This window comes from Akebia trifoliata, chromosome 8 (genome assembly GCF_017979445.1).
Source record: "Akebia trifoliata isolate Shusen 1 chromosome 8, ASM1797944v1, whole genome shotgun sequence".
Classification (NCBI taxonomy): Eukaryota; Viridiplantae; Streptophyta; class Magnoliopsida; order Ranunculales; family Lardizabalaceae; genus Akebia; species Akebia trifoliata.
This window is the reverse complement of record NC_141382.1, coordinates 47,954,825-48,095,970: the sequence shown is the minus strand read 5'-3', so window position 1 is coordinate 48,095,970 and position 141,146 is coordinate 47,954,825. Positions and strand designations below refer to the sequence as shown.

At 35.5% G+C, this 141,146-nt stretch overlaps 15 protein-coding genes, 1 non-coding gene and 1 pseudogene across 17 annotated transcripts in view; 8 read left to right on the top strand and 9 right to left on the bottom strand.

Moving 5' to 3' along the window:
- The window catches only part of LOC147397371 (early nodulin-like protein 13), a 1,214-nt gene extending 802 nt beyond the window's left edge, over window positions 1-412 (bottom strand). Inside the window, exon 1 of the mRNA XM_086452955.1 lies at window positions 1-412. This exon is cut by the window's left edge and continues 43 nt beyond it. Coding sequence (XP_086309081.1) covers window positions 1-138 — 138 coding nt within the window. The 5' untranslated portion in view covers window positions 139-412.
- A 3,212-nt stretch (window positions 413-3,624) lies between these two features.
- On the bottom strand, window positions 3,625-8,235 carry LOC147397370 (transmembrane 9 superfamily member 8-like). The gene is made up of 7 exons (XM_086452953.1): window positions 7,836-8,235; window positions 6,065-6,229; window positions 5,869-5,978; window positions 5,660-5,768; window positions 5,442-5,554; window positions 5,181-5,331; window positions 3,625-5,102 (listed from the first exon to the last, which is right to left on the bottom strand). Exons 1-7 carry the CDS (start codon window positions 7,947-7,949, stop codon window positions 3,945-3,947), a joined length of 1,920 nt encoding a protein of 639 aa, XP_086309079.1. The 5' UTR covers window positions 7,950-8,235; the 3' UTR covers window positions 3,625-3,944.
- Window positions 8,236-10,146: 1,911 nt separating this feature from the next.
- On the bottom strand, window positions 10,147-17,687 carry LOC147397369 (leucine aminopeptidase 2, chloroplastic-like). The gene is made up of 10 exons (XM_086452954.1): window positions 17,505-17,687; window positions 15,257-15,671; window positions 14,953-15,147; window positions 14,263-14,488; window positions 13,943-14,069; window positions 13,680-13,775; window positions 12,268-12,345; window positions 11,154-11,214; window positions 10,768-10,955; window positions 10,147-10,489 (listed from the first exon to the last, which is right to left on the bottom strand). Exons 1-10 carry the CDS (start codon window positions 17,568-17,570, stop codon window positions 10,361-10,363), a joined length of 1,581 nt encoding a protein of 526 aa, XP_086309080.1. The 5' UTR covers window positions 17,571-17,687; the 3' UTR covers window positions 10,147-10,360.
- Window positions 17,688-26,259: 8,572 nt separating this feature from the next.
- Window positions 26,260-33,180, top strand: LOC147397368 (26S proteasome regulatory subunit). The gene is made up of 5 exons (XM_086452952.1): window positions 26,260-26,485; window positions 26,612-26,672; window positions 30,515-30,622; window positions 32,516-32,876; window positions 33,005-33,180. Exons 1-5 carry the CDS (start codon window positions 26,345-26,347, stop codon window positions 33,027-33,029), a joined length of 696 nt encoding a protein of 231 aa, XP_086309078.1. The 5' UTR covers window positions 26,260-26,344; the 3' UTR covers window positions 33,030-33,180.
- Window positions 33,181-36,078: 2,898 nt separating this feature from the next.
- Window positions 36,079-40,107, top strand: LOC147397367 (uncharacterized). Its single transcript, XM_086452951.1, has 5 exons — window positions 36,079-37,095; window positions 38,630-38,687; window positions 38,803-38,886; window positions 39,076-39,217; window positions 39,424-40,107. The coding sequence occupies exons 1-5, from the start codon at window positions 36,633-36,635 to the stop codon at window positions 39,793-39,795; spliced, it is 1,119 nt and encodes a 372-aa protein (XP_086309077.1). The 5' UTR covers window positions 36,079-36,632; the 3' UTR covers window positions 39,796-40,107.
- A 1,808-nt stretch (window positions 40,108-41,915) lies between these two features.
- LOC147397366 (U5 spliceosomal RNA) lies at window positions 41,916-42,029 on the top strand. Its single transcript, XR_015181236.1, has one exon. It is a non-coding gene; the product is annotated as a U5 spliceosomal RNA (small nuclear RNA).
- A 566-nt stretch (window positions 42,030-42,595) lies between these two features.
- Window positions 42,596-47,680, bottom strand: LOC147397365 (putative WRKY transcription factor 32). The gene is made up of 4 exons (XM_086452949.1): window positions 47,255-47,680; window positions 45,558-46,141; window positions 45,307-45,465; window positions 42,596-43,178 (listed from the first exon to the last, which is right to left on the bottom strand). The coding sequence occupies exons 1-4, from the start codon at window positions 47,507-47,509 to the stop codon at window positions 42,842-42,844; spliced, it is 1,335 nt and encodes a 444-aa protein (XP_086309075.1). The 5' UTR covers window positions 47,510-47,680; the 3' UTR covers window positions 42,596-42,841.
- Window positions 47,681-52,954: 5,274 nt separating this feature from the next.
- On the top strand, window positions 52,955-60,464 carry LOC147397364 (eukaryotic translation initiation factor 3 subunit B-like). Its single transcript, XM_086452948.1, has 11 exons — window positions 52,955-53,185; window positions 53,254-53,494; window positions 55,099-55,245; window positions 56,074-56,202; window positions 57,551-57,679; window positions 57,772-57,855; window positions 57,944-58,068; window positions 58,162-58,360; window positions 58,432-58,964; window positions 59,128-59,236; window positions 59,912-60,464. Exons 1-11 carry the CDS (start codon window positions 53,064-53,066, stop codon window positions 60,260-60,262), a joined length of 2,169 nt encoding a protein of 722 aa, XP_086309074.1. The 5' UTR covers window positions 52,955-53,063; the 3' UTR covers window positions 60,263-60,464.
- Window positions 60,465-65,550: 5,086 nt separating this feature from the next.
- LOC147397363 (E3 ubiquitin-protein ligase RMA1H1-like) lies at window positions 65,551-67,821 on the top strand (annotated as a pseudogene).
- A 1,064-nt stretch (window positions 67,822-68,885) lies between these two features.
- Window positions 68,886-73,769, top strand: LOC147397362 (pentatricopeptide repeat-containing protein At4g21705, mitochondrial-like). Of its 2 annotated transcripts, none has more exons than XM_086452946.1 (2): window positions 68,886-69,276; window positions 71,922-73,769. In XM_086452946.1, the coding sequence occupies exons 1-2, from the start codon at window positions 68,986-68,988 to the stop codon at window positions 73,152-73,154; spliced, it is 1,524 nt and encodes a 507-aa protein (XP_086309072.1). In that variant the 5' UTR covers window positions 68,886-68,985; the 3' UTR covers window positions 73,155-73,769. The 2 variants fall into 2 exon arrangements, with proteins under 2 accessions (XP_086309072.1, XP_086309073.1); XM_086452947.1 differs by lacking the exon at window positions 68,886-69,276 and adding an exon at window positions 69,294-71,736.
- Window positions 73,770-75,896: 2,127 nt separating this feature from the next.
- Window positions 75,897-81,926, bottom strand: LOC147397361 (nuclear/nucleolar GTPase 2-like). Its single transcript, XM_086452945.1, is given in 12 exon segments — window positions 75,897-76,301; window positions 76,304-76,403; window positions 77,244-77,301; window positions 77,399-77,499; window positions 78,958-79,098; window positions 79,359-79,487; window positions 79,641-79,745; window positions 79,850-79,951; window positions 80,268-80,428; window positions 80,997-81,126; window positions 81,249-81,382; window positions 81,550-81,926. Coding segments are annotated over 12 exon segments (1,578 nt in total). The 5' UTR covers window positions 81,791-81,926; the 3' UTR covers window positions 75,897-76,125.
- Window positions 81,927-87,307: 5,381 nt separating this feature from the next.
- Window positions 87,308-89,987, top strand: LOC147397360 (large ribosomal subunit protein eL20). Its single transcript, XM_086452943.1, has 4 exons — window positions 87,308-87,466; window positions 87,681-87,796; window positions 87,896-87,959; window positions 89,405-89,987. The coding sequence occupies exons 1-4, from the start codon at window positions 87,452-87,454 to the stop codon at window positions 89,744-89,746; spliced, it is 537 nt and encodes a 178-aa protein (XP_086309069.1). The 5' UTR covers window positions 87,308-87,451; the 3' UTR covers window positions 89,747-89,987.
- A 271-nt stretch (window positions 89,988-90,258) lies between these two features.
- LOC147397359 (short-chain dehydrogenase/reductase 1-like) lies at window positions 90,259-92,497 on the bottom strand. The gene is made up of 5 exons (XM_086450200.1): window positions 92,433-92,497; window positions 92,019-92,265; window positions 91,164-91,241; window positions 90,903-91,088; window positions 90,259-90,636 (listed from the first exon to the last, which is right to left on the bottom strand). Exons 1-5 carry the CDS (start codon window positions 92,495-92,497, stop codon window positions 90,259-90,261), a joined length of 954 nt encoding a protein of 317 aa, XP_086306326.1.
- A 2,526-nt stretch (window positions 92,498-95,023) lies between these two features.
- On the bottom strand, window positions 95,024-100,378 carry LOC147397358 (eukaryotic translation initiation factor 5A-2-like). The gene is made up of 5 exons (XM_086452944.1): window positions 100,125-100,378; window positions 95,708-95,830; window positions 95,507-95,563; window positions 95,331-95,405; window positions 95,024-95,232 (listed from the first exon to the last, which is right to left on the bottom strand). Exons 1-5 carry the CDS (start codon window positions 100,245-100,247, stop codon window positions 95,128-95,130), a joined length of 483 nt encoding a protein of 160 aa, XP_086309070.1. The 5' UTR covers window positions 100,248-100,378; the 3' UTR covers window positions 95,024-95,127.
- A 1,229-nt stretch (window positions 100,379-101,607) lies between these two features.
- Window positions 101,608-103,770, bottom strand: LOC147397357 (putative WRKY transcription factor 40). Its single transcript, XM_086452940.1, has 4 exons — window positions 103,574-103,770; window positions 102,630-102,950; window positions 102,425-102,541; window positions 101,608-102,104 (listed from the first exon to the last, which is right to left on the bottom strand). Exons 1-4 carry the CDS (start codon window positions 103,652-103,654, stop codon window positions 101,745-101,747), a joined length of 879 nt encoding a protein of 292 aa, XP_086309066.1. The 5' UTR covers window positions 103,655-103,770; the 3' UTR covers window positions 101,608-101,744.
- Window positions 103,771-111,832: 8,062 nt separating this feature from the next.
- On the bottom strand, window positions 111,833-118,696 carry LOC147397356 (protein SUPPRESSOR OF GENE SILENCING 3 homolog). The gene is made up of 4 exons (XM_086452939.1): window positions 117,914-118,696; window positions 112,860-113,154; window positions 112,424-112,668; window positions 111,833-112,285 (listed from the first exon to the last, which is right to left on the bottom strand). Exons 1-4 carry the CDS (start codon window positions 118,616-118,618, stop codon window positions 112,145-112,147), a joined length of 1,386 nt encoding a protein of 461 aa, XP_086309065.1. The 5' UTR covers window positions 118,619-118,696; the 3' UTR covers window positions 111,833-112,144.
- A 4,681-nt stretch (window positions 118,697-123,377) lies between these two features.
- On the top strand, window positions 123,378-139,188 carry CPL4 (C-terminal domain phosphatase-like 4). The gene is made up of 10 exons (XM_086452938.1): window positions 123,378-123,601; window positions 123,786-123,900; window positions 125,159-125,342; window positions 130,985-131,070; window positions 132,162-132,277; window positions 132,487-132,670; window positions 133,055-133,344; window positions 137,534-137,722; window positions 137,823-137,861; window positions 138,643-139,188. The coding sequence occupies exons 3-10, from the start codon at window positions 125,161-125,163 to the stop codon at window positions 138,952-138,954; spliced, it is 1,398 nt and encodes a 465-aa protein (XP_086309064.1). The 5' UTR covers window positions 123,378-123,601; window positions 123,786-123,900; window positions 125,159-125,160; the 3' UTR covers window positions 138,955-139,188.
- Window positions 139,189-141,146: the final 1,958 nt, after the last annotated feature.

The window sequence follows — 141,146 nt, the reverse complement described above, 5'->3', positions numbered from 1 at the left end:
ATTTAGAGATTCGGATTGAGAAGAAGGGGTTTTCCACGCGTCTGTCTTTCCTCCAACCAAGAAAACTTTAGCTTCTGAGAAGTTAAAGAGGAGAAATATAAGAACCATAGCAGAGGACAGAGTTCTTGAGGGGGCCATGGATGCGAGGAGAGAGATTGGAACTTCACTCTTTGTTTCTCTCTTTTTGGCTTTGTGATGAATCGAGAGAGAGGGATTTGCGTGTGTGAGGTGTGTCAGGCCTTCGTCCTTTATTTATAGACAGAGGAGGAGTGGATAGCCGTTGGTGTGACGTTCGTACTGCAGCTTCGGTTGTTGGTTCGGGATTCCGAACCTATTTATTTGAATCCACCTGGCACATCTTTTCCGCATACTTTTGTCGTTTTCTTTTAACGGTAAAATTGCATAAAAAGTAGTAAATGGGCCTCAACACAGGCTACATCTTGAAGCCCACTAAAAAAAAAAAACTGTCCACAATAAAGTTACACCAAATAAGTATTAAATTTTTTTTAAATGTCCTTCCCCCTATGAATTTCGATCAGTATAGGGTTCTTGGGAGCAATTTTCCGTTGGAATGGTTACAAATTCTTCCCATCTCCTTTGTTGGATATTTGATATCTAACATGGTTGAGCATCAGATTTTTATTTTTAATATATAATTTTGGCATCCATGTATAATGAAAAATTATTTAAAATCTATTTTTTTTAAATCAAGATATTTAGACCTCTTAGAGCACCCAACTAATCCTCGCCCGAGTAGTCCGCTCCCCATACAATGCACCAAGTAACTTCTGGGACAAATCCTTGAGGATGACACCTAAGAGGTGACTCGAATTCAAGATCTCGACTGCCTAAAGTGTAATATTGGCCATCATACCAACTCAATTCAATTTGAACTTGATGTTATATACTAATATATAAATATTTTTGTATTATTTAGAGACTAGAGTTCAATCGTGCCTACGACACGGGCATCCTCTCTCGAATTAAGGGTAAAAGCAAAAAAATAAAGTTGGAGTAGTAGTAAAAAAGGAAATATGGTAAAGTTAGGAGAGGTGAATAATGAATGAAATAAAGTGGGTCCAACTTTAATTTTATGGAAAGGGTATTATTTAAAAATAAATTGAGATGAAAGAGGTAAGAGATGAAAAACAATTAAAATTGATTAAAAAGTAAAAGAAAAAATATAGTAAAATTAGAGGATGATGCATTCTCTTTCGAGTTAAGGGAGTAAAAGTGTAAAAATAGAGTTGGAGACTATTATTAAAAAAATTAAGATTAAAAGAGTAAAAGATTAAAAATAATAATGTGAGTTAAAAAGGTAAAAGATAAAATATATTACAATTAGAGAAGGTGAAGAGTAAATGAAATAAAGTGACTACCATGACTCTATACTTTGATGGAAAGTTTAACCCACAAAACTATACCTGATGAAAGATTTGTCCTAGTTGAGTTTGTCTCCCACAATACTTAGTTGATTGGATGTTTCGTGAGAATGATCTCTATGGTGAGGAGATCATCCTCACCAAAAATCAGTTCAATCTAAAACTTTTAACCCCATCAAAAGTGATTTACAAATTAATAATAATAAAAAATAATGGTCCATAATTCAAAATTACTTTTGATGGAATTAGAAATTTCAGATTTGACTGATTTTTTGTGAGGATGATCTTCTCACCATAGAGATCATTCTCACGAAAAATCATGGCATTCCAAAACTTCTAACCCATATAGGACAAAAGCGTTGACTCCCGAATATGACCTTACATATTAAAAAATACAAAATTTATTTACTTATCAAAATGAAAATAGGTTATTCAACGAGGTCAACTCCACCAAACCAAACTATCCTAACTTGGACTAACATGAACTCAACCCAATTTTAGAAGATCAAGCTGGATTTGAGCTCTGGCTAAGAATTCTACTAATTGGGTTGAACTTGGGTTTACTCTCCAATCCGGCCAGGTTACAGTCCTAACTTACTATATAAGATTGGTTGTTTTCTCAATGTATTTGATTTTGACGTCTCCTCTGATGCACGCCTCTCTCACATAATCATGGATCATTTGCCTGGGTTTACGGCTTTCTCTTAGATTGACCCGCTTCGAAACCCGCCAGTTGACAGATGGGCCTTGTGGGTGGGGGGATCCAAATTCCAAAGAGCAAACAACACGTGTTGCATTACAAAACAGTTGTCGCAAGATAACCAAATTATGCACCACGTGTCCAGATATGGCCTTCCAAGTCTGAATGACTAGAACGAGGCCGTCTCAAAAACTCTTTTCAAGAGATTCGTTGTCATCCTGAAGAAGGGAAAGGAGCGACGGGAGTAGAGGGAACGAAGAAGGGGGCAGGTGGCGTACTACACCAGCAGCGCAACCTACCCTTCTCCCCTATGATTATGGCTGTTAGTGGATTTACTATAGTTGCAGTCATCGGTTACTTCACCTTATATGCTAACAAAAAACCCAATGCCACCGCTCGCGACGTCGCCAAGTTATCGACTAACACCTCCGACTCTGAATCTACTCGCCCTCCTCGCAAGTAGATGTACTAAAATACAATACTCACGGTGTGAAAATCAAAATCCTTTGATGGTGGTAGTTCCCGTGTTTTTCCCAAACACATATCCGATTTAACTCGGCTTGTTTGCAGCGAAGCATTTAACGCATACGAGCCTTCCCCTTTACGTTTTGGGGTCCTATTATCTCTTAAAGGAGTCCTTGATAATTTGACTCACCAGGTGGCATACTCAAATGACTCCATGACGTGGGCAAGTTCGAGACCAGTAGATCTGTATGCTTCGGGAGATACATTTTATATGAGGTGCAATCATGAATCCTGAGACGTACAAATTTAAAGTCATGGAGTCATTGGAATATGCCACCTCATATCTCAATCCACATTCTTTTTGTCTTGCCTCTTTAAAATAAAAACTTACTTTTCTCAATTCCAAGAAAAACCATTTTCTCATCGATTAGCCTCTTTAGAGCCTTATATATATATAGGAATTCAACTAAGTTCCGTTGCACCACACATTCTCAGGCTCAACACTCAAATCTCCTAAAGAAATCTCTCTCCAATTCTAACTTAGACTGAAAAAGTGTGCTTCTTCTTGCAAAACAATTTCTGAGGCTGAATAACAGAAAGAACAAAAATGAATCTGGAGGCTGCAAGCTGCAGTCAAATACACACACACACACACACACAATGCCCTTCCATTCCCCTCAAAAGCAAAGAACAAACCACTTATGATCGGAGTCTGGACTCTGGATTGAATCAACCCCCTATATATGAAAGTTGAATCAGTGAAATATCGCGAAAACAAACTCATTTATGTAACACATACCCCCTGTACTCTTCAATTCGATATAAAATGCTGTGGACCGCCACGAAAAGTCCAATGTCTAGGAGCACATAAATGCTGGAAATATTTACTAAGAACGTAAATGAGTAAATGAGATGAGATGAAGTCCGATGTCTAAGAGCACATAAATGCCAAAAACATTAACTGAGAATGTAAATAAGAGATGGATCACAAACATGAGGGGGCAGCGTGGCAGCACCAGGAAGAAAGAGTGTAAGAAGCTGACAATTTTGAGCAAAAAAAAAAAAAAAAAACAAGGATTGAAACAAAAGAAACGACCATCATTACAGTAGCAGAATTTGACTGATATTAGTACATGAATTACTCTAAATCATGCAGTAAATGAGGATACTAGTTTGGTTTCAACAATCCTCAATCACAGGTGACATCCAGAATTTGAGAAAAAATTTAAGCGAAAAAAACAAAAACAAAAACAAAAAATGGATAGGAACTCTACTACTCCTTAAGAACTTGTATCAGAAAGGTAAAACCAATTTCTATGGCACGTGAATCAAGAATCCAAACATTCAAAAAATGAACCAAAACGCTATAGTCTAACCTGCATATCCAATCGCATCAACTAATCGATCTTCACAGATGAGTAGATGAGCCTCGTGAACCAGAAGCACGCATAGAAACCAATCGTGCCAGTTAGTACAAAGAATGCATATGAGACGATCAACATGTAGCCAAAGTACAACACCCCGGACACTAGCTTCGTGATCTCAAGCTTGGTGAAAAAGTAAAATGCAGCATAAAGGAAAAGATAGAACGCAGAGGACCCTGCAGTCAGGTACGACCTCCACCACCATAGATAGTCTTCGCTGCACAGCTGGAAGTAGCAGAGCACAATTGTTATCTCAGCACAAGTGACCATGAGGATGATGAAGACGATGAAGAGGAAGCCAAAGATGTAGTAAAACTGGTTCAACCAAATTGAGGTTAGGATGAAGAAGAGCTCAATGAAGACGGCTCCAAACGGGAGTATCCCTCCGATCAAGATTGAGAAGATTGGGTTCATGTACCAGGCCTGCTCTGGGATTTGTCTTGGGATCTTGTTCGTCTTCACAGGATCCTCTATCGCTGGCTTCTTGAACCCTATGTAACCACCCACGAACACAAGTGGAACTGAGATCCCAAACCAGAGAAAGACGAGAGCAAACATGGTCCCGAAGGGCACTGCCCCCGATGACTTCTCCCCCCATATGAGAGCATTTAAAACAAAGAAAATGGCAAAAACAACAGCGGGAAACATAAATGCGGTTCTTAGAGTGATTTTCTTCCATTCTGTTCCCTTGAACATCTTGTAGAGACGAGCGGAGGAGTAACCAGCGAGAAGGCCCATGAAGACCCAGAGTAGAAGCATGGCTGTCATCAGCCCACCTCGGTTCGAAGGAGAGAGGAATCCTAGAACAGCAAAGATCATAGTGACGAGTATCATCCCAAGGAACTGGACACCTGTCCCTACATAAACACACAGTAGGTCCGAGTTTACTGGGGGCCTGAAAACATCGCCATGAACCAATTTCCACCCTGTCTCTTCTTGGGCTTCTTCTTGGGTCTCCAGCTGGTTGTATTTGGAAATGTCACGGTACAGTGTCCGCAGCATGATCATAGCAACCATTCCCGAAAGAAAGATAACGATCATAAGAGAATTGACAATTGAGAACCAATGAATTTGATTATCGGACATTAGAAGATAGGTATCCCATCGAGATGCCCACTTCACATCGCTCTCCTGAAAGGTCAATAAGAAGGTTAGAAAGCCATAAAGGAACATACATGGTCATCCCCATGGTTAACAACAAAGTCTCACCTGGAACTCAACATCATATGTGAATATGATTTCCTTCTTTTCTTCTACCTCTTGTGGAGGATCTGAGTTCATAACCGCACGTCTTGCCTGGGGGTCACAAGTTGTCAAGTGGGTTTTCTCATTCCATTCGCCTTCATATTCATGCTTTACACTGGATTCTCAAAAGAATCAGATTCTATAAAATAGACATAAATCATGACAAACAAGAAGTAAACAATAACACAGTAAGGATCTCTTATTGACAAAATTAAATAATTAGACCTGAATGGTTTGACCTCAAATCCCACGATCCTTGCAGCGTCTGTTTGTGAATCCTTGTGATATTTGACAGTAAATTGTAAATGATTACGGATAAAATGCTTTTCATCCTTGCTCTGCGGGTAGAATATAATAAATAAATAAATAAATGAAACACTTGGAGCTTAAGCAAGTTAGTCTAAAATCAAGAGCATTCAGTGCTACTAAGCATCGGTATTTACTCCAGCATATGGCCCTTTCATCCCAAGTTGGAATCCGTATTGATACATGATAGCAGATTCCTGATCCAGTCTTGGGGTCAGAACAACCAGAGGAAGATTGTCCAGGATCCTACACATGCAACATAAATTCATTAAATTGGTGGTGGGGATCACAATTATCAAGGAATTCGGGAGCTTCGATTTTTAGGACTCCAAAATCAGTGCCTTACATGTTGACCCGGTATTCATCATCGATCTTTTCCTTGAAGTCCTTGGCAGTTTTTGCATCAAGTGTTATTCGGCAGACGACATTACACGTCTGTGGTACCCTCATTTTGAACTGCAACAGAACCACTTGGGTCAGAAACCCACATAAAATCTGGGAGGATAACAGAACAATTGAATTGTATGGGAATTTTAGCTGACCACATAAGGAGAGTTTTCAATACGATCACCACGAAGAACTTCCCCAAGATTTTCTGCATTATCAACTATTTTCTCTGGACGACAATAAGGGAGAGAATAGTAGGAGTAAGGAAGCTGTGTTTTTGTAGAAGTCAGCTTATTCACTTTCACCTTCAATGCATCTCCCTGCACCCAGAACAATTTAGTCATGAAATTAACTCAAATATATATATATATATATCAGACAAGTAATCATCATCAAAACCTCATTCCATGAATCTGAAGGAAAAATGCCTGGAAGACTTCGTGCATCAAAAAAAATGAGGCGCACATTCTCTATACCAACATGCATGCAAACACACCAAAGCAAACTGACCCATTTTAAAGTGCTACCAGAAATGATTCAGAAACAACCTAATGAATGAGCAGTCAAGTTTAAGTCACAAATGAATTCAACCATATCTTTTGAGGAGTTGGGTTGATTCAGAAGATAACATAATTTCGCATTCGGGTCTATAGAGACTTTTCAATTTTGATCAAAGAAACTCCGTCGTCTTTTGAGTTTGCCCTAGCCCAGTAATAACTAGCAAAACGCAAGTGAAATATTGACAGACCAAAACCAAGCATGTTGATTGGGAGGAAATTTAGGTCAACTAAATTGATGAGTTTAGTCAAATTGGGATACAAATTTTCCGAAGAGAAATGGGAGGTGAAGATGAAGATTTTACCGAGCTGGCTGCACCTTTTTTAGTAGTTTTTTTTTCTGACTGTGAGTTGAATCTTTCTCAAAATACAACCATACAGAGATCTATAAACATGTCATATGAATAGTGCCCACTTAAAAGGAATGACACGCCATCCTGATGTGTTTAATAAGCCTTTATTCATGTAGTGCTTGGATTAACAATTAATTAGAGGTTCTTTTTAATAAAATAGTGAACATTTTGCACTTGCCAATGAACATTCTATGCATACTCCTGAAATCTCAGTTGGTCTTAATGAGACGCAGTGGCAGATTTACAGTGGGGGCACTTTTGAAGGACAATTTTTTTTTTTAAATTGCATTATCCTCACTATAATTTGACATATTTTGAGTTTGCCCCCACAAACTTTTGGCAATCCCCCCCCCTTGACTTAGGTCTTCTCTCATAGATTATTAAGAAGTGACCTAAATGCCATTTTCTACAACCACTAACAAAAAATCCTTGAATTTTCTCCTTAAACCCACTCGTCTTCATGTTCTTTCAACTTCATTGAAAGACTATAGTTTGTCCCCACTACAAGATAATCCTGGCTCCGCCCCTGATGAGAAGTGAGTGAGCTATCAAGTTAAACTCTTCCTCATTTAATTACATGGTCTAGATCAATAGTATCTTTTTGAAACATTTTCAATCTAAAATTACAATCATATTGGAGAAGAATGGTGGGCAATCAAGAGAGAAAATATATTCACAGAATGAGCCAAGCCAAGAAGAACATTTCTAATAGGAGATTATGCGCATCCAACCAATCATCTCCTGAAAATGTAACAGCCTATTGATCCTTCTTAAACTCATACAAGAACAAAAGACCAAATAAATCCACAAATCCATTAAATGAACGAACACAACAGCCAATGATCTTTATGAACTCAATCGGCAGAGACCGAATTTACAGAAAAATACGCCATTTTTCGAATAATTGGATCGAAACACGAATACAACCGAATAAAACAAGATCTAACGCTAGGGCAAACCAAAATCATCGAACAAAAATCGAAATTGAATCAAGAAAAAGATTGAGAAGCACTCACAATGAGAAAATCCTCAGGTGCAACTCCGGGGAGGTAGAAGCAATCACCATGGATGAAGAGAAGAAGTAACGTTGAGATCCAGAGATGAAATGCGAGCGATCGATGAATCGCCATGGATTTACAGATGGCCCAGTAAGAAAAAAAAAAATTAGGGTTCACAGTTGTAGATCTAAATGAGGAGTCTCTCTCTCTCTCTCAGGGGAACTGCACCAAACCAACTACCAATCGAGTGGGAAAAATCCAGTTTTCACGCACTGTTGATGTTGCTTCATTTCGACACTAACAATGAGAGGTCAACCGAATACAACTCCAGATCTGTTACTAAATTACCAATTTGCCACTTTAAATTGTTCCACAGGTTGGGGGGAATTGGGATGTGACCATCATCATCCAAATCTTTTGACTCTTAACCCAAAATTCTCACTTATTGTTCTAATAATTACTCTGAATTATATCTTTCTTTAATATGGATTTTGTTTCCAAGGTGTATTTATTGTAGTTTAATGTGTGCCCTTAAGATACATGTTAACAAAACCCCTTTACGGTTGGGAAAATGTTGAACTGACTTCATTGGACATTGCGTTCAATACTGCATTGACATGATAGTACTTGAAGAATTGTAGATTTTTCCCTTATATCTTGAGAAAAGAAATCTATGATTCTTTGTGCACTGCTCAACAAGGTCAATGTAAAACGACTCTTATCGTCAGGATTAGAGTAGAAGAGTTCGACACTAAAATTTAAGTGGTCATAAATGCTCCCAAATTTATGTTTATATTCAATGTAATTAGGACCATGCTGAAGTACTTCAAATTACACTTTCCTGACGTGAAAGTGTATAGGAATCATATATATTTTTACTTGTATCTCAATGAAAAGTATCTATGGTTCCTACACACTTCAATGTCAGGAAAGTGCGATAAGAAGTACAATCTTGAGGTCACTTTGCATTAGTCATATGTAATTACGGTCATTTTATTTAAAAACCAATAAAATTATATATATATATATCATTTTGATACATGCTACCTTTTAATTTTCTATTAAATACCCCCCACTTATATTTACACTTAATATAATTAGAGTTATTTTAGTTAAAAATCAAGAAAATTATATATAAACTCTTTTGATATGTGTGTTTGCACATATCACCTTCTAGTCTTTTATTTATTCAAGTATGGGCATTTGTCTTATTTATGTGTAGGCAGAACATTACATTGAAGATCACAACAAAATATTGACTCCAAAACATTTAATATTTTAGAAACATTACAAAGCTTTTGATGGTTATGAATTGTCTTGAACTACTTCGATTGAGACTAGATAAATTTTAGTATGTCCTATAAAATATTTATTGAAGCACCTCCACTTTAAATCACTAAGTCCTAATTCTATCCAAAGATCCTCCATGTCTTTTCATCCTAATGTATTCAACAAAGAGAATGAAAGTATTGTTTCAGGGTATTTTATGACGATTGTCCTTTATATAAAGTGTAAAACACACACCCCATCACAAAATTGTAGATCATTTGCCTCGGGATACACATAAACATAAATCATTATCGTCATTTTTAAATTTTGTGATCATTGTGTTGACCCTTAAAATTAAGGTGATTTCAAAAGTTTCAACTCCAATGAGGGAACTTACCTACCACGGCATTGAACCCATGTCCTCCCATTTTAATTGGATATGCACCTAACCTTATTTAAAACTGTTTATGCCACACCAACTTTTCTTATAGCAAACTAATTAATGAAATTAAATGTATAGTAAAATAAATGTAGCTCAAATGTCTTTTTCTCACAAGGTTTTCTTCAAAAAAAAAAAAAAACAAAAGGAAAAAATTCTTCATAGTTTTAGTTGGAAACATACTTATCATATAAAGGGTATTTTTTTCAAAAAAGAAATTAGAATTTTATTTTGGCTACGCAAGCAGGTTAGTGGTTAGTATTAGTCATTAGTGGGTAAAGGTTAACCAACCTAGCAACTTGAACTTTTTAAAAAATTATATAACAGGTATAAAGAAATAATTATAGTAATAATTTAATTTATTATAAGAAAAGGGTTGGAGAACTTTCATTTAATTTTTTAAAAGTCAAGGGTCCCCAAGCAATACAGATGAAATTCTGAAGGCCAACATGTTAGGGGTATAAAATTTCCTTCCAAAGCAATATTTTGATCGAAAAAACCATAACTGTCTCAACCACAACATTTTAAGGAGTCGATGATTCATTCGACGAGTCTAGTAATCACTGCATCCAAAACCGCGCAGTCAGCTCACCTTGAAAAAATCGTTTAATGTCAGAAACATTCAGAACTGTGAGTTGTATTACCATCATAAATAATATTTATTAACTGTAACAAAAATTAAAACCACACCACGCATATCTCAATACTTCTAATTTCCATTTTAGTAATTCCAGTCGAATCTTTATGCAACCACGTTTTGTTCTGAGACATAGTTTTCACCAACCTATTACTCCTTGAAATGGTGTACCAACTGATCCATAAGTTTCCAACTAAGCTAAGAAGAGTTCTTCAGAACCCACTCCACCAAAGTCGAGACACCAAATCCTGTTGCCGTGTGTTTTTTCTCATTCGAGACAGGGCCTGCCATATCTATATGCATCCATTGAACCTTCTCATCAACAAACTGCAAAATGGGTGATTTCCTATTTCAGAATCTAAACACCATTATTTAATTACACTACTTTGAACACGAACGAAATTTGTTTTGAGAGTTTTTTTAGAGCCAACAGCAGGCAGTGATAGACATTGGAGATGTAGAAATACTATCCTAATATTGACCAAATTATATTGTTTTTTTAGAGAGAAAACTATAGCATGTTTCAATTATGTGCCAATTGCACCCTTAAGACTCAGCATTTACTCCTTATTAAGATGTGAAGAAAGAATAATTGAAGTCCTGACCTGTTTCAAGAATAAAGCTGCAGTGATAGAACCACCAGGACGGGGCCCTGTGTTGACCATATCAGCAACCCCTGATTTCATGGACTCCCAATAGCTTTCTTCCAACGGCATCCTCCAAAACTTCTCCCCAGTGATTTCTGCAGCTGCTAAAACCTCCTTCGCTAGTTCATCACTGGGTGTGAACACTCCTGAATAAATAGGATTTTTTCCAATAAAAGTCACAGCATATTTAACAGGACTTGACTTTAAAAGAATAAAAACAAAAATTGGACTCAGCTCTAATTATATATCAAATGGTCTTGTTGGTTCTTTAGACATTATCGGATAATCAATATGCTACGAAGTTATAGAAATGAAAAGTTTAAACTAATAAGAACGAAATATACCTGCAATTGAGGGCCCAAGGGCAACTACACATGCCCCAGTTAGTGTTGCCAGATCAACTATCTGCAGACAAAAGTTTAAAATTCTTATCAATCACCGGATAAATCAGAAAACAGATAAAGCTCGAGCACACAGTAAAATGGCTATTTAGAATTTTAGATCGATGCACAAGGTAAAACATTGTATAATTGTTATATTGTGAATTTGTTACATGTACTCGCATCTTTTATTTCTCTATACCAAGTGAATAACATTCATCGAGCAATATTCATGTTGGCTGCATCTAATTTCCATAGATCATTAAAAGTTTTAAACTAACATTTATATATTGCAACCAAAAAGAGACTCATCTTGATCTTTTAACTGCAGGAAAGTATATTGAAGAGCCAACTTAGCTAAGTGGTAAGACGTGTGGAGTGTTGTTCCTACGTCCCAGGTTCAAACCTCCCTTGAACCCAACTTCATTTGCTAACCACTAATCCTATACCTATAAAAAAGTGAATATTAAAAAAAAAAAAAAATTGTGATTCTTGTGATAACCTTGAATGCCCGATTTCTTGCAAGGAATTTCCAACCACAATTAGATGCACTAAAATAACATGCTCATGAGACCCATATGCAGGTGAGTCGAGTGTTGATTACTCACCATGTAAAGCATCCTCACAAAATCAGCTCTTATGAAACTTCTAACCTTGTCAAATGTGAAGTTCAATTTAACGTGAAAGCACGATCCCAATTTTTTTCAATTTTGACAAGGTTAGATAGTTTCAGAATTGGCCGACTTTTGGTAAGGATGATCCCCATGGAGACTAGCCAGACCAAAAATTAGCCCTAGACTCATCTCTATGAATTGGTTGGGGTTCAGGACAAATGGCCTCAATTTTTTTGTGGTTAGAAGTTTAAAAAAGGGATACTTTCTTAAGGATGGTCTTCACAGTGAAGAGATGGTCCTTACAAAAAATCATCCCCTGGTTCTTACCTCCGTGCGAGCACTTATCTCTTGTATGTGTCATTTTGTTTGTAAAAACGTTTGAACCTCTTGCAGAGATTTCAAGAGATTCCAACCCAAAAAAAAAAAAACAATTATATAATAGCGATTTTATATTTGGACGATACCTTCTCTACACCTTGGTTGCAAGCATATACCAAAGCATCTGCAAGTGTAAGTCTGCCTTCAGCATCCGTATTATTAACCTGCAAAAAAGAATTGTACCAACAAACCAAGCTTAAACAAAAAACTGATGAGTATTATCAGGGGTCATATCCCCATAAAAGATAACTAGAAGGTGAAACATGCAAACACACATGTATTCAAAGGGCTTATTTGTTATTCAAAATGTTGATTAAAAGGGTTTTTGAAGAATACGTAGTAAAAAGATACGTTTGTAATTTTCTTTATTTAAGTATAAAAGTGGGGGCATTTATGGCCACTCAAATTTTGGTGTCAAACCAGTTCTACTACTACTACTCTCATTATAAAAGTAAAGATATGTTCATAAGAAATGCAACTTCTATTGCAAAGCACTCATTCAACAAAAGTGGAAGGTTGCTTTTAGTATTGGGCGATACAAGTCGCCAACTTTATCAATGCTATCAAATATGTTATATGGGCTCTCCTAAAAGGGAGAGTACCCATAAGACTTACAATATTTTTTTTAATTTTTTTATTGTAGTATATTGATCAACAATTATCACAGATTATGTGTTTTACCCTTTCCAATCAAAAATTTCTTTGCAAAAATGTATAACATTAATCTATTTATTATCTTAGGTAGATGATACATATCACAAGAACTCACACTACATAATCCATTATACCATACGATACCCCATCACATGATTCACTACCATATTTAAAATTAAAAATAATTGTTTTTTTTATTATAAATCATTCAAAATATAATGCCAACTCAGCAGATCATGTCTTCAAGATGTGTGGAATCCAATATTCCACACCTGACGGACTCAATGCATGACTGATATGATTTGACGCCAGATGATGTACCTTCCAACTCAAAATTATAGGTTGTTAGATCAATTATAAAGAAACAATGTCTCTAGGTTTGGTTTTAGATTTTGTTGAAACCTTGTAGGGTTCTGGATAAGGTCTTTCTCTAGTGGTCATAAATTTTCACCACCAAACTAAATGGAGTGATACATGGAGAAACTGGCATATCAGTTCCACAATTCATGAGAATTACGAAGAGATAATGTCTCTAGTCCAGGGTTTAGATTTTGTTGAAACCTTATTGGGTCTGGATCAGGTCTCTCTCGAGTGATCATGCATTTTCACCACCAAACTAAATGGAGTAATACATAAAGAAAAACCGAAACATCCATTCCACCATGCATGCAATTTTATACAAGAAATCCACCTCATGATCCAACCCAAAATTCTGTGTTTTGAAACAAGAGAGAGAGGGAAATAATAACAAGCACATCCATAAAATGAAATTCAACGCCACACCATGATGTGTCCCATAAGTTAAAGCCATGAATCCCTTAATTACAAAACCCATAAGAATTACCTCAATTGTCTTTCCATTAGAAGCTGTGACGATGTCGCCAGGTCTCATGCCTGTACCACTTATCATGTTCTCACAAGCCGCAACAATGAAATGGACCTGGAAACACAAAATCCTCAGCAATGTCCAAAAACCTAAATTATCAACAAAAAAAAAATTTGTACAAAAACCTATACACCATCACATTTAATTGCTATAAAATAAAGTATTATATCTAATAGATCAAATAGGTTGTTGGTCCTAAGATGAACAATAGAACAACTTGCCTCTACTCCCGGAGGTTTGATTTGTCCAATGGATTTTGCTGCACCTAGAACTGCTGCAGAGCCTCCCATGTCAAACTTCATCAGCTCAATTGAACAACCTGGTCCAGTCTTGATGTTGTAGCCACCACTGGTAACATGGGATGATTTAAATATTAGGAACCCACATAAAGTGCAAGCCATGAAATGGTATCTCCCTCTCCTTCCTTCGTGAGGGACAAATTCCTAAATAATATATATTTTTCTCTCTTATAAGTGAACACATAATAACAAATGTGGATAAGTGCTAGTTTAGAATATGAAAAGAAAAAATATATATATACCTGTCAAATGTTAATCCCTTCCCAACTAACCCCAACTTGACTTTGATAGGCCCACAAGGAGGTTTGTAACATAAGTGGATGAAATGAGGGGGGTTTGTAGAAGCAGCAGCAACACCTAAATAAGAACCCATTTTCAGTTCTTTGATTTGTTCCACATCCAATATCTTGGCTGTAATTACATCGCTGTACGTGGAAGCAATTTTTGAAGCCTCTTCTGCGAGTACACCTGAGAAGAGTAAAACAATCCACAATGAGAAGTGATATTAATTATGGAAAATGCCATATTGAAAATGCTAGCCCACAATTGAATGGTTCAGATTTCAGAGTGATGAGTTGATGCACATGTATGATGTATATGTCACATTATACATGATACATATGGGTGTGTGTAAACACATTCTCACACATGTAATCCAAAATAGAGAAATAAGAATGAGAACTGTTTGAACCAGGGGTGAGCACATTGGATGGCGCATTCAATCCAACAATGAGAAGTGGTATTAATTATGGATAATGACATATCAAAAATGCTAACCCACAATTGAATGGTTCAGATTTCAGATTGATGGGTTGATGCAGCATGTGCATGATATATAGGCCACATTATACGTGATGCATATGGGTATGTATGAACATATCCTCACATATGTAATCCAAAATAGAGAGATAACAATGTGAAGTGTTACAAACCAGGGGTGAGCACATTGGCCGGCGCATTTACAAGCTCTCTCCCAAAAATCACCCCCGAGCAGACATCACCAACATACTTGAGCTTAGTATCTAGTTCAGGCCCAGCCTCAAACCCAAGAATATCCACCGACTTAAGCATTGGCGTCTTCGACTCTGACCTAAACCTATTATCTTCATAAATCCCCAACACAGTTCCTGGAACAATTAACCATATCCACAAGTTTCAAGACCACGGTTTCAGTATATAAAAATTAAAAAAACTCACAATCTTGGCACAATCTCGACAACCAATCAATCAGCATACCCGATGCTATTGCTGAGGCAGTATTAAGCTTCGAATCCGAAGAGATTCCCTTGGAAGAAGCAAACGCAATAGCTACAGTACTTGCTTGAGCAGCCTTTGCTGCTACCGCAACAGCCTCACCGAGGCCCAGATAAGTAGTCGTAGACGAGGGCGATTGTCCAAGCCCAATTAAGCAGATCCTTTTCGAGCCTAGGCCTGGAAACCTATGCATCGTGGACTGCCCAGCCTTGCCAGTGAAATCCTCTTCTGAGGTGGCTTCGGCCAACATGCCACCCAATTGAGTGTCTATTTTTCTCAAGATTGAATTCTCAAACTTCAAGTACTCATCCTTGGCCATTTCTTTTTCTGTGACAGCCACTGCAAGTATGTCGCCTTTCCATTCCACCAAATCAATCTCTTTCCCAGAAAAAACAATCTTTGGGAAATTTCACAAACACATAACAAGAATTTCAACATCAAATGAAAAACAATCCCATAAACAGAAGAAAAATTCCCTAAAATCTAATCAATATATATATATATATAGAGAGAGAGAGAGAGAGAGAGAGAGAGATTTAAAAGATATCAAAAACACATTTGGTTCTGATACTAGACTCTGATTCTTGCGCATAATCTGATTCTATAATCTGATGGTACATTGGTTCAGATTTTAAAAGTTATTTTCCCATACTCAGAATCAGAAATGATTCAGGAACCATTTCTTGGGTGCCTATTTAAGCTTGTGCTTGAAACACGCCTTTCGTATAGAGAAGCACTTTTCAAATTCAGATTGTCATTAGGAAAACACAGGAGAGCACTTCTTCCCGCTTCAGCGGGAAGCCAGAAAGAGACTTTACTTCTCACTTCTGACAATTGCATGAATCTGATGGAACGTTAAAGTTACTGATTTTTAGACAATAATACCATTAGTTGTCTATGTAATCCCAAAAGGCTACTAATATTAATGACCAAAAGACCAAAATTTCTAATATACTTACCAACATCTCCAAATGAGCTATTCATAGAAAAGCACCTCTCATCAAACGACGGGCCTTTTTGGTTTGTTGTGGGCTTCTACTTCCAAAAATCATTGGAGGCAAAAGCAATAGAAGCGTGATTACAAAATTATCATTTTGTGAGAGGTGATTATTGGAAAATAGCTTCTTCCGTTCTTCGGATGTATCAGTAATTAGAATAGATATTTTGGTTTTTTTGGCCATTTATGTAATATCTTGGAAGCATTGCAGGAATTTAGTCATTACCAAACAAGGGTATCATGTGAAAATTACCAATATTTTTAGCCTATATTTGAAGTTCCGTCAAATTCCTGCAACATTTCTCACTTTTAGCCATTTTCAAAAACACTTCCCAAATGATCAACAAACAACAGTTTGGATCCGAAAAGCATTTTTGAGCGCAAAAAGCCCTTCCAAAACGCAAAATCAAGTGGGCATTATAATTTCTGATTTCCACTATTACTGCTTCCAGCACTTCTGCTTTTATGATTCTTAGTAGTAGAAGCCCACCACAAACCCAAACAGGACCGAATCAGTTTCTTGAATATGACATTTTTGCTCTCAAGTATATAACATTTAAATGTTATGATTTTGTAACTCAACTTAACAGAGTAACTCAAAAACTCAACTGACGTGTACCCTGCAAGAACCATAGATTTTTCCCCTTGGATTACACAACTGCACATCCCCATAAAGCATTGCAGTTGTGTATCCTGAGGGGAAAAATCTACGGTTCTTGCACCTGCCACGTCAGGGAGTTCTTTTGAGTTACCCTGTCAGGTTGAGTTACAAAATCAGCATTTAGCACTCAACATTCAATAACACAACACTAAAACAGAATTGGTTCGGATTCTAGAATCAGATTCTTGCCCATAGTCCGATTATAGAATCTTGGATTGTAAACGTGATTCTAACATTATCAGAAAAATATATCAGATAAAATCAGAAACAAACCAGGACCCATTCCTTAGGTTTCTGCAAATATCTTTCTTGCGTTTTTTTGCCTAAAGTGACATTTTTGTGCAAAAAGTAGCATTTTTGTGCTGAAATATATAATATTTTGTATCACAAGTATATAAACATAGTCAGAAAAAACGATACTATTATTCTGTATCTCTGAAATCAGTTTCCAGAAACAGAACACCAGATTCTAGATTCTGGAACATCGGTTTCAATAACCTGATTCTGATGATCAGGATCATAATCTAACAATACGAACCAAAAGCCTCCAAAGGAGAGAGAGAGAGATGGACCTTGGGGGCATCGATAGTTGCAGGTTTAGTGAGGCCGAGAGTGGCCCGATCGATGGAGTGTGCCATGCGCACGATAGCGTAGGGGCGTAGTTTAGCGAGAAAAGAAGAGATAGAGTAACCAAGAAGGGAATAAGTAACAGAACCACTAAGACAGCAACCAGTACAGACGCCACTCTTGAAATGTGAGCGCTCGCTATATAGTTAGAGATATGCTATTGCCACACCAATTTTTGCTAACGCCACGCCGACTGTATGCAATTCTTATATGAAAATTGGTGCGGCATAGTAACTCTCTATATTTATTTAAAAAATGGGTAATTTGGACATACCCCTGTACATTTTGATAGATAGTTGTTATACCTCGTTACGTGTTTCAAATTGGTGACATACCAACTCGGTCAAGGACTCCTTTCGAATCTGCTCATGTGACGATGACCGAGCATCCGGACATGACTTTCTTTACATGGAAAACGAGGAAAGGAGATGACTGATGATCCACTACGGCTAATGTTGCTAAGTCCAATTATGTCAGAATCTCACTCTCCCTTTCTTTTGACTGTTGTTAACTAATCTCTTTAATGTTCAATTCTACTATGTGAGCGATTCCACTACAGGGTGAGACTACGCTGAAACCATTTGTGGATTTGTTGAAGATGTTTCCTCCGATTCTAGCATTAGCAGGGGTGCCTCATGGGCCACGCTTACTATATTGTGACCTTTTTTTTTTTATAGAAAAAAATGACTTAAATGCCCTCATCTTCAATATCTAGTCAAAGGAATTTTTTTATACCAATAACCTATCATCTTCAAAATCTAGGCTAAATCCCTTTTGAGAAAGTAGATGTAGATAACCATGGATTTTTAACGAAAGATAGAAGATGAGATTGAAAAGGTTACAAAATAATTTACTCTAAGATGACAAATTTTCAAGATAAAAGTCAAGATTTTGTGATTGAAAGATGTTGATATTGGATAAAGGTAGCCAAGTCACAGGGGACTAAAGAGCCCCAAGAAAGATGAATAAGATAGAGACTACGAGTACAACCATACCCCATCTCAACTCCACAACCATACCCATTTGTCACCCTACTAGTGAAGAATGAAATATCAATGTGATGATTTTTCATAAGTTGAGCTAAATTTTCCAAGTATTTACATTCATTTTAAATTTAGAATTCCAATGTCATGTTTGATGAGTTATAAATCCCGGCACAAACACTTTTTTCCTATGTAATAAGTAAGAACGAGTTGGAAAATCATCTTTGAGGACTTTAAATATTGTCACTTATTAGTGGTGTAACTTTTTTTTTTTTTTTTTTGACCCAAGAGAATCCTCACATTGGTGAGACTATAACTACTTGGGGGACACGCAGAGCCCACAATCACGTGTTTCATTTTAATCAAAGGGAGTTGTGAGTGGGCCAGTTTCAAACTCACAACCAGGTGGAGCAAACCCTTGTTGCTACGTCTTACCTGCTGAGCCCCCACTCTGGTGGGTGCAGCTTAACTTTGACCCCTCTACTAATCTTAGTATAACACGTCTTTAAAAATATGAATAATGTTTGTGATATAATGATGATCATTTCAAGTATAGTAATAATTATTTTTTGATCTTCAGACACTTAAGAACTTGAGTCAACCTGTAACAAGATACCATGGTTATTCAATTTCACACCATAGAATGGTGTTGTTTTGAACTTCTCTCTCTCTCTCTTGCACAAGTGGATAGGGATTAATATGTGAAGTTAAGTTTTGAATCTAGATCAGGGTATCAACATTCAACACTCACAGACTTTAACAAACTTAGTAAGTTGCGACCTTCAATGGATATTATGTTTTCATGCTTGTTTTAGGGTGGCATTATTTGCATGCACTAAATTGCCCAACGTATACACTTAATGTAAAAATAAATAAAAAAAGTACAAATTATGAGCTTATCCTTCTCAATTTACTCTTTACACACGCCATAATATACCAAAGAAAATCGAACCGATTGTCTAGAAACCCACCGATTGAACAATCCATGTCTTCTTCGTCTATGTGTGTGTGTGCGTGTGTCCATATTAGTCTCCTTTTGAGTTTTTTGAGGATTTAAATTAGTAGATATTGATTTTTTAGATTATTTTCAAGTCATCTTTGTTTTTTTTTCCTTCAAGTTTCCCTTATTCTTTACATTTAACTATCAAGGAACATGAAGAAAAAAAAACTATTAAAACCTCATAAAATGACAATTTTAAATTGAAAAACTCTAAGATTTACAAATTTCGATCGACAGTTTAGGCCAAACATGTTTTCTTTTATTTGGTAGGTACCTATCAAATATTACAAAACCGATTCTAAAGGTATTTATCAAACATTACAATACAGATTCAGTAGATACCTACTGAATAAAACTTTCTCATGTAACTCTATATTTATGCTAGTACCGAATCTCTATGTATAGAATCAATATGTGCCTATCAAACATTGCTCAAATGATTCGCTCTTAACATACCAAACCAAAATTTTCACTTAAAATAATGCTTGTATGAATAGCTTCAACTCTATTGATTTTTGAGGTGATTGGATTAAAAAATTAATTAAAATCAAAATTTAAAACCCTCGCTAAAACTTTTTTAAGTGTAAAGAAGTAGAGTTTGAGAGAGAGAGAGAGAGAGAGAGAGAGATGGAGGAGGAGGAGGAGGAGGAGGAGGAGGAGGGGGAGGGAGAGGAGAGAAGAAGATGGAGGATAGGGATGAGGAGATTTGATAAGTTCATGGGTGGGTGCATGTATACATAATACAACAACAAAAAATGTTTGATTAAGTATGTGCAAACTACAACGAGAAAACTCGTCTTTTAGGTGTGTACAAACTACAAAGAATACGTAGGTATAATGAGCATTTTAGTTGTGTGCAAATAGAAACACCCCTTCTTTGATTATTTTGTTGAGTTTAAATGAAATTTTTATAAATATTTTCAACATTTTGTTTCTTGAAAAAATGCACTACTCTCATATTGGTTATTTAAATACATGTCAACTTCGAAATTTAATTACTCTATCAAAGACACGACCATGTTTGGAATGAGACTCATGAAGGTAGTATTACTCTTTCAAGTAATAAAAATAGTAGAATCATCCATCGCAAGGCCCCAAGGCACGAAACTAGCCTCGTCTTGAAGGAAAAAGGAAGACAAAATGAAGAAAAAAGGAAGACAAAACAAAAGAGGTCCTTTTCACTTTAAGTCACCCTATGTTGTAGTGACGGACTTCAATCACCACAAACTTAGTCTTTTTATCCCACATAGACCAACATCTTTTGAACAAAACAAAAGAGGTCCTTTCCACTTTAAGTCACCCTATGTTGTAGTGACGGACTTCAATCACCACAAACTTAGTCTTTTTATCCCACATAGACCAACATCTTTTGAAAAATTCCATAGGAAGCTCATCCACCCGAAACACCATCCTTTCCCAAATTCTCAATTATTAAAAAGACCTTGTCAACAAAGTTAGCTCCTAGGTATTGACGTTCATCTATATGTTGAGTCAAGATTGGCAATTGGTCAAAAAAATATCCACTTACCTGATCGTTCTAACTTGAGTTAGTCAGGCATGGGTACATTTTTTTTTTCATTCGATTAAGAATTAGGATAAATTTTTCCATAATTATTCAATCATTTTTTTAAGGTTCAGATATGGATATGCGTCCTATTCGATCCGAATATTTGTTTATCAAGTTTATTACAATAAGTTATATGTGTAACTCAAAATCAAGGTTCTTCTGTCATCTTCAAAATGATACATGTATATATATAGGGGGGCGTTCGCTGGCTAACGGTTTGGCAAACAGATTGGCAAACTTTTTTCAATCGTTGGATATAGGATAATCGGACGGACCAGATTCAAAATAACAGTTGATCGGTTAAGTTATAAAACTATAACTTATTTACCGCGCCAGCCCTCTCTTTCATAATAATTAGTGTTTCCTCCCTCCTCTTTTAAAACCCGATCGAACATAACAGGGAGTTCTCTCTCTCTCCATCGTCAAGAACTCTCTCTCCATCGTCTCTCTTCGAACATAACAGGGAGTTCTTTTCGAACTCTCTCTCTCCATCGTCTCTCTTCGAACTTAATTGCAGCCGAAACCCTAGAGAAGAGTTTTGCAACGAAATGAGATCGTGCGAGGGTGAGGTAGTTGCAGCGTTCGTGTTCATGTGAGAGAGAGGGTTTCAGCGTTCATGTTTCGTCGATGGAGTTGCAGCGAGGTCAGCCGTTCATGTTTCGTCGATGGAGTTGCAGCAAGGTAAGCCATTCATGTTTAGTCAATGGGTTTCAGTGCGAGGGTTTCAGCGTGAGTAAGTGAGAGAGAGAGAGAGAGAGAGGCAACGAGAGTGAGAGAGGGCGAGAGTGAGAGAGAGGGTGAGAGCGAGTGAGAGGGTGAGAGCGAGTGAGAGAACAGAGAGCTCTATTCTCTCGGGTTTAAAGAGGAGAGGGAGGAAGCACGAAATAAATATTTTTTAAGGGACGGCGCTGTAAATAAACGGATTGTATTATAACGTGTGAGATTAAATCGCGTCCGTTCGATATCGTTAGATCCAACGCTGTAAAATTGTTTGCCAATCCGTTTGCCAAAAAGTTAGCTAGCGAACACCCCTTATATATATATATATATAGGGTCCCGTTCAGCAACAAACATTTTGGCAAAACATTTTTCAAAACATGGGTTAGAGGTTTTGGAATGGGCTGATATTTTGTGAGGATGATCTCTACGGTGAGAAGATCATCATCACCAAAAATCAGCCCATTCCAAAACTTCTAACCCATGTTTACAAGTTGAAAAATCGTGGATCGTCCATTTTTTGTAAATCATTTTTGATGGGGTTAGAAATTTTGGAATGGGCTGATTTTTGGTGATGATGATCTCCTCACCGTAAAGATCATCCTCACCAAAAATCAGCCCATTCCAAAACTTCTAACCCATGTTTTGAAAAATGTTTTGCCAAAATGTTTGTCAAAATGTTTGTTGCTGAACATTTCCCATATATATATAGGGGGCGGTTCGACGGACGTCTCCAAAATCAGATAAGAAACTGATGTTTCTCGATCGTTGGATGGACGGAAATTAACGGCGCAGATGCGTTCAAACGTCAGTTCAATTGTTAAAAACGAAGTTTCTGATAATTGAAAACAACTCCCTCGATTTTTCTTGATTTTTAAACTAACCCTCGTCTCTCTTTTCGTCTCGATAGAACGACTGAGACTTCAGTTCTGTTTTCGTCTCCATCGAAATACCTCCCTCGCTCACTCACTCACTCACTCGCTCTCTCTCTCTCTCTCTCTCTCTCTCTCTCGTTTGATCGAGATCGAGTCTCGACAGAAACCTTACTTAATGTTTACTCCTCCATTGAAATTGTAGCGTGTCACGTTTCTACCGACCCATTGCTTAGCTCTTTTATAATCAGTCATGTCTACAAGCTGATCATTTGGAATACCCACCATCACTTCGATTCCACTTCCAGCCAAAGCATTCATTGTAGACTGATCAACATCAAACAGTTTCACGTTTTTAATCCCATTGTCTTTCACCATCTGAACAACCATCTTTGGTGATAATTTATGGATCGCCATAGTTCCCCAATTCACCCCAAGACCTTCAACAACTATATAACCCAGAAACCCAAAAGATAATAAAACCCATAATATAAACCTAAGCTTTTACCATTTTCAGGATAAAAAATCCAACTAGAAAATTAACTTTCCAGAAGAAATTATACCAAGAGGAGCTAGAAAAATTGGATTTTCTAATATGGGTAGAGAGAATTTTATCAGATTATGATGATTTTTGAAGAAGAGCCGAATAACGTCTTACTCTTGTAGAGAGAGAGAGATGGTAAAGAGACGGTAACATCTTACTCAGTCTCAATCGTTCTGTCCAGAAGAAAAGAGAGAAGGAGAGTTAGTTGAAAATTTGTAAAATTCGAGGGATATGTTTCAAATTTTCAATAACTCTGCTTTTTTCAACTGAATTGACGTTCGAACGCATTTGCACCGTTGATTTCTGTCCATCCAACGTCCGAGAAACATCAATTTCGTATCTGATTTTGGAAACGTCCGTCGAACCGCCCCCATATATATATATATATATATATTATATATATATATGGGTCCCGTTCGGCACCCTAAGTTTTACCACACACTTTAACAAACGCGTTTTGTCTTACATGGGTTAGAAGTTTCGGAATGAGCTGATTTTTGGTGAGAATGATCTCTATGGTGAGGAGATCATCCTCACCGAAAATCAGCTCATTCCAAAACTTCTAACCCCATCAAAATTGATTTACAAAAAATGGACGGTCCACGATTTTTCAACGTGTAAACATGGGGCTAAACATTTCGGAATGGGCTAATTTTTGGTGAGGATAATCTCCTCATCATAGAGATCATCCTCACCAAAAATCAGCTCATTCCAAAACTTCTAACCCATGTAGGACAAAAAACGTTTGTTAAAGTGTGTGGTAAAACTTAGGGTGCTGAACATTTCCCTATATATATATATAGGGTCCCGTTCGCCACCCTTAGTTTTACCACACACTTTAACAAACGCGTTTTGTCTTACATGGGTTAGAAGTTTCGGAATGAGCTGATTTTTGGTGAGGATGATCTCTATGGTGAGGAGATCATCTTCACCAAAAATCAGCTCATTCCAAAACTTTTAACCCCATCAAAATTGATTTACAAAAAATGGACGGTCCACGATTTTTCAACATGTAAACATGGGGCTAAACATTTCGGAATGGGCTGATTTTTGGGGAGGATGATCTTCTAATCATAGAGATCATCCTCACCAAAAATCAGCTCATTCCAAAACTTCTAACCCATGTAGGACAAAAAACGTTGTTAAAGTGTGTGGTAAAACTTAGGGTGCTGAACATTTCCCATATATATATATATATATATATATATATATATATATATAGGTGGGAGTGGTTCAATGGCCCTAAAGTTTGCCAAACATTTTTCAAAACATGGGTTAGAAGCTTTGGAATGAACTGATTTTTTGTGAGGATGATCTCTACGGTGAAGAGATCATCCTCTCCAAAAATTAGTTCATTTTGAAATTTCTAACCCTAGTTTACAAATTGAAGAATCATGGACCATCCAAAAATTGTAAATCACTTTTGATGGGGTTAGAAGTTTTGGAATAGGCAGATTTTTGGTGAGGATAATCTCCTCATCATAGAGATCATCCTCACAAAAAATCTGCTCATTCCAAAACTTCTAACCCATGTTTTAAAAAATGTTTAGCACAATGTTTGGCAAACTTTAGGGCTTCTGAACTGCTCTCTCTCTCTCTATATATATATATAGGGTCAGGTTCAAGGGCCATATGAGAAAACATATGTAAAAACTTTCGTTTTTAATAAAATTTTAAAATATGGGTTAGAAATTTTGTATTGAGCTGATTTTTTGTGAGGATGATCTCTATGATGGGAAGATCATCAAAAAAAAAAAAAAAAAATTCAACCCAATCTGAAACTTCTAACCCCATTAAAAGTGATTTAGAATGTGAACCGTCGATTTTTTACCAATTTTTATCACTAATTTGTAAATCACTTTTGATGGATTTAGAAGTTTCTGATTGAGCTGATTTTTTGTGAGGATGATCTTTTCATCATAGTGACCATCTTTGCAAAAAATCAGCTCAATCCAAAACCTCTAACTCTTATTTTGAAAAATGAAAGTTTTTTCATATGTTTTCTCATATGGCCCTTGAACCGCCCCCATATATATATATATGGGTTAGGTTCAAGGGCCATATGAGAAAACATATGTAAAAACTTTCGTTTTTAATAAAATTTTAAAATATGGGTTAGAAATTTTGGATTGAGCTGATTTTTTGTGAGGATGATCTCTATGATGGGAAGATCATCAAAAAAAAAAAAAAAAAAAAATCAGCCCAATCTGAAACTTCTAACCCCATTAAAAGTGATTTAGAATGTGGACCGTCGATTTTTTATCAATTTTTATCACTAATTTATAAATCACTTTTGATGGATTTAGAAGTTTCTGATTGAGCTGATTTTTTGTGAGGGTGATCTTTTCATCATAGTGACCATCCTTGCAAAAAATCAGCTCAATCCAAAACTTCTAACTCTTATTTTGAAAAACGAAAGTTTTTTCATATGTTTTCTCATATGTTTTCTCATATGGCCCTTGAACCGCCCCCTATATATATATACATCCAACTTGGAAGTCCACTTGAAATTTGGGTACAAGTCAGACACAAATGCCCTTTAAAAAATTGGATAAATAGTCGAATATAGATATCTTTAGTGGTAAGAAAACATATACGGACTTATAAAAAAAAAAGAAAAAACATATGCGGATAAATTAATTGTGGTCCATTGTATCGCGATCACGAATCCTTAGGTATATAGTCATTTTAATGCACCACAACGGGCACACGTTAACAATACCCATTTAAAAAACATACCGAATTCAATTAGTTGGGCAAAATCGTACCTATTTTAGTAATTTCCCTTATATGGAATACATATAAAAGCAGGGAGGATTCTACAAATATGTTCCAACCCAGAGGATTCATACAAAACCCTACAAATTACATATGGAAAATGCTGGAATGACACCGAGGTGACAAAAATGGTTTGGTGGCGCACCCATAACCGTATATAATTTTATTCGTATCTCGAGGAAATAATATACGGTAATGTGCACGACACCACGAGTTTTTGTCACCCCAGCACTTGGTTGTATCTTGCCAATCACGCCTCTCCCCAATTTTCTCGTTTGTTTTTCTTCACAGAAAGGAAAAAAGCTCGCTCAGAACCCTACAACAATGGTGGCGACAAATCTGAAAGCAGAAACTACATCTATGATGGACAAAAGGGACGCCATGGAAGGCGAGATGAACGCCATCATCGCTCGTCTCTGTCAACCTGGCGGCCCTGGAATTTCAGGAAACTTAGTTGATTCAGAGGTGAGCTTATCTCTTCAAATCATTATTAAGTCTTCTTTCCTTTAAAGATATTTTCTTGATCTTAATTGTTTTGGTTGTTGTTGTAATTATTTGCTATATTATGCTTTTTTTTGTTTATTTATTTAGGGATTTCCTAGGTCAGATATTGACGTTTCGGGAGTCAGAGCTGATCGATATCGTCTCTCTGGTAATTCGTTCATTATATTTCTATAACTTTGAATGAATTCTGTTCCTTTGAGGCTCGCCATTGTCAATCAAAACATAAATAGGATAAATTTGTAAAAAAGGAAAAAAGAGAGAAAAATATGAGATTAAGAAAATATATAATTTTTTTTATTATGAAAATTTAATTTTTGATGTTTCAAGCTCCTACACTCAAACCATTAAGTTAAATTCACATGTGCACGCCGCTCGCCCATAGTTCCATACCCATAATCTATGACGTTCAATTTATAAGGTTTCAATTTCCCATATAAATCATTACATCTTTACTATTATAATGAGAGAAGGCGGAGGAGAAGTGGTTCGACACCAAAATTTGAGTGGCTATAAATGCCCCCACTTTTATTTTTAAATTTAATATAATCAAGGTCATTTTGGTAAAAATCCAATAAAAATTGTGGTTGCTTAGTTTTCAAAATTACATAAGTATCATTTTTACCATGTAATCTTTATAAATCCTTTAATCTATATTTTTATTTACAAATAAGCCTTTTTGATACGTATGTATTTGCACATGCCAACTTCTAGTCCTACATAACTAAATAGGAAACTGAGAAACACAAAATGTATTCTGTCAATCACTCTTAAGTCTTATTAAATCTAAGGAGTAATCATTGATATTAAAGTACTGTAGCGGTCAATTAGATCCTAGTTGACATCATCTGCTCCCAAATGTTCTTGCATATTTTTACCTTTGTCTAATCGTGAAGTGAACTATCAATATTATTTGTTAGAAAATAGAATCAATTGTTTGATAATTCAACTTTGGGATTCTAGTACCTCACTCTTACTCTTATCCCAAGCTTCCTTGCACTAGTAGTAGAAGTACCAACTTCAGTAACCATTTACATTCCCCGATTTGGACCCTGGTCATCTTTATGCCATAACATCGAGAATCATACTATTGTCCTCCAACCATGGATTAGATCTTTGCTCCAAACACTAATGCATACAATGCTTTTCTTTGTTAGAAGAAGACAAGCTCTTCTTTGTGTATTTCTTAGTTACCAACTCATTATATGAGTCAATTTGGATTGAAGTTGCCTTTGCTTTCCTTCTTATAGTTCTCTCCCCTAATTTCATATTATTCATTACAAAGTCAAGAGCATTTATATTTTGTTTTACTGTTTCTCCTCTTTGTATGCACCTAGTATGTAATGCAATTTTACAAACTGTTAGATAAAGTTTGTTTTCAATTTCAAAATCTCTATTTAAATAGTAACAATATAAAGTTATTTGCTCAAAACTAATTAAGACTCCAACATTACTCAAACTAGAAGCACGGCATTTGAGGCGTAGAACTTGGATTGCAATCTTCATCAACTCTAGAGTCTGAGTTCCAAACTGGGACCACCAATCATCTACACTAAAGTATGACTAGTAAAAAATTGAATAATGACAAACTGACTAAATAAAAGATACTCAAATACACTCAACTGAGGTGGAATGTGCACAGAGCCATTTTTTTTCCTTGTGTCTCTCGAGGAAATCTATGGTTCTATGCTCATGCCACCTCAGTTGAGTGTGTTTGAGGTTTTTTTTTTGGTTGTGTGTGTGTCAGTTTATAAGGACTCTAAAAAAAATGAGCTTTGCATATCCAAGAAACATTAATCAATTATAAAGTAAGAATGAACAAACAATTGCCAGGTGATGGGAAAGCCTTGATATTGGAGCAATAGCCACATCTACTTTGGAAGCCATGAAAGAAAGAAGGGCAAAAAGGGTTACTGGGCAGGTGCATACCCAGTATTGTTCAGAGCTATTTGAGGTCCAAACATAGTTGGGTTATTCTCAATTGGGACTTTTAGGTTCAAGAATCCAATTTATAAAGTGGATTTTGGGCTAGCCCATGCGAGCAACCTTCAAGATATATGTTTTACCCACAGTCCATGTTTAGTTTATGCTTGGGATTTTATTACTTTCTCTCTTGATTTCTTAGTTATTAGGTCCTTGGAGCTAACTAATATTATTTTGATTCCATCAGTTGTGATCAAACACGAATCTACATCCTAGAAGTATAAAACCTAGAATTGTTTATAATTTGGATCTCTGAATTTCCATATTTTCTACATAGTTTCTCTATGGTGGTACCTCGCTTTGGATAGTCTATGAAATAAGAATTAAAAAAAAAAAACTTGTATAAATCATGGCACTGGAAACTTCCAAAATTTAATTTATATTCCATGTTTCTACGTGTTTGGGTGCAATGTGGGCTTCCTAAAGGTTAATCTCTTATTGTGTACTTTTTTTTTTTTTGATAATTATAAATTTTATTGATAAAAGAAGGACAATACAATTGTATGTCGAGATGACCAACGAAGCAAAGCACCTAACAATTACATACATAATCCATCTAAGTACAAAATCCTCAAAGAACACCCCTTTAAATTCAGGGCACAACTTACTCCAAATGTAACACAACCCCAAAATGTTCAAAATAACATAGCGAAAGGAAGCCAGAACACCTTTGAATATCTTCCTATTCCTTTCCAACCAAATTCCCCAAGTAATAGCGAAGGAAGAAACCTCCAAATGATTTTCTTTCTCTCCGAAAACAAGGACGAATTCCAATTTTGCAATAAGGAGAACATCGATATAGGATTCACCTAAAAGATTTTAGAAAGACTAAAGAAATGAGACCAAATAGAGTGAGCTTAGTGACAATGAATAAAAATATGTATCTATCAATATATATATATATATATATACTGACTCCCCATTCAAATTACAAAGATGACAAAAATTTGGAGTTATGAATCCCCACTTAATTAGGTGATCAATAGTAGGGAGTTTTATTAAGTGTAGCTTGCCAAATGAAAAAAACGGACTTTTGAGGGGGGCTTCGAACCCCTTATGAATTTAAAAGGAAAATTTGAAGGAGTGATAGTTAAGGACATGCCCGAGGCGAAGTAGCTAACATTGAAGTTGGAGCCCGTAGTACGAGTCCACTCCCTTCCATCTTCTTTCGTGACTACCCAATGAGGTTGATCAAGCTGAAACGTAAGGTCTAGAATCTCCCAATTATTGAAGCTCCTCTTGAAACCAAGGCCCCACACGGGTTCGATATCCTCAAAGTTCAAGAATGCAGCACATGACAATCCTTTTTTTCAAAGAAAGGTTGTAGAGACAAGGAGAATGAGAACGGAGAGAAGAGTCACCACACCACCAATCCTCCCAAAATTTGATCCTGTCACCCTTATCCACTTTGAACTTCACCTACTTCTTAAACACCGACCCAACTTTCATTATCCCTTTTCACATACTACACCCATAGGACACTATTCCCATGTACTTTTGTGTTTCTCTTCTTCTTTACTGCTTAAACAACTATTGTCTCAGATGTAAATCGTGGAAATTTTATGGTTATGATTCCATCAACCGGGATTATACGGACATGGAGACAGGAAACATAGGTAAGAGTTCATCATTTCCTGAAATCCAAGTCATGGATATGGAGACAGCTAGTTAATCCAATATGTTGATATTGCACCCCTTTGGGATATGGCTCCCATAGTGAGAATATCCCTTTTATGTGCAAGCAGGTTAGTACCTAGCAGGTGAAGCCTGGTTCAATACTCAAATTCTTCACCAACTTAGCTAGTTAGCACCTTCACAACTATCAATAAATTAAGAAACATTTTAGTGATTTGCATATTTCTCTGAGATTTGAATGATGTTCATCCATTTATTCCTCGTATAATCCTTTTTCCCTAGTGTCGTCTATGCACTATTCTTGGAAATTGTAATTTGTTCACGGCTAACCTTTATATTGACAACTTTGTTTATTTATATCTTCTGTAATTACAGAACTGCGCAATGATTACAAGGATATCACAGAGAAAATAAATGAAAATTTACAAGTGTTGCATTCGGCTAGGCTTGCTCATAATGTATCTTCAACCCCCAAAAGTTCAGGTAGGCATATATGGTAAACAGTTCCTGAAGGAAATGAAATGTAGACCAAATATATATGTTTGGTATCTTTCTTATGGTAAATATTGTTGTTCTTATTGAGCCATATCAGCCCTTTCTATCAATAAAAATCTGTTCCTATAGAAAAATAGTGTTGTACTGTTTTTTGTTTTTTCAAAATAATTGTGTTGTTAATTGATAATTAACAGTTCAATTATTTAATTGCTTGTAAATAATCATGGTCATATAACTTTCTTTTGATCAAATTATGACTTTTGAAAAGCTGAACAGATTAATACTGGGTTATAGGTGATGGTAATTACTTTTGTTTAGCTTCTTCTGCATTATCTTATCTTCCCTAAGCTTTGTAGACAAATAATAATATTCAAGGATAACTGTTTCGTTATTCTCTAATCCAAGGTTTATTAGATGAACTTGCTCTGACGGAGTTTTCCTTGATTAGGGCTATGAAATCAGGTGCTAATTGGTGATTGGAACCAGAACCAATTATCCTAGTTTTGGTTCTACGTATTTCAGTAACTAGAGTATTTTGTCATCTGAACTGAACCAGGAGCAAACCAATAGGTCACATGTGCATACATTACTATGGTTTGAATTTTTTTGGGTCCTTTTATGGTGGCTCGCATGAACATAAGCAAACTAAGAATGTACTGAAGAGAGAGAAGATTTACTGCAAATAAAACCTAATTGGATAAGCAGTTCCTCAAAAAGCCTTACGATTCAAGATAAAAGATTCTAGATGGGACCATGACTTGAATCCCTACAATAATCCTCATAAAATTACAATCTCTTACAACTGAGGACCATCTACGGAACATTACTTTAAAATCCTCAAAATAATCTTCTCAATATCAACCTTATCCCTTCAAAATTATGGATGTTCCTTTGTCTCTTTGGATGCCCCAACAAACTGTGAAAGGGAGAAAAGAACAAAGACCTCAACCAATTAAAAGGCAGAGATTTATAACATGACCGGGCATGATACAATGTATGCCAAATACAAAGTGTTTCAGACCTCTTTTATCATATTACAGTGGAGAAAAAAGTGGTTAATAGATTCCCGATTACACGCAAAAATCTACTAAGGAAGTTTAGATTAACTTTATCATTCTCTTTCTCAAAATCTAACTTGCCCATGATCAATCCTCAATCTAACACTAGAATAAGTGAATTAGTGTGCACTGAGAATCCCATGAAGAATCCATCTTCCCTTCACCAATGCCAATTGAGATGGAATTACTTCCTGAAGCCTAGTAGCAGGAACCTTTGCAATTGTTACCCAGCTAATAGTGCCTGAAATCACTCATCGCATGGACACTTTTCCTAAGGAATCTTAGTTATGAAGGTGCTATTGGATGGATAATCTAGAGATGCTTCCTTTTGATAAGGTCACTTCTAACAACCTCCCATCATTTTAAAAAAATGCTAAATGCCTCGATCACTGCTATAAGGTCACTTCTTTAATCATTTTTTAAAGAATGCTAAGAAGAATCCAATGGTACAAGGATATTCCCCTCTATATTTGCAATTGCCTTCAGGACCTCCACTTCAGCTACGTGACTTTCTGCTCAAGATCACAATTTATGACTAATTCTTGGCTTTTCTATCTCTCTATGACAGTTCTTGCAATCACTCGATGAATCTGAAATGTTATTTTCCTAATATTTTGTTTTGCCAGAGATGCACAATGATATTGTGGTATGTTAAAAAAATTGATTATTTCATCATTGTTTATCTGAATTAATGATGCAACTAACTAGTACAAAGTCTTCCCTTGTTGCTTGTACCTTTTTTTTTTAAATATATCTTTTAATGCTATCTTTTTATAGTTAGAAAAAAAGGTTAACTAAATGGCTGCATTTTTTCCTTGACAAGCCTTCGGTGAGGGATCAAATAATCAAGTCTCGCATGTTGCTAATGCTGTTACACCTTCATCTTCACACAATATTCTTCTCAATACTTCCGGTGCCATGGATTTGGACACGATTGTTGGTGTACCCTTTGCTATGGTGGACGAGATAGCCGATTCATCTCCAGCAGCAGAAGACGGGTTACAACTTGGAGACCAGATAGTGAAATTTGGTAATGTAGAATCTGGTGATAGTTTGCTACCACGCCTTGCTTCTGAAGCCCAGTCAAATCAAGGCCGGGCAATACCTTTAGTGGTTCTAAGGCAGGGTGCATTAATCAACTTAACTGTTACACCTAGACCATGGCATGGTCGGGGCCTACTGGGGTATGCTTGAATTTCCTCATCTCAATTCTTCCTCCATTTCAAATATAACCTGTATTTGTCTATTATAATTATGAACCCATTCTCAATTTTGCACGCTTTGATCTCCCAAAACTTGATTATTCATGCAGATGCCATTTCCGAGTCATTGTATGATGATTTGTGCCATCACATGGAGAAGGAAGTGATGAATATTTTCTTTCTTGTATTCCAGGTTGAAGCAACATGTACTATGGTGTTAAGACATCAATTTTAGCTTATAATCCTCTCTGCTAACTGGTTTTTATTGATTTATTATGATACCATATATTCACCAATGACACGTAGTTATTTTTTATGATTTGCTGATAGTTTATGATGTTTATTGAAATTGCCATTCCCATGGACACGATCTCGAAAAAAAAAAAAAGGACTTCAGTCCTCGTTCTTACTTCTAGAATGACCACCTCTTAGCCTAACTTTCCTGAAGGCGGCCTGGTATGATCACCCAGACTTTACTAATTAAGCAAAATTCTTTTGGTCAATATTAGAAATGCCTTATGTTTTCAAACTGTTGACATGCCCTCTAGACTTAGGTTGTACCAGAAAGACAGACATGTAAAATGAACTAAATGCCCTTATCTGCAACCTCAAGTAAAAGCCCTTTAATTTTTCTCCTATAAAATTTGTCAATTTTCAAACTGTTAACCTCTAGTGTAAGTTATTATTAACTTATCTAACCTCATATTCCAATAACCTATTTTTAACTTACTCTATCTTGTCTTTTCAATGACTTGAAGAAATTATTGATTTTTCCTACCAAAAATATTAACTTTTCTATTTCTATTTATTCTTGAGATTTGAAGGCTAGAGAAGATAGGATCTTAAGCTTGTAGAAAGGGCAAAAAATTCTACCCAAGATTGATGATGATTGTTTGGGGGATAAAATGAGTTAAAGGTTGAAGATGAGGGCATTTAAGTTATTTGTGTCAAGTCTCCTAGAAATACAAGGTAAGGGGGGTATGTCATCAGTTTGAAAACATGGGAGGGTATCTCTTATATTGACTGTGGAGGGGCATGTCTAAACTACCTTAAAATTTTACATGATTTTCAGGGAAGTTGAAGCCATGGATATTTGGGAAGAAAAATCTAATGGTCTGTTTGATTGTATGAAAAGTCTTGTTTTCATGGATCTTGAAATTCATATAAAAATTGAAGTGGAAAGCGAACAGGATGGAAAAGTCAAATTCCTTTGTTTGATTGTATTTAGAAAATACAAAGAGAAAAAAATAATTCAGAGGGGAAAGAAAAGGTGAGAGTGAAGAGGGGAGGGCGAAGGAGGAGGATGAGGTGGGGAGAAAGAATAAGAAGAAAAAGTGAGAGGGAAGGGGAGGAGTGGTGACACCGACAGGGGGAGAGAGAGAGAGAATCATTTTTCATGGGGATATTTAAAATAAAAAAAAAATGAAATCCATTCTTTTGTTGGATTTTTGGAATAGGGTAGAAAATCAATTTTCATGGTAAAAATCAATTAACCACATGAAAAATGTGATTTCAATGAAAAATGATTTTTCCTCTTATTTTTCATATGTAATCAAACACACCTTAGGGATTTTTGGTAAGAGAATGAAAGCGAGGTTACATAGATTGAAATATATTTAATGAAGAGGTTGAAGAGTGCGAGGATGAGACTTTTTGGAGAATGGGGTAATCTAATTTTGAGTATTTGTTTGATTGGATGGAGTACCATGGACCATCTTCAACAAACACATTAAGTTCTAATATCTTAAGAAGCCTTCGAATTCAACTCTCTCTCTCGATAGAGAATCTATCTAATTTAACCAATTCATGAGAGATTTCCATTTTTCAAGGATGCAGCTAAGATTCTTCTACAGACAGAATATAGGTCCCCCACATAACTAGTCCTCGTTTTAGATAAAAACCATTATTATTATGAAATTTAAAATATGCTTTTCTTAATTAGGATGCTACCTACTTCTATTATATTATTATTCATTTTTTTTATTATAAATATAAATTTCAATGCAAGTACCCACCAAAAGTTAGGTCAACAAAACAACAATAAACCCATTTTAATTTTTCTCTTTCTTCCCATATTTCACTATCTGAATTCAATCGATGGATAAAAAGGGCATTTTATGAAGTAGAAGAGTAGGTCCATCATGGGAATTGAAGGTTTCAAAAGAAGAATAGAAATACTTTAAAGATCGATATTTGACAAAATGAGAAATAATATAAAAACACTTGTCATATAGTAGAAGATAGAATGGAAGAGCATAATTCGTTTAGTAATCCAAAAGTTTTGGAATTACGCTTTGTAATGATAATGATGTCATTACGAAGTGTAATTTTAAATTTATCATCTAAGATTAATCCCAATATGAGTTTTTGATCAATCCCAGGAAAGATTTTTAATAACACTTGTGTGGGTTTTTTAACGAAAAAGATACGCATTTCAATTGTTAAATTCTGATTTTGGATATCCAATTATAAAAATTAATTTTTAAAATTTAAGCCTCCAAAAACAATAGATTACATTGTTTTTGTGAACAATTTTTTATTTTTTATAAAAGAAAACTCCACTAGTTTTTTATTGGTTTGGAAAATTTTCTATATAATTTTTTTTTTTTTTAAGAGAAGTTAAATGAGATATTATGATATTTAGCATCAATTACTCCGATTTTTATTTATAATTGAAAAACCAAACATTTTCTTAGTTAAAACAGCCGAGTCACATTGAATCGGCCGAGTCCAAAATCCGGTTCTTAAAAAACGAATGATGGTAAGAAGAGAGAGAGAGAGCTGAAACTTACAGAATTTACTTTCAAAAAGAATTCTTTATTAACCAATAAAAATCAGACACGTAATAAGATCAAAGAATTTGAAGTTTTGAACACTCATCCGAATCATTTCCTCTCGAGACACGGGTAAAGTTGGAAAAAAACTTTGAAGCGTCCATATCCCTTCAAACTTTCGAAGAAACGCTCTCCTATAATTACACGTGGTATTTTAAAGAGGTAAATGTAGGGGCGTAATATCAAAATGACACGTGTCTTGTAAATAGGAGTGTTGTTTCAAAATTTGAAGAGGGCAGGTCGCTTCAAAGTCAGACTCGGTAAAGTAGTTTGTCACAAGAGGAGAGCACCTGGTGTCTGATTGGATATAGCCGGTCGTTTACCTCATTCAACCGATATCTTCCGGTAACCCATATATAGTTCTCCAGTGTGAGTCGGTCCTCGCTTTCTACATCTTTCCCTCTCTCGATCGAGAAACCCCTAGATCATCTATCTGTAAATCTTTTCTTCTGGATCTATTGGCTTAAACTTGTTCTTCGTGATTAGGTTAGGTGGGAAGGTTTTAATGAATGTGTAATTCGGAGATTTTAGCTCTTTTTATGATTTTTTTAGGGTAATTTTAGTTGCAGAGAAATGTCAGCTTTTTCATGTTGAGGACTGAACAGACAGTTAAGATGGATGTTTTTGAGGTACAGAGAGCTTCGTTTTTAACAATGCAGTATGGAATCTCTGGATTTCGAGGTATTTTGAAGTGGATTGGATGGATTCATGGATAATCGAGCCTCTTAGTGTTTGAATCAACCCTAGGTTTTGTCACATTTCTGGTGTCAATGAGTTTTCTAGGTTTTGGAGGATTTTCGTTTGCGGTTGAATCAAATCTGGCTCTGTTTCGAAATTTGAAAAATCATGGAGGTTTCGGAGTGAAAAGTTAAGATTTTGAAGAAGAAATCGTAGTGTTCTCTCCATGTCTGGAGCTCCTAGAGTCAGGTCCATGAACGTTGCAGATTCAGAAGTGCGACCAGTTCTTGGTCCTACTGGAAACAAGCAGAAACCTAATTCGAAGCCTTTGAGAAAGATGGAGAAAACTCCAGAAGTTGTGGCTGAGGAGAGGAAGGCGGATTCATCTATTCTTGTTGATTCTTCATCGCCTCAGATACACTCATTGAGTGTTCGTTCTGTTTTACGGAGGCAGGAATTGCTATTACACTGTAATTTGTCTCTCGATGCGTCTTGTTCCTCGGATGCTTCGTCTGATTCGTTGCACAGTCGAGCTTCTACTGGAAGGATAACTCGATCAAGTAGTATCTCGAGGAGGAGGAAGCAAGGGGTTCCGAAGACAGTAAATTTTTTTGTTGATGGTGAATCGGAATCTCCACGTCATAATTTACAGGACAAAAGGAGGTGTTCTTGGGTGACTCCAAATACTGGTAGGTTCTTGTCTTTCTGACTTCAGAGTTGTTAGTTATAGCTAACTTATTTCTATCTATCGTTTTCTCTTTGGTGGTTTAAATCTGCATAATGTTGTGTCCTCGTAATATTTGGATAACAATTAGAACTCCATGAGAAGATTACCATGGATCTTTCAGAAGGATGAACTCAAATCAAGAAATAACTCTGTTCTTGTTATTATACATACATCTTTCAATTTATAGAAATATGATTTTAGAATTGGAAAATGAAATGGGTTTAGGTTGCTTATTTTAAACATCTTTATTTTAATCATCAATTCATCTTTATTTTAATCATCAATTCATGAATCTAAAGCATCGCTCATCACACCCTTGCCAGTATGCTACTGGCGGGACCCATGGTTGATTGGGTGCATGGTTGCGGGGTGGAATAGTAAGGGAGGGGGATGAAGTTAGTCCCACATTGACCAGGGAACATTTGAGATTCTGGGCTGTAGGTACTGCAACTCCCTTACCTTGCAACAATATGTTTTAAAGCCGTGAGGGAAGACCCAAAGTAGGCAATATTGTTACCTGGACAAGGGTGGGGGCGCCACATGGCTTTTGTAGAAAAAGTGAGTCTCCCATGAATTGGAAATGAGAATTTGTCTGACATGCACATTGTAGGGTTCTCTTGGCTAGAGTATGTGAATTGGGTGCCCAACAGCAGTAAACCTACCAGCTCACTCCAATCACTAGTTCAAAAAGCCCCTCATGCTTCTAGAAATTCTACTTTCCTCTCCATTTTTCAAAAGAGAATATGATGACGTTAATTGGTCCATTATAACTCTATCTGTTGGACCATAGGCCTCTGTGAAGACCAACTGAGATGGTCATATTTTAAAGTGCAAAGTATGGAATTATGAAGGCACCAATAAGTTGATCATCCACTTCAACCTACCTTACTCCTATACAGCAAAAATACACTTTGAATGCCCTATAGCAGGCAATGCCACCCAGCCAAAATCTATAATTCCCTGCACTTCCTTCAATATCTCACTACTAAAGACCTCCAATTGAGGCCTTCTGCTGAGATTCAGGAGTAAAAAAAAAAAAAAAAAACTTTGGACAACTATTCCTACAAAATGTTTCCTTTGACTATTTTGAAAATCCCGAAACAGTCTACTAATGGAAAAAGTCCATAAAGGTAGAAATTTCTTTTTGAAGAAAAAAATTATAAGCTTCCTTATTGGGCCTTAGTTTCATGTAAGATGATGATATCCACTTTCCAGCTTCTGATGAAGAAGCTAATTATCAGTCATCTGATAATTAAAGGCTACAATGGTTAATTGGGAGGCTACAGTGGTCATCGCTGGCGTTATATCCTCTAACAAAACAGGTCTTGTCCAAAAAAAATTTATATAGTTTTGATCACTTTACTACCAATTCTTATTAATTAAAAGTAAAAACCACAGCTTTACCAAATAACCATGTTCACTTGCTGCTATATCCTCTTAACAAAAAAAAAATCTTAAGTTTTATCTGCTAATTGCTTTTCATTTGTTCTGGACAGAACCATGTTATGCTGCTTTCCATGACGAAGAATGGGGAGTTCCGGTGCATGATGATAAGTATGAGATCATAATCGACCTTGCAATTTTTTTCCCTCCAAAGGGCTTCCGAATTTGAAGATAGAACTTGAATGTAACTGGGTTTAGGTTGTCTGATACTCTTGACAACATGCAGGAAACTGTTTGAATTGCTCGTCCTATCGGGTGCTTTGGCAGAACTGTCATGGCCCATCATTCTCAGCAAAAGACACTTATTTAGGTACTGATCCTACTCTCGGTGATGAGCAACCTCATTATCACAACTATCTGATAAGTAGAGTACTTTCCTTGGATAAGTAGGCAAATAGTGACCTTCCTTAAAAGATCTAGAGGGGTTCACCGTGTTGTGGGCTTTGCTTCTGCTTCCCTTCTCTTCATATTCACTTTCGTGCCTCATGTTTGTACACAGGGAAGTATTTGCAGATTTTGACCCAGTTGTTGTCTCAAAATTGAACGAGAAGAAGATCATGGCACCAGAAAGCACTGCAAGCTCCCTACTGTCGGAGCTAAAGCTGCGTGCCATCATTGAGAATGCACGGCAAATATCAAAGGTCAATCTTGATTAGATTTCTTTCAATTGCTATCCTTATAATAAATAATTCTTAACTGCATTATGTGGCATTATTTATCTTTTATGCATTGTACATTGTTTATTATATAAAAAGGATAAGTTTGACTACGACAGGCTGATGGTGGCATAATTCCACTGATATTGTATGGTTACTGAAACTAACTTTATAGGAGATTGTTTATGCAGATCATAGACGAGTATGGGTCATTCGATAAATATATCTGGAGCTTTGTGAACCACAAGCCAATTGTCAGCAAATTTCGGTATCCTCGTCAGGTTCCCGTGAAGACTCCAAAAGCAGACGTGATAAGCAAAGACCTGGTTAGAAGGGGGTTCCGAAGTGTGGGTCCAACTGTCATCTATTCATTCATGCAGGTAGCTGGAATAACAAACGATCACCTTGTCAATTGCTTCAGATTCCAAGAGTGTTTGTCCACAGCAACAGGGGGAGAAGACGACAGTGGCAAGGCCAAGGCTAAAGAGAAGAATACAGACGACATGATAATGGACTTGGGATTGCCTAGAGCCATGGATGACTGGAATATCACCTCTGAGTGATCTAGGAAAGTGGTTTCAGTTGGAGGACGGGGTGCGGTGGTGGAGCTTGAGTTTCATCCATCTATGTTCCGCACTAACAGGTGTTTGGCTACTCTTTCAGACAGTGGTGGTGATGGTGGAGGGGTGGTTGTGCACAAAAATTATGAATTCTAATGCATCTTTGTTTGTAGAATATAAAAGAGAATTTGGTTACTGGTGACTTGGGAATTGTTCCAGAAAGAGGGGGAGGAGCCAGGGAAGAGCCTTTGAGATGAATGTACACTTCTTTGTACAGTGAAAAAGGTTTAACTAAACCATATTTCATTTTTAAAACCTGTTTTTTGTTTTGGTTGCCTAGGGCTTTTCTGTTTCCATGAGAGGATAGGGCCCAACCCTAGAGAACAAAATAACTGATATGTAGAGTACATGAAACTACTACTGAGAACCACGGCCCTAGACAATGAGGGCTAAAACCAAATTTGAGAAATGGGCTATGGGTCCATGGTGCATCATGAGAGTTGTGCTGCTATATTAGAGCCATGGACTCTCCCAGTGCTCTTCCAAGTAAAATGACTATTATCACTCGATCTAAGTTAATTCACTCTTCGTAAGACTCTGATTGGTAATCGAAGATGATACATGCTGCTTTGAGTAGATGACATCCTGTTGGGGGGTTGTAACAATGTAAAACACTTTAAAAGATGCTTTGAATACAATTAGGGCAAAAGTGTAGCAATTGGGGAAGAGAGCTACCATATATAATTGCAATATATGATCCCACTTGGATACTGGCAAAAACTTTTTTTTTTTTTTTTTGGTTCTGAGACTAATCCCACGGTCACACGCACAGCCCCCTTGGAAAGTCCTACCTGCAGCTAGACCTGGAGGGTGGCCCCAAGGAATTCTTAACTTCATGGGGTTTCGAACACTTGACTTACCCTTCCTAAGGAGCTTATCAAGACTTTGGCTTACCACTATATGGCAACTAAGTTGACCTTCATACCCTGTCACCAAGTCCGAACACATTAAGAAGGGGCAATGCTTTCATAGTCATAACTCAATTGAAGATCTTTCACAAGGCAGTCTTAATCATTTCCTTGAATTATTTTCCTCTCTTAAGTGACTCTTGTTATTCCTCCATTACCACTTCAATTCAATAGTGTGACTAAATAATTTTGGTGAAAATCATGGCCACCTCAACCGACTCCTAGGTTTAACATGTATACCCAACCACCCAAAGCCTTATCCATACCCTGTCCAATAATGTTTTAACTTTTGTAGCATCTATAATGTGTGGTTCTTAGGAGTACTATGGTCTATGGATGAGATACCATTAAGCGTTTATATTTTGGATTTTTAATTTTCGTTTTCTCTTGCTCTTTGGGTATGCCTAACTCTAATTTGTTCTTCAAAATATGTTTATGTATAGAGCCCCAAAAAAACAAACACGAGCGTTATTTTTTTCTTTTTAAATATTTTAGGATGGGTAAGCTGGACTTCAATCCACAAGCTCAAAGTTGTTTTGCAATGTGTCAAACCACCTAAGTTATGTATCTAAGGCCATTTGTACTTAATTTTTATATTGGATGAAATGATAAAGAAAAGAGTTGTGATTTTCTGACTTGAAAATTTTCACTTGGTGTATACACGGCCGATGTGATAAGGGCATAGAACCCTAGATCTTTTTTTCGGGATACACAAGGAAAACGATCAACAATAATGTACCCTTGCCATGTCAGCTGAGCACAAACACAAATGAAAATTTTCGAATAAAAAAATTATTAGCGTAAAGGAAAAAAAAATGAAGAATCCCAACCCTACCACTAGTACAGCTCTGATGGATTTGCATTCTTAGAGAATCGAAAGATGTTGATTCGAGATGAAGCACTAAACAAGAGGTGGCCCACCAATAAGAACTTCCGTCAGCAACTTGATTACTAGTTAGTGCGTGGTGGTACTCTACTCCAAGTAGTAAGTGAAGTGAAGGTAAGAAAAACATGGGTGGTGGTTGTTTACTTGTTTAGTGGTAGTCAGTCTCGCACTTGGAAGTAAAGCAAGTTAGTCCCACATCGTTCAGAAGCAAAGAACTCTCTTTTCCAAATTACTATATAAAGCCGTTAGTAATGCGTTTCAAATCACGCAGCCGCGCGGTGAGCACAGAGCGAACTATTCTTTCGCCTTTTACTAAAGAATACCGTGTGTTCGCCGCACTCAGCGGCATACGCCTATTTTTGGAGGGTTTCACCTTCGGGTTTGAAGTCCTAACAAAATATAATCAAATGTTCTCTAATTACTTATCACACCCATTTTTTAAAACCTATAATGCCTCAAAAGTTCAGTAATCTGCGCCCCATAAACAAGTAGGGAGTTACTATTGGCACTAGGATTTTTACTTATACACAACCGTTCTCTTAATTTCTTAATTTTTAATTAAGTAAAAGTTGGGGTGCCAATTAAGAATCTCTTAATTTCTTAATTTTTAATTAAGTAAAAGTTGGGGTGCCAATTAAGAAATGCAAGTAGAGGCAGAGCACGCCAGTTTCATTATGTGTACCCAAAAGCTACTGACATAATAACTTTGGTTTAAATAATCAAATCTATAGCTACTCCAAGGTTGATAAGCCAGCTAGTCTATAGGAATCAAAAGGTATATTTGGTTCACCATCACATGCATCATCTGGAAATAGATTCAGAAACATTACAACTGATTTGGCTCTAAGAGGTCCAGGATTGCAACTCTGAAGCATAATTTTTTTTTTTAAAGTTAAAACTAACTAGTGCTACTTTTATTATTTAGACATGTTTCTTCCAAAATGAAAGATACCGGGTTGGAAGCCCCCACAAATCCTATGTTGCCATTGGCCCGATTCAAACAAGCTATAGAATGTACAAGACCCATATATACATTACTTAGTAAGTAGAACCAAATCAAAAGAAGACACACCTAAAAAGACTCGCAGAACTTGATCAAACCTGTCGATTAATTAGTTTACACTGATTGATCTGCAACATTTTAATGCATAAAGGCAAATGGATAATATTTGGCTTTGGGTCCTACCGTCTGAATTTAATAAGGCTTGAGTTCAATTCCAATGCTCAGAAGGGTTCGAGCGGATTCCAGCACCTTTTCACCTCCGAGTTCTAATGCCTTGTCACCTGTCACTTCTCCTTTTGAAGGTTTTCGGTTTGCTAAAGCTTCGGATTTCTTTAATTGTGCACTATTCATGGCAGCAGCCGCAGCGATAAGAAGAGCAGCACTTGGTGGTCCATGGCGCTTTTTGGGTACTGGCATGTCATGATCGTGTTTCCCCTCATATGTTATTATGATGGTTGATGTGTCATTAGCAGCCCCCTCGACATGTTTACGGACAGGGCATCCAGCAGATGTGCATTTGTAGTAGCTCCTGAAATTTTTCTAGAAGTTCAGGTTGAAAGAAAATAATCAAAGAAGCAAAACGATTACAATAGATTTCTAGTGATCATATGAGGTCGCCCTTTGAAAAGGGTCATAGTCACAACTTTATAGTCCCGTTCCTTCACAAAACTGTTGAAGCCAATATGTATCTCGTGATGCCCAAGTCATGTTACGAAAGAAATCGAAGGTATTGAGATAGACAAGAAACTAGAAGAGATGGTATTGTCAGTAGATGTGAAGTTGAAGAAAAGAGACCAGTGTGTGAGTCATTAGGTTGGCTTCCAACTCCTTACTGTTGGGCCACAACTGCAAAACCCACTTGAATTATTGGGTCAACCGTTCATTAGACCCACTTAGATTGGTTCAATTCTCCAAACATGTGGCAGTTAACTTGGACAATTACCTTTCTAAGGCTAAGATTTCATTTAACAAGTGAAAAAAAAAATTACAAAGAGGAGGCCGAGGAGACCGTCCTAGAGAAATGGATGGTCCCAAAAATGGATGGCATAAACTTGAAACAATTAAAGAGTAAAACGTTTATGTCCTCCAGAAGTCTATGAGAACCATAGAAAAAAAACATTGTTAGAGATGATAAGAACTTTCTCAAAGATCAAGACAGACATATACTAAAATAACGTCAGGTATGGTCATCATTTGAATGAGCTATGCTCATAAATCCTAAATTGTTGACATTAGATGTTTTCATAGTAGTATTGAATGGCTTATGGTCATCATTGACTTAAAACACTGGATTTTGGAGTTCTGCTCCTATCTACAAGTAACAAATCCAACGCACAAATGTTTCCCCAAGTTTGATCAGATCTCAGAAGAGAATCAATCTAGTAAGGTTTTGGTTTGGTGCTAAACTATTTGGCATGATAACCACCGCCACCACGCTCTCAACCACACCATCACAGTCCCAAACCACCACTGCGACCACAAACAAGATCCAATGGTAAAAATGAAGGATGAGTAAATTTGAGGAAGTTTGGTATAGTAAGAGGTGGCCCAGAATGGTGGGATGAGTCACAGTGACAGTGCTGGCTGCAATTACATAAAGAAGAGATGAGATGTATTAGAAGAGATGGAAAAGAAACAAAAGGAAAAGGAATACGAAAAGATAGTAAGTTGATAGTGAACTTTTCCTTCCTATGGAAAACCAATGGAGAATCGGTAGAGCATATCTCTATTGACTGTCCTTTTGCAAGACTCATCTTGTCCAACTTTGTTCCCTCATGTGCATTGAATGGATCCTCCCCTATTGGTTTTTCTACTTTTTTCAAAATTGGAGTTCCCTTCCCTTTAGAAAGTGCAGAAGAACTGTGCGGAACACCCTTCCATTCACAATATAGTGGGGAATTCAGAAGGAAAGAAATAGGCGTGTCTTCAAAGGAAAGGAGCTTGTCGCCAATGAAGTCATCATCATTTTGAATTGTTGTGCTTTTTGTGTAAGCTATTCTACGAATTGAAGGGGATTCTTTTCGAGAGCTTCATGTTTAGGTGGGACTCTTATGACGAGGGAAGGATAGTAGATGGTTGGAGTTTGTCCGGCCCCATTCGGGGTTAGTTCATTTGGTTTCTCGACCTCATTTCTCTTTAACTACTAAAAAAAATAAGTTGATTATTTCGTCTTTTAGAGGGGTGGTAAAGGTGTTGCATATTGCGCATTGCTTTTTGTCTTTTTATTATTGTTCTATGTTTAACCTTAGCTTTATCAATTATGACCCAATAATCTGATTGTGCATCTAAATACAGATGCAATGAGAAATATTTATATGTGGAGATGATAAGCTTTGGATTTCTTTCTTTTCCTGAAATTACTATTGAGTATGCAAGTGAAAATATCATCAGTAATGAAAATGCTTTTGGGGGAGAGGACTATTGGTCAATGGCTTACTGCCATCAGAAAATTATTATGTGAAAAAATCATCAGTAACAAAAATGTTTTTTTGGAGAGAGGACTATTGAGTATGGCATACTGGCATCAGAATATACTGAGCATTTGCCAGTAACCACACACGATATGAAAATATCGGTTACATAGCACATACAAACAATAATCTTAGGCATATAATTGAAATAGAAAACCATAAATTACCCATGAAAGAAGAATGCACCTGGGGTTAGGACTTCCCTTTACCATTTTCTGACCATACTTTCGCCACCTGAATCCATCACCTGAGATTCCTACATCACCAGCAGCTTGCACAACAATTTTAGGCTCCTTAACTGTTTTAAATGGAGGCGTGGAATATGCAACATTTCTTTCCTTTATCCTATATAAACAAAGTAGATTTAAAAAATCTAAACAAAAAACACCATATAAGACGCAAAATTTTGAAAAAACCAACCTCACTGAACTGTTTACCTTCGTTTGGCATCCGGTTCATCATCATGCCCCGCAACCCTACCACAATCATTCTTATCACACTCACTCCGGCTATATAGTTCTTTTTCAAGTGTGGTATGTCTAGGTTCTTTCTTACATGTAACTGGATCTGAATCGCTAAGCTTTCTGGGACGATCTTTGGTTCCACTCCCTCCATCAGGCTCAACAGATGATACAAACCTTCTCGCTTTAGGGCATTTAATCTTCTGAGGTGGTTCATGATTGTGCCGACCTTTATAAAGAATCTCAATCACACAACCAGAGCGATCACAATGCTCAACCTTCTTTTTAGCATAGCAATTTACATGAGTGCATCTATAATAGCTTCGCGAATTCTCAGAACCCTTCACCAACTTCTGACCATACTTACGCCAATTGTATCCATCAGTGGACGTTGTCTTAACTATAGCATGAACAGGCTTAGTTTCCAGGTCAGATAAATTCTGCTGATCGACTTCTGGTGTGCAGACACTTTTATCCTGAACCAGCTTCTCTGCCTGATCTTGAGAAGCTTGAGATTTTACACTAGCCAATATTTCTTGACGAAGCATCCCAAACTGCCCCTAAATATGAAAACAAAAAATCATGAACCACCACAGAATCATTAGGAACCAGTGATTGACTGATCAACAGAATAGACACTATTATGTTTCATGCAAAATTACTCATTACTTATGTAAAATAAGCTCTAGATTTAACTCTATATTTCTATAATCTAGCTTTGCAGTTTGGAAAAGATTGTAGACTTATACTTCAACGAACAAAAAACCCCAGAGGCCGAATGTGTAAATTGATAATTACGACAAAATCAAGAATGTAACTAAGAAAAAAAAACGAAGAGGAAACAAAAGGTTAAAAAATAAAATAGATAGTCAAACCACTTGGGTTACAGTTTCAATGAAAAGCCAAAACCAATTAATCCGACTCTAAAGTATACGGTGGACAGCATTGCACTGCCACTTCTAAAAACGAAGAAACACAAGCCAACCCACAAATCAGAACAGTCGGGTAATAGGAAGCTCATCGTCCATTATCCAAGTGATCAGAACTACCCATTAGCCACAACAATCTAAAACAGTTTAAATCACTGCTTTCAGATAAATCAAACACCAAAAAAAATGATTTTTTTTTTTTTTTGAAAAAATAGTACCAATGGAAGTATTGAACAGCTTTTGCAAATTTATCCTGGAAAACCCACCAAACCAACGTATTTAAACCCGGATCTTCCCACATCACAACCATTTAAAATACTCAACCAAGTGTAAATCAAACTAATATTAGAATTCAAGAGCTTTTAATGAATTTTCTATCTGACCAAAACTCTCTGATTGCAAATGACTTTCTACAATAAAATTATATCGTATATATGTAAAAACTTGAATTTCAAAGATTACTTCTCCCAAAATGAAACACATAAACGATCGATGCAATGAAAGGGGGAAACTAAACCAATCAAAAACAAAAATCTTTCCTCAAAAATCAGTTTATCTCTTTCTATCTATCTATCTCATTCAAATTGACAAACGACCGTAACAACATACACCCAATTCAACAAATGTTCCAAAAAAATAGATACAGAGCTCAAGTCTACTAACTCATGCAGACAAGATTCAAAACAGAGATGCAAATTTTTTATAAAAAAAAAATAAGAATTTGCGATGAAAGAGTTCACTTACCTTGGATTCTAAAGAGGGCCAATCCGGTTCATGATCGTTCTCTGATGATGGAATCAACAAAGGTACTGTTAGGGTGGTTTCTGATTGAGAATTTTGGTCTCTGAACTCAACTTCAACCGAAGAACGATCATGTAAATTAGAAGAGAAACAGTTCTGTAGCTCAGACAGGGGCTTCTCTTCTTCTTCTTCTCCTTGTTGTTCTTCTATTTCTCTCTCTTCTTCTTTCGGAACTCTCGAACTATGATTTTCCGCCATGAAAGCTCGAGATTTTGCAGAGTAAAAAACGTGTTTCGGACCGATTTAATGTCCGAAACGGTTTTGGTTCATCGAAACCGATTTGTATTGCTTTAATTGTCCGGTTTGCGAGGAGACGAAGAAAGGAAAATTTGAGGAAGGAGATCATATCTACTTTGACTGATTTTGACCATTTGGTTAGAGCATCAACTGACACCGTTAGTTTTTCCGTTGCTTTTGGGGCTGCATTCAGCAAGAAGAGTTACCTTTAGATGACGCCTTCCCTAACGGCGTACTTAATTTTTGACCTAGAAACAGTCAGTTAATAAGATTTATTTTTTTTCGAAACAAGTGTACGAGATGCTTGTAATGCCATATACTTTAGAGAGTTACTATTGCCCCCACTAACTTTTATTAATGCCACACCAATTCCTATTTAAATTATCAAAGTATTGCAACTGTTGGTGTGACGTTAGTAACAGTTGGTGTGGCAATAGTAACGCTCCTAATTTATCATTTTCAAGCCTGCGTAGCAATATGTGCTATTGAATTGAGATCTGATTATCAACCATTATTATTGAAATTAAACCAACATTGGCTATGCAATCCAAATCAGATTAATTTAAAAAAATTCAATTGGAAATAGAAAAAATCTGGTTTAAAATTGAGATTTTTCCAATAAAATATCCTTAAACATTGACAACATGTATTTTTGTGTCACCTTTGGGTTAGAACAGCATAAAAAACCTCAACTTTTGTCTTCCAAATGGTGCATTGCAAGGTAAGAATTGCGAAGAGAAGATTTGCATCATCTATTGAATATATTGGTGAAGGCTTTAAGAAAGTTGATCCAATGGCCTAGGTTTAAATCTTATTGAACCCACCTTCACCTCGGATACTGACCCATTGCTTGTCAAGCAAAAAAAGAAAAGTAACTCCTCTTGTTGACTAATACATTAGGCTCCATTACCCCACTTTTCGTGGGTATTCCCACTCTTTTGTGCGGGGCAAAGCCAGGATTTTGCCCATGTGGGGGCAATCAAGAATAGAAATTTTTTGTGGGGGGCAATTAGGAGTGAAAAAAATATTTGTGAGAGTAGTTAAGAGTGGAATTTTTTTTTAAAGGGAAATTATAGCATATTTTTTTATTTGTCACTATATCTATTGCAATAGCTCACTGGTCCATAAAATTTGAAAATTCTTGTGGGGGCAAGTGCCCCCACTGTAAATCTGTCCCTGCTTTGGTGAGACTAATCCCACAATCACATGCAATGCCCCCTCGAAAGTCCTACATGCAACTGGTTGAGTCCTAGAGGGTGGCCCCAAGTAATTTATTGTTTCATGGGATTTCGAACACTTGATCTACCCTTCCTGAGGAGCTTATCAAGGCTCAATTTGCCACTAGGTCCACCCCTCAGGGGTACCGGGCCCCATACCATAACACATCACATGAGGCTAACAATGGAATACACAATAGAAGCATTATCATCGGGTCCTTTACTCTTAACCTGAAAGGATTGCCCTAGTGTTATCCCCTAACTTTCATTTTTTTTTTTTTTGTTTGTCTTTCATAACCATAGTTTTAAATGTTGTACACAAATTTTGGGTTTGAGGGACTCTTAATTTTGCCCATGTGAAGTTTTAGATCTTTCCTTAAACACTTACTTGCACATGCGCATCATGACAAATAACATTTCACATGTTCTTTCGGTCCATTGACCCCAAGAAATTTTGGCTCATTGCTTGGTGGACTATCACAGTACTACTCTTCCTGCTAGTTGATTCTGAGGGCAATGCCACCAAAGCATCACACATGTTCCCCACTAGATTACTTAACTACATAGAAACCAAAACCTATTGTGTTCAATGGTTTATACCTCCTTGAATCCCATTTGAACATATATATCTATATATAGGGTCCCGTTCAACACCAAACATTTTGGCCAACATTTTAGCCAATCATTTTTGTCCTACATGGGTTAGAAATTTTGGAATGGGCTGATTTTTGGTGAGGATGATCTCTGTGGTGAGGAGATCATCCTAACCAAAAATCAGCCCATTCCAAAACTTCTAGCCCCATGTTTACAAGTTGAAAAATCGTGGACCGTCCATTTTTTGTAAACCATTTTTGATGGGGTTAGAAGTTTTGGAATGGGCTAATTTTTGGTGATGATGATCTCCTCATCGTAGAGATCATGCTCACCAAAAATCAGCCCATTCCAAAACTTCTAACCCATGTGTTTGAAAAATGTTTTGCCAAAATGTTCACATGTTTGGTGCTGAACATTCCCCATATATATATACGCTCTACCAAACGTGTTTTGTCCTACATGGGTTAGAAGTTTTGGAATGGACTGATTTTTGGAGAGGATGATCTCTACGATTAGATCTTCCTCACCAAAAAGTAGGCCATTTCGAAATTTCTAGCCCCATGTTTACAAGTTGAAAAATCGTGGATCGTCTATTTTTTGTAAACCATTTTTTATGAGGTTAGAAGTTTTAGAATGGGCTGATTTTTTGTGAGGATGATCTCCTCACCATAGAGATCATCCTCACCAAAAATCAGCCTATTCCAAAACTTCTAACCCATGTAAGACAAAACACATTTGGTAAAGCATAAGGTGGTGAACGGGACCCTATATATATATAATCCAATTTCATTTGGGTCTACGGTGATTTGGATACCCATTTGTACTCCTTCGTTGGAGGAAGAAGCATACGAAATTACAACACTCCTTATAAAGAAAGTTGAATGGGTTTAGACTTTAAAGGGTTCAAAGGGGGAACAAATGCTCATGATGAGAAATGAGAGTGATAAATATGTTTGATAGATTCGCAATGGGACAAAAGAAGGGTTTAACATATGAGAGATTTAACAAACCACTAAATTAAGAGAGAGAGAGAGAGAGAGAGAGCATGAGTGTTTCTATATTTATTGTTCAAATGGAGAGCTGCTATTGGCACCCCAAATTCTTAAATTATTTATTACACCCAAAGTAAAGATTAAAACACACTCTTCAATTGTTGCAAAGGGTCGTCTCAAATTATAATCTCAACATTACAACACTTGTTCAAACAATTTCAGTAGTTACAATTATGATTAGGTTCATATAACATCCTAAACCTAAAAAATAGAAATCTAGCAAAAATAAAATAAAATACGAGAACTTCTATTGGCACCCCAGCTTTTACTTATTCTCAATCATTCACTTGTTTTCTTTATTTTTAATTGGGTTTAATAATGATATTGTGGTGACGATAACAATGATGGTGGTGCTAATGAGGGCATTGATGTTATTGTTCCATTGTTTTATAAAAGAATACCCAAGTCAATGGATAAATCATCAATTTGAAAAATTAAAGTGATATCTTAGATAAATGTAGAGGAGCAAGCCATTGTTTTTTAAAAGATGAAAAGGAAATGTGTCACCTAAAAAGTTGGATTCCTCCCAAATTTAAAAGCATGACTATTTCAAAGTTGGACTTGTTTTACATGTTACAACTTATAAGTTTATACTTCACAACATACAACAAGTTATAGTGGCAATTTTTTTTTCCTAATCGAATTTTATAAAAATTTGTAAGAAATGTATTTTATTCTTTTTTAACCTAAAACACAAGAATTATTCAACATAATTCAATAATTTGGATAATATTCTTTGAAAAAAAAATTGTGAATTAAACTAGAGATTGCTAATAAGGGTATAGAGAACAGATGGAAAACAATTATATGGATTTTGATAAACTATAAACCAACCCTTTCTCTCAAATGAGTAAAGATGTATAGCTTATTATGTTGGTTTGATATGGATTGGGGAAATTTTATTGACACTCCAATAAACTCTAAGGTCCCTCCAATTTTTAGGGGCACCTCTAAAAATCGAAAAAATTATTGTGGACACTCCATGTCAAAGGGCACATCTCTCGTCATCTACCTATGCCTATAGCTCAGGCGGGTAGTATGAGAAGAAAAACAGAGAGAGAGAGAGAGAGAGGAGGAGGAGGAGGAGAAGAAGAATAAAAAAACAAAGAAGGAGAGAGAGAAAGATCGAAGGAGAGAGAGGAGAAAAAAAAACTAAGAGGGAGAGGGAGATCAGATGAGGAAAAGGAGGAGACGAAGAAAAAAAAAAGAGGTAAGGAGTGCCCAAAAAATATTATTATTATTATTATTTTCACTTGGCCCGTCCCAGAGTTTCTTGGCATATCAATAAAAATTCCCTATGGATCATGGAGCATTCATTCCTAATAACTTGTCATGTCACTTAAATGAGTTAGTATGGTTTCAATAATAAACTTTTGGGAACAAATAACATGTGTTGATCATGACAGGATGAGCCAATTTCGATGTGAACCAATCACCAAACCAATCGAGTCGATCATATCCAAATTGATTAAAAACAATTAACATAAATTAATTTAAATTGCAAAAGTAATTAGGAGTTTTTCAATTGTAAATTGGTCAAATATTTTGTAAATAAAAAATCCCACTTTATGGAATAACAAACAATTAAATTGTTTAAATATAAGAACACCTAAACTAAATTTAACCAGGACTTGATCAAGTTGGATTTGAAATCAACCAAGTAAATGGGTTCGTCTAATTCCATAATGGAAAATCACTCGAACTCGAACAATCTTATTAAGAATTGATTGGGAAAATAAAGATTGTAAATGCAATTGTTTATCTCGAAGTTAACAAAAAAACTAAGTCCTCAGGGATAAAATGATTCCCCCACGTGGCATACTCAATCGACTCTCCTGATGTGACATGTGTTAGAATCATGGATCTATACTCCTCAGGATACACAAATGCACATTCATCACTACCATGATTTTAAAACTTGGTTTTGTGTCTCGTCTCATCTAGGCCCTATACCAAGTTGTCTCCGATGAGTTTTTCAATACGTTTGAGACATCTTATGAGACAGATCAAAAAATTGAACGTGAGTCCTAAATCTCGGTCAAAAAATGATTTTGTGAGTTGGTCTCGTTCAACTCCAATACCGAGTTAACTTGAGCGATATGTTTTGGATTAAAATCATGATCACTACTTAATTTCTAAACAACAAGATTAAGAATATAAGGATTAGAAACAATACAGGAAACGTTAACATTCCATTTTCAAAAGAAATAACCAAAAGATTATCTCTCTTTCCATTTACAAATCTCAACAATAATGTAAAATTTTTAGAGAATGATAGACTTTTTGTAAAAATCATGGATTTCATATAAAACATATTTTATGATATAATTGATTCAATAGGTAAAAATAGTTGTCCTACAAGTTAACCACCTGAAGTTGGATAACTTTTTTTCTCAAGCAAAATCAGGAGGACAACCTTTAGGGTAAGGGCATTTAGGGAATTTTACATTATTTTCTCACACAATACCTAAGTCAAGGGTCATGTCATTAGTTTGAAAAACGTGGAGGGGTATTTATTTTTCTTTCGCCCAAAAATGCTTCCCGATTCAGAAGTTAAAATCAAACAAAGAATATAGCGATTTAGGGTTACATCTGAATTACCCAATTCTAAAACCCTAAAAACTCTCCTCTCTATATCTCTCGGCAGCAGAGATGGTGGAGGTGATTTCCATGGAGGAAATCGAAGAGAAGGCGAATCGACTAGGAGTCGATTTCTCAAAAGTCAGTCTAGACTCTTTATGGCTCCCTCCTGGGGAGGATTTTGGGATACCAAGGTATAAACCCTAACCTTAACTCCAATCCAATGTCTTTAGTTCTTCAAACACTGATTTTGGTTCTGTAGCGATGATGAGGATGTGTTACGTGAAGAGGATGCCCTAGATTTCGAATCTGGACTTGGAAACGTCATCGTTGTCGATAATCTCCCAGTCGTTCCACCTGAAAAGTTTGAGAAACTCGAAGGTGTTGTCCGCAAAATCTACAGTCAGATCGGTGTAATTAAGGAAGATGGGCTTTGGATGCCCATTAGTCCTGAAAACCAGAAAACAATGGGATACTGCTTCATCGAGTACAATACTCCTCAGGTATTATTCCCAATTCGACCTAATTTCTGTCGATTACGAGAAAAGTATTTTAACTTAAAAGAAAAAACCTTAATTTTTGTTCATCAACTCTGGATCGATTAGCTTTTGACCAAAAAATCTGCTTTATCTGTGGATCTGAATGCGTTGATTTTGAATGGAGGAAAAGGATCCATGTTTCTGAACCCAACAATTGTGATGAATTTCATTATCAGTTATTGAATTGGGAAGTAATCTTTTCTCTTATGAGAATTGATATGGTCGCCAAAGTTTTGTTTTTTTTTTAATCACCTTTGAGTGTATCTGTTTTAAAAGGTAGTAATGTATGTACTCTACTCTACTTATGTTTGCATATATATGCTTAGAGGTTTTCTTAAGAACCCAATATTATGCGCATCCTTCTACGTTTCTAAATAATTTCTTTTAAAAGTGAAGCAATGTAAATGTAGGCACCAATTTGGTAAGTTGGTAAAGTCCGTGAGTGGTTATGCCTTCACCTTTATACCTGTAAACAAAAAGGTGAAGCAATGTAATCTAAATATAACAATGTAACATTTCATATGGAAGGGTTTAAAGGTACAGTATCTGCTATTACAGGCCAGGGATATTTGGTAATGTTAAGTTGCCGCCAATGGATCATCATGGTATAGAGGGAAAGTGTAACCCAGGTGTTTTTCAGTCTTTTTGGAATTAAATAGTGCTATATAATCAAACATTATATACTTCATAAAATCATATTGGGCACTGAAGCACAACTAACAATTCTTTCCTGTATATATTGGTGCATAGTGACAGTCAGGGGTCGGGAATAATTCGGCAAGAAAAAGCTTTGGAAAAAGTTGGTAAATCTGGGAAGCATCAGATAATTAAAAAATTAAAATAAAATTTTTAAATATAAAAATTAAAAAATATATATTTCATATATTAAATGGCAAAAGAACACTTGAAAAAATATGAAAGTAAAAATATTTTTTGGTTTTTTTTTCAAAAAAGCGTCAATTAAATCACAATTAATCGTGTTTTTTTCAAAAACCTGACCACTTTTGAAGAAATCATTGTATAATCGACAAGTATCAAAATCGTGATTTAATCACGATTTTTTTCTTCAAAAAATTGCAGATTTTTGTCATTATGTATTGGTGCAATTAAACTCTCTCCCCCTCTCTTCCCCTCCCCTCCTCCCCCTCCCTCCATAAAAAAACCCATCCACTGAATTCAGTGGTCTGAGTCTGTTGGATTCTATCCTTCAGTCTATTTGATGGAAGTAAAAGTAAATTCTCATATATAAAGGAAATATGCAAATGGTAATGCGGTAGCCTGTCAGACTATTTTTCGGAAGCCACAGGCTATTTCTTATATAAGCTAGAACAAGAAAGTACATTATTGTTCTTAAAATTCTTATAGAAAAAGAAGTTGGTTTTTTTTGCCGACGTTCTAATAGTTTGTGTTCGCTGAAATTCCGCAAAAGAAATTTTCATTCTTATTCTGTTGATAAACTTTTCCAAATTAGTAACTGTAGTCTAAAATCTTGAGGTTGATTATGCTTGGTTATGCTTTTGTGTCAGTATTTGATCCTTATTTTTTTTCTTCCTTGGATTGAATTTTAGGAAGCGGAACTTGCAAGAGAGAAGACAAATGGATACAAGTTGGACAAGGCGCATATATTTTCTGTGAATTTATTTGACGACTTTGACAGGTTTATGAAAGTTCAGGATGAGTGGGCCCCTCCTGAAACTAATCCATACATACCCGGGGTAACCTTCGAAATTCATTTTGCTCTTCTTTTACTCCAAAAAATTGTGTTTTCTCTGCTTCTTTAGGTTTTGCCTTTCTGTACCAACTCCTTTAGTTTTTAAAAGAAGTCGTAGCAATGAGATCTATGTTGCAGTTGGAGATTGTTGAGGATTTAGATACCTTTGTTTGATTTGAGCTTACTGTGTGAAGTGTTTTCATACTTTGTTCCTAGGTGTCTTTGGTTAAATTTATGGTTAAGATGAAATCTGTGGAACGTTTTAGTTCCCTGCATGTAGGACTTATATCAGTAAGCTTTCAAAGAAGTAGATATTAGAATAAAATGTTTAAATGAATAACTTATGGGATAGACATGGAAGTCTCGTGAAGATCTTCCACTATGCTTGCAATATTTTAATTTTATTCTTTTTAAAATGATTTTTTCTTGTGGTATTAGGATTGTTGTAGATGTTGCCTCTTACTTCAATAGATTTATACTTATAAAAAAGAAGAAGATTGTTGTAGGTGTCTGTGACAAGTGGTACATTAGTTCACCCTTTCATTCTTTCTTCTTTTTTTCATTCTTTTTTCATATAGACTATAATAGTGCACATTTGGTTCAGCCAGTGCGTGTTGGTCTCAATTTATCTCATTTTTGGCGGACCTACGATAATAAATTCATTAATATGTTTTCCATTTATGATTGTTAAGCAACGATGACGTGATCTACCATTCTACTTTGGAACTTGTGCTGTTGTCATGCATTAGTGGATTATCTCTCTTCCTTTATTTTTAATTTTTTTTTGTCAAGAAATGTATTCTGAATGTTGTTAACTTGTATACTGTCGTAGGAAAATCTTCGTCACTGGCTGACTGACGAAAAAGCCCGTGATCAGTTTGTCATTCGTGCTGCTTCAGACACTGAAGTTTTATGGAACGATCCCAGACAGTTGAAGCCCGAGCTTGTTTACCGCCGTGCTGTAAGTCAATATGAGATTCTCTCTCATTCTTATCAAATAAAACTTTGTCACATCTAAGTGCACATCTATATTAATCATTATTGTATCCTATATAATCATAACCAGTTATTGTGATTCCGAGACTTTGGTATGGATATATACCATGCTGTGCAAATGAAGATGGAAATTCTTGTTTGTTGGGATTGTCTACCTAATTTTATTCTGCTATATATTTTCTTTAGCTACCAAAAGAATGTACTACATGATTCTTTGTTATGTTACCCGAATACCTCAAAATGAGTGTCATATCCTTGTTGGGTACTTCAGTTTTAAGTGCAAATGCTGTATTCGGGGTACCTTGGCAGTGTCAACTTCAAGAACCTAGACTTTCCAAGGTTTTGAGAGCCAAAATTGCTGTACATGGCTTTGATTAGAATTTTCGTGTCCAACCTTCAAACGTGTGTCCAAGGTTCAGCAATGATCTAATAAGCAACGCTTTTCTACAAGTAATAACCTAGTGGATCTATTGAATCTCCTCCTGGATAGGAAATAGGGACTCTACTATTGACTTCACCTTTACCTCTGGAAATGGATCTGCGCTATGCACTGAATGCAAAAAACATGTATGCTGAGTAGTCTTCTGAGCAAAATAATTGTCATTTTATAAAAGTAAAACAACACAATTAGTTCCCTGTGAGCTATCAAACTAGCCAAGGCTGGCCTAAGCATTCTACAGCCTACCCTTGAAAAGTTGCCTTGTCACACACAAAACTACTTTGGTAGTCTTACTAGTCTACAAACTATGTGGTACATGTGCACATACCGTGGTCCCTCCTGCTGATGGGTGGGTCTGCAATGGGGATCTTTTTGGCTAAATTAGAAAATGGAATGATCCTACCTCTTTAATTATCTTTCTTCTTCTACTAAGGCAGAATAATTTATCCAGTTTCACTTATCACAAAGAAAAAAAAATGATATATTGTATCATATGTAATGTACTCTACTTTCCGCCTATTATTTGTATTGAGAATAGAAAAACCAGGAAAAATAAAATATATAAACCATCGCTTCTTTCCCATTCATTTCCTTCTAAAACCATATCTTCAATTAATTCAACTGCACTGTCACTGCTCAAATCACATTCTTTTTTGGAATCATGCTCACATGCAGTTTTAATATATTTGAAAGCATTCAGAAAAAGAAGTTTTTGTTGTTTAAAGCCTTATCCATCGTTTTTTTTTTTAATTTTTCCCTTTGTTTTCTGATTGTGACCAAGTTTGCTACTTTTCTTGTGATGCATGGTAAGTTGGTAACCTTCCATTTTCCAGAGAGCAATAAACATTGACCAATCTAAAGCTTTGTTTGGCAGCATTGGACCGAGAGTTTTGTTCAGTGGTCCCCACTTGGCACATACTTGGCCACAGTTCATAGGCAGGGTGCTGCTGTCTGGGGAGGTGCCAGTACCTTCAATCGCCTCATGCGTTTTGCTCATCCTCAGGTTATATTTTATTCTTCGCTTTTTATTTTCCATTTAACTTCTCTCTTGATATTCCTTTTGCTCATGCCATAGTTTTAATGGGTAAAATACAGGTTAAGCTTATTGATTTCTCTCCTGGGGATAAATATTTGGTCACATATAGCAGTCATGAACCAAGCAATCCTCGTGATACTCATGTAAGCAGACCTACTCTGCATTTATGTTGTTTTATTTGACTGACATAAAAGGAGCCATCTCTCATTTGAATGCATACTCTTAATTTAGAGGGTCGTGTTGAATATTTTTGACGTGAGGACTGGAAAAGTAATGAGAGATTTCAAGGGAAGTGCAGATGAGTTTGCTGCTGGTGGGACTGGGGGTGTTTCTGGAGTGTCATGGCCTGTTTTTAGGTGATTGTCTTATATTGTATTTATTTATATCCACCTTTTGACAAACATCCTTTCTGTAGCTCATATGGTCTGAATGATTATTAATTTTTTCAGATGGAGTGGTGGAAAAGATGACAAGTATTTTGCTAGAATGGGGAAAAACATGATCTCTGTATATGAAACCGAGACCTTCACTCTTATTGACAAGAAGTCTTTGAAGGTTGAAAATGTGATAGACTTCAGTTGGTCTCCGACGGATCCCATACTTTCACTCTTTGTTCCTGAGCTGGGTGGTGGGAACCAACCTGCCAGAGTGAGTAGTAGAAGCTTTTCATGTGAATTAGTCCTTCTAGAATGTTGTTTTTTATTGACCTCTTTTCGCAGGTGAGCCTTGTTCAAATCCCTGGAAAAGAGGAGCTGAGGCAAAAGAATCTATTCAGTGTTAGTGATTGCAAAATGTACTGGCAAAGCAATGGGGACTACCTTGCTGTTAAGGTTGATCGTTACACGAAAACAAAGAAAAGCACTTACACGGGCTTTGAGCTTTTCCGTATAAAAGAACGGGACATCCCCATTGAGGTTTTGGAGCTTGAGAACAAGAATGACAAGATAATTGCCTTTGCTTGGGAACCAAAAGGTCACAGGTTCGCAGTCATCCATGGGGATAGCCCAAGGCATGATATAAGCTTCTATTCAATGCGAAGTGCTAACCACATGGGACGTGTCTCTAAGCTCACAACTCTCAAAGGTAAGCAGGCCAACGCTCTCTTCTGGTCCCCTGTTGGTCGCTTCATTATCCTTGCAGGGTTGAAGGGTCTCAATGGGCAGTTGGAATTCTACAATGTTGATGAGCTTGAGACCATGTCTACTGGTGAGCATTTCCTGGCAACAGACATTGAATGGGATCCCACTGGAAGGTACATTCTAACTCATTTATTTGGAGGCCTTGCTATATTTTTCATGATTTTTACAAATGGTAAAAAAAAAAAAAAGGGAGTTGATTTCTTGTGTGAAACTTGGTAATGAAAATGAAATTGATTCTTTCTTCAATCGTGAGATTTGGAAATTTTGCATTTGTAGATATGTTGCGACTTCTGTTACTTCAGTTCATGAGATGGAAAATGGTTTCAACATCTGGTCGTTCAATGGGAAGTTACTATATCGGATACCAAGGGATCATTTCTATCAGGTAAAACAATAAAGAGATCTGTTGTCTGACTATTACATTCCATAACTAAGATCTTTAAATTGCCTAGTCATTCTTTGGTGGTCTTCCATCTCTTATACTTTATGACCATCATATGGAATGCCTCTATATTTTTGGGTCAAGGCTTTGACGATGGATGATGATGATAGAAAATGGTTTAAATTGGTAGGTTATGATCATCCGATTATCTCAAGTTATGGGAAAGATCCTAGTGAATCTAACCCTGCATGTGTATTGAGAAAGTTCAAGACAGCAAGTGTTTTAGAAGCCGAATAATCACCTACTTGACTCAAAGTTTGTTAAGTCAAGTTGATTCAGAGATTCTTGAATTGACTCGATGAATCGTAATATATTAGTTGATATTATTAAATAGATTTAAGTTATTAAAGGTGTTCAAAAATTATAAATAACAAACAACTGTAAAAATGAGAAGTATGCCTTTTTTACAGTGATCCAACCCGACTGATCGAGTCTGCTGCCTAGTTGTCTCGTTCTTGTGGTAGCTCTCGATTGAGTCTAGCCTGTCAACTCGAAATCCGACCAAGTAAACTTGGTCACCAAATTTTAAAATCATGGAATGTATATGACATTTGAACTTGCCTTCTTGCAATTACGATGTTTTACTGAACCAGGGTTCTTTGCTTTTCCTGGACACAGTTTTTGTGGCGCCCAAGGCCACCATCCTTGTTAAGTGCAGAGAAAGAGGAAGAGATTTCTAAGAACCTTAAGAAGTACAGTAAGAAATATGAGGCAGAGGATCAAGATGTGTCATTGCTATTGAGTGAGCAAGACCGAGAGAAGCGGAAGATGCTGCAGGATGAATGGGAAGGATGGGTCAAGAAGTGGAAGCAGTTGCATGAGGAAGAGAAGATGGATAGGCAGGTATTGAGGGACGGGGAAGCTAGTGACGAGGAAGAAGAATACGAAGCCAAAGAAGTCGAAGTTGAAGAAGTGTTGGATGTTACAGAGGAGATTGTTCCTTATGAGTTTGACCAGAGTGACAATTAAGGTGAAATGTCTCTTGCCGCTATTTAGATTACAATTCAACTGAGTTTACCGCCATTTTCATAGGAATCATGGTGAATGATTATACTATATGGAAAATTGTTTATTTATTATCTTGTAACCTTGCAAGGTTTGTTTTTTGTACTCATCAAGGGATTTTGTTAGACTTAGTAATCCAAGTTCTATCCAGATATCTCTTTGTTCATGTTGGATTGTCTTGCATATTTTCGCTACCTACCGATGGTTATCTGAACAAACACGAAAAAACTTTGGAGTGGTCACACATGGGCGTGTAAGAAGTTCTACTCCATTTTACTTGTTCGAGCACAAGAGCTTACTTCTCTGGCCAGATGGGCCTTTCTGTGCCCGTTGATATGTAAGAATTTGCCTTAGAAGTCTGCCTGACATTTTTGGATGATTTACCGAGTGTGTTTCCTACCTCACACTCTTGTCATGTGGTGATTTTCAGCCCAGTAGCTTACTTCAAAGTTGTTCGTCGTCGTCATCATCATCATCAAATCCTTAGTCCAAATGTTTGGGGTCAGAGGCCGGTTAAACAAATCTTGTTCTTCCATGGTTACTTAAAGGTTGTAATCTTTTTTAAATATATAAAGGAAAAAAAAAGCGCAAGGATGATTGGAAGAACTAGGGGAAGTCCTAAAAGAACACGTTCAAAGGAATTTAAAGCCTATAAAAAAAAAATCTAAAAAATTACCCACAATCGTGTGTTTTTGGTTCAATTTGGGAGATGTTTAGATTGGGATTAATTGGACGGTTTGACATCAAGATTTGGAATTCTACAAATGTTGTGACATAAGTAAAAAAATTGAATAAAACTATAATCTCCCAATCCAACCATATCCATTTCCAGACTGAAGTTCATAAATCTCCACACTCCCTCAGGGACTTGTAGACCCCCCAACGAATGAGCAGCTGCATTGGTTCTATGGGAGTCAATTATGGGGGTCAATTATTTTTGCATATCATGATTCTAAAGATCGGATGATCAAAGATCCTTGAGTTCTGTATCTGGAGTCAATTATTTTTGCATATCATGATTCTAAAGATTGGATGATCAAAGATCCTTGAGTTCTGTATCTGGAGTCAATTATTTTTGCATATCATGATTCAAAAGATTGGATGATCAAAGATCCTTGAGTTCTGCATCTAAATATCAAGAAACTCCATTTCATTCAAGAGTGGGAGCTCGGCCAAGCTAGCCAAACTCATTAAACGTGTGTAGGGAGTACGGCCATGCCTGTCAAATTCACTACACCCCTAGAGAATTCGCCCTAGTTAACCATACTCATTACACAATAATGTAAGAAGTTTGGTGTGCAAGTCGAACTCACTATACCCTTCTGAAGAGAGTTCGACCGGCCATGTGTGCCAGACTTACTCCACCCTTGTGTAGAGAGTCATTACTCCACCCTTGTGTAGAGAAGAGTCAGGCCCTGTAATAAGTAACTTTCACATTCATCTAAGAAAAAGGTATCCAAGGCATAAATGAACTGAGTAAACTCAAGAAAATGAATCAAATTACTTGAAGTAGTGGGGGTTTAATTAGAGTTTAGTGGACATTAATACAATTATGATACCACCAGTGATCAAGTAGGAATCAGGTAATACTGATCCATCTCGTAACTAGGAATCAGGTAATACTGATCCATCTCGTAACTGCCCACCCAAATTTATAAAAAAAAGATCTGCCTCTCCATCCATCGGGCTGAAATCTGAGAACAAAACCATATATTCTAAACCCCATGTCCTCCTATATTTTGTTAGTAACAACCTTTACAAAAAAACAAACAAAATAGGAAATTATTATTAATAACAACAAAATACAGGAGGGCAGATAACAATAGATTAATGACTAGTAATCAGACATCCGGCATCAAATACTTGTACATTCATAGCTTTCGGTGGTCTTTCTATGAGCTAATGAAACTTGTTGAGCAAACCGTCCAATCAGAAATGGGAAAGCAGTCTTAATGTTTCTAACTTTAACCCCACGCAATCGTAGAACTCGTGCAAATTTTATCAAAGATTTTTATATTACTAGTCCTATAGGATTCAAAAAAAAATATTAAAAAAAAAAATAATTGTTTGATACTAAATGAAAAACTAGATGGTAAGATGAAAACAATACTAATTGAATACAACTTAAAATATAAAGTACTGAAACTCATAAATTTTATTTCCCGATAATATGGAATAATATAGAACCAATACAACAAATCAAATAATCTTAGAGTCGACCATTTATCCAAGAAATTTATCCACTTCACCTTCATTCCCTACTTTGCATTTGACCTTAATTCCTCCACTTTGCACTTTCACCCAATTCTAAGGGTTCAAACGGGATTGGTCTGTCTCGACGAAACACTTCATGACAACATTTTACCCTTTATAACAATATATTTAATGTGATGGTAGGAAAGCACTGCATAATGTAACAAAAACTAAATATTAGAATCTAAAGTTATAAAGTGTTCGGATCCAAAATTGATCAAATTTGCCCAATTTTTTTAAGAAAAAAAATGAGTACTTACTTATAAGCAGAAAGTCTTTCTATTGAGGAATTTATCGGAGATTGAACATCATTTATAATAATGATAAATCCGTAATTTCTCTTTTAAATAGGAATAATGCATCTAAATCTCTGAAATACATGGAAATGAAAAAATCAGACAAACTAAAATTAAATAGATGAAAAATACATATTTGAAAACCACCTAATTATTTTTACATAACAGAAACCAATCTGTAATCATCCCTGACATATTGCATCTTTTATTTTAAATCAAACACTCGTGTGTCGATAAAACTTCTAAAGAAAACAAGTGACTTCTTTTAAAGAAAACAAAAGTTTTTGTCTGAAATTGTATTAGGGACTGCTGCTGTACAATTTTTCTAGAAAAACTTCCCAAATTCTTATTTATTTTGTTAGTTTTAAGGGAATTTAAAAAATAAAATTGTTTTTATAATTTATATTAGAGGAATGTTAATGTTTCAAAAAAAAAAAAATCTTTACATTTCCATAACAGATTTCCACTCTTCAGGGAAAATCTGAAGGTTACAAAGTACTTACCCCATACTTATGTATAATTAATGCCAAGCATTATCAAATGGTATGTTTTTTGAGTCGTGCTGGGGTGACACAGGATTTACTGTGATTCTTACAAGTCTGACGTGGACATGCATACATAACCGTAGATAGTTTTTACTCGTATCGCGAGGAAACACATCTATGGTTATGTGCACATCCCACGTCAGATTTGTGAGAATCACAGTAAATACTTTTTGTCATTTCAGCATTTTCCATGTTTTTTTTTTAAACTATTCGAAAATTCATATATGGCCCATTAGTGGATATTAACACACACACACACAAAATCAGCTTGTTAATCGAAAGACAAAAGTCGTAACTTTGGGGGAAATTTTAAAAACATTTGTGCTTCATATTTTTAATGAAATCGTTCAAAATCAAATAGCTAGAAATCCTAAATCAAAGTGAATTGTGAGGCAAAGTTTAACAATGGGGTGAGGCATAATTTCATGGAGCCACTGCTGACCAGGAGAGGAAATTTTGGTATCGCATTAGCGATCATGATGATGGATTGCATTTTTTTTTTTTTGTTGAAAAATTCGACATTATTTTTAATCTAGTCTACACTATTTTCCGATTAACACTCACAATTTTAAAATATTCTATGAAATTAGTAATTGGTAAATGCGCCTTTATATTATTAGTTCTCGTACCGTAAATTAGTTCAATTCCCTCCAACATCTTACTCCATGTATTATAATCTTCTAGATAATAGATCTGAAAGACATTATTTTGAGACTAATTAAAAATATGTGATATTTAAAAATAATAAACCTGTATGATTCATGATAATATTAATTGGTGATTCCATCCATTGATTGGATAAGGTGTTGATGGTGATGATTCTGCTAAACGAATCGTATCCCTCCATTCAACGTTTTCTAAAGCCACAACACATCAATTATTGAAGCTTTTAAATCAACTTTATAATATATTACCCCCATCGTCTTTTGGCATGACTTTGTGTTTTCTTCTTATGTTACTTTGAGAATTGCCACAAATTTATAAGTGTTTACTATACATAAATATATATGAATTAAAGGAAAATGACCATTCAAAAACCATGATTATCCTCTTGTCATCTTTGATGCATTTTTTAAGTCATTAAAGGCATCTTGGTCATGTAAGTAGTGTTAAAACCTAAGAAATGAACTAAAAGTATGTTTCCAATGTCTTTCAACCAAGATTTTGAATTTAAATAATAATAATAATAATAAGAGTCGTAATAATATGACGCCGCCCTCATCACAGAATCGTAGATCATTTGCCTCAAGATACACAAGAAAAAGATTTATGATTATGGTTTCCTGATGCAAATGATATACGGTTCTGTGATAGGGGTGTAGGGGGTGTGTGTCACAAAGGGGCATCAGAAAATCATTAGACTAATAATAATAATAATAATAATAATAATAATAGTAGCAAGACCTTGAAGCAATGGTTAAGTTGATTTTATGAACAACTAGAGGAAAGGGAATGTGTGATGCATGTTATGCTCATAGACATTGCCATGTTATTTTACTTCGCTAAAATCCTATATTGCAATGAGTTTTGAAGGTTGAACTACAAAATTGTACGGTTCAAGATGAGTTGTTTTGAGAAGAAACAAGGGAATATTACAACGAAAAAAGGAAATTTTTGTAATTTCGACATTTAATCAACATAATTATAGGATTGTGGACTACAATTTTATTTTATTTTTAGACCAAAATGACTCTTATCATATTAAGTTTAAATGTAATGGTGAGGTTATTTGTGGGTTCCAAAATTTGGTGTGGACGACTTCCACTTTGCCTTCTCTCAATATTTGTAGGATCCAAGAAACTCGTAATGACTCCATAAACCCAGAAAAAACTTTGAAGCGGACAGCCTGCTTGAAAGTCGGACTCCCCCAAACCTATGAAAGAGTATTTTTCTAGAGATTGAAATTATTACATTAAATGAATCATACAACTATTTCATTAATTTGGTGTCAAAATATCAAGGCGTACACTATGTAAATATTGCACACAAAAACAAGTTCATTGTTTGCCTTCTTGAAATTAGGATTCAATGAGGACCGATTACATTAAGATTTCAACTTTCGAATACTAATATAATTGGCCTCAAATTGGGAGCGAGTTTTGGCTTGCAGAATTTTTAATTAGTTCTCATGTACTCTTCAATGTGTGTCACATCAAGGATGATTCGCGGCCTATTATTTGGGCTTTGTCCAGTCTATACACCATGGCTTTCTCCAAGGACTAGTCCCGAAGCACGTCCAATGCCTGCACTTCACACACACCAGGTAAGTGAGGGTGCACCCTCGTGGGTGGCCTAAGGAATTAATGCTCATGTTGGGTATTATACTCATGACCTACAGGCATTAATCACTTATCAGCCCGAAATTGCCATTGAGCCAACCCCTTGAGTTCCTTTCTCTAAATCCTATCTTCTTCTTGATGTTTGAAGGTAGAAACAACTTAACTTTTGGAGGTGAAGGATAAAAATATTATCATATTTCATGAATAATTGAGAGATCATCGAATAATTTGTCAATTCGTTGAACTAATCAGCTAACCCCTAATTCGGATAATTTTATTATTTTTTTTTCAAAAAATTCAGAGAATTTTATGACTATGCACATAGCTTATCGTAGTTATTATATTTTAAATTTACAAAAAGACCCTTAGGATATTTAAAATATGTTATAAAATGAAGCTATTTATTTGAAATAGTATTTATAAAATAAATTAAGCATGCATAAATTGTAATTTTTGTAATAAATGTGTTTTTTTGCGTGCCTTGTACCATCTAACAGTCTATGTTTAATGGGTATTTGATTTTGTTATATTATAAATGGATTTAATACATGCTAAAATTGAAAATTTTCATTTGAAATAGATCACAAAAATTTTAATTCTCAAAAATCAATTATGTTTATAATGAAACATAATGAAAGAGAAGGCAAAAGATATGATTGATCAACTTTTCTATGAGTTTTAAAATCTTGGACAAGTTATTGGGGAGTCCCTCACAATGGAATTCTTGCTTGGATGTCTTTGAGACCAATCAAATCAAAATAAATAAATAAATAGATGAGTAGTCAAGAAGCATCATGCTAATAAATTGATTGTAATATTTATGAAATTAAATGTTGAGATAGATGTGCAAAAGATTAGGAAAGATAAATTTAGAAATTTAGTTATGCATAAATAATAAAAAATTGACTGAGATAATTTGAGCATAGTCATAGACAAGGGTAGATTACCTTCTCAATTCAAAAGACTATTCAACTTAAAAGTTCCAAAAACACGAGAGACATACACAAAAGAACATGAATAAAGATGATGAAAAAAAAAATGGACTCACGTTCAATAACAAGAGATGTACCTTTGCACAAAGTGGAGTAGATGAACAAGGTTTGTTTCATCAACCCTAAATCTTTGAGATATGGTTTTGTTATTGAAATGCAACCATTTATCTGGTTCAACAAATGGTTTAGTGAGAGGTCTTGAGTTCAAACCCCCTTTTGACCACCTATAGGGATTTTTCTCTACTTACCTAGTATGTGTGGTATGTAGGGTATTACATGTACTTGGGGGATTTCGACGAGATATGGTGTTCTAAGAGACTAGTTGATTTGCCTGGGGCTTTTGGGTCTGGAACCCGTCATAAAAATAAAATAATTTTTTTTTATAGTGATAACAGTATTTGATCTTATTATCTTATCAAATTCATGAGAGTTGTGATCTTTTGGACATCATGATGGACTCATTTATGTTATGGATCAAACCAATAGACATGAAACACATGGATGCATTGGTTGGGTGGACAGAAGATTCCCATCCTTCTTAAGAGTGGTAATCTTAACACGGCCCGCGAATACGACTTGAAAACGACACAAAATTAGTGGGTTTGGGTCATAATAGCGTCAATCCGTCTAATACAAGTGGCTCCACTTCCAGAGCAATTCCTCCGACCCAGAGCAGCAGCCACAGTGCCCTATCTGCAAGGCCAATGTCTCCCATGCTACATTGGTCCCCCTATATAGCCATGGCCACTCCTCCCCAGAAGTTGAAGAATCCAATGGCAAGGGACCCTCTCGTGGTCTAGAGATTCCAAGTAGGTCTCCTGCTTGTGGAACCTATGCCCTTATCACAACACCTACTCCTCCTAGTCAGTTGAATCAGCATCAACAAGCAGCGACGCCGATGTTTAATGTTTTGGAGGAACGATGACGCATCCAGTGGTGGGGATGTTTGGGGAAATGGTGCATGGAAGAGTGTTTGGGAATTCAAGTGAGGCGGGTTTTTATGGATATTCGAATTCGAACCAGCTATTAATGGGGAGTAGTGATGCGAGGTTGAGAAGGCAGGAGATGAAGGCAGATAGGTCGCTTAATAGAGTTTCCATCTTCTTCTTTTGTTGTTTCTTATTGTGTCTTATCTTATTCTGATTAAGGCCATCTCTCTTTCTTTCTATCGTTTACTTTATCCTTTTCTCTATACATACTTGTAAAGATCATTGAGTTCAATAATATTGGCAGCTTATGTAAGAGAAAAACTTATAAAAGAGAACAAGATCAACTGTTGACACAGCAAAACATTAGCGGTCTGTACGTGGCATAGGCCCAGAACCATAGATCTTTTTCTTCGGCCTACACAAGGAAAAGATCAATGGTTCTGTGCCCTTGCCACGTCTTATCATTAGTCTTATGGATTTTATATTAGGAGAAGAACAAGATACAGCAGGGGAAATTTTCAAAAAACAGACGCACAGCCTAACACACCACTTCGCGATGTCGTTTTTTCCATCAGAAATTGAAGTGATGTTATTCAAAAAAAAGGAAAATAGCCATCAGAATTTGGTTGTTGATAGATAGCCATTGCATAATGGCTCTTTTAGCATAACATGACATATGCCATCCTCGTTCTTTACTCTCATATTCATTCTCTAATTCTCAACCCTCTCTCTCATTACTCTCTTAATTCTCATACATTTTGCTCTCTTGTTAGTTTCATTCTTAATTAGTATGGAGGAAATACACAAATTTTTTTGACCCCATTGTAGATTATATTTTCGGAGTTACACGACGCCCATCCTCATTTAGTTTTGTAATATTCAACATAATTCTCAATACGATCGGTAATAACATTAGATTGTGAGAAATTTTTAATTGATATTTTTCTTTTATCAAAAGAATTGAAAATATATATATTACAAGTTAACCAAAATTTAATTATTCTTATACTACAACATGAAAATATTAAAATTGAACCAATCAAATTATGGTAAGAATTTTCACGGTGGACCTAGCTCATCAAATTAATATCAAATCACTGAGCTTAATCGATTGGATACGATTCAACTAAACATAATATTGTATTACAATTTGATTTGGATAGCGGAACACATATAATCATATGTCAACAAAAGTTGAAGTTCATCGAAGAAGCTGAATGCATCGAGAACCACCATTTTTCCTCACAAGTCGTATCTCGAGAAAAAAATCTACTTCGAGTGTTATTGCAAGTCACGGCAGTCATTTCGTCCTTAAACCCTAAACCTGGAAGCTTCAACTCAGACTTATATTCTACATTATGTTCGCTTTCGGAAACCTAGAAATCAATCTATCATGGGTTCCAATCTATTCTCGATCTTGACTCGATTGAGCTCGAACTTCAAATTGAATCATAGATTCTCTGAATCTCTACTCGAAACTGCATTTACGAGGAGATCATTGTACACAAAGACTTTATCCAGAAATAATCTGTATGTGAAGATCAGTCGGCTCGGCAGCTCTACTACTAGTGTCGTTCCTGTGCTCGATGGTTGGGTTGAGAAGGGCAAAGATGTTCGAGCAGAGGTGCTGCAACGGATCATTCGTGATCTCCGAAATCACAGGAGATACACTCAAGCTCTAGAGGTTTGTGTGTGTGTTCCTTATTGGATTCTTGGTTGTCCCCTGTTTCGGCTTCAATACGAATTCTTTGGAGTTTTGACCCCATTTGCAGTATGTTGGAGGATTTGAAAAGAGAGGAACCAATGTGTCTTCGAGGAAAAGGAGCGAGCTTTGCCAGAAATTATAAAATTTCTAGTGGTTTTTTTGTTCTGTTGGTGTAGCTTGATTTGTGTGGGCGTCTTGTGGCCTTAGTTGGACTTCTTGACTTGCTTTTTCTCTCTCATAAAAAAAATTATTTTTCAAAAGAAAAGGGAGACATAGAAATGCGGTAAGGTCTGTGTGTGTTATTTGGCCAGAAACTGAATTTCTGTTTCATACTTAGAACCCCTTTATCTGTCGGTTTGAATTGAATTTGATTTCTTAGTTCTAGGATTCTGAGGAGTGAGTGGGAAATTGTTACCCTTTCGTAAGGGTTTAAGTGTTTGTAGAAATCAGTAAATTGGATAATTATATTTTGGGTTTGTTATTGATTTATATCTTGGCGTCTTTAATGGTGCTTGAAATGTGGGTAAAGAGTTTAAATGGTGTTTGAGAGAGGCATATAAATGTGCAAGGTTCTGTTGTATGTTGCAGAAACTGAATATCTTTTTCTTGATAATTATTTTGAGAAGCTGTTTGGTCTATGCAATTGGTTTGAATCTTCTTGCTTAGTATGGGGTTGTGAGAAACAGATGAGAAATGGTTATTGATTTCTAAGAATACAATTTTTTTGTGATGCCTGGATATAAGGTGTGAAGAGACACATTTCCTCCCTCTCTTTGGTGTTATATGGGAAACCCACGCAGTTCTTTTTAGAAGTAGGTGTTTTCAGTGTTTGAATGGACTTGGTTTGCATTTCTTGAATTTTGATAAATTGGCAGCAAACAATTGTTATCTCTAAGCACAGAGGAACAGTTGGTAATGTTGTTGAATGGTTTAGAAGCTGTATTGGAAATGAAAATATTTGTAGCTGAGAAATAATTTATAAATGTGGAGAAGTGCCTTGATCATTTACAATAAACTTGTAATTTGGTCAATTTGTAGTGGATGTGGGGAAATGGGTGGGGGACAAATGGATGATAGTTGGGGAAGTGGGAAATATTTGTGGATTCATTTTTTTTAGCCTCCTAAGAAATGCTCTAAGAATTTGTAGGAAATATAAAATGAATTTTGGAGGCCCATCCAATAAATAACATGGAAATAAGGAAGTATTCCAATGTACATATGAGAAATATTTTATGATTGGGTTAATGTTTTACGTTACTTGTAGGTTCTGGAAGTGTAATATTCCACTTAGTGGGAGGGAGAGACAATTCCTATAAACAGAAGGTAGAAAGGGAGTGGGGTGGTGTTTGTGTCGTACTCGTTTCCTATTAAATTAGAAGTCTATCTTAGCTAGTGCTTCTATATATATAGGGTCTCAAAAGTTGAGTTAAAGAGAAATAGATTGCAAATAATCTATTAGTGTTATTTATAATTGTTTTACTTATGTGTAAATATACTATATATAAGTTGAAGTAAAGAGAGAAATAGATTGTAAATAATATATTAGTGTTATTTATCGTCATGTTACAATCCTTTTACTCACATATAAAATATAATTTATATTAAATTGTGTGCACTATGCAGTGCCTAGCACTTGAGCACCTGCATGGTGTTTAGCTCTGGCCTAGATGTAAGGGGTCTTGGTTAGGGGACATAATTACATAAAACTTTGTTTTTTTCTCTCATTTCAAAATGTGTTTTGTACCTCTAACAATTAAAACCATAAAAACAAAGTGATGTTAAAAACAAATACCTTTTAAACATGTTTTTTTACATTTAAATGTGATTTTTATGTTTTAAACATGTTTTTTTTTTCTCAAAATAAATAATAACCTATTTTTTGTAGGCATATGGTTAAATTTTGTGGCCTAATGATTGTTTGTGATTTGGTTCGTAAATGTTGTTTAATGTTGGATTTGATGATAATGTATCGATGTTTTAATTTTTTATTAATATGCTATTTTGCTCAAAAGACATGTGATGGTTAGACTTTGTTTAGCATCATAAAAAATGTATGGTTAGACTATTTATAGCATCATAAAATGTTTAATTATAAGTGGAAACATGTAATCATGCATATAAATTCAATAGTGCTTTTTTTAAAAATAAAAAAATAAATAGATGTCTATGTATTATATATTACATGCTTCATACTTTTTAATAATTTTTTATATTTATCATTTTATTCCCCTTTTCTGGTTTCTTTCCCCCTTTTTTTCTGTTTTCTCCAAAGTTTTCCCTCACCGTTTAAACTTGTATCCCTTCTTGATGATTATGCCGGGTGAGCTGGTCACCTAGTCGACATCTGAGCAAAGCTTTGACTTCCAGTGCTACGTATGTATGAAATGCATGCGTATATGCTTCCACAGTAGCAAGTCTCTCTCCCATACAGTCGTACTAGTAAGTGGGACTTTAGAAGCAACAAATACTGCCTTTTCAATTTCTCCCTACCCATCTCTTTATGCTTTAGGTGAAAAACAACATTGGATATGGTTGCTGTGTTGAATGACCAATTGCTATATAAAATATATGTTTAAAGTTACTTTTTCTCTAATCTCTTCGTGTGGGATGCTTTATGGGTGCAGGTTTCTGAGTGGATGGGTAGCAAAGGTCTTCGTGCATTTTCACCAAGCGACCATGCTGTGCAGTTAGATCTGATTGATAGGGTACGTGGGCTGGAATCTGCTGAGAGCTACTTCAATAATATTATTGCCCAATGTAAATCAGATAAGACATACGGCACGCTCTTGAACTGTTATGTCAGAGCACAACGGAGTGATAAATATCTTCCCCATGTTGAGAAGATGAAGGAGATGGGTTTTGCTTCATCTCCGTCCTACTACAGTGGCCTCATGCGCCTTTATTCAAACATCGGTGAGTACGATAAGGTCCTCAATGTGTTCACCGAGATGAAGGAAAATGGTGTCATCCCTGACGATATTGGCTACAAAATCTGCATTCAGTCTTATGGGGTGAGATCCAACATCAATGGAATGGAGGAGGTTCTAGAAGAAATGGAGAATCAATCTCACATATCGATAGACTGGAATGCGTACACCACGATGGCCAATTTTTACATAAAAGCGGGTCTTAAAGACAAGGCCATTGAGATGCTGAAGAAAGCGGAGCAGAAGCTGGATGATAAAGATGGGCTTGGCTACAACCATATCAACTCACTGTATGCAACTCTTGGGAATAAAGCTGAGGTGATGAGATTATGGGAGCTTGAGAAGACTGCTTGTAAGAAGTATGTTAACAAGGATTATATTACTATGTTGGGGTCGCTTTTGAAGCTCGGTGAGTTAGAAGCGGCGGAGGAATTACTGGAGGAATGGGTGTCATCCGGTAACAGATTTGATTTCCGTGTGCCAAATGTCCTCCTAATTTGGTATTCTAAGAATAATATGGTAGAGAAGGCCGAAGCAATGCTCAAAGACCTAGTCAACAAGGGGAAGGTTCCGATACCGAACAGTTGGGGTATAGTGGCTGCAGGGTTTGTTAACAAGGCCAAGATGGAGAAGGCCATGGAGTGTATGAAGAAGGCTTTCGCACTTCATGTGGGTAATGAAGGGTGGATGCCAAATGCGAAGGTTATTGCAAGTATCTTGCATTGGATTGGTGACAAGAGTGAGGTTGAAGAGGTGGAAGCTTTTGTGGGTTCCCTGAAGACTGTGACCCCCATGAATAGAGACATGTATCATGCATTGATAAAGGCAAGTATCAGAGGCCACAAAAAAGTTGATGAGCTTTTGGAGAACATGAAAGCTGATAAAATAGACGAAGATGAAGAGACCAAGAAGATTCTAGGTATGATGTAAGATGACGCCAACTGAGTTGATTTTTCTTTACGGTTTTGATTTAAGGATGCATTTTATTTCTTGCATGGTATCGGCCCATGGAGGAAGTTTGAGACTGAAGCATTTGGATATATTGGTTTCAGTGATAAATCTAAGCGTACGGTTTTTCCTCAATTTTGCAGATCAAACTAGCGTCATCAATGTTTATTTAAGCCAAGTATCTCGTTTTAAAACTACAGTTTGATTCTTTTTTCTTTTTTTTTGTTCTACGGTTTTCCTTTTACTGATACAGGATAATTTTGATGGTTTCTTGAAAGGTTTGAGATGTAGTAAGTTTAATCTATCTGGTAGGCTAATTGCAAAAGTTTTGGGGGAATCTCAAAATTTGCTCAAACCAGATATTTCCATTTCTCGCAAATTGAATCGAGTGTGCAGATGTAATGTAACTAAATCCATTTGTGATCCAGGTAGGATGGAAACATAGTTCAATGCATAATTCAAAAAGAAAACTGATGAAGTGGGCTATTCAATGTATGCGTGTCTCGCTCGTATTCATATTGAAGTTAGTTACTTTTTTGCAATATTATTTGCAAGTTGATGAGCTTCAAATAAAATCGAAGGTGTAATTTGTTGGTCTGGAGTTGTTCATTGTTTCATGCTTCGTGTTTTTTCAAGTGTATTCATATTTGCTTTCAATAATTTTGAGAGATTTACACACCGACATCACCTTTTTTACAACACATCAACTGATCAAATTATATATGACACACTAAATAAAGATATAGACACACCAACAAATGGTTCCTTGAGGAAAAAAAGCCTTACCCTAAAGATTTGGACTGGCTAAACAAATCATGTTCCTTTATGAATTCATATCTGCTTTCACTGTCTCCATCCAAGTTCTTTTGGGTCTGTATCCTCACTCTTTTAGGATCTTCAATTTGAATTTTTCTTTGAACTAAGACTGTAATAAGCCATATTTGAACATGCCCAAACCATTTAAACCAACATTCTTAGTTTATTACCTGTTGAAAGTTACTCCTACATTGTCCTGAATGAACTCGGTACTAATTTTATTTTTCTCATAAACCTGTCTGCTATTCTCAGTTTTAACTAAAAAACACACCAAAACACCATATTTTATTGTTTGCCATATTATAAACACGAAATCCCAATTATCGGATTTCATGTTTTAATAAATCCAGTTTTCCAACCAACCTGGTTAAAACAAATATCCCACAAATGTAGAAGAGTAGTGATAAGATGAACAACACAGACTAGAGTTTTTCAATGTAGAAAGCAACTCATGAAGGTCTATCTTCTCTTTGGGAAGCAAGTCCATTTGAACATCTTGAAGTCTGGTGTGTCCATTGATGCAATATTGTCGAGTTCCCTTGTTGAAATGTACGCGAAATGTAGGGATATTAATGCGGGGGTTAAGGTTTTTTGAGTCCATTTCAACGAAGAACTTGAGCTGTTAGAATTCCATCATCAGAGGTCATGCTAGACATGAGTATGGAACATAAGCATTGGATGAGTTTGAAAGAATGAAGAAAATTGGTGTTAAGCCGGATTACATCACTTGCTAACATGTTAGCAGCATAGTGCACATGGAGGATTGGTTGCAGAAGGCAAGATGTATTTTGAATCTATGGAGAGAGAATACTAGATTCATGCAGGGAGGGAGCATTATGCATGCGTAGTTGACCATTTTGGGTGAGCAGGTCAGATAAATTGACGAGGATAATGCCATTTGAGCCCGATGTTTTTGTGTGGGGTGCTGCATTGCTTGGTGCATGTGGCTTGCATTCTAGTTTGGAATTCGATATGTTTGCTGCAAAGAAATTGTACAAGGTGGAGCAAGACCATCCTGCAGTTTACTCAATGTTGTCAAAAATTTATGGTGATATGAGAGTATGGAGCAGAGTTATTGAATCAAGGAAGATGATAAAGGATATGAGTGTGAGAAAGCTAAAGGCGGGTGGGTAGCTGGATCAAGTAGTCTTCCTTCAATATTAGGTGAAGGGATATGTATTAAGCATTAAATGTTCCCGAAAGCATTCAACTCAAGGTGTCTCATCTTCAGCCTCTCTTCCTCTTGCCTTAACTTTCATAATAGGCATTAATTCAAGCTAGTCGTCAGGTTCTGTTGATGCAGATAACGTTTTCTACAGAAAAGCAATTTCTTGGCAAAATGATAATTTTGGAAAAATGAATTTTTCAAAAAGCATTTGCTTAGGAAATGTTGAAGGCACATCCCCCACTCTTTTGTTGTATAAATCTTCTTTATCTTGGAATGTCAAAACGAAATTTCATCTTTAGATTTGGTGGCAAGAGGTAATTGTGCATTGGGAATTAGGATTATCTTTCCCTAAAAAATTTCTTAAGAACTTGGGTTGGCGAATATTTCCCCCATAAAGATGGAAAAACAGTTCTCTATGCACAATCATGCACCTGTATTGTAACATTTTTGCAAGGGAAACCATTTTCTCACACAATCTCAAACCTTAAATTTTCTTACTCCTAGAAGTACTTACAAAATTGCCGACAAATCGGTGCAGAAGCAAGAATAAAATACAAGTCTTTGTATATTTGGATGGGATTGGGTACTGTTACTCCCATTCTCCAAGTGATTGTGTTCATCAACAGGAGAAAACAAAACATTGACTGAAGATCCAAAAATCTAGGCTGGATGAATCTAAGGTTTGTTAACATAGGTCTTCATATTCATTGCCTATACTAGGTAAAATGAGAGATGCAACATTTGCAAGTGAGGCCCATAGCATTCATATTCATTGCCTAAAGACAATGTGATAATGTTAAAAAAAAATTACTTGTAGAAGTCAGGAAAGGGGACTCAAAAATCCTGTTTGCAACCACAAGGGAAAAAATGCTACACGTCTTGTCCCACTCAACATTTTTATCTTCTTTTTCAAATTTCTCAACTTAAAACAATACACACCAAAAAGATCTATGGTGTCGATTCTAAAAGCTACTCAGATTTCTCTTCACGCAACTCGTCCTCATTAAAGAGGTCTCTTTGAACAGGAACATTTTTTAGCTGTTGCGATGAAATAACGTTAGCGATGGCTCTGATAGCTGCCGAGGCTCGGTCATTGTCCACTGCTATGCCTTCGTTAGAGCCAATAGCTGTGGATTCTTCCACGGACCATCTACTTGCTGAGGTGGGGGAACAAAGAAGGGAATCCGACCTCTCTGCCAGTCATGAAGGACCATCTTTGCCGCCGTCATCAAGTCAGGTTCACCACCCTGGACACAAACCCCACCAAGCATAAATAAAATAGACACAATCATTTATTCCAGGAAAAAATGGCATGTGCACACACGTGAAAAATAATTAAAATAAATATGCATAAGTCAACTTTTTTGGGTTAGGAATTTCAAGCTAAACATGACCCAAATGGATGAGCCTAACCATCCAAACTATCACTTCTTTATGATGATAACCCTGCCAAGATCTCTTCGTTTTTTTATAGGTAAAAGAGATATATTACTAAAGATGGAGGTCGTGATGACCAGCCGCAAGTACAAAGTGAACAAAAAGGAAAAAAAAAACTTACAAAGAACACAAGGCGTCCCACTTAAATATAAACTCCTCAAAGCAAACCCCTTTAACTAACCCCAACTTACGCCAAGATCTCTTCGTTAGTTAGGGTATATCTGGTCATGCCTTAACTAAAGTATTGGGGTTGGACACATGAATCCTATTTTGCCATTCAAGTCTATCTTTAGACTTAGATCACCATATTTATATATTATTACTAGCATTCTATCTTTTAGACCCATTTCTCCTTGTGCATACTAAATTTCATGTAGCAACAATTTCATAGAAATTAAAATCATTTCATTAATAACTTCTTCATACATCAACAGAGCAAGGTTTGGGAGCCCAATTCTGAGGCAGTTTAAAACCAATCAAGCATTTGATCTAGCTTTTGAGTTTATAAAAAGTTCATCCTTTAAACATACTCGGCTAAACTTTTCCAGTACTCTTGAGAATACATTCAAATTTTCTAATCACTGTCAAATTTAACAAAATTATTTGTAATTACAAATGCTGAGTGTAAGCATTAGGAATTAGAAACATACCTTCAAAAGTTTTCCACTCAATTTGCATAGCTGGACGAGAAAGTCGTTATCATCAATCCTGAGAATAAAACCATAGTGAAAGTTTAGACACAAGAAAGCAGGGCAGGATAAAAAGAATCTGGACATAATAAGAGAAAAGAAAATTTTGCACATACCAATCTTTTATCTTATATGCTCTTTCCAAATGCTCCTTCTTCACACGTTTCAGAACTTCCCCAATGTGTTCAGATGCATCTTCCAAGTTTGTAACACGTACCTGGTTATGACTCAAAATGTTTATGAAAATAATAAACAAATAAAAAGAAACTAGATAGCTTTGTGTAACAAAAATCAGTGTGAAAGCTGCAAAACTAGTTGCAATATTTCATTTCTAATTATTTAAGCAAGTTGTTATGGTTTTCGTGTCTAATAATCAAAGCAAGTTAAAAAATAAATAAGAAGAGTTGGAAACAGATCTCCAACCAAAAAAGAAGATTGGAAACTGATCCATTGGTATGAGTTTGACTCAACCAAATATTGGGTCAAGCTTTTGTTTCATTGATGGGCCATTTTAAACTTGCCAATTGACTTAGAACTCGAATGTGTTGTCTTCCTTTGGTCAAGCTTTATTATGAACACCTTAGCTTCATTTTCACAAAAGGCTGTATAGGAACTATATTTCCATGTAACCGACACATTCATGACTATGATGACTGGATACAACTCAAATTTTCCAATTCTAGAAAACAATAAGAACACAGATGTTCTATCATTTCCCGAAATCAAAGATGTGTGGCTTTCGCACATACACAATCCAGTGTATGTGATGTAGGGTAGAACACACAAATCTGGACTAAGAGTACTGAAGAATCTCTATGTCGAGGGAAGAAAAGTCTGTTCTTTTATTAAACTTACTTCTTCACTGAATTTGTTTATTAGAGCTCCTTATATAAATAACTCCATAACAACTTAGAAACCTTCTAAAATACTAAAAAGTAACTTCCTAATCTATCTATAACATATTACTAACCTTCTAAACCTATTAGAACTCAAATTGGACATCTAAAAGGACTTCTAATTATAACCTAAAGAATAAAATGAATTTAAAACATAAAACAAGTTAAAAACTAAGAAAAGAAACTTTCTAAGATTGAAATAAAAACTAACTAGGACTACTTAAGCAACTTAAAAAATAGAAACTCAATGAAAGAAAGAGTCCTAAGAGAAGTTGGACTAGGTCTTGTGGATTGGTCAAAGCTTGGGTCGAGTTGACTCGTCTTTGACTGATTTGACTCCGTCAATGTTGCTGATTTCTTTCTTCTACGCATCTTAACTCGATCATAGGTATTGAGATAAGAGTCGGCAAACCTATCTACATCAGTATGTGTGTAAACATCCAATAAAAGAAGTACGTTGTTGATAAAATATGATATTCATATTAATATATTATTTTCTGTGATTTCTGGTATAAATAAATACTTTATCATCCAGCCGTACATACCCTTCTCCGATTATGGTGATATTTTGATGGCATACACGTATCAGGGCATCATAGATTCATAACATGATTCATTGACCTACTAGTTTATCTAAGGAGTATCGAGAAAGGCAAAAGTAAAAAGTGGCAACCAGTACTATTATAATTTCGGTAATGCTTCATAATTAATTGTAAACAATTTTACTTTAGAAACAATTAAGGAATGCAAATAAGCAAGAGAAGCCACCAAGAACTTACCACCCCCTTAAGTACAATATCCGTTTCAGAATCACTATTTTGATAAACAACTCCAGGGCAGTCTATCAAGAAAATCCGTTTTGTAAGTGTTATATATTGCCAGACTTTAGTTTCTCCCGGAATTGGAGCCACCTTGCAGACCTTTATAAAGAAAAGATAACAAATACTTTAGTTAAGCTGGAGCACCAACCTAGTATCATTATCCACAATGAAGAATGAAACACATAAAAACTGGATATGAAATAAGACAGTCAACTGGAGCATAGTTCTATAGAAAATTTCAAGCAAATCCATTAATGTATCTCACTATATTCAGCTATGGACAAAGTTCATTCACAGACATTGAGTAAATTGATTAAAAATGCAATATCAATATCCAAAGTAATAAAGATGAAGATTACATTCTTTGTACGTAAGGTGTTGATAACTGATGATTTTCCAACATTTGGGTACCCAACAAATCCGACTGATATTGCTTGCTTGTCACTTTTTAAACGAGCATATTGCCTCAGTATAGATAGAAGGGAACCCTGTTAGACAACAAACACAAATTTAAAATAAGTAAATAAAAACAAAGCATTTAATAAAAAAACAATAGCATGACAATGGAAATGTAATATAAAAGTAATTGCAAGATATACCTTTAAAAAAAACAAGGTAATTGAAAGATATGTTAAAGATACCTTGCCAAATGATTTATTGACACTTGCGTGGAATGCTAGAGTAGGGTATTCTTTCGATAACACTCGGAGCCATCCTTTCGTAGCCCAGGCCGGAACCAAATCACACTAAGGAAAAGAGCATCAAAATTTTAAGCAGCTTCACGAGGATGATTGTAGAAAAAACATAAACCTCTAAATATCACACTTGATATATAATATAGAAAACAAACCTTGTTTAGTAGAAAAACCATGTGCTTATGCTTGCAATGTTCTTTCAAATGCCTCTCTAAGTGATAGCATCGTGTACCTTGTGGGTCCCTAGCATCCAACACCTATAACAGAGAGTGAAAAAGGAGGGATCTGAGAGAAAACAAATGGTCTTGTCTCACATGTACCACCACACTATCGGTAGACCTTTCTTATGATTTACCCTAACTGATAGTCTAAACAGTAGCCAAGTTGTCAATAGAGGTGACTACAAGTCATGTTGCATCAATAATTCTAGCCAACAAGCCCTCAAATTTCAACCTCACAATATAAATAACTCAAACCTAAGTGCACACAAATGTAGATACACACAAGCACACACATAATAGGATCATTTTAAAACTTTATTGCAACAATGTTTGACAACTAATAAATTCTGACCTGCACAACAACATCTGAAGAGTCTATAACCTTGTAGAGCTCACCCCAAATACGTTTACTTTGGCCCTTCTCAAACATGGTATGTCTAACCAAGTCCCTTAAACCATCTGCCTCACTTTCTTCAACAGACGGAACAGCTGTTGACTTCTGCTCGAAAGCATCTACAAAACAAGAAGCAAACTAAGCAATGGCGCCACTCACGTCAATTTGTAAAATAAGTTGTTCCCATCTTGGCTTCCTATGCTATTACACATAAGTTGCAAACTAATTATAGGCCTTTTAACTTACTTTTACTCTATGCTAAAGGCCTCTTTAAAGGGCATACTAATATGAATTGGGGTAACTAGAAAAATAATTAAGAATTTTTACCCCTCCCCAAAGAAAAAACAATGGAAAAAATGTAAATAGACGCAAAGATATCTTTACTATTATAATGAGAGAAGACGGAGTAGAAGTGGTTCAACATCAAATTTTGGATTCCAAATATGCTCCCACCTCAACATTTAAACTTAATCTAATCAGGGTTATTTTGGTAAAAACCAAGAACATTGCAATCTTGCACCCTTAAAATCACGTTGGTTCGTTTTCAAAATTATAAAAATATCTTTTTTACTACGTAACCTTCAAACCCACCCTTAAGTTAATATTTTAGATTACAAATAAGCCCTTCAGATTACATGTGCACATGCCACCTTCTAGTCCACTATAACACAAAACAATTATATTTACCCTGAGATCCATCAGCTTTCTTAAGCAAAGATTCATAATCAGCTGCCAAGAGCCTTGGACGCTTTCTCTTCTTCTTTGGTCCAAATGCGTCTTTAAAAGGCTCGGTATCCAGAAGATGAGCCCTAGCTTGCTTGAAATACCAAAAAAATACTAAAATTTTAGCAAAAGAAATATGTATATTTCAAGGAAAATGGATGTAAAATTACACAAATATCACAAACTTGAATTAATAAGCTTAAAAAAAATTAATACCTTTTGGTGATCGTTTAGAAGGGACATGGGTAGTTTCCTATCCTGCAAAATAACATTGTAGTTGCTCGACATTCGATTTTGGAGCTCTTCACGGAAAAATTCGAGCTCTTTCTGATTTACAACACGGGTATTTCCTAAAGTTCTCAAACACAACAAAAATTAAAATTCACACACATGAATTGCCCAAATAAGTTTGTTCATCTATGGGTAATTTCAGTTAAAATCTGTACATCGCTACAGATTCCAATTCAATCAGTTGTGTTTAAGAAAAAGGGAATTGAGGTAAAAAGATTTAACTTACCAAACCAACGACGATCGGGTTGGATTCGGGTCGATGGTAGCTCCTTCGACTGTAATTCGTGCTTCAAAACCTTTCCTTTACGATCACGTTTCGGCCTGGTGTTGTACATCTTGAGGCGCCGCACTGTTGCAGCGCTTCGAGTCTCTTTGTCTCCATTTCCCTTTCCATTTCCACGGTTGACGTCTAGCGAATGCTTTGGCTTACCAGATACATTAACCTTCCTTTCTTTCATTTTCACCATCTTTGTTCTTCTAAAAGAAGAACCTTAGAGAGAGAGAGAGAGAGAAACAAAATCAATTAACGTAGCTCGAAGAAGATAGCTTATAGTTCTACTGTAAACACAACGTGAACCCTAAACTGTGAACTTGGGAAACAAAACCCTCGTCACAAAATCGTAGATCATTTGCCTTAAGATACACGAGAAAAAGATTTAAGGCCATGTGTATCCCGATGCAAATGATATACGGTTCTGTGATGGGGGTGTTAGGGGGGCGTGTGTCACAGAGGAGCATCAGAAAATCATTAGACTAATACCTTGAAGCAATGGTTAAGTTGATTTTATGAGAAACTAGGGGAAATGGCATGTGTGATGCATGTTATCCTCATAGTAAAAAAGGAAATTTTTATAATTTCGATGTTTAATCAACATAATTATAGGATTGTGGACTACAATTTTATTTTATTTTTAGATCAAAATGACTCTTATCATATTAAGTTTAAATGTTATGGTGAGGTTATTTGTGGGTTTCAAAATTTGGTGTGGACAACTTCTCCTTCGCCTTCTCTCAATATTTGTAGGATCCAAGAAACTTGTAATGATTCTGTAAATCGGAAAAAACTTGGAAAAAACTTTGAAGCGGACAGCCTGCTTCAAAGTTGGACTCCCCCAAATCTAAGAAAGAGTATTTTTCTAGAGATTGAAACTATTACATTAGATGAATCATACAACTATTTCATTAATTTGGTGTCAAAATATCAAAGGGCACGCTATGTAAATATTGTGACAACAAAAAAGTTCATAGTTTGCCTCCTTGAAATTAGGATTCAATGAGGACCGATTACATTAAAATTTCAACTTTCAAATACTAATGTAATTGGCTTCAAATTGGGAGTGATTTTTGGCTTGCAGAATTTTTCGTCAGTTCTCATGTACTCTTCAATGCGTGCCACGTCAAGGATAATTGGAATTTATGTGCAAAAATATCTATTTTTCTACCACATGCCACGTCAAGAGAGTATTTTGAATATACCACGTGGTCAAATTATCACGATTCATATTTGGTAATTATTTGGAAATTATCCAAATTCTTTTATTGGATTTCTTACCAAGACTTATCATCTTCAACCTTTCTCTAGATCTTTTATTTTTTATAACCTATATATCTTGTAGATAGCAGACCGGGCATATTATTTGGACTTTGTCCAGTCCATACACTATAGTCTTGTCCAATAACTAGTCCCGAAGTACATCCAAAACCCGCACTTCACACGCACCAGGTAAGTGAGGGTGTACCCTCATGAGTGGCCTAAGGAATTAATACTCATGTTGGGTATTGAACTCATGACCTACAGGCATTAATCACTTATCGGCCCGAAATTGCCATTGAGCCAATCCCTTGAGTTCCTTTCTTTAAATCCTATCTTCTTCTTGATGTTTGAAGGTTGAAAAAATTAAAATTTTGGAGATGAAGGATAAAAATATTATCATATTTCATGAATAATTGAGAGATCGTCGAATAATTTGTCTATTCATTGAACTAATCAGCAAACCCCTAATTCAGATAATTTTATTATTTTTTCGAAAAATTAAGAGAATTTTATGACTATGCATATAACTTATCCTAGTTATTGTATTTTAAATTTACAAAAAGACCCTTAGGATATTTAAAATATGTTATAAAATGAAGCTATTTATTTGAAATAGTTTTTATAAAATAAATTAAGCATGCATAAATTGTAATTTTTGTAATACATGTGTTTTTTAGTGTGTCTAGTACCATCTAACAGTCTATGTTTAATGGGTATTTGATTTTTATATATTATAAATGGATTTAATACATGCTAAAATTGAAAATTTTCATTTGAAATAGATCACAAAAATTTAAATTCTCAAAAATCAATTATGTTTATATATGAAACATAATGAAAGAGAAGGCAAAAGATATGATCGATCAACTTTTCTAAGAGTTTTAAAATCTTGGACAAGTTACTGAGGGGTCGACTCACAATCGAATTCTGGCTTGGATGTCTTTGAGACCAATCAAATCAAAATAAATAAATCAATAGATGAGTAGTCAAGAAGCATCGTGCTAATAAATTGACCGTAATATTTATGAAATTAAATGTTGAGATGAATGTGCAAAAGGCTAGGAAAGATAAATTTAGAAATTTAGTTCTGCATAAAAAAAAAAATTGACTGAGATAATTTGAGCATAGTCATTGACAAAGGTAAATTATTGTCTCAATTCAAAAGACTATTCAACTTAAAAGTTTCGAAAACACGAGAGACATACACAAAAGAACATGAATAAAGATGATGAAAAAAGAAGTGGACTTACTTTCAATAATAAGAGATGTACCTTTGCACAAAGTGGAGTAGATGAACAAGGTTTGTTTCATCGACCATAAATCTTTGAGATAAGGTTTTGTTGTTGAAATGCAACCCTTTATCTTGGTCAACAAATGATTTAGTGAGAGGTCTTGAGATCAAACCCCCTTGTTGACCACTCATATGAATTTTTCTCTACTTACCTGGTATGTGTGATTTATAGGGTATTGCATATACCCAAAGGGATTTTGATGAGATATGGTACTCTAAGAGGCTGGTTGCTTTGCCTCTGTTAGCCGGGCTTTTGGGTCTGGAACCTGTCATAAAAATAAAATAAAAAAAGTTTTAGTGATAATAGTAATTGATCTTATTATGTTATCATATTCATGAGAATTGTGAGCTTTTGGACATCATGATGGACCCATTTAAGTTTTGGATCAAACCAATGGCGTGAAACACGTGGATGCATTAGTTGGGTGGACAGAAGATTCTCATCCTCCTTATGAGTGGTAATCTTAACACGGTCTACAAACACGACTCGAAAACTACACAAAATTGGTGGGTTTAAGTCATAATAGCGTCAATCTGTCTAATACGATTATTAAATGGGTCGGGTCTAGGTTAGAGGTGTCAACTTATTTTGACACATTTAGTTAATCTAGCATTAACTTGTAGCTTTAAATACACCAACAACACGTTTAGTTATTATGTCATTAATTTAAGTTTTAAATACAGCAACAATAACTTAAATTACCCATTTTTTTCGTTAGAATTTCCTATAATTTTTTCATAATACATTTTTTTTTTGACAAATTCTACCAATATAGACGGTGTTTTCAAATATTTTCATATAATTAATGATTAAATTTTTAATTTGAGAAAGAAAAAATATTTTCCTTACTAAATTATTCATATTTATATTTTTTTTAATCTGTTTTTTTCATTGAAAATAGGGTGGAAAATGAATTTCCATGGAAAATGATATTTTTCAAGTGTTTGATTGCACATGGAAATGAAAATTTATTTTCCACCTTAATCAAAAAGTCCACCAAAACATGGATTTCACTTTCCCACCTATATGGGTGGGAAAGTGAAATCCACCCATATTTTCCATCTCCAATTTTTTCACACTCATATCTTCTTCTTCACCATCACCACCACCACCACCATTACACTAACATCGCCATCGTCACCATCACCGTCGCCGTTACCTTCGCCATCGCAGTCACCGTCACCATCATCACCATCTCCGACCACCTTTCCTCTCTCTCTCTCTTTTGTTCTCCTTCTCCATCCCTCACCTCCGCCACCACCACCACCACCATGTTCTCCTCTTATCTTTTTCCTCACTTACCTCCGTCGTCATCGTCACCGCCACCATCACCGTTGTCACCGCCGCTATCGCCACCACCGCCATCACCACCACCATCGTCGCCACCGCCACCACCACCATCATCGCCACCACCGCCACTTATCTTCTTCCTCTCCCCCTTCTCTCATCTTTCTTTCTCCTCCTCCTCTCCTTCTTTTTTTTTCTCATTTAATTTTTCTATAATTTTATTCAAGTAAAATCAAACAATAGAATTTGATTTTCCAACCCTACCTATTTTCCATCACAATTTTTCCATGGATTTCACATTCCATGGAAAGTCACTTTCCATGCAATCAAACATACCCTTTTGATTCCCGAATACGGTAATCCATGTGGGCAAAATGTCCTTTAATAAGATGTAAGATCTTACTAAGGCTAGCTAGTATGTCTATGTGATAATGAAACACTTTACTTAACCAAAAATAATAATAATAAGCATGGACAGATGGTCATGTTTGGGTCACATGAGCTGCCATGTTGGACACTTCACCCCCTACAATTAATGATTAAGATTCGTTTTGAAAAAAAAAATAAAAATAAATAAATAAATATTGTTTATAGTGGATGATTGTTGAACACCCAAATTTAAGATTAAAATCTGATGGTGAAAATAAGTTTTTTTTTCTTTTAAATTAGAATTTTATGCTATATAACCATGTGGTACCCGATCATAGTTTTGAGTGTCACTTGGAGACATGGTCTATATAGATAGGTGGTCCTTTGGATCATATAGCCCCATCTTTAATAATAATAATAATAATAATGAGGAAATACCAAGTTAGTAAGAAAAGTTTTCGGACCACATCAACTTTTGGCATCAAAAAATATGATTTGATGTCACATGATTGTAAAAGATAAAATTATATGAACTATAAAAACAAATTCAAAAGAAATATATTTTAACTTAGTTATGGTTGTGTAACTTTAATTTTAGTAATTGTAGAGGTAAAATCTCAAATGTCATCGATTCTTCAAGATTTACCCATAACAATCGATCTTCATTGTTTTTTATGCACTCAAATAATAAAAAATCATATAGAAAAATAATTAAAGAGAGAAAATAAGAAGCAAGTTTTGTTTATAGGATTTGTCAAAAAATTGAACTACGTCATCGAACTCCGAAGAGTCATTCCACTATTTTTCAAGCCATTACAAGATTTATAAATCCTAACCTTCTTTTCTCTTTCTTTCTCCTCATAGCCTCCACCTTTTCTACCTAATTGTTCTCCTTATATAAATATAAAGAGACAAATCCTAAAAGAAAAGTCAAACAAATCAGGATTCTTTACAAAATCTATCATTATCTATAAATAAATATTCTCTAGTCAATTAGAAGATTTTATATTTTTAGATAAGATTGCAATCTTAATTAAAAATCTAATTAAGGATATATCAATGCCTCGAGTTATGCATTAATTATCATATGATCGATCATCGATATTTGTCTTATATATGCCACATGTCCAATATCGATTTTATCCTTTACAGTAATAATATTTTATTTTTAGTGATGAAAGTGAAGTTTATTTTTTCCAATAAAGATAAGAATTTTATGAAACATGATATATATGGGTTGGATCAGGTATACTTATTTATAATGAGTCGTGCTAATATGCCACCCCCTCTAACACACGTCCCGATCATAGAATTATAGATCATTTACCTCACGATACACAAGAAAAGATGTATGATTATGCATATCTTGAGGCAAGTGATCTATGGTGGGGTTGGAAAATCATTACACACTTATAAATGGGTTGAGTTTAAGTTTTTAACATGATTATTAAATGGGTCAGGTTTGGGTTTGATAAATTTTAATAATATCCGTTGCTCAACACGAGTCACGAGCCGACCCGACCCATTTTCATTCCTATTCCTCCCATTTGTCATTAGGGTTTGTATCTCTCTCGTATAAAATCCAAAGAAATCTCCGCTCGATCTCTTCTAAGCAGCGTTGAGATCTGACTGTCTTCTTGGTAGAAATGGTGACTTTCAGGGTGAGAGTTCTTCCTTATTTTCTTCTGTTCTTACGTCTTGTCGTCTTGAATTTTAGCTTTTGTTTTGGTTTTTTCCCAAATCGAAGCTTTCCCAACCTTCTAGATTTTAGGGTTTTTTTCCCATGAATCTGAGAAATGTATATAATTCTCAAGATCCTATCTAGTTTTCTCTCAATATTTTTTGTTTTTTGTTTTCTGTTTTCTTGGGATGCAGTTTCACCAATACCAGGTGGTTGGGAGAGCTCTCCCTTCGGAGACAGATGAGCATCCAAAGATCTACAGAATGAAGCTTTGGGCCACCAATGAAGTTCGCGCCAAATCAAAGTTCTGGTAATTGTATTTAAACCCTAAAAACAATTATTTGATCGTTTCCTGGGATGATGTCACGTTGTTTTGTTTGAATTTTTTTATTGATCCCTGCAAACACAGGTATTTCTTGAGGAAGCTAAAGAAAGTGAAGAAGAGCAATGGACAAGTTCTTGCAATCAATGAGGTTTTATTCGATCTCCCTCTTTTGTTTAAAATAATTATGTTTATGGTGTTGGAATTTTTGTATCAGATGTGTATTGGCGTTGCAGAACTATTTACTGTTTTTCACTTGTAAGATTTATATGTGGAAATATACTTATTTGATGGATGAATAGATAGATAGCCAACACTCCAAACGACTTAATCGGATTGGTGGATATTTTCTTTCAATAATGATGGCTGTGAAGTCAATCCTAAACCGTCAATATGATAGATAACACTTCTAGTTGAAGTTTCGAGTTAGCCAAGTTAGTAAGATGTGTGCAGTGTTGTTCCGATGTTTTAGGTTCAAACCCATCTTGGCCATGTTAACAGCTAATCCTTTAACCATAAAAAAAAAAAAAAAAAAAAAGAGAAAAAATAGATAACCCTTCTGATTGGCTATGTGGATAATTCCCTTGGTTATAACACATATGGTACCTTTTTTTCCCTATGAGTTGTTGCCCTTGATTTTTTCCTTTAAAAAAATAAGGAAAAAGGGCGACAAAGAGTACCTTTTTTCTGCCATGGGTGGTGTTCTATTGGGATTGGATTTTGTTTACTTGGAGATGTTAAAGTAGTGAGATGCGAGGTCCCATTTGGACCTGCTAGCTCACCTTCTTCTAGTGAAGAGGTCTGGAGTGTTTTATAATGCAACTTCTTCTTCGATTCTTTTTTTTATTTTTATGTATAATAAATTCAAGATAACGAAAGTGGCTGCTTTGGAGTATTTCTAGACTATAAAATTTGTTGATCTTCCCTCCTCCTGGGTGTTGGTATAAAATTTACTCCACATACTCGATCTTGGTTTTACTTACTTTAAAGCCTTTAGACTCCAAAATCTTTCTCCATAATTTTAGCTTTGTGTTGACTCACTCTCTAATCATGATTTAATATTCCATCATCCGCAAATGACATACACCAAGGTATCATGCTCTTGAATATGAGTTAGATCATCTATGATTAGAGCAAACAAATACATACACAAAGACAATCCCCAATGATGGCCATGTCAATGTATCCATTATGAACTCTTTTTTTTTTCTTTTTCTTTTGGATGATATGGTCTCTTTAACCACTCGTCCCCAAGTACCATGTGGAAATTCTTGGGCCATTGGTCACATGAAGTCTCACATCAGGTTGAGATGACTTGTCTATCCGTCTCATTGATTGACGATACCAAGACAAATCGCATGAGTCATCTTGGTCTTGGACGAGATTTAAAACCATGCCCTGTAAAAAATTAAGATTTCAAGCAGTTGATGAAAATGTTCAAATCTAGTGGTTAGAAATAGCCACCCCAAAAGGTGCCAAAAATCTAGTGGCCCGGCCAGCTGGTTCATGTGAAAATTTGCCCTTTTCAGTTTTTTTATTTTTCTCTCTGTTAAAAAGAAAAATAATTATACTTTTTACCTGCTATACTGATTACAGATTTTTGAGAAGAACCCTACCAAGATTAAGAACTATGGGATTTGGTTGCGATACCAAAGCCGAACTGGTTATCACAACATGTACAAGGAGTACCGTGACACTACTCTTAATGGGGCTGTCGAGCAAATGTACACCGAGATGGCTTCTCGCCATAGAGTGAGGTCTCCATGCATTCAGATCATCAAAACTGCCACCATTCCTGCTAAGCTTTGCAAGAGAGAGAGCACCAAGCAATTCCATAAGAGGGATATCAAGTTCCCCCTGGTGTTCAAGAAGGTTAGGCCTCCTACTAGGAAGTTGAAAACCACTTACAAGGCATCAAGGCCCAACTTGTTCAAGTAGTTCTGTCCTTGTCTTTAGGTATGTGTTCCATCTCATAATTCCCGCTCTGATTTGATGAATGAGCTAGAGAAAACTAAAATGTGAGGGAAATTTTGTTTCGTGGTAGAGACTTGTGTTTATTTGTTTTCTATTCTAGGTATGGTATTTGTGTGGTTGGACTCTCTGGAATACCCATGGTGGAACTTGTTTGTAGGAGGTGAAAAATCTTTGGAATTTCTATTATAGATTACTATTCTGTGTTTATGATGCATTACGGATTTTTGGATTTGTTGATACAAGGACCTCGGTTAAAAACACACCTTCACCTAGTAGTTGTTTGACCATTAACCCACTTGCCTATCATATTAAAAATAAAATTTGGGCCTGCAAAGCAAAAATTCACAATAATTAATACTATGTAATCTTCTTTCAAAAATCTTTTAATTAATACTTTAAATTACAAATAAGCTACCCTTCTAATACATATACGTTCACACGTGGCCACCTAGTTTTGTTATAATAGAAATCACAATTCAAAACTTAGCTATTTCCATCTGATCGAAATAGCAACCGGAAGGACCTCCATTAGGTAGCAAGGCCAACATGACTGGACCTCTTGCTCCCTCTTCAACAGTCATGGTTCCCGTGTGCCAATTTAGATCAGTAGCGATGTGGCCAGGATGGACACAGTTTCCACACATTTCAGGGTAATTCTTAGCAAGAATTCTTGTGTAAGCATTAAGCGCGGTCTTGGAGATGCTATAAGCAGGCAGCATGACAGGCCATCCATTGGCTTCGAGGGCGCCTTCTTTCAAATCGTGTAGGAATCTTTGCAGTATTCCATCCAATTTCTCTTCTGTAAGAGTTTCCAGGTCCCCCAGTTCCTTTCTTATCTGTGTGTTGGGAATCCTCTGTATGTAAATATAAATATTAATGCAACATTTCTGTGTGGAAAATTTTTAACTTTTAATGCAAGATTAACAACCACCATAATCATGTTTTTTTTTTCAAGCCTTTAAAAAATAATCGTATTTGTCTTTTAGTAGTAAAAATATTGTACAATGACATTGTTGTAAATAATTTATAGATACTTTAATATATTTACGAAAATACCATTACACAATGACAACAAAATCATTACTTATTACCATTGATTTTGTATTCTAAATTAGGTTACCTTGAGTTCTGATCGAATAGAAGATACATTTACAATCCTTGCTCCTAATGTTGAGAGCTGTAAAAGAGGCAAAAGAGATTTTGTAACTCTTTTGCAACCATAGTAATTAGTGTAGAGGCATTTCTCCGCGTTCTCATAAGTTTGTTGAATCATTCCGTGTGCCTTGTTGGCTGCCTCGCCTGAGAGCTGCATTGATCCATCATGGGTTAACTATTGTTATCCTTCTTGAGCTCATATGATCATGCTTTACATATTACTTACCCATGTCACAGGATCGATATTTAAGGCCTTTAGACTTTCTACATCGACTACCACTCCTGATGTTCCGGCATTATTTACCTGTAGAAGGTGATTTGTTAACTTATTACCATCCCAAGTCCCATGAGTAGTAGTAAATGAAACTCATTCCTCCATTAAATTCTTAGTAGAACTATGTTTTCTATTTGTACAATTGTGTTCATTTCCATATTCTTTTGGATCCCTTGTTAAGAACCTTGAACTTGTTCTGACTGGGACTATAGTCAGTCTTCAATGACCAAACCATCTAAATCTCTTCTAGATTATCACCTGTTGAGACTACTCCATCATTTTTACGAGAGGAATTCCGCCTTAAAAGTCATAGTGACTCTTTTTTTTTAACAAGTTAGGATGAGATTACAATCTAAAATGAAATGGTTAATATATTGAAGACATGGGACTTGTCAAAAGATATAGCCATGGTTTTAAGACTCGTTTTGATGTCTCATCTCATCTGCGAACAAGTGCGAGTTGTCTCGGGCTAGTTTTTTAATACATTTGAGAAGTCTCGTTCAACAACGAGAAAAATGAACATGGATTTTAAATCTTGTCCGTCAATCTCGTTGTTGGGCGATATACTAAGACAACTCGAGTGCAATACGTCTCGGATGAGTTTTGAACCATGGATATAGCTTGAGATAGGGTTGAATGAAGAGAATGGAATCAAGTTACCATGTCAAATAGTCAGTAATATTATGCATGCAAAAAAATTAAGATGCGATGCACGAATTATTTGCGAACTTATTAACAATTGTTCTTACCAACAAAATCACGGGCCACCTTCCAAAAGAAGAAAAAAAATCATTTAATTGCAATTACCAGTATATCAAGTCTTCCGAATCGGGTTTGAATAAATTTGGCTAAGGAGTCGATGCTGGTCGAATCTTGAACATCAAGTTGATGGAAAACTACATTTGACAGTCCTAACTTGATCATTGATTCAATCCCTCTCTTCTCATTTCTAGCTGTTAACACAACTGTCACACCTTTATTTGCCAATTGTCGAACAATTTCCAGTCCAATACCCTTGTTTGCACCCGTGACCACTGCATACCTACAATTCCAACTTTCAAGCAATGGATTTTAGTAATTCTCACAATTATGTTTTTTTTAATCTTCTTAAAAATATTCTTATTTTATCTTTTAGGCATTGTTTGGATACAAAACAGAAAGTAGAAAATAACTTTGAAAAAAAGTACTTAAAAAAATAATAATAATAATAATAATACATACCTTTCTGTTGTTGATGGCTTTATCATTTTTGCTGTTTTTGGAAGGGGTGCCGCATCCTCATCCATACTTATATAGCTCACAAAATGGGATCTGTTGACATGGAAAATTACTATTATTGTTATTATTATGAGAAGTTGCTTTTTTCTATGTTTAAATGTAATACATATTACTTACATCATTTTATTTACTTTTAAAATTATTAAGTTGCCAAAGACATTATGAGAAAATTTTATATTAATATAAATAGAAGTTTTTTTGCATTAGAATACAAATATTAACATTGACTTATAGCTAGGCCAAAAGTTATGCCATTTTCAAAACTTAAAAAAAATATATAAAACTATTTTTTAAATTAGTATTTTTGTAAATTTAGACAACTTAAAACAAATATTCGAGCATTCATTTCAACGTAAAAAAAACTTTAAAAGGTATTACAAAATGAATATATATATATATATCTTCTTTGGTAATTATTTATATTAAAACGGGTACTTACTATATGGACATTTCTCTGAATTTACCTTTGCACCTTTATTTTGAATTTTATACAAACGATTTGTAGACCCATTGAAAGAGAGCTCATAAGAAAGGCGAAAAGGTAAAATAATGAAGTGATGGTAAAAATGAGTATCCTTTTTCGTAATAAGGGTTGGAGATGTGTAGACTCAAAGGAACGGGAACTCATATATTCACTCACATAAGAGATGTATCTCGAGAATATAGCACATGTCAGGATTGTGAGTGAACATATGAGTTTCTTTTCTATATAACTACGGATCCCAACCCATTTAGTGTGTGTTTGGTAACACTTATGAAGTCTGAATGAAGGAGACCCACTTTTAAAATTCAGACTTTCAGAAGTTTTATTTTCATTTGTTTCATTTCAAAATTTAGATTTCAAAATCAAAATTCAGAAGTTTTATATCAGCGATGAGAGACGTTGGTTGAAACTTCAGAAGTCTGATTCCTTGTTTCCAGACTTCAAAAGTATTACCTAACATAGTCTTAGTAAAATATAAAATAAATATCAAAATGAGTACATATCCATTTTGATAAATTTAACAAAAAGAAAAAAAAAACATTTCTAGACCAATAATTCTAGAAAAAGACTTACCCCATTTTGAGAATAAACTAGAGAATAAAAGTGTTTATTTACCAAATCCATTTTGAAACATCAGAATATAATTATAGATAAAATAGACTCACAGCTATATTATATGGAGAGCAAGAAGTAAGAAGCTGATTCTTAGAAAAGAGAAGTGGAGATTAGAAGTCAAAAATACTTCAATTTAAAGGTAGTTTAAAAGCATAAGGTGGAATCTGATTCCTTGATTCCATGGACACATATTGCCTTCATTGGAGTATCCACAATGAGAAGTATGTGATGCTTCATATATTCTGAGATGCCTCCTCGCGTCGTCTTAAACTAAATGAAGTTCAACTTTTATAGGATGTCTTGGCATCAAAACAATGTGGAGACGAAAAGAAGCTAAATACCAGTATCACATGTTTTTTGTTCAGTGGTCCATTAATATTTGGTAGATCTCTTGAGGGATGATTGGTGATTTTTAACCATTAGAATTAAGCCATCTACTTCTTTGATAAACAAGAGAGTTAGTGGTTACTCCACTAAGAGAGAGGCTAAGAGAAAGTTGATTAAGATGGATTGAACATGTTCAACAAAAGCATGATAATGTTAGTTAGAAAAAATTAATAAGGGGAACATGTGATGGCCCTAAAGAGAGTCAAACATTTTTCAATAAATGGATTAGACGCCTCAGAAAGGGATGCTTTTTTGTGAGGGTGATCTCTATGGTGAGGAGCTCACCCTCACAAAAAATCAGCCCATTTTAAAACTTCTAACTCCAATTTACAAGAATTGTGTGGAGGCTGGAGAGGGAAAAAACTTTAAAGGGGCCATCCCGCTTCAAAATTTCGAACGAATTCTCTCCTTTGGATTACACATGGCATTTTTAAGGAGGTATCCTAATATTGACAAAAATGTAGGACATAAAATAAATACAAAATTCCACATGTCTTGTAAAGAGGAGGGTTCCTTCAAAATTTTGAAGTGGGTTGGCCGCTTCAAAGTCAGACTGTGTTGAGAGAGAGAGAGAGAGAGGAATTGAGTGGTGACCTTCAAAAAAAAAAGGGGGAAGAATAGCCATCCTCATTCTAATAGCCCATTTAAATTCATATTTGGGGGTGCTATTAAGAAGTTGGTGTGACAATATAACCTAACTCTCTTCAAGACCCCAGATAGATATAGAGACCAAATGGTCGAACAGTCTCCAGTGGTAGACCCCATTGCAAACCTTTCAAGACAACCTTAAATGGGCAGAGGTCAATCAACATGGGTCTGATTCTTCAATCCAAGTTATTTTCAAAGAGACTAACATAAACCCAAAGTTTCTATACAGCTAAAAAGAAAACAAATCTCCTCAGATAGTTTATGTGTCACAAACCCATCATACTTCGTTCTTCTGAAAAGCAAGATCCTACTGGTTCCAATCCCTACATCGAGGGACCATCATCAACTCCCCATCTTCTTTCCTTCTTCCCCCAAACCCAGACTAGAAAGCAAGTCTAAATACATGACATATTAAATCATCTTAATAATGTATCACAGTTCTTACCTAATAATAACAAGAGAAAGAGTTGTTTTACATATGGTAGTTGTAGCTATATTTAGAGACTAATTCTTGGGGCCAATGTCCTTGAGAGCACAGATTTGCTCTTCCCCCATTGCAGACATGACAGTCACCACAAGGTCTTTTCCTTCAGCAAACCCATCTTTAATCTATAAACACCAAAATAAACATAGGAAGTGTCAAGATCAAGACAAATGAAAGTGAAATTTCACCCAGTTTTTAAGGAAGTATTGAAACTACAACACACCTGTCGGAGCAGATTGTCATCGGTGGGAAGCCTAAGATCATCCTTGGTGTTACCATTTTCAGTTAGAAGGCTCACCTACAATGAAACCCAACAACCCAGTTGTTCTAGCTAATAAGAATCGAAGAACATGATCTCCAACAAGCCATCTAACAGAATTAGATTATGAAATAACTTACAAAGCCATCTTCGGAGATATCAATCAGCTGGTAATCGGTACGATTAACATGGGGAACCTATAAAAAGAATTAATAAATGGGCAATCAAATTTTACAGAGTGGTCAAGAAAAAGTAGGGATCCACAACCCTTTGGTCAAGCCATGATTTTGTCTAATCGTAAAATGAGGTAGAAAAGAACGTAAAAAAGGGAGAAGCTTTACATCACAGTTATGGGAGGAAGGAACGATATCTTCAAGCTTCTTTCCAGTGAATATATCAATCCCCACAAAGTGACACTTGGCATGGCCATGCTTACCAGTTTTGGAGGTGGAAACCTCTACAACCTGTTTGGAGAAACAAACAAACGGCCTCAAGAAAATAAGTTACAAATTGTGTTAGGCTGATCAAACTTCAACATGATGCTCAGATCCATGATAAAGAGTTTGACAATGTTTCATGCCAGCTGTCAACTTGACGCAACCCACCTTCATCCAAGTTTTGAGAAAAGAGGGTGAATCTACCCATGGATTTTATTTGACTTGAGAAACATTTATTACAGTCCTTTTATTTGGTGGGGATCACAGAAATAGCATTCCCGAGTGAGGATACTGATTTATCTTAATGCAAAGTTCTCAAAAGGAAGCTGATAGAGTCACACAGCTACGACCAAGTTAACATGAGAGTTTAAATGTTAAGGATGAGAAGATGGGTAGCTCTTTCATGTCCTCAAATACCCTTCTATTCACCTCCTTCCACATGAAACAACAATCAAAAACGGTTTTCCTACGACTGATTCAATGATTGATGGTCAAGATTTTATTCAGGGATACAATTCACACAAAAAAGGGAGCCTCTGAATGCGATGTTGCATCCCAACACAGAAGAAAACCAGGAAATTAGTTGTAGAAAAAGAATCCATAAGCTGACCTTCTTGAATCCTCATACATGAGCAAAATATGGGGGTCATTGATGCGGGTTAGCAATCTTGGTACAATAGCTAATAGATTTGTCTCCCAATCATTCAAGTCCCTTGTAAACCAAAATACCAAAGAAATCTTCCCCATTTCTTTTTTTGAGGGTGAAAGAGAAAAAAGAAGTTTTATTAAGCATCATCACACCAACAATCTTCCTAAAACCAAACCCAATCTTCTCTAGCCAATTTGAATCTCAACCATTTAGAAAATCAAGTCAAACATTATAGATGCATCTCCAAATATTGCAAGCATATGATTAATCAAAACACACCAGTTTCTTGTCCAGGATTCATACTTTTATACTTAGCCACGACGACTCCCTTCCAAGGACTAGATAGTTCAACACCAAACCTCCATAACCACTTTCCTAAAATAGCATCATTCACCACTTCCAAGTTTCTAACCTCCCAAAACCCTCTTTGAGGCACCCGCCAAAGAGTATGCCCGAGTTTAGAAACACAAAAACCCAGTGTATCACTTAACTAAAATTGTAGTCTAAGCAGGCTATTAGATTTGGCCTATGAATGATATCGAATTATAAGGTAACAAAGACAAAAAAAAAAAAAAAAGATTTCAATAAAAAAAATAAAGGCAGCAAAGATAAACACCACACACAACGATTGAGAATCTCAATTCATATGAATGAAAAGTGGCTAAAAATCAATAAAACTTACTATTCCAACCAAAACCAAATAAGGAAAGCTCTAGAGCAATTAATTTTAGTTATACATTGATGAAAGGTTTGTCAGTAACCGAAATTTCAGACTCCATTAATGAATGAATCTTTTATACAAATTGAACTGCATAGAATAAAGCTATTTATCATTCATAAAATATGCTAATCCTCTTGAGACAGATACATGTACTTAGTGTATTTTTTATCGATAAAAAGACTTTTATTAGAAGGAAATGGGAAAATGGCTAAAGAAGAAAGAACACGAACACGAAGGCAAGTAAGAGAGCCATTCACTCGCTAGAACAAAAAACTAGAGGATAAAAACTTTAGGAGAATACCACCTCCTGTATTTAGTGTATAACACCTGTCTGTGAATTGCTTCAACATATCTTTCTACATATAAATAAAGTTTTTATAACTTCCTTGAATACTTGTTCGATGATAAAGAATTCTCCCATAAACCTAAATACTTTGGTCACGATCAATATGCATGATTAAATATGCTAGCACATGGTGAACCCAAAAAAATAAATTTTGCACATTTAGCAGTATATCCCACTTAACGTAGGAATCCTAATATAGGATGGGAATAAAGTAATATGATTTTTTTTACATGGGTCATTAGGTCCAACATGGAGATGGGTTAAAGCTGATTTTTGGCGCGAACAAAGACATAAAGAAAAAGAAACGGACTGCTCTAAGACTTCTAGCTCATTCAAATGTTGAATCAACAATAAAATGGGCGATCCAAAGTGTTCCAATTTCCAATCAACTATTTGATAGGTTTCTAGAGTTTTCAAATTAGGAAATTTTTTGGTGATGATCCAAATGATGACGAGATCATCCTCACCAAAAACAAGTCTTCAGCTCATCTCCATGCAGGCCTTAGAGATCCTGGTAAAAAACTGTGCAACTTTGTCCCTGCCCCTAAATATAAAAACAGATGAATAGCTTTATGATGGCTTAGAATATGGTATAAATTACAATATCTATAAATGTAATTTTATACTTTACATACATTCAAAACAAATGGTAAGTTTGCATATAAAAAAAGGAATATGGAAGATTAAATATACTTTTTTAACCAAATTCCAAAAAGTAAGTAAATAAAATAGAAGAAAATAAAAGGGGAGGGGGGGGGGGGGGGGGGGCGGCACGGCGTTTCAAAAAATGTCATACCCAAATCCATGAGTATGAACTTCAGGACATATTCAGACATCAGTACTTGTTGTTAATGAGAAAATGAGAATATTGATTCATAAGCTTCACATGGATCGAGTTTCATCTTTCACTATGACAGTTATCTTAGGTTTGTATGGATCAAGTTTCACCATAAACTGGGGGGAGTTTAACAGAGGGAAGAAGTGATTATGATCCTTGAATTGGAAAGATCATTTAATTCTTTTCCACTTGCAAGGCATTGAACCTTGTATGCACCCCCATTGCAAATGAACAATTTATCATATCTTCATCAGCCTTTCGATCCTATAATTGAGCTCCTAACACCTACCCCCCAACACACACACGTGCGCGCGCGCACATAACATTCTAGATTTCACCATTACTAATAATAAATAAAGTTTTCTGAGTATTATGGAAAATTTGAAGTAAAATTAATTTTCATTTAATAGTCATATACAAATAATTAATAATGTATGCCATTAAAATAAGCTCAGCAAAAGCTCTATGTTGAATCCATTTTATTGAAATCAATTTACCAATTAAAAGTTATGAGCTTTTGAAAATTTTGACAAAGATGTTTATTCGGTTGTTAAAACAGAATATAAAATAAGACTACTACTTTTAACCTTCACAAGTGTTATAATATTCATATTTTCTTTTTGTTAACCTCAAAATTTTTGTAAGGGTGTTATAACACTCAGAGTTATAAAACTATTTCTTTTATAAACACTGAAGCATTTTTTGGAAGAAAATAAAAAATCAATATAACCTACAAAATAACCGTCTGTCTTCCCATTATATATAGGTTCACAAATTTTTGACACGCACTCAAAGGGTCCACATGAAAATGAGCAAAAATCTGGTCATTTATGAGGATGATCCCTTCCCTATGGAGATCACCCTCACAAGAAATCAACCGTTTTTTAAACTTCTAATCACTTTTAAGTTTTAACATGCAGTTTAACCATAAGTTAAAATGGATGATCAAGATTTTTTTTTTTTCACAACTTGTAATCCACTTATGATAATAAGGCCAGAATGTCGAAGTCGGTTTCACTCGAAAATACCCTCCATGGTGAGGACATCATCGTAATAAAAAATCAGGCCTTGATGCATCTCCGTCTGACCCACACAAATGTGTGTAATTTTGTGTCAAAATAATGTGTCATCCTCTTACCTATATTGATTTCGGTTCAAAATAGTTTCCCAACAGGTTAACAAAGCTGCTGCACACTTAGATGTGCAGCAAGGATCACCATGACCCAAGTACAGAGTCTCCTGTAACAACTCTAGAAGTTATTCCTTCTGATATAAACTTCCCTAAAACAAAAAATATACATGAAATTACAAGTTCTCAATATCTTAAAAGAAAAATGTTGCCCATAAATGACATAAAAAAGCACCAAAGAAAGAAAATAAATTTTCCAAAGAGAATCCATGCAAAGAAACTAGAAGTAGCCTCAACACATATAATCTCCACACAAGATCTTAGATCACAGAAGTAGGAAAAAAAAATCAAAATTCACTCAAATCCCAACTAAGGAAACAAAATATAGAAACAACCCAAAGAGATAAGAGCATCAAATACTACAATAACTAAAAAAATAAATAAAAGATCTTGAACAAACAGATAGAAGTATAGAACAATCAAATAGACAGAGCATCAAATAATGGAAGAAAAAAAGAACCCACGAAAGATTTTGAACAAAGAAACCAACCCATATCAAATTTTTCCTAGAAAATAAGCAAAAGATAGAGATTTTGTGTGCACATGTGAGAGTGATTGAGAGGGAGAGAAAGAGAAACCTTGCAGGGCCTGGCTTTAATGACGATGTATCCGTTCTTACGGATGGTACCAGCCTGCTGAGGGTAAGTCTTCGATGCTCCTGCGTCTCCTTTCGCCTCAAAATGATGCTCTTCGTCCGACATCTCTCTCTCTCTCTAAATTTCCTTTCTTCTACTTCTCTCTCAGAAAAATAGTAAAATAACAGGAAGAAGACCTTCAACACTGCAACAAAAAGACAGAGTGAGAAAGATAGGTGTCCACAGTCCACACTGCTCTTAGTCCTTTCTCTCTCTCTCTCTCTCTCTCTCTCTCTCTTCACTATGGTTACACGCTCAGTAACTCTAGTTAAGTTCACAAACATCCCATTTCAGCCATTGGACGGCTCTTGTCTCAACACTCACTGCTCTCAACGGTTCAGATTCTTTCTAAAGAAAACGGTTTGTACGAAATAGGGCCACAAAGATGCTATTTGTTTAGTCTAATTTGGAAGATTATTAGATATGGATGTCTTTCTCAACGTGGAATCGAATTTTTATTTGTTAGTCCATGGATTGGATTTGGATAGAAGAGTACTACAAGAATAATAATTTTCTATTCATGGATTAAAAAATTCATCAAATAAATCATAATTAAATTTGAGTTAATAACGTCAAGGATTTGGCTCAATGACAATTTCTGACTGATAAGGGATTAATGCCCGTAGGTCATTGAGTTTGATACCCAATATAAACATTAATTCCTCAGGCGAGGAGTACCCTCACTTACCTGATGCAAGTGATGTGTAAGCATTGCATGTTCCTTGGGACTAGTCCTTGGACAAGATCACAATCTATAAATTAGGCAAAATCCAAATACGAGTTCGTTACATTATCTATAGTGAAACCCGATTATCAAAAAAAAAAAAGTTAATAAATGATCTAAAGTCAAAAATATGATCTAGAAAAGAATCCTATACAGGGAGTCTCTTATCCAAGAACATCCCTATCCGTTTTAAGTTCTCTTTTCCTTTTTTTTTTTTTTAAGTCTATTGGACTGTCAATGGATTGGGTTCAGATTGGTTCGGGTCGGGTTGAGTACTATAAGAATTTTATGATTGTTTTGTAGTGGTAAAATCAAAGATAGTCCAATAATAACAGATATCTACCAACATGGACAGTCTAATTATATGGTGAAGTAAACACAAATAATAACAGTATTCACTATTCCAACAAAAACAAAACACTATTCACAATAAGAAAATCAATTTACAGAGATGGGATTTAGTGAAGGTTAGATTTTAATCGCTATAGAGCCATACCAGGTGACCGTCGCAATGGGTTTTAAATTTTTCGAAGTTTTAATTTGGTGGATATTGTTTTAACACAATGGGTTACAGCGAAGATTAACATTTGGACTCGCTCTATGATATTGCAACGATGCACCCAATATCTAATTATAGGGCGAAGCTAGCACAAATGATAGAGTTGTTTCATAACACATCAATAACTAAGATCTGGTATCATATACTCTCACAAAAGAAACTAATTAGATTATATCACTTTTCTTTTTTCATAATTATATTTACAACTGTCGGCTCTCCTTTCTTCCAAAAAAAAGTGAAATAAAATACATTTGTAAATCACTCTTAGAGTGATTTTTTTTCACCATTTTTTTGTAGGTGAGTGTTGAAGAATTCTTCCTGATATGGCCAATGCTAGTGCTTCTTTGAAACCAGAATCCTTTGACAAGGAAGAAGCCATCTGTTCAGCGAAAAATTGTTGGAACATTGGTGATTCAATTTCCCTACTAGTTTTTTCGGCGTCATTACGTAATCCAGGTTGGGTCTGGTCAAGTTTCTTCGAGTGGTCTGAAGGACTAATAGAAGCTAAAGAAGGAACCGAATCGACATTTACACCATGAATTAAATTTATTGATGTTTCAACTCGAGAAGATCTTGGGTGATTGTGCTCACCCTCATATGTTGCTTCAAGGATCGATCGATCTTCAACGTTTCTTTGCACCTGAAGAGGAACAATTGATCGTTAATAAGGGTGGTTCTTCTAAGGACGCGATCCGATAATTTGCAAGAAAATATCTAAATTATATTATACATAATTTAGGTATTTAATGTAAATCAATGTATTATATATCATTTTGGATTTGGTCTGATCCAATCCAATTGTTATATGATCAGATCGATCCAAGTATTGAAATTTTATAAGAACCCAATTCAATAACCAACGAAATCGGTTTGAGATCAAATCCAATTCTTAACATATTGGTCCCCAATTGACTGAACCCGATCCATTGACAACCCTAGTGAAGGTTTCAAAGGTATTACCTTCTTCTTGACAGGGCAACTTGGGGCAAAGGAACACTTGAAATAAGCTCTAGGACATGGGTTGTCTTTGGTAATCTTTTGCCCATATTTCCTCCATTGATATCCATCCTTCACTACCTGTAATGTAAACCAACTTCAGTAATTTGGAAGAATTCCTTACAACACACAACACAAAATAAGAAAATTTTAGTGTTTTGGGACTTACAAGACTTGTATCAGATGGATCGGTTCTTACATAAGCCATCGAGATCTTCGTCTTGACGTCTTCTCTTAGTCTCTTACTTAAATCTTCATCATTAGAGCTGCTACTATCCACACTAACATTGATTCCATTGTTATTGATGTAATCATCACTTCCGGCCTTCCTTTTCCTTGATGTAGTCCTCATTTTTTCGGGCTTATTGCTCATCAATTCTTTGAGATGACTCTTCAAAATGTTATAATTTTGGCACGTAATGGCCAACATCTCGGTGAGTCTCTTGTTTTCTGCGCTCATCTTATCGAGCTTCTCTACTAAAACACCAGCCTAAAAACAAACACAAAAACAACCCATTAGATCTTCATGTTACCGCAATTTTGATTGTGGTTTTTATTTTCCAATTCATCAGAAGTATTTTTCAAAGTAAAAAAGCATGTCTAATCAGTATTTAGTTTTGGGTTCATGTAAAACGACATGTTGCCCAATTCCACATTTGACTTCTTACTTTGTAAGAAGTCGAATAAATAAAAATTAAGCGATTTCGTGACAAATAAGATGCTCTCCATTTTTTATTTTTTTATAGTTATGACTATTTTTGGGATTCACTCTTGAAAGATACAGAAGCAGCTTTTTAGTTGATTCCATTGCTTCTAAAAGCACTTTTATACCACAAAAAACACTTCATAATCACCATCACCAAACAATGGGTACTACAATCTCAAACTCTAATATAAGTGATTCCAGTTGAATGCAAAACAACGCAGAATGGGTCATATGATTGTGATTCGAATATGTTATCAATCCAAATTGACGAAAATCAATCTCTTTAAACAATTTTTCTCTAAACCAAAACAAATGAAGATGAAGTTCTTACTCTTTTAGTGATTAAAACCAAGTGATTGGAAAAAAAAAATAGTATTGGGTATTCATAGAATTAAGTCCCTACTCACCCGAACATCTTCGTGACACCATGAAGGATTAATATTGAGGTCGAGGCTGAGGGAAGTGTCCACTGAAGTCGTCAAGTCCATGGCCGTCGAAGCGTACAAAATTCGATTCGATATCAGGCACAAAGCAGTCTTGAATGTGTTAAAGTGAATGAAGAGACAATGGTGAGGATACAAGTATATATAGAGAAGGTAAGATAAGACTTGAATTCAAATAAAAGGTGCAGTTTAGAAGCTTTGGAGGCACTCGAAGACAACTAAGAATTAGAGAGGGAGGTGGAAGTCATGTCGGTCGTCTTTGTATAAAAGTCATGGTCAAACCACTAAAAAAAAATTGAAGTCAATTTGGTCTTGAGCTTTACTTTGTATCACGTTTTCAACTATTCCCAGGTCAATGAATTATTTACGAGGAATTATGGTGTGGGAATTATGGTGTGGGTCACAATGCATCATAATTCTGTGGTTCCTCCATACCCACGTCCAAAGGGTTTGAGTGATGATGGATGATAATAAAATGTGATCAGATAGTTACGATCATCTCATTATTTTGACTTTTGGGTGTGGACTTTTTTGTTTTTGACCGAATACAAGAAGATCGATGACATCGCAATTAGAAGGAGTATGCAAATTGAAAATTCTTAAATATTATATTATATTTGTGAAGATATATTTTTTTTTTTTTTAAATCACAGAAAGGTTAATCCGGGATTTTAAGAATCATGGATAATCAATCGCTAAGAAAAACAAAAATGTGTTTTCTTGATTTTTTATTTTATTTTTTATTTTAAGAAATTATCCAAAGAAAATGACCGCATGTGCTTGATCACATGCTAGAAAAATCGAAAAAGATTGGATTTTAGTTTTGGAGCTGGTGTGAAGGAAAAGAAAAGGATTTTAGAGCATCTTACTCGAGATTAAATCAATTTTTCTGGCAAATATTTTCTAACCTATTCACAATCAAACATGAAAAAAAAAATCATTTTCTTTCAAAAAACAAAAAAAAAAAAAAAAAATCATTTTTTTATTAATTTTCCCCCCAATCAAGGAGACGATTGGATGCCAAAAGTCATTTAAGACTTCGAATATTAGTAGAAATACACATTTGAAGGTGCTTTCTATCAAATCCTAAACAAAATAATGTATCCACGTCATGAATAAGAGGGTATGGTGCCCACGTGCAAGGGTCCCATATGCCTTGATTCTGGTCCTCCTAATTGTACGTAAGTCTGGACACCCCGTTATAAAAAATAAAAATAAGAGAGAGAGGGAGGGAGGGTCTCGTGAAATTGGTCATGAGTAAAATATGTTTTGTTTACTAGAGTTAGGTGAGATTTACGGATCCAAAACCTTGGATTATGTCACAATTATGAGGTCGTAACTCGAGAGTTTGATCTAATGCTTGCCTAATAAAGATAAATGAAGCTAAAAACCATAAAATTGTGTGCACTATGTGTCTTGATTTGTGTGAAATTACATTCAATTAATGTTCAAATTAGGTAGGAGTTTAATAGCTTCTCTAACAAAAATTGCATTAATCTTCTTTCCTTAATTCCTTCTTACTTTTCTTTAGCTCTCATCTTTAAAATAAATAAAAAATTATTTTAAGACTTCTGTTTTAATCAAGATTAATCATAAAGATTTTCATAATCTACAAGATGTTGGTGGAATTTAAAATTTTATAATTGATTTGTCATTTAAGATGGTTGATCATTGAATAACCATCCTAATTTATTGGATGGTTTGTACATCACTCACTTTATCCTTTACATCAAAATATAAATATCCCATCAGATATCATGTGTTTGATTGGGATAAAATTATATTTTGACCCTCATAATGAGTTTACTAGATAATGTTCACCTTATACCACAAATGTTGTAATAATTGTAATAATTAATTAGAAAAGAACTTCGAAAACCTAATCCAATAGGAACACTAAGACCATGACTACACTGGTTTGTAATCATCGAACCATCAAAATTGGGTGCACGAGAAGGGGAATAGCTGGTGAGGAGTCAATGAAAGCAATTGCCCCCACAAAACTTTAAAATATCATGTATTTTCAGTAATTGCAATATACCCCATTTTCCCCCACATCCTCGCATCCTTCCAACTTTTGCCCCCACAAAACTTTTGAGATACCCTTGTATTTTCATCTAATAACATGTCCCATTTGCCCTTACCTCCTCAACTCCCTCCAATTTTTGAAAAAAACCCCTTCAATTTTTTGAAGATGACATTGCATCTCGATTGGGACTCCTCTCATGAACTAATTGAAAATAATCCGAATATTATTTTCTTCAATTTCTAAACAAAAAAAAATCAAAATAGTTTACCCCTACTACAAGAAAATCTCGACCCCACCCCTATACACGGGTAGTGGTTCATGCACAAGTTTAAGATGACATGTTTGATTTGAATTTACTTGTACTATAACAATTAAGTTGAAAAGTAATCCCATTACTTTGTCAAGAAAAACCTAAACATTAGTACATGACAAAAGCGGCCTCAAATTAATACAAATTATAAGAAAAAGAAAGAAATAATAATAACGTCAAGATCTATAAGATTTGTCAAAAATTGAACTCCTACATCCTGAATCTTAAGTGAATTACCCTAATTTATAATCTTACATTCATACCAAAATCAATAAGAATTTAAATCATATTCCTCATCCTATGTGGTAGATGGAGGGATCACAATAGATTATCTGATTTTTCGAATATTGCAAATTTAAATATATGTATCTCAAGGTGATATTTTTTATTTTTCTTTTATCAAAGTTGGTATCATGACCATAGTTTCAAAGCCACACCAACGTTTGCTAATGACACACCAATTCCTATTGTATAAATTACCAAAGAAATGCACACAGTTGGTGTGGCAATGGCTGCTCTCTGAACCAAAATAGAGATTTTTAGGTTTGGAGTTTGGACCCACAAAAGTCGATTTATGGTACATAAGTGCAGTCGAACACAAAATTTGACACGGCTTGTTAACTACCATCAGTCATGTCGGCCATGATTTTTTTATGGACAACTGAGCATTCCCTTAGCTGGCACACGGATTTTGCATTTGGATGCGGGCCCAGATGTCAATAGCAATGTATAACACGTGTCAAAAGTCAAACCCACCTATCAGCATAAATGGTGATTGTGGCCCACAAAACTTAGAAAGATCTCCCCTATATCTGTTTCAAATGACAAAAATACCCTTAATCCATTGAATCACCACTTTGGATAATTCGAGATCATAATGTGAATCATATTGACTAATATGAGGTCATAAATAACTGTCTTGCTATTTTAATAAATTTAGGTTGAATCTATTTCTTTAATAATTTAAATATTTGTGAATTTTAGAATTTTAATAATATGACTCATCAGATGGCATCCTTAATCTACTCTTTGACATGAATAAATTTGAGAATCGTAAATTTATAAGTCTTGAGATATATGATTCTCTTGAAATATATTTTTATGGGGAAGTACACTCGTGTATCTCAAAACGTATAGATCTACGACTCTCAAACTGATTACGTCTAAAAGTCCATTGAATATGTCACTTGATGAGTCATATTATCACGACTCTCATATAAATCACACGTTAAAATACAATAAATACATTTTAAAAATTAAATTTTATAAAAGAAAAATACTCTTAAATTTTATTTTATTTTTATCAAAAATACTCTTAGATGCTTACGTGTGCCCTATGGGCACAACACATTAACAAGACCTTATATTGAATCATCAATATTAAAAAATATATATATATATATATATATATATTACTTATAACTTAATTTTTATACTACATACGTTTGCGCGTGTCAGAGGCCACCTAAAACGGGAGAATTAAAAGAGAGAAAGGTAAGTTTTGTACCTTGTACTTAAATGAGGGGCATTTATATCATATATATATATATATTAAACAGATACGTGGGATTTTGGGATCCACTTCAGTTAGTCTTCAAAATTTTGGTAGAATCCTCTAATTTGGATTAAACGTGGTGTCTCAAGGAGGTCTTCAAATATTAATAAAAATATAGGGGTGTGGAATAAATATAAAAAGAAACGTGTCATGTTCTAAACAAGATTCTATCGAAATTTTGACCCGGCCTATACGCTGCAAAGTCAGACTCTGTCTTGGATAGGGTCAACTAAATAATCCTTCTACCAAAATGATTAATGGGTCTTGGACGGCCACGTTGCCAAAGACTTGAATACTATTCCCCCTCTATGTAACTGCTTCCAACGACTTCTTTCGAAGTCAACAAAGGAATCGTTCACGCACGTGTTGTCCATCTATCACACCGTTTACTTCGATTTGTAGTCACTTCTTACGTCATCATCACCTCCTTTTTCATAAAAATACCTTTTTCTTTGTTTATGATTGTAAATTTCTATTGATCCATCAAATATGATGGGATCTTCCCACCAAATAATAGTTGAGATGCGCATTCTTTGATGGCCGTTGGATTCAAGCATTATGAACATATTAGGGATAATCTCGAGAGGGTTGACTATATGGTAAAACTAGTAATAAGGGTTGGATCCTTCTAATTGTGTGATTCAAAACTTTACTTTATTGCATGTTGGAAACCTTCCATAGAATTGGGACATGTGATCGGGACTCGTACCATTCCATAAAGTGTGGGGATTCATTGTAATATTAAAAAAAAAAAAAAAAAAGAGATAAAAATATTTGATGAAAAATATTGAGTTTTTCGATTTCGAGTGAGGGATCGTATACAGGGACAGAGCTAGTAAGAAGACAATGGGGGATAATTGCCCTCACAGAACTTTGAGACACTCTTGTATAACTTTGAGACACTCTTGTATTTTTAATTAATTAGATGTCTCATTTGCCCCCACCCCCTCACATCCCTACAATTTTAACCCCCCTCCCTTCATTTTTTCAAGATAACATTGCCTCTTGATTGGGCCTTCAATCATAGATGAATTGGAAATGACCTAAATATTATTTTCTTCAACTTCCAACAAAAAATTTCTAAATTTCTCTCTAAAACTATTCATTGTCAAGCTCTTCATCTGTATCATTAATTATAATTTGCCCCAACTAAAATAAAATCCTGGTTCCACCCCCTTGATCGCCTATCAATCTGGTTTTACATCTGTTAGGCAAACATTTATGGTTCATGATCAAAAGTGAATGCCATGTGTCACTATTTGGCATAAGCAATGTATGAAGGTCTTGTTAACATAAAGTGCAATAAATATACCTTGGGAATAAATACCTGGGGGGCATTTTGGTATAATAAAAAAAAAAAAAATTGAGCACATTTTCGATACAAATTTCAATTTCCTAAGTGTATTTTTGCACTTTAACTTGTGCCCTAAGGGCACACGTTAACAAGAAGTGATCTTCTCGCCTTGTCCTAGATATTTTGGGATTTGCAACATTATTCTTATTGGGATCTACAAAAAAAAAAAATTGTATTGATGGCGACATTCCTCTGGATTGATTTTGTATTTTTTTTTTCCTTCTTCAGAGTCTTGATTTTCTGATGCCCCCTCTAACATACTTTCCAATACAGCCCCTGATATGGCATGGGCTAGAACCATAGATCTTTTTTCTCAAGATACACAATTATAAATTCTCATAAATATGTGTGATTGTGTATCCCTAAGGAAAAAGATCTATGCTTCTATCACATGTCACTTCAGGGGGCATATGTTCAAAGCGGTGGTCAAAAAATCATTGTTTTTTTTATTTTTTCCTAGGGAAACGGTTAGTGGTAAGTAATTAGTAGGGGAAGGCGGTTTTTGAACTTCAGACTTTAATCAACTTAACAAAATGGCATCTTCAGATTTAAAGTGAACATTTCATGAGAGGTGGATCATGTTGTGAGTCATCCAATTACCTACAAATAAATTTTTTGTTAACCTATGAATTATGATCAAATTTAAAGCAAGAATCCATAAAACCATCTCTCCTTGTTTCATTATCATCTTCTTTCAGCAATTCCAGATTTGTTGGAGCATGACGGGAATGGTGCCGGCCTTCTCTTCTTGAATACACATCATGAAAGGTTTCTGATCCCTTCAGTTATGGTTTGGGTAATTTACATGAACAAGGATTGTTGGAGCATAACAGGAACGGGGCTGGCCTTATCTTCTTGAATACACATTCATGAAAGGTTTCTGATCCCTTTTGTTATGGTTCTTTATATCAAAGGATTCAAGTTTTGATGAGCATATATTTGTGAAAAAATCGAAACAGCAAAGAAGAAAAAAAAAACGAACAACACAAGGATTTATGTGGTTCGGCAGTGTGGATGGAACAAAACAAGAACAATCACTATTTTCTCTCAAGTTTTACAATCCTAGATAACTCTATCTATAAAGCCGGGAGTTGCTAAAACAGGTTTTTCTTCCAAAACAGAAATCCCCTCAAAAATAGAAAATCCTAAAGAAAATATTACACGATTGTCCTTTTCATACCTCCTACAAAATTTGGGCCGGGGGCGCTGTCCCCTGCACCCCTGCAACTCTGCGTAGCACAACAGAATACAAGACAGTTATACAACAATATTGATGTAGTTAAAACCACCATTTGAAATATATATACTTGACTTTAAAAGAGTTCTGATCCAAATATTAATCTAGCTAGCCTTCATCACCTCGGATGGTATTGAGCAGATGCTTCCCAGAGGACACATTATCCCTGCTGGTTTATTATTTATGTATTGGTTATGAAACCTTCATACCTCCAATAATTACCCTCTATAGTCCTTCCAACAATCTCCATACCTTCTCTAAATACTGAAACCATCCTTAAGCATTTCCACAAACTTTCTCATTACTCAATCCTCCCATGTTCGTGTCAACGCCAAGTCATGGATGAGGGAGGTGGCAATCCTGTTTTTGGGTTTTCATCTTTAGCATGACACTGCTCACATCATATGGCAGACTAGTAGTAAAGCAAGATTTTTTTCCCTTTTCAATGCTCCATCCACAATTTAAACTTTAATGGAGAGTTCGATCTTTTCACAATAGTAAATCATTTACACACTTATGACTGTGTATATGGGGCTCCTAAAAGTTTAAAAAAAAGTTCACTCCTGCAACGGAATTCTGTCAAAGATGTTAGAGAATAAGATGAACTGTATTAAAATGCATGAGATACATTGTATCATTGTTAGTGTATCTCACACAAATGGAAGGTTGTGATGAAGGATATTCTAAAATAGATATTGATATTTAGAATATATCAATTAGGATATTCTAGAATAGTTATATTAGGTAGTTTTCATATATCTTGGTTGATGTAATGTCTATAAATATCCTATTGGGGCTTTTGTAATATTCATCCAAGAATCTCAATAAAATTCATATTTTCTACATGGTATCAGAGCTCAAGCTCCATTGAGCACATCGATCTTGGTGCGCCGTTCTTCGGCGATGGCGCCACCGCCATCGCCGAACCTTAATCATTTTATTTACCTTATTAGTATTTTTTTTTTTTTCAATAAAAATACCATCTTTCTTTATGTTTTGAACCTAGATATCTTATTTTCTTCTTTGCTATTATTTTAGTTTTTTTTTTTTGTTTTTCCAATAAAAATCACAATTTCTTTTATATCTCTACAAATCTCCCAATTTCACACATTCATGCTACACGATCTCGATTTTTTTTTTCCTTCTAAAATCTCTCCAAAAGAGTTATTTCATTTAAATGGCACAATCCTACTTTTTTATGCTTCTGGGAGAGATCATGACAGATCTGGTCTAATAAGCCACCGGCTCCGACAGACTCAAAAAGAGCAGGATGCGACAGTGATGGACTTCATAGACAGACGGTGACCACCAGCAAGTACGATTGGCATTTCGACGATCAATGAACATATCCATTATTGAAATCAAGCAATTATTCAACAAAACCAATTGCATATTCCTTTTTCAAAGGACCATGCAATTGCGGGAGGATGTTAGAGAATAAGATGAACTGTATTAAAATGCATGAGATACATTGTATCATTGTTAGTGTATCTCACACAAATGGAAGGTTGTGATGAAGGATATTCTAAAATAGATATTGATATTTAGAATATATCAATTAGGATATTCTAGAATAGTTATATTAGGTAGTTTTCATATATCTTGGTTGATGTAATGCCTATAAATACCCTATTGGGGCTTTTGTAATATTCATCCAAGAATCTCAATAAAATTCATATTTTCTACAAAAGAAACATCTTAGGAAAATAAACAAAATATTCAGATTACAAAGAGAGGGTCGTGAAGATTAACTATATTACAATGTATTGTTACAAATATTAAATGACGCAGATTGTTTTTCATGATTATTATACATAAAAGCAAATCTTACACAACCCCGTGACGAGATATAAAGTAGCAAGTTCATGGCTTACATGTAAGTCAGGATATTAAGCATACTAATGACATATACATCATATTTTCGTACGGTTTCCCTTACAATTTATTGCTTTAGTTCTAGCAGATAACAATGATCTAGCAGTCGAGAGAAATTACCTATTAACTGCAGTCTTTATTTTCCTTGCTCGTGAGACCTGTAAGGATTAGCAGCTTAGATAACTGGACGTGGCTCATTACAAGAATTTGGCATCGTGTGAAATGGTTTCTGCATCTCCCCCTGCTCTATTTTAATTTTTTCAAGACTATTGGTCAATTGTTTGATGGCAGCCCCATAATTATCCAGACAACCAATCTGCCAGAAGATTAGGAGGACCAAAGTGAATGATAATTCAGTGTGTTGAACAAGATAAAGCTCTATTTTACAGATATGAACCATATAATATCAGCTTTTATCCAAAGAAGTTTTTCAGTCGGATGAAAGAAAAAGTACCTCCTTTTTTGATTCTCCAAGTTCCTCAGACGCCCTTTGTCTAATTGTTTGGATTTCAAGTTCACCTAAGTGAAGCTTTTGACTGATGTCATCACAAGTCCCCATTAGGATTTTATTTTCTTCTGTTTCACATGAAACTTTTTTCTCAAGCCCAATCATCTTGTGATCATTATCTTCCATTTTCTTCAAGGCATTAACAACCATAATTTTATACGACTTCATCTCAAACCGGTGCTTTTGCTTGCCTGGAGAAGTAGAAACATTTCATTCAGGAAGACATCAAAATATAAGGAAATCTACATACGTTGCAAAAACCTTTAGAAAAATTTCCATTGCACAAATAGTCAGATTTCGTATGTAGAAATTACTTCCTAGTGTGCGTGGTTTTCTAAAAGAAAAAAAATTAAAACCAACTTAAAAGAACTGCCAGAGAGACCTTTGGAATGCTTGTTGAATAACTCCATATCACCCTCTGTAGCCATGTAACCATACAGTAAATGCTCCCCAGCAGACTGTGCACGGCCTCGATGATTTTCCCACTCATATTTCCCCCGACCTTCTTTAAGGAATTGTCTGTGTAAGCCTTCTGCTTCCACATATCCAACGGCAGAACCCTCAAAGAGAAACAGACTGACTCCGGAATGACCACCGGGTCCATAGGCACTCTTGACTTTACTGATATTGTAGTGTTTGAAACAACTGCGCAGTTCCAGGTTTCCCACTCCAACCCACTGAAGTCAACAAGAAACACTTGCTTAGAGCAAAAGAAACGACAAATATCAAGAAGATTAAAGTAATAGTTGAGCATTGTACAAGGGGAAATTAAATCAATTATCTGATAAGAAATAAATATGCTACTAAATGTTGAATAGAGATAAGTCAGTTTCAACAGATACCAACACAAAACAGAGGATGGTTTTGATTTAACAGGATTTCAAACAAAATATTTTGCTCTAGTTGACAAAAAAAGTGCCACTTAGATCATTGTTTCACTCATTTCACTCCTTCAAACATTATTGAAAGAGTCTACCAAAAATGACAACTCTAATTTAGATTTTGAATTACGATAAAAACTAATTGATTGGTAGGTAGGATTGAAGAAAAAAAATTGGGGTTTTCGTTATTGGTTGAAGTTAATGGCCGAACTCCTCCAAAATCTTGGTAACTTCGTGGTAAATTTAGATTCCAAGGGTGTTGTAAATGCATCAGATACACTAGATTTATAGTTTCTTTTTTCATTTTTTTCTCTTATTGATACACAGATTTTTAGGTATATTTTATCAAACTTTTGAGGTGAGAATTCCAAAAATAATGGGAAAACTCCATCTTCAATTGTTTTTACCTCAAACATCCATGGTTGAGCTTGATTTAAAAATATGTTGTGTAACATCACCAATCTATGACTTGTCCGGATTTTTTTTTCCTTCAAAATATGTCTTTATTTTAAATTATCTGAAAAATGTCATTTTAAGAACTACTAGTAGTTATTGGTAAATATCCCAATAATATGTAATATCCAATGATTAAAAATTACCTCTAAAGGAGTAATTTGCTATGTATGAGAGTATTCTAGCTTCTAAGCATGGTATCACACATATGATCCAATATGTTGTAATTTAGTAAGAAAATTAATATTTTATTTAAAACTTAAAAATACATTAAATCGAAGAATTAATAAGTTATTGAAGAAAGTGATTTACATATTCCATGTCCTTTACGAAAACTAACCTGTTTTTTCATTCATATTCATGTTTGCATCAACTTTAATTGTGAGATTGTTTAAAATCCTTCAAGAATAGATTATACGTGAGATATGAATATATCACATCTTTATAAAAAAAAGAAGAAGAAGAAGAAGATCTCAATATACTACACAGAAGGATACTAATTGGTAGCATGGGGTATCACTACCATTCACAAATAATAATGGTGGATTCCCTAACCTAGCAATTTGCATAACATGTCCAAAGGAAGTGAGATTACTAATGTAGAGATATCTAAAGTCCATGCTTCAAAAAAGTAACAAAAGTTAGAATGGAGGGTAAGTTACAGGATATTATCACAGACCAGCCATGTGGGCAACTAGATACAGTTTAGTTGACAACTGTGAGATTCCAGTACCGTCGCATTGTTTGACAACATCACAAAGAAGGAAATGTAGACTTTGTGCATGTCTCTTTTGCTAGCCAGTGGGATCTCAAGTAGAGGCCAAGGTTGGAGATTAGTGGACCAATTGTGATGTTTCCCCGGTGAAGCAGGTGGTAGTTCATTAACTGCTGGCACATAAGGTGGAACCATGTCAGGTGCCCGTGCACGTTGTGGGATTTTTCTCATAAACAAAGCATGAGAAATCCCATATCTAAGGAGAAAGCTTTTTCCATAAACTCTCATGCACATAAGTGAGAGGATGCAAGCTGAAAAGGTGGAAGGATTCACATGGAATTGAGATTATCAAAAAGAATTTGGCAGAACCCTGTGCTAATTCATCAATATGCCAACAATCTACAACTACAAAATATTCTATAAGGATGCTAAAGCCGAGCCAAGTGTGAAGCCTCCATCCCACCCCAAATGCATAAATTTATGAACAGGTAGGTATAAGATGAAAAGGCCGAGATAAACAACTGCGTTGATTGTCGGATAAAAAGCCAGCTTATGAGATGAAAGTTATGTGTGGTGGATGCACAAGACCCACAAAAAATCTCCAACAACAAGTTCATGGTCAATTGTGACAGGAAAATAAATCTTTTGTGAGTACGTTGACACATTGATGGTGAAGAAGGAGGCAAAGTACATTTACAAGATGAGGTCGTGGATACTGCGGAAAGGGAGGGGCATCATATATGTTGTCATTGTCGCCAACAAAGTCTCCTAATGTGAAGGCAGGAAAACACATCATGGAGAAAGGATAGATCCCGTGTGTGGCACACTGCACTATCCAGATACTTACTGAGAAGTTGTAGTACCCAGACCCTTCATTTTACCCCACCTTACCTGTGTCAACATAACTGGACACAGTTATAAGTATGGGATCCATGTTGAAACTACCAAATCATCATCTTCTTTTTGACCTTTAATGATTACTGTGCTGAGTACAGACCCAGTAAGTCATGCATGTATCCATGTGTGGCAAATCATTCTTTCATAGGTAAGGTGGTTGGTCTCCTAGATTGACTGCTTTTACGGGGCAGTACCAACTACCAACTGTGCATGACCAAGGAATAAGATGATTTCAACTCAAGGAAAACCCCCTTCTCATGGGATTGCAACCAGGTCGTCCATTTTGGGAAGATAAACCAACCAGCAAATCATTTTTTAACACATTCCATAGCCTATTTTTTCCTACTTGACTGTTCAAGGCATTGGCTAACTTTAATAGATGGGGTTCCAGGTACGGATGATAGCATCCCAATATAAGGACAAGTTAATAATATTAGTAAGCCTGACAGGAATCAATTATTGCTTTGTATGGTTGACATTACCACCACACACCCTCACCCCCAATCTCCCAAAAAATGATATAGAGAAGGCAAACATGAATAATTTATTGCTCTGTCTTACTTTACATACACATGCACATTTTAATTAGCAAACATTCTAGATTTTTTTAATTGGCAAGAAACACTTTTCATGTTAGCTGGTGGTGTACCTAGAGCATGTATATAAGTCAAGCATCGAAAGCTGATATAATTAGTAGTAAAATGTAACATGCCTACTAAAGAAATGTTACATATTGTGGACTGAAATATACACTTATAGCCACGTCCAGGTACCATAATATTTGGGGGCTGAATAAGTCCAATACCTGGACCCCCAGCCATACTGAACATCTGACACCTGTACAAGTATATGGATAGTTGAGATTTTGGAAGAAGAGGTCAGTGAAGAGGGTGACCAGAAAAGCCAAGAAGATCAAAATCTTCATTCATAATCATGACTACGTACTCTTTTTGATAAGTGAGGAATGTGGAACGGTTGTAGTCCTTCCAAGCTAAACCAGATGCACAACCATGTGACATTGTAGAGTCTCTTACGAGTGAAGGTGGAATCGGAAAAGCACTTGGAAATTTTCCGATACCCTGATTTAGTTTTGGTTGTCATCTGCTTAGTTCCAGGCCAAGGTTCTTTGGTTAGATTTTGGATCTACGGTGCACTGAGAATCGTTATGTGAGGTCTTAACTCTATCTACAACTTATCTAAGTTCCAAAAAGCTCATGTCAATCATTGCATCTTAAGGCCCCTGATGAGGTTCCTTAGAACATTGGTCAGAAAAAACTTGAATTACAAGAAGGTCACCTCCATGGACTCGCTTTTGGATAGAACTAGTTCAGTCAATCATGCCAGTATGGGGGCAAACTCTAATAGTGCAGAAGTGGAACCCCAATGACACATTCACAGTTTGTAGGAAATCGGTCTTGATTGACTGCACCTCTCCTTCCTCTATAGAGCATTTGGGATCACGATAATTCTTTCTAACGTGCCTTTTTGGTTTGGACGACCATGTTTGGTAAGATTAATCAAATTCAACCTTCTTATAAATGGTTTCAGATTTTCAAATTGGTACACTAGGCATAGAAGTGGGGCGGAAACGATGAACCGTCCGTTGATTCATTGTCCGTTTTTTTCTCAAAAGTGATGGTGGTTCAAAAGAATTGGTTCAAAGGGTTTCTTTGACGGAGTCTGTTCATGGTGAAACAAGTTAAGCCATTGGCTGACCAATCCAAGTATTTTGTCCGGAGTTTGGGTCTTGGGTGCTCTAGAAGTACAAAGTTGAAACAAGTTCACACAATCCAAGATAAGCCATTGGCTGGCCAATCCAAGTATTTTATCCGGAGTTTGGGTCTTGGGTGCTCTAGAAGTACAAAGTTGAAACAAGTCATATGCATCCCAAGGAAATTTAGAGCCATCTAGAGGGTTTTTTTTCTCATTAAGACTACCCAAATTATGATACTTGTAGAGAAAGAATTGCGATAAAGCAAAAAAGTGAACATCTTGTATCCAACAACAAAGGGTGATCAATTGGAGAGTTGAGTTGAGTTGAGTGAAGAGATTCGGGATTCTGATATGTCTAGCAATTCGTCAATTCATACCGAATGAAGTTATCAATCATTAGTGTCAGTGAACATAGCCATAGCAGTGAACCGTGTAAGTTCGTGTTCTTGTGTAGTTGGTTATTTTCTCCACTTGTCTATATTTTATTGTTGTTCGTATGTGTGGTTTCCCAGCATAGTCTAATATTATTCTACTGTCTTGGCATTCTGTTCAACAACAGATATCAAAATGTCGGTGAACCAGGCTTTGACACATAGCAATTAACATATCCAAAATAAATTTATAGATACTTTTAGCTACCATAATAGAAAGCAAAAAAAAAAAATCCTTTAAATTCGATCTTAAGTACCAATTTCCCCCACCAAAGTGATGAATTGTAAGCTTAACGCTTGCAGCCTCAAACAATATAAAAGACGAAGAATAGTAACCAATAATTACCTTCCCATTTTCATCCCTGTGAGATCGAGTATTCTGGACGATAACCATAGGAGGCCACACTATCATGCGATCCTCCACCTCCACCTCGTCCCTCAATCCCTTCGACTCCAGCAAATCTCCCTGATTTGAAACTGAAAACCTCAAACGCCGATCCCTCATTTCTCCATCAACAATCTTTGCAAACCTTCTGTGCAACCTCACCCTTTTCGACCGCACATTCTTAGCATGAGTAAGCACCGACTGGAATCCTCTGTACCACATTACTGCACCAACTCCATCTCTGCAAGCAGGACAATGCATCCTCATAGTTGGATCATCGATCTGATCCTTACTAAGAGAATCCAACCATCCAAAGAAATCTCTAAGCCATCTACTCTTCTTTGCTGTCTCCAAGCTCAAATCATCAGAATCATATTCATCGTCTCTACACATCCAATCATCATCTCCATCTGATTCATCTTGATCTTCGATCGGAATTTTATCTGGAATTCTATCTGTTCTCGATGTCTCACCAATAGTACGATCCCTTCGTTGCCATTGGTTAGGGTTTCGAGTGATGAATTTTCGGGAATTTAGGGTTTCTCCTGGTTTTGAATGTTTTCTAGCTCGATTCGATGAAAAGATGCGAGATTGAGGATTTTGCTTTCTGTACGAATGTTCTCCCTCCTCTGTGGACGAATTTTGGGGGAGCTTCTGAGGAAGCATTGCGAAGTTGCAGTGTTGCAGAAGAGAGAGAGAGAGGCGTTTGCTTTGCTTTCTTCGTTACTCGGTGGTACAGTACTACAGTGATGGACAGTTGACTACCGTATCCAAATCTGACGTGGCAGACGACCTCGTAAGTTAAGGTAAAAAAAACGGTTGGTCACACCCAAAGAAAAGGCGAAAAAGTGATCTCGAGACGGTTATTACCGTTGATTAACGGTGCCATTTTCTTTTCTTGACGTGGCGAAGTAGAAAATAATCTATAAATTTTGGTGTGGCCCAGTAATTTGCGACAACTGCGGGGGTGTACCCAGATAGAGATAGTAAAATCTTCTTTCTTAACGCCCCTCAACTCCCACCCATAAAGCGGGAAACTCAAATGAATTAAATTGTTGATCTCGATGATTCATGTTAGAAAATAACATCTTTGTCTTGAAAATTGTATTGATCTCGATAATTTAGATTTGAATATTGATCTCAATAATTTAGATTCAAAGATAGTGATTATAAAAGATGATCTTGACAATTGTTGATCTCGATAATTTGAATCATATAGATTTAAAGGAGGTCAAGGGCATTAAGAACAACAGAAAATACTAAATGAATCAAGAAGTTATCGCAGATAACCTAGGGGGGATTTCAAAAGAAGCCCGTCTCACAGCATCCACCAAATAATTTTACTAAAAATTTAACATTGAAGTTTTTCTCTTTTGGGGGTTTAAAAAATATATATTTACTAAGCATACCAATCTTTCAGAAGATTTAGTTTGTACTTCTAATTTATACTCTCACTGGCAGAGCCCACATGAATGTGATATTGGATTATCCACTCTTATTATATATTGAGACGATCAACATTACTGAAAGTGGACTAACTTATCCATCCAACTAGAGTTTGATGACTAAAGTTAGGGTATGTAAGTGGATTATTTCGTGACAAAAGCATTATAGTTAAATTAAAAGAAACTCTTTATAAGATGGTAGTAAGACCAATTATACTTTTACAGAATTGAGTATTAGGCCGTCAATAGACATCATGTTAATACATTAAATTTATCATAAATGAGAATATTGAGGTGGGTGAGTAAAAAAAACTATGAAAGATAAATTTGGAAACAAATACATTTAGAGAATAAGATGTAGGAGCATTTTCGATAACTAGGCATAAGCTCTCTATATATAAATGGTTTAGACATGTTTAATGAAAAAGGTAATAAAAGAACTACGGAAATACTAAAAAAGAATGTGAATGACTAGACTTTTAATGATAGAAGACTTGACCTTGGATATAATGGAATGGAATAATAAGCTTCGATTAACCAAACCAAAAACTTTCGGACAAGGTACTATGATTTTTTTATGTTGTAGGCTATCTTACCAATTCATTGATCTTTGGCCCTTGAATGTGTGTTTGTCCTTCCGAAGGAACTCATCGTCATTGTCAAAACTTTATCTCAAAAACATGAGATCAATTAAAAGGATTTTATTTATTTATTCAATCATGTCTGAAGTCATGTCATATGTTAATTCTAATGTGTATTAGATATTCGTTCTGGGTATTGGTTTCCTTTTCTTTATAATTCTCAACTTGTACTTATGTTTTAATCAAAATTGTAATATATTTTTATCCAACCATTTTAATCGTCTTTCATTTAGCTTATTACATTTGGGATCCCTCACATTTATTGAAGGTATTTCTTTTCTTACGATGTTATCGTTATTAATTTTTCCACCTGATCCATTTGATACACTCAACTTGTGCTATAATTTGTGATTGTCTATCCTCATGCTCTTTTAGGAACATAACGGAGTGGAACTTCTACATCATTTTTTTTTTTTGTAGCTCCCTGTAATACTATTTCTATTGTCTATTGAGCTCCACATTGAAAAAACAAACTCAATCCCCTTGGATTTATGGCCTAGATCAGTTTCTTTTAATAAAATATGAACTTTATTTGGGCAAGATCTAATGTTGAACATGGCCGACCATTGAACTCCCAAATTTAAACGATGTGATGTTACTTCCTCAATAATTTGGTGAACTCTTAGTTTTTTATACACATTACACAGTAAAGGGAGCTAAAGAAAATGATGATTAATGCTGGAATGACCTTAGTGGGGGGAAATCTTGACTTGGCGCCACACGCATGGCCATAGATGTGTTCTCCGAGATACGAGTAGAACACATATATGACATGTGAGTGCTATCACGTCAAGGTGTCCCCCTCCCCTCAAAGTCACTCCAGCATGACTTGAAAATGAGATATCCACTCCCCAAATACAGGACTACAACTTGGGTGATTTTGAGAGTAGACCAAGCTAAACTCAAGTGATAGAACCCTCAATTCGAGTATCAAGCTTAAGCTCATCAATCCAATATTAGCCTAAACTTGAGCTTGTGTGTGTGTGTGTGTGGAGAGAGGGAGAGAGAATGCTAACATCCTAGACCTCATGGGGACGTTAATATTCTACAACACATTCACTTTTTAATAATATCTATGTTTATTTTATTTTTTAGTACAAAAGTAAAAGGTATATTTGTCTTTTCACAATGACATTATTGTAAAGATAAGAAAAATCTTATGAATGAATGTATTTATAAAAATATTATAATTGTCGAAACATTTAATACCAACAAATTTTTTTAATCCTAGAACTAAAAACCCTTGGCATTTATATGTAAAAGACAAGTATTTATTATGCAAACAAGCATTACTACATAAAAGACCAACAGATCATTATCTTTTTCACTAAAAGATAAAATTGATGAGGATATTATTAGAAAGCGAATGTGGGGGAAAATGCTAAGTTCCCACGAGGTATTTAACAATAGCATTCTCCTGCATATATATGTACAGAGAGAGAAAGAGAGTCCGACCAATGTAGTACAACAATACTTGTGGGCAACAAGCAGAAAGAAAAGTAATGTTGAAAAATATTTTTTCTATACAGCAAATATATATAGCAAGAAATAATTAAAAGATAATTAAAAAAAAATATATATGTATAATTGATATAAAGTATATATATATATATATATAGCCTAGGGTTTTGGTTGGGTTGAGCGAGACCTCAACAGCTTAACCTGAGCTCAATTTGAATTAATGTTGAATTTGAGTAATTATAACCCAGGTTTATCTATTCATGTTCTACAAAACTTGGTGCATATTTGCCTATCAATCAGGTTGAGCTTAGGCCAGCCCATACAAGTAGTGGCCCTGATTTTTGTAGGTGTCTATAGCGCACACATCCCAAATCAGGCTGTCATGTAAATTCTAGCAACCAGATACCAATTATTCCATATAGGCGTGGGTTCACTCATCACTATGAGCATGTTGATCAAGACAGCCAAAACGACAACTTGATCTCAATTGTTACAAATCATCACCCACGCCTAGAGCTTAGGAGAGCGAGAGACTACAAATATGCCTTTGATATTCAAGGGATGGTGTTTTTGTTGGATTGGATTCAGGGGCGAAGCTACATTGGGCAGGGTAGGGTGGCAATAGTCCCCACTTAACTTTTTAAATATATATATATATATAGGTCTTAAAGAGAGCCAACCATTGTGCCAAACATATTTTCAATGTATAGGTTAGAAGTTTGAGAATGGGCTGATTTTTTGTGAGGATGATCTCTATGATGAGGAGAACATCCTCATCACAAACCAACCCATTCCGAAACTTCTAACCCCATCAAAAGTGGTTTACAAAAAATGGACGGTCCATGATTCTTTAACTTGCAAACTAGGGTTAGAAGTTTTAGAATGAACTGAGTTTTGGTGAGGACGATCTCTTCACCATGGAGATCATCCTCACAAAAACTCAGTCCATTTCAAAACCTACAACTCCTATTTTAAAAAGTGTTTGGCACAATGTTTGGCTCTCTTTAGGGCCTCCAAACGCTTCCCTATATACATAGGATTTATCCCAGGTTAAAATTTAAAGTTATAGTTTTAAAACTCAATGTTCATGGGACGTCGAGTCAAATTGATTTTTTTTGAGTCAACTCAAAATTTTTAAATAAAAAAATTACATTCATAAATAATTATAATTATTTAATATTTTTAAATAAATAAACAATTATTTTTGCTCTAAAAAAATATCATATATCATTGAATAACTCGATCAAGTTTTTGACCTTACCAGGTGCATTTTCAAGTTAACCCAATCAAGTTGATTCGATAATTTTATAGTTTGACTCAATGAATTGGTTACATCAAATTTTGGGGTTGCATCTTGAAATTCAATCAAATCGATTCATCTAAATTTAAAGTTGACTCACTAAATTTTAAAATTATGCTAAATACCAATTCTCTTTTCAATAATTATCTAGGTGCAATCAAATGGTGGAAAATAAATTTTCATGAATTACCTAGGTGTAAGATTTCAAGTCGATGAGTTCACCTTATGGCATCCAAAAACATGATATGATGCCACATAGAGGAAAAATAATCTATGAACGTAAAAAAAAAATATTTAATGTTAAATTTTAATTTTAAATTCGGGGGTTTGATGCAAGTTCAGTAGTCAGTCAGTAGTCATCAAATTTCAAAATATAGGGTCAAGCCCAAAGCAAACTATTTTTTTGTTTCAATTCTTTTTCTTGGATTTGAATTTTTCCATGAAATCTATAAGGTTGTGGCATTGGATTGTCAATTTGATAATCCAATTGCTATTAGTAAGATTTGAAAACTTACTAAGTTGGTAAGGAAAGTGTTTCAGCTTGTATAGTACGAATGGGACGAAAACTCTTTCCAATTTTATAAGTTGTGGCTCGATGGTGTGTTGAAGGCCGAATGGTTCGGCTCCCCACGGCGAAAACAAGGACAAACAGGGCTCAGCCCTCTCTCTCTCTCTCACCCCAACTTCGAATCCTCTCCGTCTCTGTCGAAAAGAACTTGGAAGACCTGAAAACCCTAAGTCACCAACTCCTTATCTTACCCTCTCTCACATCTCGAATCTCTCACAATGGCGTCGAGTGAAGGTTCTCTCTCTCTCTCTCTCTCTCTCTCTCTCTCTCTCTCTATATATATATATATAGATATATATATATATATATATATATATATATATATATATATATATATATTATATATATATATATATATATATATATATATAATTTGGTTCCTCAATCCTCATAGTTGTATGTTGTATCTGATTTGCAGAAGGTGGATTCCACCAGTTTTAGGTGTTTTTGAAAAAAAAGGGACGAAAGGGAGGGAAGAAAATTGTCTTAGGGGACGAAAAGGGCTTGAGCATTATCTTAGGGTTTGATTACAGGTAAGAAGATTGTCTTTTAATTTCGGGGTTTATGATGAGCAATTGTGAATAATCAAATATATGTTTTTTTCTTCTAATCTAATGGGTTTTCTATTGCAACTCTGAATCCATGCACCCTGAACAAAGGGTTTGGTTATAAATAAGTAATACAGGGTTTAAGAAGACTAATTTTGAGTAATCAATTTAGTTTGCATGGTTTGTTAGAGGTAAGAAAATGGTCTTTAATTTAGTTTAATTTTGAGTAATCAATTTAGTTTAATTTTTTCTTCTTTAATTTACTTTAATTTTTAGCTAAACTGTAGATACCCTACACTTTAGTCTCTTGTTTAAGGCAAATTCAGATGAAATGGGGAATCCAACTCTGCATTTGGTTTAATCATCTTTTTTGTTTGGTATTGCTTCTTGGGAATGAGGTTGGAGGAATCAGAATGATTCTCAAAGGAGAGATAGCTATCAGATATTACCACAATGGCTTAATTTAAAACTTTTGGATTTTTAACAGTTGACCTTATTTAAAACATTATTAAAAGAGTACAAATGGGAAGGTAATTTGAGTTTTGTAAATATCTCATACATGTTTATTGTCTTTGCTTTCTAAAGAAAAAACATATTTAGGGTCTGTTTGATTCATGGAGTTGTACTCTTGAGAGTTGGATTTTTGGAGTTCAACCTAGGAAAATTTTCAGTGAGAGTTTATTACAATTTCAGTGTTTGATTGCTCGTGAGAATTTTTCTAGAATTTTTGCATCCTCTAGTTGATTTAGATTATGCTCGAACTAAATGATTTATAATTCTATCCTTAATTAGTAGGTTTCGTGGCCCAGTATCCATCTTTTGGATTACAAGAACCACACCTTAGACTCTCTCTATCTGTTTTTATTGAAAATCATAAATAAAATGAAGAGAAAAATTGACTTCCTGCATATCTTCCATCAAAGAAGGAATTAAGGTACATTGTCCTAAACACATTTGATACGAAAAACTCACAAACTTGAGGAACAAATCCGAATTCAGTTGAATACAGGTAAAAGAACCCTAGAAAAAACCCTAGATATACATCTTATTTCCTCTTCTCTTTCAAGCATTATAAGCATTAGGGTTCAATTTTGATTTTCTTTTCCAGGTTAGAGGTTAAAGAGTCAAAAGGGCAACTGTAGGAATTTTCTGTAACTGGTTAAATCTAGGTTTTAGGACTTATTGATTTATCTTAATCATTATGTAAGAAGAAATTTGTTTGATTTTGTGTGTTTTGGTTCAGTTATGAGCTTGGCGGCAGATTCTCCAGTGCACTCTTCAAGCAGCGATGATTTTGCGGCACTAATTGATGCCGAATTGGATGCAGTTTCTTCGGATGCAGCTCCAGATCAAGAAGAAGAAAATGACGATCAAGAAGAAGAAGAAGAAGAAGAAGAAGAAGAAGAAGAAGATTTTGAAGCAGATAGGTATGTTTCACATTTTTAATTATTCTTAATAATTTGAATCATCGAATGAAGTGGTTTGAAAATTTTGGTTGAAAAGTTAGTAAAAATGTGTGAGGAAATAGAAATGAACAGTTAATGATGTACTCATTAAGTAGTTTAGTGCGAATTTATGCATCCAATTGCGCACCATCCAGAAGTCGAATACTTCGGATAGTTGGATAAGGAATTGAGGTTTGACCGAAAATCTTACAAGGTCATTAGTTACGCTTGCATCTTCTTGCAATTGCGAAATGGGAGATTAAGGGGAATGGTTTCCGGGTTTTTATTTATAGGAATAATTTGTCAGTTCTGTTAGTTAATTGATTGAAAGAGAGCTAAGGGTACAACTTGGAAATTTGGGACCTTTTCTAGAGAATTTGGGATTTGGTAGTTTTAAGATAATCAAAGATTGGATGCTAGGGTCTTAAATTTGCTTTAATATGATTTTTTAGGAGGACTTTTGTAAGGATGGGCTCTGTAATCTTTTGTGGCAACCAACCTACTAAACTCAGCTTCATTGAGTTAATAACCTAATACTATTCCCTGAGGTCTGAATTGAGTCGTTTGTCCCTTAGTGATTCAAATATGATCTGATAGAAGCCAAGCTTTCCACCTCACTAGGAACTTCTAATATCCTTTTCATTGCGTAGAAAACACCTTATAACAATGTCCATCTTTTATTTCCTTGCTCAATTTTGATCCATGAGGATCGATGGTGCTTGATACTCAACACTAATATGCTTGTAGTCATAATGATATGCGTTTAGGTTCGGTATGTACTAAAATATAACTGATTTGCATCCTTACTAGAAGCTTTGAATAGTAAAAGTAAACAATGGATCCTACTCTTTTGGACAACCACCAAGGACCAGAGTTGTAATGTAAACCTCCATTTCTTGTGAGATTAAGGCTCCACTTGTTTATGTTGCAAAACACTGTAAAAATTTGGAATAGTAATAATTTTCTGCGTTTTACATTCTTCACGTGCTTGGTGATATCATTCTCGTGTGGGCCCATTGTAAATCACAGTTAAACATTGTAAAAAATGAGTAAAATAGGCAGAAACTTTTGTGGGCAAAAATGCTCTGCAAAACCCCATAAAACTCACTCCCTTAACAAATCTTATTTCACCTCTCTCTACCAGTCGAAGGGAAGAAAGAGCAGGTACTCTTTCTCTCTCTCTCCAAGTGATCTTTCTTCAACAATCAAGTCTCTCATCTCTAGTAAAGACTCATTAGTTGTCGAATTTGGAAGCCCTAATAATTCAATTTTGGGTTTAGGGTACGATTGAAAATCGAATTTAAAAAAGGTTTTAGTGTTACGCCCCAAAATTCTAGCACACATCCCCATGATTAAGTGTTAGAATCTCGAGGTGTGAGATATTTCCCATATAGTTATAACCACATATAACTCAACAATTTCAAACAATGATATTATATATTGCAGTGGAAGCATAACTAAATACGATACATAAACAAAAGCAACAATCCTCTCTCACAACTCCCTTAATTTATATATAACAAAAAGAACTAATGGCACCTATTGCCAAGAATATACTGACCTGCTCTCTCAGCATAAATTGACCTACCATCTACTGACACTCACAACACACACACCTACTTTTCTTGAAATTGCAACAATCATAAAGTTAGCCATCGATCACTGGAACTTCTTGAAAATGAGATGATTGATAGGGTGAATAATAGGGGACTTACCTAATAGGAAACATATGTTTCAAAATATAGTCCTAATATGTAGATTAATCACACTAAAAGCAATTTTAAAAATATGCAGGTTTTATTTCAAATAATATCAATTACAAAAATAATCGAATAAACATACTGAAATAATCATATTTAAATAATTTAATTGAGATACCGTAAATGTAAACATCCGTAAATCATCTCGGCATCAACATAATATACAATCAATGATACTGTGTTAGAATAGAGGTTGAAGATCACGATTGATGTGAACATCTCAATCAAGATATTTATATGCTCCAATACTTCATAGGTGTGAAATCCCACCGTCAGTTCCTTATTTTGTGGCCAACAAGCTATACCACTAGATGGTAGCTGTTTATTTGGCTCGGGTTGTCCGTTTGACCAGGGCAATAGTGAAACATGCCTCCTTAACGTTGGTCAAATCCGTGCGACTATTCTAGATTGCTAATGATCATTGGCTGGTTAGCTAGCTTCGTCTATACCCATTGAGCGTGCGTGCGAATCTCAAATAACTCTAGTCTTGTACAAACATTACCTTTACACCTTGTTCTCTATTAAAGGTAGAAGGGAATTTTCCGGATATCAAGAGTAGTGCTGATCTCCAAAGCATCCCATACTATTAGCGAGATTAGATATCTCAATCTATATCCTAGAGTAGTGTGACGCTTCGGAAAGTTACGACCAACTATTCTTTATAGGTATTTTCTAACCTTTTAATAGATCAATAAAATATATATAAGTATAATTATTCTTTTTATTTTCGAAACATTAAACATTTTTTTTTTATAATACATAATTAAATTGAAAAATAACACTAAGTATGAGTATAAATACCCAATCTTTCTGTGAAATACCATATCGTCACAACATCCACCTCGCGATCATGCAAGCTAAAACTAGGAAAAGAAATAACACCTCACAATCACACGAGCTAAATATAAAACACACCTCGCAATTGCACCGGCTAATCTAATGTACCTGGGTATTCATACACCATACACATCAATAAGTACTATAATATCAACAATAACGTACAACCAAAATCTCTTTTGAAACTTCATTTTTTCCCACTAGTCCAAACATTGAAATTCTTTTTCAAAATTAATAAAATCATTCTTGACATCACAATAAAATTTCTTTCAAATTTTTATTTTTTTATTTCTTTCAAAAGAAATTTTAAAGAACACCTTTTAAAATTAAACCTTTTTGCTGCATGTTGATGTCAACAAACAAAATCTCCTATAACATAAATACAACATCGATAGATCAAAATTCTAAACTAACATGCACGGATTTTTGCCAAAAAACCTACATTGAACATAAATTTTTAAATAATCATTACTTTGAAATAAAAACTGTTTAAAAAAAATAAATCTACGACTACAATTAAGAAATTGAAGTTCCTTACGTTTTCAGATTCAATTCTTAGCTTTTGAACTTGGTGTCCTGAATATTTAATCAACTAGTCCATCTTTTTATTCACTTTCACTTCCTAACGAGATCAACACCTAAATTAAAGTCAAGAGACAAACAATTTTAAGAGTCGACTTCTCTTGATATGTTTACATAAATGAATATGAATTAGCTCTTTATACTCATAAATATTCTTCTAAAATATTATTTTGGATCAACCAACTTAAATCATTAAATCAAACTCACGCAAAACTATGTTTCTCGACAGTTTTAAACCTACAAACAATACCCGATTGACTTACAAACTATCCCATCACATCTTTGATTAGTAATCAACAAATTTCATAAAATTTATTCCTTGGAATATGTAATAATTTTTCAGGGAATTACAATTAGAGTTTTATATGTCTGAAAATTGTATCTCAATTTCTTTCGAGGCTCGTGAATTTCTGATATCCATTTTCCCCCAATGCTCATTCTAACTCCTGTTTAAGCTAGATATTTTATGGAATCTCATTCTTTTATTTCTTTTGGCTTTTGGATCTTGTGATTTTGGTTGTTCAGTTGGATTTGAAACCTGTTTTTAAGAGATTTAAAGCAATGTTTTTGGACGCTAAGGCGTGAGGCGAATAATGTAATTTTTTGTTGAGGTAAAGTACGACATTGCTACTGTTCTTTAATCTATACCAGTCCAATAGCTCCGTCTTTTAAAAGTAAAAAAAAACAAAAGAAAAATGTAATTTTATTTTTAATTTTGTAAATTTCTTACCTTTTTTTTGGTCAACCAAGCATGACCAAAAATTTATTTTTTGAGATACTGCCAAGCACATGATTATTGAAAAGTTGTAAAAACTCGTAAAAGTCATGATGGTAAAACATTGTAAACGCAAAGTTTCACGTTTTACTGTATTTTGCAACCTACCCATCAGGGCCTAAAACAATTGAAAGAATGAAAACTAATTTGTCTGCTGGAGAACATTAAGGCTAATCTTTCCACCTAGTTTTGGAACTTTAACACAGGCTTTTATAAATTCATCAAATCAGTCAACATACTCATTGTGGTGCTCTAAGGTGTTTTGAATGCTCGTTGGATACTTCTATTGAGGCATTGATTGTTGTTGGAACGCCATTGGAGCTCTATTAGGAAGCTCCTTAGCCATCATGCCTGGACTTGTAGGTTTTTGATGTGCATCTGGTCGGATACCAAAAATTGATGTAGGACAATCTAGACAGTAGACACATTGTTTAGCCCCATACCAAGTTAGGACTATGAATTTCGGGAAGTAGAGCTACATGTATCCCTTGGGAATCATATTTCTCTGGCCAAGAATATTTTCTCTTAACAACCTGGTGTACTGCATGTTGATGATCTTTGCTTTTTGTTTACTAAAGATTGAAGAAAATCTGGATTGATTTATTTTGGAGTGGCTGTTCTCCTTGCCAAATGAAGGATTGTGTGTTGACGTGAAAGGGTTGATTGCTTGGGCTTTAGGAACCTCAAAATATAACTTTTCTAGGAAAGTGGTTTAGTTGGTTTGGCTAAAAAAAGCTCGAGAGAAGGATTATTTCGAGCAACAATGGTCATGGGGACTGTGTGTGGTTAGTTGGGAAGTAAATTTGAGCTTTTGTGGCTCCAGTTTGAAGAAGTTTTATGGCATCAACATTCATGGAGTTCTTTTATATTGGAGGAATTGTATTCACTTTGGCAACTAAGAGAAATAATAAAGAATCCAGCTTTGGAGGACTTCTCTGGGATGATAAATCAGAAAGATCAAATGATGTCAGCCTTGTTGAAATTATTCAAGAATTATTTGTCATATTTGGTGGTCCACGTGACATGGATGTTTACTTTTGGACTGTTGGATTGGACCTATGTTACCTGATTCATGGGTTCGCTCCGTTTGAATTCGGGTTTGCAGTTTGCTACTCGAGAATGAACCTGGTTTGTAGGAGTAGAAAGAGATGAGGGCATTTGCAAGTTGAAGTGATGAATAGGGTAAAAAAGAGATGAAGATGGCATATTTTGGGAAGAAAAAATCAAGCATATTTGGTCATTTTTTATTAGTCTATTAATAAAGACCAAAGTCAAAGGGGTATACTATTAATTTGAAGTTTTAGGGGGATATCTCAAATATCATTGACATGCGGAGAGTGTTGTAAGTAAAATAGGAATACGTTTGTTTCGCTACATTTGACAAACCCATAGCGAACTTTACCGCGAACTGGTTCGGTATCTAACTAAAGAACTAGGCAACCCTAGATTGGACAATAGGTATTGATGTGGTTCACTAATGCTCTGATCCAATTGGGACCCATTCCTATTTCTCATTGCACTAGTGGTGAAGCTAATGTATTGCTGATGCTTTGTCCAAATCAGAAACCTAATGTGCATCTGGTTATGCTTGTGCTTTGTCTTTTTCCATTGAATTATTTACTACTAATCAGAATCTTCGAAATGATTTAACCTTATTAGTGAAATTGCAGGATTAAAAGGCGCAAAATGGATGAATTGGAAGATATAAAGGAACCCCATGGGACATCTTCAATTACAAGCATGCAAGAAGAATCAGGTGCTCTTTTATGACCAATTGGATAGCTTTTCTGCTAACATTTCCCGGTTAATCACAAAACATCTGGTTAATGTTCTAAGGACACTGAACTTTGCAAGCATGTGTGTGTTCATTTATATATTTTAAAGGAATAAGCATTTAAAAGAAAGTCACTACATATTTGCTTTTATCTCTAAATCAGTACAGGACATCTACACTTTTTTTTTTGAATAAATTACTTACTAGTATTTGTCGGGGGGTGACTCAGATGGACGTCAAAAAGAAAACAAAAACTACTCAGGCATCAAGGAGGTCCTTAAAGAAGATGCCTCTAAACTCCTTAAACAATTAGACCCAAATAGAATACAAAATCCAAAATACTAATTGCAACCTCCTGTATTGAATTCCTCCTTCCCTTCCTGTCGAAAACCCCCCCCCCCCCCCCCCCCCCGGGGGGTTCCTCTCCTTCCATAGACCCAAACAAACTGTGAGGGGCATGAACATCCATAAAATCCTCTCTTTTGGTCAACCCCGTGAACCTCCAATTATGAAACATTTGAAGAACTGATCTAGGAAAGCACCAAGAATTTCTGAACAAAGACAAAAAGGTAATTTTGGAAGGAATTTTAGGGGGCCCAAATCACAGAAGCAGGAAAATTAGGCTCATTGGAATTTGGAACTAACGGGGTAGAGTACCAACAATCCTCCCTCTGGAACTTGCTTCTACCTCTGAAAGAAAAAAGGCGCGAGGGGCTCATTCTTCCCGTTCACCGACTTTACGCTTAAAAGTCATTTTTAAGTCTTGATTGACTTAAGACTTTCTCCTTTGTTATGGTGCTTAGCTCTTCAAGAAATATTAGAAATATTAAGCTGTTCACCTGTCGTGAAATATGCCTTTTCTTTTATCATTATTTTATTTTCCTATTAGAGAGGAGTTTATTATTTTAGTCCTTTTACCAGTGGCAAAATTTGTTCGTGAACATTTGAAACTACCTGCTTCTATACATGTTAGCCAGATAACTGAGATCTTATAATCGATTTCTGGTTGCATTTCAATTTTTGGTTGAATATTTGACATTTATGTATTGGATCTAACTGATAATGGAATGTAGATGCATCCATAAATAAGGACACATGCCCTCATCCAGCATTTTTTAGAGAAATGTGCGTAAGATGTGGGCAACACATGGATGATGGATCTGCTGTGGCGTTTGGCTATATACATAAGGTATAATTTCTTTGGTCGCCATGGAGTTTTCTTTCTATTTTTGGTTACTTTAGAAGGGAAATCTTGAATTATTTCCTCCCAGAATGTTGAGAGCTAATATACTTTCAATCAGATACCGTGCCCTCTACAAACTCTGACCATAGCTTATTTTATGTTTATTTTTTTTTTAGCTTTGTATGAATAGTATGTGGAAAATAAATGTTTTGCAGGCTTTAAAAATTGGCAGTGAAGAAATGACTCGATTACGTGGGTATGATCTGAAGAATTTGTTGCATAAGAGGAAAAAACTTTACTTGGTTCTGGACTTAGATCACACACTACTAAATTCAACTAGGCTTCTAGATATTTCACCTGGAGAGGAACATTTGAAGAGCCAAACAGATTCATTGCAAGGTATGACCTTTTTCAGTTCACCTCAGCCATTCTAATCTGTGTAGATTTTTCTTTATCGAGACTTTTTTTTTGGTTTAGGTTACATCAGCAATTGACACTTGCTTGTGTAAAATTTTCCATTAGCATCTAATTTTAATGAAGTCTGAAGTTTCTTAAGTTGGCATAAAAGCCTAAAGTTTGAGAAAAATAAACAGGTTAACAATGCTATTCTCAGTAACTTGCTGATAGTGAGATTTTTATAATTTCCATGTCCTTTTACCTTCTGCACTGAAGTCACTATCATAGTTATTTTATTGTTTATTTTACTGAAATTTGTACTCTATTATCTGTTTAGTGACTGTTTTATCGTTATTACTGGTTTTGACATTTAAAAAAAATGAGTAGATATTCCAAGTGGAAACCTTTTCAAGTTGGACTCTATGCACATGATGACAAAATTGAGGCCCTTTGTACGGACTTTTCTGAAAGAAGCAAGCAGTATGTACGAGATGTATGTATACACGATGGGAGAACAATCTTATGCATTGGAAATGGCAAATCTCCTTGATCCTGGAAGAGTATACTTCAATTCTAGAGTGATTTCACAATCTGATTGCACCCAAAAACATCAGAAAGGTCTTGATGTTGTTCTTGGGGCGGACAGCGCCGTAGTCATCCTTGATGACACAGAGATGGTAAGTGTAAATACCTATCAATTAAGCCATTTGTGACTAATACTTATATTTTGGTTTGCCACATCTTTTTTCTTGCCTGTTTAGGTGCTTTAGTTATCATGTTTTTCTGGTTCATATCTTGTTTGTTTTGTTTACCTATTTTATATTGTGTTTGTCTTGGTTTAAATGACATTTAAGAATAGTTCATTCTATAACTTATGGAAGGACATCATAAAGTTGAAATATGGTGTGGAAAGACTCAGCTGGGAAATTGGAAAGTGGGGCAGTAATATCAGCATATGGGTGTGGGCTGTGGAAAGGTATCCACAAGATTATTTCAGAGTTTCGTAGTAGAATTATGTTCAAAGTTGTGAAGGGGATTAGAGTCAGATTTTGGGACAACTTTTGGTGTGGATTCTTATTCCTTACATCTTTTTCTCTCTCACACACACACACAGACACACACACATTCACACACACCAGGAGGGAGGTACCAAAATCGTCCAGGGTCTTGGAGAAAATACTTATACCAATTAGCATCTTCAGAATTTGTCTCAATATACATCCAATATTGGGCTAATTACTGACACATGGCATAGATCTAGGACTAGTGTAGGGATCCAACCCTACGCATAACACTTAGGCGGTCTTTGGCCTAAATGAAGTATTGGGATGACAGGATGTGAACAAGGCGCGGTTTGGAAAGATGGGTCTTGTGGGAGGTATAAGTTCAAAACTTTCTATAATAACTCCATTTGGTACCACATTATGTGGCCCTGCTTTTCCCTCCATTTTTTTTATAAGTAAAGCTGATTTTTTTTTATTAAAAGGGAGGTCGAGGTGACCAACCCAAGAAAGAAAAAGACCTACAACAACAAAAACAACCAAGCAAACCCACAACCTCAAGTGCACTACTTCGCACTAAAATTACTCACGTAACACACCCTATCCCACCTTACAAGAAAATCTTCAAAAGAAAATACTTTTAAACTCTTTACATAGCTTGCACCAAAAGAACAAGAAGGCTAACGAGGGACTAGACAACTGCCTGCACAGATATCTCCTTTCATTCGAAGATTGAGCCATTTCTCTCTTTCCATAGGCTCCAACAGATTACAAAAGGGATCAAACCCCACAAAATATGGTTGGATCGTACGCTTTTTCATTGTCTATCTTGCAAACTAGACTAGGAGTACCAACTCTCATTGACTCCAGAAATAGAATTGGTACTCCTGATCGAGTTTGCAAGATAGACATTGAAAAAGCGTATAATCATGTGGAGTTCTTAAGGTACATGATTAGATAGTTTTGAAGAAAAATGGATTTCTTGGATTAGTAAGTGCATCACTTCAGCTTCCTTTTCAGTCCTTGTGAATGGCTCTCCTGCTGGTTTTTTCAAAAGTTCTCGTGGGCTTAGACAAGGAGATCCCTTTATCCCCCTTCCTTTTTAACTTGGTGGTCAATGCCCTGGGAAGGATGATTGCTAGGCTAATGAGGCGGGGGCTTTGAGGGCCTTTGGAGTGTCAGGAGATGCTCCAACTTTCTCATTTACAATTTGCAGATGCTACCCTTTTGTTCCTTGAGGCGCAAACCAGTCAAGTTTGTTTTCTTCGGGGTCTTCTGTTTTGTTTTGAGGCGGTCTCGGGTCTACCTATTAATCTAAGGAAGAGTACAATTTTTGGATTGGGAGAAGTGCTTGATCTCCATGCTTGGGCTGATTTCTTGGGTTGTTAGGTGGGTTCCTTCCCTTCCACGTATTTGGGCCTCCCTCTTGGGGCTCATTATAGATTGTCAAGTGTGTTGGAGCCTGTGCTTGAAAGATTAAGAAAAACGTTGGATTCCTAGAAAGCGAGGTACCTTTCAAAAGAAGGGAAACTTACTCTAATTAAAAGTGCTTTGTCGATTATTCCGATTCATTTCTTGTCTTTGTTTATGATGCCAAGTAAAGTAGAGGAACAATTTGAGAAGTTGGTGAGGAGTTTTTTGTGGAAAGATCGGCAAGGTAATTGGAAGTTTCACTTGGTGAACTGGAGGTTAGTGTGTCCTACGAAATTTGGGGGGTTGGGAATTAGAAGTATTAGGTTTGTTAATAGGGCGTTACTCGGGAGGTGGCTTTGGAGGTTCGGCCTAGGGATGGGTTGTGGAGAAAGCTTGTTTGTTAGCTTTTTCTTTTCTCTTTTGGATGGTAGCCATGAGTCCCTCCCTGATGTGTCTGCAGCTTGGTCCCTTCTAAAGTGTCTTTCTTTTTGTGGTTGGCTGCCATGAATAGACTCCCTACTTTAGATTTTCTTAGAGTGAGGGGGCAATACCTTGTGGACTTCTGTTGCCTTTGTAAGGAAAGTGGGGAGTCAGTTGGTCATATTTTCTTTCATTGTCCTTTGGCTTCAGTAGTGTGGTCTCGTTTCTTATCTTTATTCAATTTGGCTTGGTGTCATCCTTTCTCGGTTTCTTCTTTTGTTAAAATGTGGGTTGTCCTCAAAATTTTCTAGTAGAGAAAGGATTCTTCACAAGATTACTCCCTTTGCTATTTGCTGGGGGCTTTGGAAAGAAAGGAACGGGCATACTTCTGAAGGAAAAGAGTCAACGACTCAAGAGTTGTTCTTCTTAAGTATTCTCGGTTTGTTTTTTTTTTTTATTTTATAATTTTGGTGTAAACAATTTGAGGAGTTTAGAGGCTTGTTCTTTGAGGATTTTGTGTTCAGGTGGGATCAGGTTTGTTTTGAGTCTGAGTAATTCCTCTTTGTTTTATCTTTTTGAGTACTTTTCATCCTCTTTTAAATAAAACTTTTACTAATCAAAATGAAAAATCATTGAGAAAGAGTTTCCCTGAGCCAACCAAGATTTGAAAAGATTATGAACAGTCGAAGGAAGGCAACCTTCCACCCCAAACAACAAATATGCGACCAAATTTGATACGTGAAATGGCAATGTTTAAGAACATGATCGGTTGATTCTCCATACCTCTTGCACAGGTAACAAAATTTGGAGATACAAATCCTAATCAGTTGATCCATTGTCAGAATCTTACCAAGCGCTGTTGACCAAACAAAGAACGAGATCTTTGAAGGCACTTTTCTTCTCCAAATAAATGAATGAGGAAAGTGAGTACCAAGAATCAAAATTCGAAAGACTTGCAAGATACAATGATCTCACTACAAACCGTCCTTCCCTAGTGCCTTTCCAAATCCTTCTGTCTCTTCATCAGCACTAATCCGAGTAGGCTCCGTACACATCGTCAACCTCTTTACTCCATCTCCCAGTCCTTAAACGCTCTTCTGAAACCAAAATCCCAATATAGCTCACCAGTCTCCTTATGCATGAATGACTCAATGGGATGTCCTTCTTGCATGGACAGCTGAAACAGGTCAGGGAAACTTCCTTCAGGGGTCGCTCACCACACCACCAATCCTCCCAAAGCCGAATCTTGTCACCTTTCCTCAAATTTTCTCTTGCTTTTCACCTTTAATGAAAGATGATGATTGGGTTGGCCTGATCATTAGAAAAGTATGCTTTCATTTGGTGGGCAGCAAGCTTTGATCTTGCCAAATCCCTTGTTTCCAGACAACCACTTAGTGTCCTATTTTCAGCTGATTTCCTGTTTTCTGTTGGATAGGTAGGTAATTATCTGTCTTAAGAAATTTGTTTTAAATTCAGCTTGATTGCTTTAGCTAAAGACTGGAAATGTGAGAGAACAGAGAAATGCATAATCAGTGAAAATATAAGCTATTTTAGTCAAGAAAATGTCATGAAAACATAAGTTATGCTTTATCAGGAAAAAAAAGGTAGAAAGGAAAAATATACGGGAAACATGAAAGAGTAATTTTTTCCAAGGGGTGGGAGGGGTTTATGGAGATTCCTTTATATGGATGAGCATCGTTATCCTTCCTAGGAAATATTGGACTAACCCCACGACACATCAAACCTTAGTCAGGTGGAAAGCAAATGTACCATGCATTAAATTACATAGGTATGAACAAATTTGTCATACAAAAACTTATGCAATGATTCATATAGAGGATTCACGTGAAGATATTATATTCCATCTGGTCCAAATTTCTGTAATAAACTACTAAAGTACTAATGTTATATATTCTTTAGCAACTTTTTTTTGGGTGCTTTTAACTAGCATCTAACGTGTGTACTATGATTCACAAGCTATCGGTGCTTGATCTTATTTCTTTATTGGCTTTTTTATGCTTCATTAATTTAGGTATGGAGTAAGCACAGAGAAAACCTAATTCTTATGGAAAGATACCATTTTTTTGCTTCGAGTGGTCGCCCATTTGGCTTCAATGGTAAATCTCTTTCAGAATCAAAGAGGGATGAAAATGAGACTGATGGTGCGCTTGCAAATGTTCTTGGAGTCCTTAAGCGTATTCACCAGATATTCTTTGACCCGGTTAGTCACTTTGTTAGTGTCTTTGCTTTCTTTTTTCTGTTTAACTTGGTTTTGCTCTCTGTGTAGCATACTTCCTCCACTGATGGTGTGGCTTCTGCAGGAATTTGAAGCCGATTTAATGGACAGAGATGTAAGACAGGTAACATGCTCCCAGAACAACTTTTAAATCATCTTGAATGGAGTATCTTGGTTTTTCTGTTCTACTCCCCATTATGGTATCCAAGGGTCAGGTTCTATGTTGGATACCAATATAGACAATCCTGACTGGATTAAGTATCGAGCCTAAAATCAGAACCTGTATTACTCAGATGGGGCCTACTGGGTCTTCGGGTAGGGTGGTGGATGTAAAATTTGTATACCATTGTGTCCAAAAAATTCTGATGATCAATTGAGTCCAAAAGCTCATTCCCAAACCTGATATGTATTTGATTACCTATTGATAACCCTTGTTGAACACATAGTGAATGAACCCAGAGTTTGATGGTCTCATATACATACCAAAAGATGAGCCCAATTGGATGATTGTAACCATCCAATTTTCACATTATTTTGGATGTTCGACAAGTAAGATGAATGGTCTTGGTATGGTAGAAACTGGGGGTAACATGGTAATTCTTGAATCAGGAGATCCCCGGCCAATAAATGTGTTGGCTATCACCCTTTGTATGTCTGCCTGTATTGAGGTAGGTGAAAGCAGATGTGAACACACTTACAATAACGGAAGACATGGCCCTAGAGAGAATTGATCAAAAAAAGAAGAAAAGGCCAAACCCAAATTTCGGGGTTGATGATGATCCCTTGTATGCTTGCCATGTGTAAGGCATGCTATTTTTACTCTTACAAATTGTTGATTTGTACTACTCTATGTATCATCCCTATTGTTAATGCTGTTAAGTGTGACCTCTCGGTCATCTGTATAGGTGCTGAAAAGAGTTAGGCGGGAAGTTTTGAAGGGTTGTAAATTAGTCTTCAGCCGGGTTTGGAAGATGGGAGAGCGGGTTGAGAATCAAAAGCTTTGGGAAATGGCAGAGCAGCTGGGGGCTACATGTTTGAAAGAACTTGATCCATCTGTGACACATGTGGTCTCGACAGACATTGGAACAGAGAAGGCTCGTTGGGCTGTTAAGCACGAAAAGTTCCTTGTCCATCCAAGGTGGATTGAAGCAGCCAATTTCTTGTGGCGAAGACAACCTGAAGAACAATTTGCAATCAAACCACATAAAGAACAATGACACATTGCATCTTTTTTTGTTTTTTGTTTTTGTATCAGTACCACACATTCCATCTTAATCACAATACCTTGGAAATGGCAAAGCCTTTGTGTAGTGTCAAAATTTGATTTTGTTCCTGAATGTGGTCTAACCTGTTCTTTTGCAGCCAACCTTGGGGCTTGCAACTCACATTCTATATCTGCACTAAGGGTTGGTAGGTGCACAGTTTGTATGCAACCAACACAGAATTTTCCATATTTTTTTTTTCTATAGATGTCAGCTTTCTGTTTGTTTTACCCAAAAATCCTATAATGGAATCAGAATTTTCCAGACGAGAAATCAGCTTGTAAAAGAGAGGTGCTATTAACGTACCAATTTTTACTAATGCTACATCTACTGTGTGTAATCTTTTGGTAATTTATATAGGACTTGGTGTGCCATTAGTAAATGTTGGTGCGGCAATAGTAGCGCTCTTGTTTTATGGTAAAAACTTCAAATTGTGGAACTTCTGTATCACAGATTCTGAGGAGATCTATGTCTATTGGTGTAAATGACCATAATTATTATAATCCCTACTTGATTGTGTCTGATGGTGCACAAAAAATATTTAGAAAGGTTGCTATAGCATCCAATGATAAAATTTGCTAACGTACAATATTTTAAAGATAATTCGATAGTGTTAGATACAAAACCTCTACGATTTGATTAAAAAAAGAAAGAAAGATAGGGTGGTTCAACTTGAAAAAAAAAAAAAAAGAAGATGATAGCATATTATCTACAATCAAGAAAGATGTTATTTTTTCACTTAATTGATTGTAAATTGAGGGTATTTTGATTATTTAAGTACAAATGATATTGTCGAAGAAAATGTAAATAATACTTGATTTGTCTCAGGCATGTGAGAGGGTCCCCACAGGAAGAAAAATGGTGGTTGTGAAGATCAATCAAGATTAGAGATACATTATTGCATCAAGCCAGTCATCACATGCAAGAGTCAAATCCTGATTATATCTGAAAATACATAGATAACCATATTGATCTACGGGGCCAATGGTCATGATCATCCCCTTGGATTGAATTTTGATTTATAAGATGCATCAACATAGTTACTATCAAGATTTTCCAGGCTTTGGTAAATATTTTGTGTTTTTATACTGAAGACATACCCCTTGACATTGGTCTACTTTGAGAGCTCATCTTCAATCTTTAAATTGACCCATGGTCCCAACCTTTTAATTCTTTTAACCCATTCGACTCTCTCAAAAATCGTACGATTGTTATAGAGGTTGAAGATGAGGGAAATTTTTTTACATCAAGATGACGGATTTTCTAAATATACAAGTAAAATCAAGAATTTTGACAAAAAATTAAAATCAAAGACAATGAACACCGTGATCACTGATCAAGGAGTATCCCGAAGGAAAAACATATAAAATTTGATATTAAAAAAAAAAGAGGAAATTCATTGTTCAAACAAATTTAAAGGAAAAACTTTATCAGTTTTACATTTTTAGGGAGAGAATGATTTATTTAATTTTAATAAAAAATGTTGTGACCACGGGAAAAATTGATAATCTGGTTCTTCTAAGAACTTTTTCTCCAAATGGATTAAAATTTACAAGGAAATTAAGGAATCATGATTTTAATTGATGTTCATTAATATGGGTCATTATAATGATAATGCTCAAACCCACCTCTATTTAAAATTCAAAAAAAAAAAAAAAAAAGAGCAAAAACAAAATGCAAAAATCAATATATTACCCATTTAAAAATACTTAGATAATAGGACTAGGGCTCATATATATTAGGGTTCTTGATATTTTTCTCATGTTTCCTTGGGGAATTCATTTTCTTTTTTCATTCAAGTTCCCACGTCCATAAAAAGTAGAGTCGTGATAAACTAATGCCCCTCTCTGACATACGCCCCCATCATAGAGCCGTAGATCATTTGCCTTGGGATACATAAGAAAAGATTTATGATTTTACATATCTAAGGGCAAATGATCTACGGTTCTGTGATGGGGGCATATGTCAAAGGGGGAGTCAAAAAATCATTATTCTAAAAAGTATTAGGGATCGTTTCCAAAACGATTTAACGAAGAATTATTTGAATATTCAAATCTAATAGATAGAAATCATCAATCAAATTGATCTTTATTGTGAAAGTGGACCAAAAGGTGGGCGACAAATACCTAAGATATTATTAATTAAAA

What these genes read in the sequence shown, in the direction of transcription:
- LOC147397359 (XM_086450200.1), bottom strand. Translation starts at nt 92,497, where the DNA reads ATGGATGAGGATGCGGCACCCCTTCCAAAAACAGCAAAAATGATAAAG. An exon ending in AAGCCATCAACAACAGAAAG is followed by an intron (nt 92,266 to 92,432) that starts GTATGTATTATT and finishes ATTGCTTGAAAG; the next exon opens with TTGGAATTGTAGGTATGCAG. An exon ending in TCGGAAGACTTGATATACTG is followed by an intron (nt 91,242 to 92,018) that starts GTAATTGCAATT and finishes CACCTTCTACAG; the next exon opens with GTAAATAATGCCGGAACATC.
- LOC147397356 (XM_086452939.1), bottom strand. Translation starts at nt 118,618, where the DNA reads ATGCTTCCTCAGAAGCTCCCCCAAAATTCGTCCACAGAGGAGGGAGAA. An exon ending in ATTCAACAAGCATTCCAAAG is followed by an intron (nt 112,669 to 112,859) that starts GTCTCTCTGGCA and finishes CTACTTCTCCAG; the next exon opens with GCAAGCAAAAGCACCGGTTT. An exon ending in TTGGAGAATCAAAAAAGGAG is followed by an intron (nt 112,286 to 112,423) that starts GTACTTTTTCTT and finishes ATCTTCTGGCAG; the next exon opens with ATTGGTTGTCTGGATAATTA.
- LOC147397362 (XM_086452946.1), top strand. Translation starts at nt 68,986, where the DNA reads ATGGGTTCCAATCTATTCTCGATCTTGACTCGATTGAGCTCGAACTTC. An exon ending in GATACACTCAAGCTCTAGAG is followed by an intron (nt 69,277 to 71,921) that starts GTTTGTGTGTGT and finishes TTATGGGTGCAG; the next exon opens with GTTTCTGAGTGGATGGGTAG.
- LOC147397365 (XM_086452949.1), bottom strand. Translation starts at nt 47,509, where the DNA reads ATGGCGGAAAATCATAGTTCGAGAGTTCCGAAAGAAGAAGAGAGAGAA. An exon ending in GGCCCTCTTTAGAATCCAAG is followed by an intron (nt 46,142 to 47,254) that starts GTAAGTGAACTC and finishes TTTCATATTTAG; the next exon opens with GGGCAGTTTGGGATGCTTCG. An exon ending in AAGGGAAGTCCTAACCCCAG is followed by an intron (nt 43,179 to 45,306) that starts GTGCATTCTTCT and finishes GAAAAATTTCAG; the next exon opens with GAGCTACTACAAATGCACAT.
- LOC147397357 (XM_086452940.1), bottom strand. Translation starts at nt 103,654, where the DNA reads ATGGACTTGACGACTTCAGTGGACACTTCCCTCAGCCTCGACCTCAAT. An exon ending in GGTGTCACGAAGATGTTCGG is followed by an intron (nt 102,951 to 103,573) that starts GTGAGTAGGGAC and finishes GTTTGTTTTTAG; the next exon opens with GCTGGTGTTTTAGTAGAGAA. An exon ending in ATCCATCTGATACAAGTCTT is followed by an intron (nt 102,542 to 102,629) that starts GTAAGTCCCAAA and finishes TTTACATTACAG; the next exon opens with GTAGTGAAGGATGGATATCA.
- LOC147397358 (XM_086452944.1), bottom strand. Translation starts at nt 100,247, where the DNA reads ATGTCGGACGAAGAGCATCATTTTGAGGCGAAAGGAGACGCAGGAGCA. An exon ending in CTTCCTCCCATAACTGTGAT is followed by an intron (nt 95,564 to 95,707) that starts GTAAAGCTTCTC and finishes TTCTTTTTATAG; the next exon opens with GTTCCCCATGTTAATCGTAC. An exon ending in ATGACAATCTGCTCCGACAG is followed by an intron (nt 95,233 to 95,330) that starts GTGTGTTGTAGT and finishes TGGTGTTTATAG; the next exon opens with ATTAAAGATGGGTTTGCTGA.
- CPL4 (XM_086452938.1), top strand. Translation starts at nt 125,161, where the DNA reads ATGAGCTTGGCGGCAGATTCTCCAGTGCACTCTTCAAGCAGCGATGAT. An exon ending in AAGCATGCAAGAAGAATCAG is followed by an intron (nt 131,071 to 132,161) that starts GTGCTCTTTTAT and finishes AATGGAATGTAG; the next exon opens with ATGCATCCATAAATAAGGAC. An exon ending in CCAAACAGATTCATTGCAAG is followed by an intron (nt 132,671 to 133,054) that starts GTATGACCTTTT and finishes AAAAATGAGTAG; the next exon opens with ATATTCCAAGTGGAAACCTT.
- LOC147397364 (XM_086452948.1), top strand. Translation starts at nt 53,064, where the DNA reads ATGGTGGAGGTGATTTCCATGGAGGAAATCGAAGAGAAGGCGAATCGA. An exon ending in CTAATCCATACATACCCGGG is followed by an intron (nt 55,246 to 56,073) that starts GTAACCTTCGAA and finishes ATACTGTCGTAG; the next exon opens with GAAAATCTTCGTCACTGGCT. An exon ending in GAATGGGATCCCACTGGAAG is followed by an intron (nt 58,965 to 59,127) that starts GTACATTCTAAC and finishes TTGCATTTGTAG; the next exon opens with ATATGTTGCGACTTCTGTTA.
- LOC147397360 (XM_086452943.1), top strand. An exon ending in CGCGCCAAATCAAAGTTCTG is followed by an intron (nt 87,797 to 87,895) that starts GTAATTGTATTT and finishes CTGCAAACACAG; the next exon opens with GTATTTCTTGAGGAAGCTAA. An exon ending in AAGTTCTTGCAATCAATGAG is followed by an intron (nt 87,960 to 89,404) that starts GTTTTATTCGAT and finishes TACTGATTACAG; the next exon opens with ATTTTTGAGAAGAACCCTAC.
- LOC147397367 (XM_086452951.1), top strand. Translation starts at nt 36,633, where the DNA reads ATGTCTGGAGCTCCTAGAGTCAGGTCCATGAACGTTGCAGATTCAGAA. An exon ending in TTGGGTGACTCCAAATACTG is followed by an intron (nt 37,096 to 38,629) that starts GTAGGTTCTTGT and finishes TGTTCTGGACAG; the next exon opens with AACCATGTTATGCTGCTTTC. An exon ending in ATGCACGGCAAATATCAAAG is followed by an intron (nt 39,218 to 39,423) that starts GTCAATCTTGAT and finishes TTGTTTATGCAG; the next exon opens with ATCATAGACGAGTATGGGTC.
- LOC147397370 (XM_086452953.1), bottom strand. Translation starts at nt 7,949, where the DNA reads ATGGCGATTCATCGATCGCTCGCATTTCATCTCTGGATCTCAACGTTA. An exon ending in TGAAAGGGCCATATGCTGGA is followed by an intron (nt 5,555 to 5,659) that starts GTAAATACCGAT and finishes TTCTACCCGCAG; the next exon opens with AGCAAGGATGAAAAGCATTT. An exon ending in TTTGAGGTCAAACCATTCAG is followed by an intron (nt 5,332 to 5,441) that starts GTCTAATTATTT and finishes TTGAGAATCCAG; the next exon opens with TGTAAAGCATGAATATGAAG.
- LOC147397368 (XM_086452952.1), top strand. Translation starts at nt 26,345, where the DNA reads ATGGTGGCGACAAATCTGAAAGCAGAAACTACATCTATGATGGACAAA. An exon ending in TTCAACCCCCAAAAGTTCAG is followed by an intron (nt 30,623 to 32,515) that starts GTAGGCATATAT and finishes TTCCTTGACAAG; the next exon opens with CCTTCGGTGAGGGATCAAAT. An exon ending in CATGGTCGGGGCCTACTGGG is followed by an intron (nt 32,877 to 33,004) that starts GTATGCTTGAAT and finishes TTATTCATGCAG; the next exon opens with ATGCCATTTCCGAGTCATTG.
- LOC147397369 (XM_086452954.1), bottom strand. Translation starts at nt 17,570, where the DNA reads ATGGCACACTCCATCGATCGGGCCACTCTCGGCCTCACTAAACCTGCA. An exon ending in GGCCAATGTGCTCACCCCTG is followed by an intron (nt 14,489 to 14,952) that starts GTTTGTAACACT and finishes TACTCTTCTCAG; the next exon opens with GTGTACTCGCAGAAGAGGCT. An exon ending in CAGCTTTATTCTTGAAACAG is followed by an intron (nt 10,490 to 10,767) that starts GTCAGGACTTCA and finishes CCCATTTTGCAG; the next exon opens with TTTGTTGATGAGAAGGTTCA.